Source organism: Gossypium hirsutum, chromosome A07, assembly GCF_007990345.1.
Source record: "Gossypium hirsutum isolate 1008001.06 chromosome A07, Gossypium_hirsutum_v2.1, whole genome shotgun sequence".
NCBI lineage: Eukaryota > Viridiplantae > Streptophyta > Magnoliopsida > Malvales > Malvaceae > Gossypium > Gossypium hirsutum.
In genome coordinates, this window is record NC_053430.1 from 2,979,893 (window position 1) to 3,106,154 (window position 126,262).

Sequence of the window (126,262 nt, forward strand, 5' to 3'; positions counted from 1 at the left end):
GCCTAGTCATTGATGACATGACACGTTCTCATTAACAAGTATTTTTGTTTAGTGACGTTAGCTTTTAAATACCAAAGCAAGTGAGAGAATAACATTTATGTTCCAAAATGGGGTAAAAAAAGTCTTAAGTATCAAAGTGGGAAGACAAGTACGGTTCAAGGATCAAATTGGGGATGAAGTCATATTAAATAACAATTGAACGATTTTCCACAATACATAAATATAATTCGCATTTTTCACAGCAAATAACGATTTGTCAATTTTCATAATTGATACATAAAAAATCTCATTTTAAAAGGGTAAATTACGGTAGATCACTCAACTATATATTTTTTTCTTTTTTGGCCCAACTATAAAAAGTTATAAAATGATAACCCAACAATTCAATTTTTTTCACTAGTTGGCAACGTAAAAATGAAAATACCCAGAAATCTAATATAATTGGGTGGCAAAAAAAACAATTGAATAGTTGAGTGACCATTTTGCAACTTTTCATATTGGGTGACCAAAAAAGAAAACTACTAATAGTTGTATGACTATTTTGTAATATTTTATAGTTGGGTGACAAAAAAAAAACCATAGTTGGGTGACTACTAATGTAGTTTACCCATTATAAAATTAGCCTAAGTAAACACATGCAAAAAATACATTCAGACAGACAAGGATCCAACTGAACACCAAACAATCAATGAAGAAGGCACAAGACACTTCATATAACAATAGCAATACTTCAGTACGCAATTTAATCAGTAACCAACTGAATACCAATGCGCAAAATGCAACAATAGCAATATTCCCAAACACACAAGACAATTCGTACAACACAATAAACAATACGGGGTCCCATTGGCTATATCCAAAAGTTTTCTGAAACATTTTCCTCGGCATTAGGAATCATTTAAAAGAAACTTTATAATCACATATAAAATCTTTCCATCAATTTCACAAAGTAAATTTAACACATATATAAGCGTTCACTGGTGAGAAACGTTCAATCATTGACAGGATTCGCTTTGGATTATTCACATACCCTTTCACTTCAAAGTACAAAACGTACAAACACTTATTAAAAATAAATCTAGTTATTAACTCCATGGCAATTAGTCTAATTGCATATGCATCCCGACAACTAAAAATATATGAACGTAATTTCCCGACACATTATTTAAAGCTTGTTGTTGTGGTATTTGTTCTAAAGATCTAGAGGCATTACTTGTCTGGTGAAAAGTGTCATATTTACTTAGATCATAAAAGTTTCAAATATCTTCTCTCCCAAAAGGAGTTAAACCTAAGACAGTGCTGTTAGATTAAATTGCTAAAAGATTATGATTGTGTGATTGATTACCATCAGGGCAAAGCTACTGTTGTTACTGATGCTTTGACCCATAAGTCGACAATTGAATTGAGAGCAATGTTTGCTCATCTTAGCATTTGTGATTAGTAGCCTTTTGGCTGAGTTGAAAGTTAAATCCGCATTGCATGATCAGATTAGAGAAACGTAGTCTATTGATGCTAAGCTAGTGGAGAAAATGAAGCTTGTTCAACAAGTTAATATCGAGAGTTCCAACATTGATATGAATGATTGTCAATCAAATCTGTGTCCTTAATAATGTTGATCTGAAAATTATGATTTTACGAGAAACTCACGATAGTCCTTTTGCTATGCTTCCTAGTAGTGCGAAAATGTATTGTGATTTGCGAGAATCATACTAGTGGCCTGGAATGAAAAGAGAGATTGTTGATTATTTTGCTAAATGCTTGACTTGTCAACACGTAAAAGCTAAACATCAAGTTTTTGTCGGGTTACTTTAGCCTATTTTTATTCCAAAATAGAATTAGGAAGGATTGTTATGAATTTTATAGTTGGTTTACCATTATCTCTGAGTAAAACGAATGTGATTTGTGTAATAGCGGATCGACTAACAAAATATATTTATTTTCTTACTGTGAGAACTGATTGGTCACTTCTGAAGTTAGCTAGAGTTTATATTCACGAGATAGTTAGATTGCACAATGTGCCTGTGGACCCTCGTTTTACCTTGAGATTCTGGAAGCAATTGCATGAATCATTAGGATAATATATTCACGAGATAGTCAAATTGCATGATTAACGATTTTTTTTTTTACTAATTCGAGAGGTTTTAGGTTAGGATGTTATAAATACAAAGATTGCATTGTTAAAGGAAAAGGCAGGTTAGAACATATTGAAAGGGAAAATCAAGAATTTTGAATATATATCATTAAAAAAACATGAAAAAAATATAAAAAGATAAATAAATTATTTCTTGATTCAACTAAATTAGACTTTATCACGAGTCAGGTCAAGCCGATATAAAGTTTTAGTCTCAATTTAAAAAATGAGCCTAAAATTTTATCCAAGTACAGCCCAGATAAAAAATACTAAACTCGAGCCCAGTTCAGCCTACATTAATTTTTTTTATAAAAAAATAAATTTTAAAAATATAATACATTGAATACAATAAAATATTAAAACAAATTTTTCCCAACAAATTAAAAATATAATTTAAAAAGTCTTTATATTTAAATAATACTAAAATAGTTGCAATTTAATAAAACAAGAGTTATACAATATCCATATAATAACAACAAAATAATAACCATATAATAACAAAATTACAACAAAACAAAAGTAACCAACAAGAAAACAATAACAAACTACAGCAAAATAGCTGTAAACAACAGCAAGGACAAAAGATTTTAGACAAACTCGGGCCAAACCCGGGCCAAAATAATATTACCCAAAGCCTGGCCCATTTAAAAAGCGAATTTTATTTTTTGATCAAGCCCATTTTTCACACCTATATTTTTGTTTAGACTCTTACACTTTTTAAACAAGAACTGGGCAGGTTGACCGAATCATGATCAAATCTAAACCAAGTGATCTGATCTGATTTATATATATATATATTATACTATATACAATAGATTCATATTGATATGAACCACCAACACTCGCTTCAAATCAGAATAATATAGCTTCTCATGCAACTTAGATAATAATCATCTCAGGATTTAGCCACTCATAATAAGAGGAATCATGTTGGCCACAAAAGTTAGTTTAGTAATCAACAAGGGAAAGAACAACATACACTATAAAACAGCAAAAGGACTTGGGATGGTAAATATGTATATCCTACAGGCTTCATACGATACCATCCATGTTTATCTCTTTTTCTCAAAACCTTAAGAGCTGTAAATTACAACTGAATAATAACTAACAATACAGGTATAGAGTTAACCTATAAGGCTCTTTCATTGACTAATTGCCTGTTCTGTTTCCACTCCCAATAACTGGCTCAAGAATGGAGCATAAACCAACTTAAGTGACAAACAAGCACTTTGAAGTACAAATTAAGGACAGTAATTAGGTTTTACACACTTGTTCGGGACAATAACAGCATACAACATTGAATAATTTCAGTTGGTAAAGTAATGTAAGGGTGAGTGTGCATGGGTCGAGGCATATGCAAATATTTACAGGCCTTACCGTGCACCTACCTTTTTCATTTTTCAAGGCTTGAAATGGAAAGTGCCAGTGCAAGTACAAGAACAAAAAATTCAACTTGTGTAGTAAATATGACCGGTTTGAAGCCAGGCACTTGATAAAGCTTTTAAGCCTGTTTTTTTTTTTTTGGGGGGGGGTGTTCTGGGCATCAAAGAAGGTGCTTCGGGTTTTGCCTGCAGAAAATTAGACAAGTCAATTTCTGATTGAAGAATTCAGGTAGCGGAAGTGGCAAGAGATGAGATCAGTTTGAAACCAGAATGAAGATGAAAGGGGATTTGAGATGCTACCAGAAAATATAATTTTAACAGTCTCATGAAGTACGTCGTGAATGCTCTTTCCTAACTGTAAGCTTCCTCTCATGCTTGTGCCCAACCAATTTTCTCAATCCAGAAGAGGGAGCTTTTTCCCTTCCAAATTTCAGGTCTTCACCACCAATCATGTACATATTTCCAGCTTCGGGCACAGTAAAATCAGCAGGGTTTCTATTAATGAGGCAGATACCACTCTCTGAACCACTTTTTGGATGGAAGAGAGTGCCAATCATAGTACGAGCCTTATGCTTTTGTTTTGTTGCACTTTCCTTTGGATGAAGCGTCATGGGAAACATCGTAAAATCTGAAGTTCCAAGCGCCAATTTTGACATACTATGAACAGGAATAGATCCACAAGTTGTGTTTAAGCCACTATTTGAAGATATAGTTTTTTGTGATCTGTGGCTTTTACTCTGCCTTTGTGAGTCTGGGCATTTGTTTTTCTCTTTTTCTTGAGACTTAATTGAAAATTGACCCGCAAAATCAGGTGCTTTCTTGAAACTTTTACCATGCTGGAATGAAGTAGGACTGCCTGCTGCAGCGGCTGACATACACTCACAAAAACTCTCAGGTTGGTGACTTTTACCATAGCAATCAAAGGATAGATGTTTCATTGAATTGGTTCTATATCCCCCCGATGCCATGCTCGAAAGCTCTTTAGGACGATGACCAGGAACAAAAGAAGTTTTCTTAACAAATCTTTGGTTTCCATCAACATCAACCGGTGCCCCTGACTGTAACCCTGCATCCATAAGGCTGAGTAAATGCATGGCTGGTATCGTTTCGTTCGAATACAAATCTAATGACCCCGCCCCATTATGTTTGCAAGAAAATGAGTAATCTGCATGTGTCCTTCTAAGGGCATCAGAATCAAACTTCCTACAATGCTTCTCATAATTTGAAGCCACATTCAAGAAGTTCTGATCATCATTTCGGCTCATATTTCCCTTAGGTAGACTGCTGGGGCAATGTGAAAGCACATCTAACCTTGCAATCTGATCTGCACACTTTTGAGGGATGCTGTGCACATACGACATGCTATTCGATATCATGGATGACCATAGGTGAGCTACTTCTTTATTCTGCTGCGGAGCACTCTGGCATGTGTTACAAACTCCCAGTGCCTGCACAGTAGCATGAGAGGACCTTTGCCCGATCATGTTCCCGAGCCGCTGGCAATTTTGAGCGCTGTTTTGCCTGATGGAATTGGTGGCAGCAAATTGGACTCCATTCAATGGCTTCTCTCCACATAGAGGAAAAGGCCTAAAGCCTGCAGGGGGGTAACTTTGTTCCAATTGGCTTATCTTGTACTGGTTTCGGTCTATATGAGAGAAATAATCCACTGACTTCTGTTTGCTGGATCCTACATTATCGCCTCTTTCAAACTTGCCAATTCTTCTGTTTTTAGCTTGAGCTTTCGGTTTATCTGTGGTCTCTTGAAACAGGTTCATCTCTTCATTTCCATATACTTTATTAAGATCCACCCTCTGAATTTTGGTGTTACTGGTTTCTGGAAGCTGTTTATCAATTTCAGTATCAGGAAGACACCATTCATACTGATTCTTTACCATGAGTTCAGCAATTTCCATTATGTCATCTGCAGCTCCTTGCTCAGACACCATTTCAACACGTTGATCATAATGTTTCCTAGCAACTGTGGCATGGTCCAGAAACTCAGTTCTCCCATTGTTGCTTATACCACTGAAATCCTGCAAAAGAGATAAGATGGAAAGAGAACAACTTCTCAATTTCACAGAAACAACATGGGGAAAACAGATGCATTAACGAGCAGAATTATTCCTCGTTACTTGGGAAACGTATGCCATAAAGTTCACAAGCTTATGTTAATCAATGCTACGTATATATGCCATCTTCAAAGTTGTAAATAAAAATGCTAGTTCTAACCTTTCATATATAAGATGACAAGAGCTTATATCAGAACCAGAAGAGTCATTAGTGTTTTAAAAAATTCCAAGAGATCTACATTTTGGAGCAAGGACTAAGGAAGCAAAAGATGTATGTATCTTTTTGAAGTTTTATAAATGGTTGAGGAAAAGGGAATGTTTCTGGCTCAAAAGCAAGGATATAGTTGATCTGAAAGTTCCAGAAACTTTATTCTAAACGCTAATCATAACTTGAATAATTCATGTATACCAAAACTGAATGTAAAAAGAAACTTGGTTACAAAGAAAGAATGACCAAATTCAGGGAAAGATCACACAAATGATTCTGCAACAATATCTTATGAACTTATTCTCTTTTCCATTACAAAAGCCAGTTCACTACTTGAGTAACAGAAGAAAAGCTCATACCATTTGCTGCTTCATAGAACAACTCCCAACTTCAGCAGGAGATCTGTGCTTCTGCCTCTCATTCAGGAATGGAATTCTGTATGTGTTTTGATTACTGTTGAGATCAACACGCATTCCCTTCCCAAGGTAGGCATCAACTTGAGATTTAGTTGGAAAAGTAGATTCTCCAGCATGGTTCATGTTTAGATCTTTCCTCCCAGTATCATATTCACTGAGAACACGCCCTTGGCAAGATGATAAAGATCGTAGCCCATCTCTTATTGGAGTGCTACATTTTGTATCATATCTTTTAGCAGGAAAGCAATTACTAAAGGAAAATTGCAATCCTTTTTCAGGTGATGCATCATCGGTTACTTCAAGCGGAACAGCTACATTCCCAATTTGTCTTATCTCTACATTTTCCCTTGAAGTCGGACCTTCTCTGAGAATGCCATTGTTCCAAGGAACTGGAGAAGTTCGCTGAGAATGATCTTGATGCATCTTGCTCTTTTTCCTCAACAAATTAGATTTTTTCTCTGCCTTTGCAACCGATTCAGTAAAGGGATTGAACCCACTGCCTGCAGATGCATCATTTGATTTGTACAAAATAATATCAGTGGCATCACTCTTAGTGGGATCTCCAGGCTTCTTCTGTCTTTCCTTCTGCAGATCTTCTCGAGACAGACGCAAGGATAGACATTCATCAATACTCTGGGTCTTTTTGTTTTTCTTCTTTCCTAGAATAGGACTTCTATCAACTTTAAGGTTGACCAAATTGCTCTTTGCTGGAGTCTGTGAGCTGGTCCTGTTAATTGTACCTTCTGAATCAGAACTTGTGATTCCATAGGCAGTTTCTGCATCTCTGTTGAAGGTCCTAAGGTTTTTATGGCCATTATTTGGAGAGCTCATCAATTCCCCAGACATCCATTCTTCATCCTGAGGCATCTTTCTTTTCCTTCTTCGAGCCAAACTACTCGTGACATTTCCTTGGAAAGCAACCTGACCTTGGGAAGCAGATGTTGAATCCATGTGTATTGACGCATCAGGAATGGTACTAGAAGGACAATCCTCTGTATTCGTGAGATTAGTTTTTTCATCTTCATTTTTAACCAACAATTCAGTCAACAGACGAACCTTACGGTTTTTTCTTCGATGCAAGCTTCCAGACTCAGTTCCAGGTAATACCTCATCACTTTCAGATGATGCATAATCACAATCATCAAATTCCAAAGAAGAATGCTCATCTATACGAATCTTGATAGCATCAGGAACCCTATGAACCGTACTCACTATCCCATGGGATCCGCGACCTTTCACCAACGCCATGCGTTGATTGCAAGCAGATTTTCCAGTTTCACGTGTTGCAGTGGCATCCTTAACTGTGCATTCCACATTTGATTCAAGAAGCTTGACACCGGAAATTTCATTTTCTTCTAAATCAGGATTATGAAGTTGCAGAGAAGCCGCTGTTGCAGAAGAAGCATTGTTATTGCAGCTACTGTTGTTCCAGTTTCAGTTGCAATGCAGGAAAATGCTTAAGCTTATTTATAGGGTCTTTTACTCATGGTAGACATACCTTTTTCATCTAAACGAAGTGCTTGCTTCATAAGGCTAGCAATAACTTCCAATCCAGCATAATTTGGAATTTCCTTATTAATGTTATTTTCTAAGATATCTGCTTGCCCTGGAAAAATAACCAAAACAGCTAATGTTCTAATTTAGTGGTAACGACATGAAGAATGAGCTAGGGTAGAAATATACCTATAACTCGTTTGTCTGCATTTTCCACTTTCCTGTTACTTTTACCACTAACTAAAGGATGACAGGCACTGGTATTAACATTCAAACAAGCAATGGCGTCACATTTTCTTGAGTCAACATTAATCTTTCCAGCCTGCAGCAAACCTGATGAAGACGCCAAAGAATCCCCAAGGGGACAAGAGCCGAAGGATTTCAATTTGCTACTATTATTATTAACATTTCTTTCTTCATTTATACTGCCTTCAGCCCCAGTCTCCTGCTGACAGTTCTGGCAACACCACCATCTGAACTTCGGGACAAGTAAAGGAGGAAGCTTACAGTTTTGTTCTTTAAATATATTCTGGCCACCATCTGATGCAAATGGCCAACTTTTCTTCCAGTCCTTCATGCGCATCTCAGATGCATATCCACTGCATTTAAATCAAAGGGAATTTATGAGGAAGACTTTCAATATGACCATTAACGCGCTGCATATAGCAACTAGCAAGTCTGAAAGTAGTGTTCAAAGAACTATGTATCAGCAGAAACCATTTATAGATATCAAATCTTGCAATAAGTTTACCTCAATTTATAACTGTAATCCCTTTATTAGATGCCATTACATAAATTAGATGTTTACTATACTTTCATATTTGTTGGAGATATGGTCTCAACATTCCATTCTATCTCAAACAATATATTGATAAAGAATAAAATACCTCAGCTAATGAACTAATTTATAACTAGAATATCCAAAACATTTTAATCCATTCCCAAAAATGTGGAGAAAAGTCATCGTGCACTCACACAAACAAGCAAGCAATGAAGATAGTGACGAAGGACGAACAACAGAAGGAAAGAAATAAGTTAATTAATTCTTTCAATAATTCTCATTTTGATAAATAATTTTAAAAGCATTTGTTAGTAAGTAGATGCTATACCCTCCCGTATCAAATGGTTCCACTAAGGAAAGATACCTCCCTCACATAGGTAAACTTACTGCATATAGCCCGCACTCAAACTGCAGCTACCACAAACCCATTTTCAACAACAATGGCAGTATATAGAGAGGTTGAGGAAGTCCAACAAGTATACAAGAGCACTGAATATTAAAGATCATGGCTTACCGAATAGAAAAATGTTCACACTTCCAAGTATCAATGTCACCATTAGCTTTGATAAGATCTATGGATATTGAGTCAATCTTTATGGGTGATTCCATGAACTTGGCGACAAGATTAGAACAGCAACCGTGATGAGTTTCCTCGACCACAATAGTTGTCTCCGTGATATGAGTAACTACTTGATAACACCAACGTGCAACAATTAGATATGCCATGAGCATTGATAACAATACATGGTAACAGTGTGACCATATCCATAAGCTATGTAATCGATATGCATGAAGCTCTAAGATATTAAGTATATCACAAGAACTTAAGCACGCACTTAAAGATTCCTAGGAATTCAAGATGAAATAACAGCAATATAGTAAGATGAGAAGCTGGAAAGCCTCTATATGTGGTGATTTATTACATAAAATAATAACTTATAGCAGTAGACGACTGAATACTATTCAAAGGGAACAAAATTGGAAACCCTAGTTCCTATGAAATCACACATAAATGTGTTCGCAGTTACTGCATTAATGTTTTAATAACATCCTAATAAATTATATGGCAAAACCCATCCATTTATGATACAAAGTAAATCATCAAATTACACCAATAAGGTAAACAACATGTTAGGGTTTTATCAGATAATAGGAACCAAAGTTTTCGATGAAAAAAATTGTATTGTTCATCTCCCCTTATATCAAAGCAAAAAATATAAACTTTAAAACTCACCTCCAAGCCTTCGAGGTTGATATTAAAATAATCCACAAAATGTAAAAAATTATCTAGTGTTTTATAACTATCATAATTCACAAGCTAGTGAACAGTGAACATCATTTCTACCACCACAAAACCGATAAAAAAATACATAAAATATCCATTAAAAAGGTAAATGTATAAACTCATAAAGCAAAACCCAGATGCCAAAATGTCGATCAAAGTCTAAACTTAACGTACTAAACACAGTAAACTAACCCAAGAAAACTGAAATAAACAAAAAGCTGCAGCGCAGCTTAAACTCGTATTAATCAAAAGGAAACAAATCAATAACAAAACAAATCCAGAGCTTTAAATTGTAATTAGATCAGAAAAGAAATACCTTTATTTGAGTTAGGTACCTCTTAAGAGAATCTCAAACCCACCCAGCTTCGATTCTTCACGGCCAGTCGAGAAAATGGTATGAAAAGAAAGAACATTGATCGACCAAATAGAAGGTTGAAACTTTATGAAGAGATCTGAAGCTCGTCGAGTATAATTTGAGTGCGAAGTTATGAGAAACCCTAGCTTAAACAAAGGAGAGGTTTTTCGATTCCTTTAGAGAGAGAGAGGCGAGTAGACAAGAAAGTGTTTTTAATCTTTTGTCCTTGAAAGGAGGGTCTTTGTTGTTGTTGTATTAAATTAAATTTTATTTTATTTTATTTATACAGAAAGTTTAAGAGAGAGAAAACAAATGCTAGTGAAAAAGAACCAATGGGTTTTACCCACGTGGAAGTGAGATTCGGTTTCTTTTCACAATTCCATTATGGGTGTTTCCCTAGATCGGAATAGTGAAAAAGAAGCTCACTGTTAGAACGCGTTGGGGCACGCTCCTGTTCCCGAGCATTAAAAATTGGTAAATTTTCATATAAAGTCCCTTTACTATGTTTTCTTAGATTAGTCTCTTTATTATAATTTAATTATTTCTAGCATCTCTCCTTTTCAAAATGTGTATTTTTTTATATCATTTTCATATATATCTTTGTATTTTTTGTACAATTGGATAAATATTATAGATTATTTTCTTTTTTTATTTCAAATATGAAAAAAATTTATCCAATTATACAAAAAAAATCATGTTATCATATATTTTAAAAAATAAACCACATCAATTAATTTGACTGGATTAAAAAATTTTAACTTTAATATTGAAAATACACATTTTAAAAATAGAAAACTATAGATGATCAAATTATAATAGTAACGTTAAATCTATCACCAATGCACAATACAAGGATTTTATTTGGAATTCGACCTAAAAACCTTTTAATACTTGTCGTATCTACGGTCTCAAAGATGCCTTAGCACGTAAATAACCTTTCATTGGAGCGTGTAATCGTATACGCCTCAAAGAGCGTGGAGTTTGTTTGAGATGAAAACCCTAAGGTTTAATTTCATTTTTTTAATTTCCATGATAAATTTAATGGGTAAGTGTTTAACCCTAGCTAGCCCATCTTCACATTAAAAATGCCGAACCCCCCAAACCCTTGGCTGGCCTACTGAACTAGTTACTAAATTTATGGCATTTAGGGTGTGAATCACATACATTTGGGTTTGGGACATTTAAATCGCCTTCCATTCAATCTCCATAATACATTGATAGTGAAATATTTCGAAGAATATATATATAGATATATGTGTGCAAGCTCATATCGACTTTCAAAAAGAAAAAAGAAATATGTGCTCACTTTTGTTAATTATGACGTATTGGACGAGAAAAAAAAAAGTTGAAATCTTTACTTATAGATTAAGTATATTAAATTCAATTTGGTTGTTGAATTTTTCCAAATTAAAAGAAATCATGAATCCATCTGGAAAGAGTGTCCAAAAATATGCATGATATATATATATACACACGTAAGTAAACATCTTTCCCTATAATATACAATGTTCATAGCTAATCGAATTGTGTTTCTTTTTTACATATCTAGGCTTCGAATAATCATAAGAATTTTGGTTATGTACAAAATTAATATAGGTCAGATTTTATTTGTATTGGCTTCACATGGGATGTGAGATGTGCTATATGCGAACCTCAATTCCTTTGCAGCAACGTTTTGATGTTGTGAATCAGCGAATTGGAGTAATCTTCATCTCTGTAATTGTTCAACAATTGCTTCAAAATCTGATTATCATCACTTTCAAAAATCACCTTGTCATGTCCCCTCTTCCAATCAATGGCGAGACCGTCAAGAGCAGCCCACAACTCTGCTTCCAAAACTGAAGCTATCCTAATGTTGCGGTTAAAACCCCTCTTCAACTGCAGCTTTCCTTGTGATCTGGTCCACCGCCCTATAAGTGTTTAATTAACCCACCTTGGCGGTGGCAAGCTCCATCCACGATCTTTGTCAGCTGATCGAAATTTTGAGGGCAAAGTGTGCATGGCTTTATCATATGTTGATAGCTAATTGAATTTTTTATTATATGTAAAATTGAATTAGGTCAGAATTCTTTTTAAAAAAAAAATCTTTCAACACTATTTTACAAATGTTGAAACTTGAATCCTGCCTAAGAAATCTAAATCCTTACCACACAAATTAACGATATTAATTAGTTTAATGAATGTATGTGAATTTGGCCATTTTCATCTAGTTCTAATCTCATGGTTTTTCTTAGTTTATACTAAAACAAAAGTAAGACAAATAAGATATTTGAAGCTATTAGTTTAGTTGATTTCGGGGTTGTGGTGGCACTACTAGCACATGTTGCCAACTAAAATGTGTAACACTTATTTAAAAGAAACCATGCATATGATATGGATGGACAAAATCATATCAACCATATGTTCCGTCCTACATCAAATTAAAAATACCCAACTCACTTTAATGTCAAAGAAAAAATCAAGGCCGGTATCAATTGTTTTCCATTGATAATGAATGCTCTCCCAATGGGCACTTTATACTGTTTTAGATTCAGAATCTTAAAATCTAAAATCCCTTCTCTTATTTTTTATATTTAGTGCCGAAATAGTGAAAGAGTGAAAGTGGGTGGCTAAGATGGATCCAGTACACATTACACGGTATCCTCTTTATATATATATATATATAGGAGGAGTTTCTGAGTCTGAACTTAGGGGTCAGTGAACCCATTGATATTTGTGTTGAATTTCAGAAAAATTTTAAAAAAGTGTCATAGATATTGAAGATTTGTTGGTCTAAAGACTGAAAAATACATCACCCTTCATGTGGAGAGGGCCCTCTTTCATAATGTTTCTGCCATTATAGGCATATAGACCAACACCAACAAACAATTATTAGTTAAAAAAAAAATTCCTTCATTTTCTTTTTCTTTTTTTCAGGGGAAATTAGAAATGTTTCTTTTGATGACCTAAGTTCCCAAAATCATAGCTGCCTCTTCCTGAAAATATCTGAAATGGCTCCATTATTATTTGCAGTTCTCATCCAAAAAACTAAGTTTGATTCAGAATATATAAAGATAGTTTGGTTAATTCTCTCTGATGCACTATATTTGGTGGATCTGATTGTTTTTCTTTTTTTAATGGAAAAGTGTCATGACACAAGATTAAAAAGAAAGAAGACCCGGAAACTCCTTAAGAGGGGCAGTAGCCCAATCGTTTGGACAATGAGAACCCACCCAATCTGCCAGATTACAATTAGGGTACTAAATTATGACTCAAAAATCTCACTTCAGATTTTGGGTAAGAAAGAAAGCATAAACTTTAAAACAAAAATCTTGTCGAAAAAGTTGTAAATCTCACAAAATCCTGGTTATAATTTTCATGGATATCTCTTTGCTCTCGATTTATCTCAATTTAAAGGAATATATATATATAGGGATTCATTTTCCTGTATATGTAATCTGGGTAAGATGTCAGCTCATCAGCAAAAAGGTTAGTTGATTATATAAAGGGAAAGATATTATCAATGATGAGTTTCTTTTATGCTGGCAAAATGGTAATTGATTTTATTTTGAAACGCTTTGGGACAAAAACCCAGAACTTTTTCTGTGCTCAATTTCTTTTAGAAAAAGAAAAAACCCAGTTCAAAGCTGAATTAAAAATTTCCTAAGAAAAAAGACAAGTGTATATTATTTATATATATATATCACTGTGTAGTGTATATGTATCTACTCATCATCTTCCTACCAGATCTCTTATAAATACATATAAATCTGCGCTAAGATCTGATTATACTTATGATTAAGGTATAAAACTTAGTTTTATAGCTTTCTGCCAATTCTAGTGACTTTGTCTTCTTTTATGCATGCATGCGTCCGCATCTTTGCTTTTGTAAATAATAATATTCCAAGGTTTTTTTTCTTTTATAAATTTGATCTATTAGACCATAGGAGGCTATGATTAAACGGTTTAAATTTACATTTTAATATTGTATAAAAAATGAATATGTTGTATTTCAAAATATTATTAAATATGTTTAGTTTAAAATTAAAAAATGTCATTTTGTATATCTGCTTTAACACTAAAAAAAATACTGAATATATTTGCTTTAATTTTTTAAAAAAATCAAACTACGACTTTATATTTTAGAATATTAAATCCAGATCCTTATTTTTGAATGTGATTCTTTTATCACTCAAAAATAACTTTTCTTTTTCTTTTTAATTTATACACAAAGGAAGTCAAATTAAAGAATTTTTTATATTAGATATTATTTTGTAAATATTTATGATTTGTTCATAATGGGTAAAAAAATCTGAGCGAATTCGTATAAATATCTGTTTTTTTTTGGTAAATTATAAAAATAGTAATTTTTGTTTGTCTCATATTATATTTTAGTCACTTATGTTTAAAATGTTACGTTTTAGTTATTTCCGTTATTGCTACCGTTACCTATCGGTAATCCTACGTTGCAGTCCAAATGGGTTTTAAATGTCAACTTGGATATTCGGTTGCTGAGATGAAAATAAGTTTTTAATTAAATAAATTTAATTTGGACTGCCACATAGGACATTCAAGTTGACATTTAAAATTCATTTGGACTGCTACATAGGATTGCCATTAGGAAGGTAACGGAGTTTAACGGTAGAGTGATCATTTCATAACAAAATGGTAACGTGAATAACTAAAACGTAATATTTTAAACATAAATAACTAAAATGTAATCTGAAGTAAAAAATTTTTTTTGAGGATATATAGCTGTAAGTTATGTAATAATGTTTGGTCGAGATACATTAATTAATGCCCTCTGGGCATTAAACCGTTTGGAAAGACAATTGTCTTTAGGTTCATCCAGCTTGGGGGTTTGTAATTTGAGAAAGGGACAGCAACCTATACATGAAACGATGATGGCACTAAATGAATGTCTGGTTTATTGGTAAAAATTCAATTTTTTAAAGTAAGGTATTAACTTTGAATTTTGTGAATGAAAAAAAAAATAGATCCTTTAATAGTAAAGAAAAAATAATATTAAAAAAATTACTCTTAATTTACAATTTAACTCAATTTTAAAATTAATTATCAAACGCCATTTAGCAAAGAATGATGTCATCCATAACACTTATCGGTAAAGAGAAACTGAATATTTTATGAATTAAGGTGGGTAATTATTATTTTATAAATATTATATTTATAGCACATTTATAATGTAGGTGAAAATATTACATTATTTTTTTTATTTTTTTTCTCTCAATTAAACTCTTTATTTTAATATTATTTGATCTACAAATTTTAACTTATAAATAAGTATTTTTTTCCACCCTAAAAAAAATAATTCACTACACATTTAACTATTCATTTTTAGGGGATGGGCTATGCTCGCATGGAATAATGTTTGTGCTCCAAAAGGAATGGGAGGTCTCGAGGTTTAGAGATTTTCACTTATTTAACTTGGCGCTTCTTGGTAGACAAGTGTGGAGGCTCCTCACTAAGACGGACACACTCTGTTATAAAGTTCTTAACTCTAAATATTTTCCTGATGGAAAGCTGTTCTATCCTAAAAAAGTGGATAAACCATCGTTCACTTTGGAGAAATATTATTACAGCGGCAAGGAGATTAAAAGAAGGCTTTGGGTGGTTGGTGGGTGATGGCAAAAGTGTGGATATACACAAAGACAACTGGGGGTTTGAGGGGTTGAATGGGGACTCTTTTACCTGCCAAAGGGAGCAAGTGGGCGAGAGAAAGGTAAATGAGTTGTGGATCCAAAATAGCATGTGGTGGGACAGGAATAGGGTAAGGCACATTTATGGTGAAAATATAGGGGACCAAATTTGTGATATTCCCATTCTTAGCCATTCTTCAAAAGATGTCATGGTGTGTGTGGCCTTTTTACTACAAAATCAACTTATTCTTGGCTTATTCTCAAAAAGATGGGTATGGGTCCGCATAGGATGTATTGGAAGATGATTTGGAAGTTGAATATTCGGCCTAAAATTTGAGTTTTTGCCTGGAGACTAGGACATGAGATTCTACTTACAAATACAAAAATGACTTCCATTTGGTCTATGGTGAACTCGGAATGCTAACGATGTGGTGCCGACAGGGAGACTCCTATTCATGCCATCAAGGAGTGTCCCACAGCTAGGGGGACTCTGATATATGGTGGGATTGATGATAGACTAGTGCGAAATGAGTTCGAACGGTGTGGATCCTTGATATATGGTGGGATTGATGATATATTGATTGGCTTGAAGCTGCTATGAGAATCCTTGATAAAAAAGCTATGGAGGACTACATCACCCTTATCTGAAATTTGTGGAATAATAGAAACAACTTCACCTTCCAAGGCAAAAAGGAGAATGCGGCCACGATTTGGAACAGAGCTTTGATCCTAAGGAATGACTTCTGGATTTATAACCTTAGAGAAAAGCCGATGATTCCTCCTTAGCCTACTATTCGTAATGGAAGAAGCCGGCATGGGGGTTGTGAAAATTAACGTGTGGATGCGGCTTGTGATAAAGAACAAATGGGACTGGGGATTATTGTGAGGGACGAATATGGCTTTGTGCTGGGAGGTTATGGGTGCACTAAATAGAAGTCTTTTAATAGCGACTGGGCCGAAATCATGGCTATTGTGGAAGGAATTTTTTTAGCGAAGAAGATGAACATAAAAAAAGTTCTCTTTGAATCTGACAATGCCAACATTGTGAACAACATTAATAGTAAGGGGCAGGATATTACATTTATTGGGCAGCGTGCGAATGATATACACCTGCAATTGAAGTCTTTTGAGGCTGCGGCTGTCACGTGGGCTCCTAGAAGCAGTAATAGGATTGCTGATTTCATTTGTAAGTTTGTTCTTAAAAACAATTGCAAGTGGGGACTTGATGTAAACTATCCTAGTGAGATCCATGAGCTTGTTATCCAGAACGTTATTAATGGAAGTTAGGCCTTTTTGGACTGTTTTTGATAATAATAATAAAACTATTTATTTTTATAAGTTTTTAGAGAATTTTCTGTTTACGTTTCAAGAGTTCTTATTTCAGGTTTCGGGGTTTAGTTTTATCTCTATTTTTTTACTCTTTATTTTTATCGTTATAGTGAAATTATCTTTACCTGTAGTTTTTTTATCCTCTTAAGAATGATTTTTTCATAAAAAATATTTGTGTCCGGTATTTTCAATTTCTTTGTTATTTTACTTGTTCATTGTTTAAACGGATTTATCCCCAACATATCTAATAAATTTATAAAAGTTTGATTAAAAAATAAATATGTTTTAGTTTAGATGATAAAATTGGATAAATAAAATTTTGTGATGTTTTGATTTTATATTCTATGTAAGTATTTTTTAGATTTATATAAAAAGAAAAAAATACCTTCGAAATAATATTTATCCCTTGTAAAAATAAAAGATTTTTAAAAAATTCACAACTGAGTTAAAACCTAATTGAGAGTGACACAAACTCAATCAAAACTTTAAATATTAATTGGTATTTTTAAGTCTTAAACAAATTAAAATAAATAAATTATATTGTAGTCGAGGATGCAATAAGCACAAGTAAAACATTAGATTTTATTTGATTATTGCTTAAAGGAAACATTTGGATTTAACTAAACAGATTTCTATTTCGTGGAAAAAAAATTTATTTTTTTAATTCTATGTGAAATAGATTAATTTGGGTTATTTTTTTAAACTCGAAGGTTTGTCTAAATTTTGAAAGAGTTTAACTCGTAAAATAAGTTTAAAAAAAGTTAAGCCCATTTAAAATATGGATTGGATTTGAGTTCGAATATTCAAAGCTCAAATCTGACTTAAGTCGTTTCAAAGTTTCTAATATATTATAAGGACAAATACCAAAAAGTATACATGAATTTTTATACGAGTTTGCAATGTTAACTTTAAATCGGTGCATTTATATACATCAAACTTTAATTTTAGTTCAATTTTCACATTTCATTAACCTTGCTTATCTACGTGACATTATTTTTCGTTAAGTTATATGTAAATTGCTGAAACGACATTTTATTAGGTTTAATAATAATAAATAAATTTAAATTATTTCTACCTAGATTTAAAATAAATAAATAAAAGATTTCCTAGGGGAAATAAGAAATATTTTACTCAAGTGTGTTTATTTTTTTTAATCTAAGTAGAAATAATTTAAATTTGCTTATTTGTTTTTTAACCTAATAAAATGTCATGTCGGACATACTCATGATTTAATGAAAAATTTTGTCACATAGATAATGGAGTTAGTGAAATATGAAAATTAAATCAAAATTAAAGTTTGATGTATACAAATGCACCAAATTAAAGTTGATATATAACATTATAAATTGTATCAAAATTCATATATAATTTTGATATTTATTCATATATTATATTATATTATGGTATTTTTATATACTATATAATTAGTACATACAAAAATAAAATTTATAGTTAATATATAATAGGGTTAATGCATTATTTACCCCAAAAGTTGCCACCAATTATCACTTTGTTACTTAAAGAATTTTTTATACAAATTTAGTACTGAAATGTCAAATCATGATGCACTTTGCCCCAACCGTTAATGGCGTTAAAAAAAAAAAAAAGGTTGATGTGGTGTGCTTTCAGTGTGCCAAATCACTATGTTTCTACTTGATAGAATAAATTCAAAAAAAGGGCAAAAAGTTAAAAAAATAAAAACAAATAATTTAGGAAAGATATCAAAGAATTTAAAATTAAAATTATTTAAAATTTTCAGAAATTAAAAATATTTACTTTATTTTTAAAAATTACATAAAATACAAATAAAGAGATACAAAATAAAGAGAAATTTTCAAAAAGATATAAAAAATAAAAAATAGTATAGATATATAAATATTTATACTACTTTTTAATAACTTTGAATATTTTTCTATTTTTTAAATTTATTTTTTTCGAAATCAAATAAAAATAAGAAAATTCAAAAATAGAAAAAAAATTCAGGAAGAAAATTCAAGTTTTTTTTAAACTCAGAAAAAAAAATAAAAAATTTTCCGGAAATTATAAGTTATACTTTTCCTTTTGTAAAAAGATACATCAAATTCAAAGAAAGACTGGAAATTCAAAAAAAAAACTTTTTTTGAGTAGATAATATGTTCAATGTAATATATCATTTAGTTCTATTTTACTTTTATTTCTAATTTTATGTATATTTTGTATAGAGGAAATTAAAGTCTAGTAAAATTGAGCACGAAAAACAATATTTCCTTCATATAAATAATTTTTTAATTGTGAATTAAGATATATATATATATATAACATTATGCGAAAGGACAAAGGTTGCAATTGTTTGATGGTGGGAGTTTATTGGCAAATTTAAGATATAAATATGGAAGGTTGCATTGTTTTATACAAATATCTTAACTGTCCTTTACTTTTTTACTTTTATTTCTTTTTACATTTTTATATTTGGTTCTTTTTTATATTATATATATTTTAGAAGTGTATTTTAAAATTTCTTGAAATTTTATATGCATATCTATATTTTTTTTCTAATTTTTTAAATTTTTTGAGATTTTTCTGAATTTTTTTACTTTTTATTTTCACTCTTTCTAAGATTTTATATGTTTTTAAAAATAAAAAATAAATATCTTTTTTAATTTCTACGAATTTATATAATTTTTTTTATGTTTTTATGATTTTTAAGTAATTTTAGATTTTTTTATTTTTTTCCTTATTTCCCTTTTCTTTTATTTTATTCTCAATTATCCTTTGAGCGACAATCCTTACACTTTGCATCGTTGGTTCACTAAGGTAAGTTTGAGTCTTCCAAGCCTAAAGAGATAGGCAAGGGCGGGGAAGACCAAGAGGGAGACCTAGACATAAATGACAATGGTGGAAATGATAAGAATGATGGTAATGTAAGACCACATAATAGGAAGTGAAAACCCAACAACAAACCGAGAGGGCCAGTGAAATGTTTCATTTGTGATGATCCACATATGGTGAGAGACTGTTCAAAAAAGTCAGTGTTTTATGCCATCGAAGGGGATGATGAGCCAAACAAGGCAATGATGCGACTTAGTTCGATTGTGCATTCTGTAAAAGCCAATAGGGTCAAAAAGAATGAGAAGAAGCCAGTGAAATGCTTATTATATTGTGGTTTGCATAAGATGTGGGGTTGTCTAGAGTGATCTAAGCTATTTGTAGTCACTAAAGAAGATGAAGCGAAGCTAGAAAGAAACTTTAAAGCTTGGGTCGATGATACTCAATTCTACGAAGACGAAGAGGGATCACAAGTAAAAAGGGATAATGTTTGTGGACTGATCGCGTGATTTCGTGATAGGTTTTAAATATTTATAATTACTCGTTCTTGGACTAACTATTATCGCGATGTAGGCAAGTGTACCTATCGAACAGTAGTATAGTTTTAGCAAGACTGGATTGTCGAATCCAAAGGAACTAAAAGTACTAGTAATGACTGTCTTTTTATTATCTAGCCTAAGAATAAAGAGGTTTTGTTTTAATTAACTAATGATCTAAACTAAAAACGCACAAAGAATAGAATTGGGGAATTGCTTTTGGGAAAATAGATTGAATGAAGACAATACCTAAGGAAAAATCCACATAGACTTTACTTATTATTCTGGCTCCGAATTGGACGATTTATTCATTCAACTTGTTCCGTAGAGATCCCTAAGTTATGTTATTATCTCTATTCAAGACTAATAACGTCTAATCCCTAGATTGAATAACCGAGACTTTTCTCTAATTAACACTCTAGGGTTGCATTAACTCGATCTGTGGATCCCCTTATTAGGTTTCACCCTAATCCGGCAAAATCTTGTCACCCTATTTCTAGGCGCGCAATCAACTCCGCTTAATTATGACAAATTTACTATTAGACAGGGTCTATTCCCCCTCTGTATAAGAGCATGTCTTGAATCAGTATCCTGGGATATCAAAACAAGAATTAAGAACATATAATTAAGAACAAGTTAAAATATTTATCATACGATTCAGAAAATAATAACAAGATTCGTCTTAGGTTTCATTCCCCTTAGGTATTTAGGGGATTTAGTTCATAACTAAATAAGAAAAAATCTCAGAATTATAAAGAATACAAAACATAAAGAAAACCTAAATCTCTTGAGGGGAAATTGAGGAGAGATCTTCAGTCTTGATGATGAATCCGACTTCTAAGATGGATCAATCGGCTTCCTTGGAGTAATTCCTTACCCCCTATTCTCCGTCTCCCTTTTCCTCCTCCTATAGGGTGTATTTATAGGCTTTGGAATGCCTAAAAACCCTCAAAATTGGCCTTTTCCAAACTGGATTCAACTTGGGCTCGGCAGTGACACGCCCGTGGCACACTCCCGTGTTCGATTTCTTCAGGCCATGTTCGAGCCTGCCAAATTGACACGGCCGTGTGGTCTGCCCGTGTGAGGAGGTCCAAGCCGTGTTGATTTCGTACTTTGGCCCATTTTCTCTATTTTTGGCCCGTTTCTCGTTCCTTTCGCTCTCCTATGCTCTCTTAAGTATAAAACATGAAATTAAAGCATTAGGAGCATCGAATTCACCAATTCTAATGAGAAATCATCCATAAAATGCATTAAACATTGGGTAAAAATATGTATAAATTACGGTTTATCATGGATACCAACATCACAGGCTGAAGGAGAAGTGCTTTTGTCAATACGGGATATCTGATTTGTTTATATCAGAGAAAGTTGTGGGTAAACTTGGTCTATTGGTTAGCAAATTAGCCAAAAAGATCGATACTGTTAATTCCAAAAAGGTCTCAACTATGAGAGAAGCACAAAGAGTGAAACTGCAAATCGATAAATGGAAAGGCGAAGACTTCAAGGTAATTCACTTAGATGATTACGACTTTGTGCTTGACTTGAATTTTCTTAACAATATTAATCCTCTTTTGGTTCCTTTTACCGATTGTATCTTGGATACTCGACAACAACAATGCATTGTGTCGATGAGTCGAGACACGAGAGATGGAACCATTGTATTGTCAGCAATCCAACTAGCCAAGGATGTTCTATGTGGTGGGAATATTGACTTTCCAGATCGGAGTGCTACAAAGACTTCTTTGGAAATGCTAGAGGGATAGAAAATCAATATGATGCTTCTTTAGTTATTAGTGCGGCTACCACCTATGGGAGAGATGGGTTTTGCATCAGACTTTGTAGGAAAAGCAGTGATAACCCAAGCATTCAAATTGAGTAAATGTTACGAACGAAGTATAGTTTAAACACTTATCTAGTGTTTTATATTATAATTGACCGTTGGCTTGGTAAATACACAATGACTCTTTCAAAGTTCTAAAGTGGATAAGCCAAGGGGTTTACAAACCAAAGTTAAATACAATACTCAAGGTTAACTCGGTGTTCAATGTGAGTATACCAAAGTCTTTTTATATGGATCAACAAGATCCCGGTCGAGGTAAGTCAAAATAGGGGTAAGTAAGTGCGATGACCTCTTACGATCAAGATGTATAATAGAGAAATACAGTTCAAGTTAGGCGATGACAGAAACATAAGCCGAGGTAAATGTTTCAAAGAACGGAACAACCCGACAGAAAGACTAGTTAAGAGGCAAATGAGTCAAACCAGTGTCAGTTCGAGTACGGGACGAGAGCGTTGCGAGAATGGGTGGGGGAAAATGTTAAAGGCCGTGGATTAAAGCTCGTGACCATTGCGCATGAAACATCTCATTATAGTCTATTGATCAAATGAGACTTATTTAATCCACTCGAATTAACCTGACTTGTGGAACATATGGAGAAGCCCGTCTACTTGAACTGTTGTGGCCCAGTGAAACACTCCGATAAAACTAGAGTTACCAAGGTAGTTAATGTAAATCCTAAAAGATAAAGATGTATATAGTTTAAGTCCTTATGGCCTATAATTGTAAATAGGCAAAGCTCAAATATAGATAAATGCCTTCCTCCTTGGTTATAATTACTTAGTTGTAAATCTTAATACTTTTGAGAGCATTTACTCAACCACTTAGCGTGCACTATTTTTCTTGTGGTTTTTCTATTCGTCTGTAACTTATTTCTCTTTTGATTTTACTTCCACTTACTTTGATGCCTTAGAGAATTTCTGTAATAATTCTCATTTTTTAAAAATAAGGTTGATTTAGGCGAATTTGAAAAAAAAAATTGCTTAAAACCGCATAGTTTGCTAGACTGACACATGCATTTAAGTTACTGAATTAAAGAATTTTCAAACAACAATTAATTGCAAGGCCTAATAGTATCGCCTAATTGGACTACTCAATTTTCGACAGTAGAGAGATGAAATTCATAATTAAACCATTTTACTGAAAAAACATATCAACAAACTAGAATAGAAATTGCAATAATGTTATTTAGTGCTTTTAAACACAATTCAATTTCTTTAGGATAATGATTTATTGGTAATCTAGATACATAAACATCAATGTTGTTCTATAATCTATATGTTGGATCAGAAAAACTGGAGACATTCTTGAATGTTATTTGGAAAGCACAACAAGTGAATCGCTTACAGTTTAAGACTGTTCATTACACCATTTAAGTTCACCCTTTTTTAGGCATGGCTGCAAGTCTGGTGTACATTCTTGCCATGGACTGGAATCCCCTCATATCACCAGACCTTAAAAGATTGCCTGCCCACAAGTAGGAAAAGTGTCCATCAAGGATGATATCAAACATAGAAGTAGCTTAAAGTTCGATAGAATTTATAAATTCTTAGATATATAAGACTTTTCACCCATGACAATATAAATACATATCTGTATTAAGTAGTAAATGAAGAACACTCTTGATTCATGTTTATATTTTATATAATCTTTACAATACTAGGTAAATTCATAATATTAAGAAACAGAAAAGAAAAGCATCAAATACACCAACTTACCAGAATCACAATTAAGAGGGCTATCGGGTTCTGGATGAGCCATTAAGGCTATTATAGCCCTACAAACAGATTGAAGTGTCCAAGCAGGACTCCATGCATTCTTCAATATATCAAGGCAGATCTCTCCTGTCTGTACAAGACATAATTAATAAATACAGATTAAATTCTTAATTGAATATCATGGAATTGTTACGTTTCAAATGTTAATGATCCGTAGACTTGTTAGAAGTTGGATTCCTATAATATGTAAGCCAATAGAATGGATGACAAAGCTCTACCTTTTTCCACCAGTAAAACATGTTCTAGAGCAGAGTACAAGTTTACAAACAAGATTGTAATGTTAACTTTTGTTCTCATCTTCTGACATTATGACCCAATTGCTCCTTCCTGGAAATCTGGTAATTAAAATAAAGTCCATAGACGGAGACTAAAGTTTTGCTCCAACTTGGAGAAGATGGAATTAAAATAAAATCTTCCTCAGTCTCATGCAATCTTTTGGTGGAAAGGGTTCTCACAAATCTCTCCTAACCTACACTCCCCTAGCCATAAGAATTGCCAATCTTAAATACTACATTGCAAAGAGAGGAAAAAAAATATACATTCATACTAAACAAAGCATTTTGCAAAAACTAAAGAGCAGTTTGGATCATGGAATGTAAGGTTCCCGGTGAGAATCTTACAATATGTAATAGCATAAACACATTTGGTTCAACAACATTACTTTATGCCAATAATATGATATTACCAATAGTACCAAGACTCAGTTAAGTTTCTTAGGTACTTTTACATTACTTTGCTAGTGTAGAATATGTAGAATTTGTGACAACTTTAGCCCATTCTTGATGACGATGATCCATTTTCATTAAAATCAAGAAAAAAAAAATAAATACTAGTGAATCAAACTCTCCATGTTTTTTTCTTTTTAAGTAACATTTAAACTATATTTATTTATAATGAGTGAATTTTGTCTATTATTGTTTGTTAAGAAATTTTTAACATTTGCCGATTATATTATGGGATAATTAATTAAATGTTTTTGAAAATTTTGGTTTAAGATTCAAATGTTTAACATTGTTGTCCAAAAGTTCTTTTAAAAAGAAAATGTTTATGTTATAAACTAAAAAATAAGTTTCCAGGAGCTAGAAGTTAAATACTGAGGCCGAATAGATAATTTAGCACAAATGTGATTTTTCAAAAGCCAAAGGTTTCGAAAGCTAAAGAAAATTTTCTTTTTAGCATTCTAGGTTGGGTTAAAAACCCAGTTTGAAAGTACTTTTGGCTTGAAAAGCTATTTGTTTAACATTGCTTATGATTTAAAAAATTGGTTTGGCTTGAAAAATGTTTTTGAAAAGGAATGCTAAACACACCCTATATTTTGTTTATTACATTACAATTAATATTAGTATTATTTAGTTTTTTCCATTATTCAATTATTAGTTAGTTGAAGATTTTAGCATTTTGTATATTACTATTATATTAAAATTTTCCTTTATTTTCAGTCATTTCACTTTTAGCATAGTTTAATAACTTCTTTCATCCTATTTATGATTAAAGACAATTTAGTAAAATATGTTTTCAGGTATTCTTAGATTCCTTCATCAACAGTAAAATCTTAGATTACAATCAAATGAACAAAGTCTGATAATGTATCATATCTGATAACATGATGAGTAATCTAAATATTTCTAGATCCATATGCCTCCTAAGAGATATTATGGTGAAAAGCCTTGAATACTGTGTAAAAATCCCTTCTGTTTTGCAGTCATAGGCTCATGGCTGCCTAGTTGAAAAACCCCAAGTACCCAAAATTCCCCAAAAAGGAATGGAAAGTTCATCATATATAAATCAGATGCTAAGATGCAATTGCTATCTTTAAGAATCAAAACATCTTTCCTTCATTCCATTTTATGCAGTCAAATATTCCGGTAGATAATATACAGCTATCAAGGCAAGGAAATCATACCTTAAAATGCACATTGGGGTGAAATATTTTTGTCAAGAACCGCACTTGAGGGGGTTGCAAAGGGTACTGCTCAGGAACAGCGAATGCAAGCTGAAACACTCCACCTTCATAAGGTGTCTCAGATGGTCCCTATATATATAATCATATAATTTAGACAAAATCAAAATAAAATTCTATATAACCAGGATTCAATGGTGAAATCCGGATATGGGTATGTGTCTGAATATGAGCATATTCAACTTTCTCTAAGTTTTCTTCTTGGAGAATCATTCACATATACCCATACCCCCAATATGTATCGAGGAAAAAAAAAAAACTCTAGATGACATAGACAATAAATAATGTCTACAATTTTCTTTTTTCCTCCATTTTTTAGTTTAGAAACAACCTTGATTAGAGCAGTCCATTTAAATATGTTGGAATCATCACAAACAAGCTGAATATCGGGATCCGCCGTCTTTTCTCGCTGCACCTCTTTGTATTCCTTAAACAACCTTGCCCTTGATGCCTTCATATAAAGATTTCAACTATATTAATCAAGGGGATAATCGTTTTTTTTTTAACGAAAACCCAAACTAACTTCTTCGGCGATCTACATGTATTTTATTAAATACGCAAGATTTTTTTAAAAGCCATCTATACCATCTATATAAATATCAACTAACCTGCATCTCTCGTTGCTTGTAGGAAATTCAAAATACTTCAAAACAAATTATATAATTCTGTATCAGAGTGAAAAATAGCTGTAAAATTGAAAACAAAAAAGCAGCTTTGTTAAGAATTTCCACTAAGGTTTTTATTATTTATGAAAAGAATTAATTGTCCAGGTTTTGTTAGAGATCGGATCAATTAAGATGTGGGATATAGAAATCAATTAGAGCAATAATTGATAATTAAAAAAAAAGGACAAAAAAGAAAAGGACGAGCTTAAGAATCTGACCTGGGGAAGATCCCTGAAATGATAGGAAAAGGAAGCTTATTTTGGTCGTGGTCTGATTTTGGTGATGTGAGAAAAAAAACCGTCGGGTCATGGGTTGTGGTTGTAAGAGTTTTAAGAATCTAAGCACGGCTGGCAGTGGACTGGGCTGGCAGGATTTAATCCAAACTGGACCAAATCTTGGGTCATATTGGGCTGATTCATGCCAGTTCGTTTTGCCGCTCCACGTCCACCCCAAATCAATAGATTAGAGATTCTTTTTATACTATTTAATTGTTCAGGTTACTATTTATTGATATGTTGGGTTTGATTAAAAAATTATTAGAAAAACATAAATATTAAAAAAAATTATTACTTTTTCTAAATTGATCAACCTAAACCATCCTAAATCCCTAAAGGATTTCCGAATTTACACTCTCCAAAATATTCCAATAATGATGTCAATCAAATTAAAATTCAGTTAACTAGCAACATCTTAAAATTTTAAAAAAATTCATGGCATGGATTATAAACCGAATCCAGAATTAAATTTATTTTTTAAAATAATATTAAATATTTATATTGATTTTTTATAAGGAAACCGAAGTTGAAACAACTTAAAATCAAATTAAAGATATTTATGTTACCAAATATGAATTCATAAAACTTCAATTCAAGATTTGACCCGTATGAAACAAACCAACTAAATAAGACGCATAGCCCCACTTTAGGCTGAGTCCCTACGAACCAAACCAACTAAACTGAATGATAGTCATAGCCTGACTTTTTGACTAGGTTATTAAGAAACCCATTGTTTTTAGTTTAACTTTATAAGGTTGCTTGCATCTTCATCAACTTAGGAAGGACGGACTATGTTGGGAAAATAAAGGTGGATTCTGATAGTTAACAACAAAAGATAAAGAGTTTCGCCTTCTCCAAGGCAAATTGTTACACATGGATACAACAAAACATTATCCCAAAAAGGTAGAAGGACAAATTTGCATAGAAATCTGGACCAATCCTCTAATTTAATAAAGTCAAAGGTAAAATTCCAGAAAAAGTAAAATCATTGCAACATGCATTTCAAAATGCCTAATGTCTAATAGTGCCTTAAAACTTGGGAAAGAAAATTCCGACATGTACATTATATTATTTATTACAATAAAAATTTCCACAGGTCTGAAAAAAACAGAGAGAATCAAATCTATAAACTCAACCTATAACCGAAAGCGAGATCTTTCTATTTTCTCTACAGGGAGTGTACATGATTCCAATACCAAACATTCAACACCAAATATGAGTCGAGAAAAATATCTAACGAAGGACAATGAGATAAAATAAGAAACAAGTTAGCCACCAAAAAAAAATATGTAAAAAAGAAAAACCAAATCCAGGTTCACATGCTACCAGCTCTTCCAGGAGTGGTTTTTGTTGATTTAATTTTAGCCATGTCAACAAGGTCCCCAAACAGCTTATCCTCAGGTTTTGAAGGCTTACTAGGCGGAACGTAAGATGAAGTGGAAACCTGGTAGGAAGAGTTTCTCAGGGCATTGTCATCTCGGATGGATAGCCCATACATTTGCTGATTGAGATACTGTTGCTGACCATACCCATATGCTCCCATTTGGTTGCCATACATTTGCTGAGGATACATCGAACCCATCTGGCCAGCTGGCATTTGCTGAGGATACATTGAACCCATCTGGGCCCCCAGCACTTGCTGAGGATACATTGAACCCATCTGGCCCGTTGGCATTTGATGAGGATACATGGAACTCATCTGGCCCACAGGCATTTGCTGTGGAACCATGCCTGTATACTGTGGTGCTCCCTGGATTGGCTGTGCATGATAACCAGCAAACTGGTTTCCCAGAGCCACATGATTATTAGTCGTTGGTAAATGACCAGTTGTGGTTGGCTGAATGTACACACCCGCCGTTTGATCACTTCCCACATACTGGGGATGCTGAGCACCTGCAACTGGGCTAGAGTCTGCTGCCTGTGCTTCCCAGGGTGGTGGTGGTAGTGAGCCACTGCTCTCAGCACCTCCTCCACATGCAAAAAGAAAGGTTCATTAATTTTAGATGTAGTGGAAGCAAGAATACAAATTCAGCCTGCCAAAGAAGCCTAGAATGTCACTACATAAATTTCTTGAGAGGAAGACCATGATTATTTATTATTAATTTCCTAGAATGGTACGTGGCATGCCGTGCTTACATGTGCCTATCCCTAGGGAGCTGTGCCAAAAGTAAAATGATCTACTTGTGCATCAGAAATCTATTGTAATCAGAATCGAACCATTGACTGGTGAGGGTGGCTGTTGCTGCTGAACCAGCTGACCATTCCAGGCAGGAACGGTGCCTTGAGCATATGGCTGCTCATATTGAGGAGGTGTTCCCATGTTTGGTGCAGTTCCATTTGCATGAAAATTGTGCTGCTGCTGGTGCTGCTGCTGAATTTGAGGAGTCAAAGGGTTGGTTTGTCCAGCCAAACCTGAAGACTGTGTGTTAACAGAATTGGAGGTGTTGCTACCATCAGAGAACATATCAAAGAGAACGAGGGCATTCTGCTGTGATGCAGGAGGTGCTTGTTGTGGTTCACCCAAAGAAACAAGGGCCAGTGAATTATCTGCCTTAGGTGAATTGAAGTCATCACCACTAAGCAAGTCCATTTTGGGATTGGCAGCTGGTGGAGGAGTTGAACCATTAGTTGCAGGAGGAGCAGGAAGCAGTAACTGATTAAATGGTGAACTTGTAACAGTGCTTGAAGTGGATCTGCGAAAAAACCCCGTTAGTTAAAGCTCAAGCTACTGGAAATATAAGATGAAGGGTTTTAGATAACCCAAAATTAAATAAATTTAAATGTTAATCCTAGCAACATAACATTTTATAAGCAACTCAGCCACTCCTTGTAGAGGTAAATTCGCTACTAATCCCTAGATCTAAAATGTTAAAGAGACTGCCACTTCAACATAACCATGCATCTGCAATAAGCAATTTGTTTCAAAAAACCCAGGAACCAAATTGTACCAAGGATTCAATGAACCAAATAGATGAAAGAAACTTGTAATTAAGTTCCAAGATGCGAGGAGAAGTGTATGGCTACCACCAGTATTGCTTAGGAAAAGAAGTATAATGCAGCATATGTAACAAAGAGAACTTGCAATTCTAAGCATATTCCTACGTTAGTTGTAATAAAAAGATTAAAATACAAAACACCAATAATTTTAATCACAAGATCCCTGCATATGGAATCCAGTTCAAAGAAGCCTAATTACCTCCCCTCAGACTGCTTGCTACTGTCTCCAGTATCAATTAGTGGACTACCGACATTCACAAGTTCTTTTGCAGGTTCAGGCTTAGGTTTGTTTGCTTGAGAAGGAGTTCCTGAAGCTATTGCTTCATGCCTTGCTAGTACGCGTTGCAAATCATCATTCAATGCTAAACCTTGACATAAAAGTGACTCATCCCTGCAAGAGATAGATAACCAAAGGTGATATGTGTCTTAAACGTTAAAAGCATTTCACACAATTTCTTGTAACAATCCATAGAGGTTGTAAGCTAACATGCCATAATAAGTGAAATATCACACAAATTTATATAAATGCAAAAAAGATATTCACTGGCATAGGTTAGGGGAAAAAATTGATACATAAATCAATTCCTTCACAGGTTGCTCCAGCTCCTAGTCACCATAGCAACAAGATTTAATTGAATAAATAATGATGTCCCTTTGATCTCAACTCAGGATATCACTCCTCTTCTCGGTATGTATTTTTAATAAGTGATACTAGCAAAATCACCTTAAGGACCATGAAATAAAAAGAGAATGCCATGCAGAAAAGCATGACACATTCATGAAAACAGATGATAACATCAAGTCTTCAACTTATAGTGATACTAGCAAAATCACCTTAAGGACCATGAAATAAAAAGAGAATGCCATGCAGAAAAGCATGACACATTCATGAAAACAGATGATACCATCAAGTCATCAACTTATAGAGAGTATGAAGGGCCCAGGAAAGTTGTAGTAAAAGATTGTTTCCTTACGATGTTGAATTAACAAGGTGTACAACTCTTTGTTTGTAAGTACGGCACTGCTCCACCAAATCAACAATCACCTCTTGCCTAAGTCCCTGAAACGGTAGATGAAAAAAGATCAGTAAATATGCAAATAGAAACTGAACATAAAGAAACCACAACTTGCATTATATCTTTAGTAGAGGATTTAGCAGCGTGAAACTTCATAAACTTTCGAAAAGATTTTTCATTATGAGAGCTGGAAAAACATAAGTTTACACAAAAAAACTGGTTCACCATCTAATGAATTTGAGCATTGCCAACCAGATTTTTTTGCAAACGCCAGTTATATTAAGACTTAGGTAGTCACCTTAAATCCAATTAATGACTTGCCACTTAGAAACTACATTACCATGCACTTGCCAGAACACAATTAATTTAGCAAGTAAACAAAATGTCTTCATTCCTATACGTATCAAAATGCAAACAAATACCTCCTTGTTTCCGGGATCTATTGCATTTAGCATTTCTGATAGAACATCCATAATACCACGCGCATTCTGAATTTCTGTCAAACTGATAAATGAGACTTCTGTTAAAAAACAATATGTATAGCAATGTAATTTCACCATCAATAATATTATAGAACAAACCATTCACATTGCTTCAACTATAACAACTACTCTATTTCTAGGAGACAAGGATAATCATTGGTGTGACAACACCAGTCATGGTTACCAGCTAAGGACAGGGAACACTGATGTGCTGACTAAAACTGAAGTTAAAAACAAATAGGAAAGTTTTTACCCAACAACTCACATTGATCTCTTTAAAAAATACATTAAGGAGTGAACAAAGAGTTTGTTTTGACAATTACTCTTATTTTAATACAGAGAAAATATTAAATAGTTCATACACACAAACAGAATGAAATATTATCCTTCCGAAGCAAATGAAAACTCACTGTGAAGCCCATATCAAAAAATATTTCAATAAGCTCTGTAATTTTTTATTAGACAATCATTAAAAGAACTTATTGTGGGCAGCAGCCTTCTGCATAACCATATTACTGCAGCACAACTTCTACAAAGACATTATTCAGAAATTTCTGAAAAAACAGACTAGGCCATCATGAATTTGACTGGGAACAATGGAAAACATTAAAAAAAACAACCATGCTTTTACGACTCAAACAACTAAGGAACAAAAATAATACCTCAGGGTTGGAAACTCTGACTCCGCAGAAGACTCAGCTGTGTCTTGCCGATCAGAATTGCGAATATTTGGAGGATAAGAAGACAAGGGTTGTGTTTGAGGAGGAGTAAGTACGGGCGCAGACCTCTCAGATCTTGGTGGGAATACTGCACCAAGACGCTGAACAACAAACCAATTTGCCTCAGAGAGAAAAAAGGAAAGGGGAAAAGGCCACACTATGTGGAAGGATAGCATATGAAGAATACAAATTAAGATCATGAATGAAGGATAGCATATGAAGACTTGGATCCCAAGAAATACAAAGCATGTCTTGTACAATTTGAGATGAGTCCTTAGCAGACATACCAACAACTCTTGGTAGGCAACATAATATTGTGGATATCTTGCCCTCGCACCTCCAAAAGCTTCTTGCCAAGTGTCAATCAGAATCAATATCTTCTCTTTAACATTAAAGTCGGGCTACAATTGAGCAGTACAAAAATTGAGAAGTTTTTACTAGAAAAAAATAACTACAAAATGGGACTCCCTACCTTTTTCTTGACTATTCTAACCATCTCATGAAGAACATCCCTCTCTGTAACGTGCATGTGGACAATGTCCCCACAGTTTTTTATGATAGTTTCTAGCAGCTAGAACATGGGAAGTAAACCAAATTTAAACAAGCTTAGCTCAATGTAAGCAACAGGTAATAAAACAGGCAACAAAAGTGATCATTATATCCAGGCATTAGTAGAAACCAACGTAAAAGTTACTAGCGGCTTACAGTTAGTGCAAGAAGTTGAACTTTAGGATTTTTACTTCCAAGCTTCTTCTTTATGCCTTTCACAACATCTTTTGCTTGCCTGATAATAACCATAACATTTCACTACTAGATTAAGAAAGCAAAAATTATTCAAAGTTAAAAGATATAAATCCAGTCAGCTTCTGGAGTTAACCAGAAAATTAGAAAACTGAACCTTCAGTCCTTTCTTTCTTTCTTTCTTTCTTTTTTTTTTTTTTTGTTCATACCTTCAGTCCTTTCTACTTTCTATAAATCACAAGAACTAAAAAGAAAACCGGCAAAAGTGACCAAAATTAATCAACAAAAAAAAACAGTATTAAACTTAATTACCATGAAGCTGCTCATCTAAAGCTAACAAAAATACAGCTCATATTTGAGAAAAATAAACTTAATATTAGCAAGATAAAGCCATACGGTTATCTTTCACTTTGAGAAAGGTAGTTGACTCTCTATAACCAGTCGAAGTTTTTATATGAAATTAAATCCTCTATCAATCAACAAAAGCCACATTTAAAACCCTTATAATCAAATACATCCATGATTGAAATTACATGTTGAACAAAGAGAGAAAAAGCAAAGCAAAGTGATCGATCTAATAAATTTCCTGAACCAAATCTCGCCCATTAAACTTGCGTGCTATAAAAGAGAAAAAAAAATATTTATCTTCTCTCAATTTTACAAATAATAGAAAACAAGAGGAGAAAAATTCAAAAAAAGAAGAAGTAAAAGCAAGTCCAACACCGAAACAAGAAAGAAGACTAGATTCACAATCTTCATATTCATTTTTTATAATCAAATTGAACACAATCATCAATAGAATCATAAGAGCAATAACAACTTCTTAGAAGAGAGGAGAAATTGGAATCCAGAGCGACGAATACCCAGGGTCGTGATTAAGCATATCGCAGATCTCGATATTCCTAGCCCAATCAGGCCCGATCAGCAAGTCACTCGTAGCTCTCTCTACCATAGAGTTCACCATCTTCGCTGACAAAAAATAAAGGATTCGCACACACCAAAAAAGTAAAAAGAAGAACAAAAAACCAATCAGATTCCGATCACCGCCCGGCGCGATCGCGACTAACGGCAGAATATTCCGGAGACTCCTCCGGCACACCCAATCTAACTTTATCAAGTAAACCAAACAGTCCAAAATCTTCAGCTCTCTCTCTCTCTCTCTCCCCCCCTTTTCTTCCTCGCTTCTCTCGCCTTTTGTTTCTGAGATTAAATCGAATAGTCTCTTCTTTTTCCGTTGAGAAAAAAAAATAAAAATAAAAATAAAAATAAATAAATATATATATATATATTCCTTTCGCTTCACTTCCTTTTTCCTTTATTAGCTTCTTTATTTCAATTATTTGGGAGGTGATTAAAAAAATAAAAGACCAACCAAAATCAACCACGTGTCAGTCGATGGTTTCGCTGACCAGTTATATCGAAGGGCTGCTATCGTTTTATTACTGGATTTGGTGCTTCGTGAGATGGCCTAAGCACGTGTCGTTATTGATGTATCTCAGTTTGGTTTTGAAAAAAAACGAGCAGTCCTTACAATTTTTTCCTTTGGAATTTCGCAATTTTTTTCAACTTCATCTTTGAATTCAGATTGTGTTAAGGTATAATCGTGTAACAAAGTATCATGTAGTTACCTATAAATTTTTAAATTTTTTTTAAAATATTATAATTTATTTATAGTTTCTTTTTTACTTCTAGATTTAATAGTTAAAAGGATCAAATTGAAAAAAGTTATCAAGTTTCTTGGGTAGTGCTTGAAAAGTCATTTTTAGGTGTAATGATTTATAATTACACAAAGATAACATGTTTAAGTAACCATTGTAATTAGTGGGTCTCAATGAATTGGTGTAATTAGATTATCTCAATAACAATTTTTAATTATTCGAGAGGGTGAAAACTTGAGTAATTATATGGGTAAGTATATTAGTTTAATTTTAAAAATTTATTTTTATACAAATTATGGCTAAGAAGTACTTAATTATATGCTAATGCTATATATTATAATAAAAATTTTATTTATAAAAAATGTTATAATTTTTTATCACAATTTATTTATAAAAAATAGCTTTCTAAAATTATGGCAAAAAATTATATTATTTATAAAAAGTGTTATGAAAATTATTGGATAATTTATAAAACCTTATTTATAAAGGTTATATATTATAAATTTTATGCTATTTTTTCACTTAATTTAGTATTATAAAAAGGGATATAACTTAACATAAATCTTTCTCCAAGTTAAGTTTATATAAATTTTTATAATTAAAGATACAGGCTATTTGGACTGTGAATACAAATATTATAAGGTCAATGCTAATTATGCAAATATTAAAGGTTTTCTTAAACTATATCATGAGATATAATACTATTTGAGAAAATGATGTTAGACATAAGCACCATAGACAGCTAGTGAACTATTTAATTTATAACATTCGAGGTTTTGAAATATGGTTGAGAAGACATTTATTGCTTTAAAAAAATATTTTCCTATATTAACAACATCACCTTAGTATAATATAAAATAATAAGATTGACTCATATTAGCATATTTCATATTTCATAACTTCAATCATAGGTGAAATTAAGATGTTCCATATTTCGAATAGTGCATCTTGATAATTTTAATGATTCAGATTCAAATGCAAATGATGGTAATGAGCATATGTTAAATATTAAAGAGGGAATAACCTAACAAATATGCACTAGAACAATTAGATAAAATTGCATATAATGTTTTACTTTTCTTGTTTTTTTTATTAGTAATCATATTATCATTACTTTTTTAGACTAACATAGTACATATGATGATTTTATTTTAATTTTTTTACTTGTTTAGAAATTATTGTTATTATAGTAATATTTTTATAATAATTAATATTTAGAAAATATAAATTATTTAATCATGTAACTACAATTTGCACTATAAACATGACATAAGAAATTACAATATTATTGAGTAATATTTTCTCATATCTTATTGATAGGAATGTTCAGGTATTTACATATGTTGTTACAGATACTATTACAGCTCATGATAGGGCTCCACTATTTTGTCTTGACTCCGTTGCCTCTAGTACTAACATTCTCTGTCCCTTGTACTGACATTCTTTGTGAACTCCAGATCTACTGGGCACATGTCTATAGAGCACGCAGTCCTTTCTGTTCCTAGGTTTGACATTTTGGGTAGGCTCTGCACCTATTAGACATGTGACTGGGTGGCCTGCAGAGCACGCAATCATTTCTGTGAGCTCATTGGATGTATGCGAGCCGACGACTTCCCTGAGTTCTTGCGAGCTCATTTGATGAATCAAATCGAATCAAATATATTTAAATAAACAATAAAATCAAAACATATTTGAATCTTACTACTCAAATTGATTTTGTATTTTTCAAGTTTCTTGTTCAATCCAACTATATTTATTCTTCACGGACCAATAGAAAAGACAATTTTTTTAGACTCTACATCTTATAGTCATTTTGAGCCCAACTAAATTTGAAGTCGAGTTAAATCAAATCCTTAAACCCCATAAAACTCTTTCAACATCTATTTCACCATCCACAAGACTTGAACCTAAAACTTTAACGTTGTCTCAATTATTACCAATTGTAGACACTCAATTTTGCCCGGGCCTAGAAATAAGTCCTAAAACAAAAATAATAAACCCAAAAAAAATGAAGTCCAAGTTCAGTCTAAAATTACAAACATATAATTTGGCCCAATTGGAATGGCCCAATTGGAATGGCCCATTACTTGAAAAGATTTAAGGTCCATCTATAAGCTTGACTCATATGGAAATATAATCTTTAAGGATATACAATCTTAGATATGATATGCAATCTTAGATATGATATGCAATCTTGAAGATATGATCTTGTAATCTTGGAGATTTAACTTGTAGATATCCTTTAATCTTAACCATTGATGTAATTGATTTGTACAGTTGGATTTGGGGAGGCTCAACTATAAATAGAGGCCTCTCCCTTCATTGTAAATCACTTGAGTTTTGGGAAGCAATAAGAATTCTTAAGAGCATTCACTCAAATTTCTCTCCCTCTTGCGTTCTTATTTTCTACGGTTTGTTCTTATTTATTCTTTGTTCATTTTCGTTTTCAACCTTTTTTATTTTGATTTAATCCCTATTTCCTTTATTTTTAATTCTCTTTTATATTTTATTTTTTTAATAATTTTAGTATTATATCAAACTATTTTTTTATTAAATTCTATATTATTCATTGTTTTAAAAAATATATTTCATTTAATTGAAAAAGTTTTTCTTAAATAAGGCAATGTTTGGTGTTTAGAAATTCGGGAAATAGTGCCCTAACATGCTAGGTTGCGATTTTTCGTTTGACTAAATAACCAAATATCATTTTAATAAATTTTCAAAATCATGAGATAATTTTAGTTACAAGGATTTAAAATATCGTGTTCTAACATGCTGATGTAATGTTTGTATACTTTCGGAAGAAAGGAATCTCAAGTTTCAACTTTAAATTGTTCAAGTTTTAAAATCTTTTCAAATTTTCGACATTAGGACAATAAATAATCAATTCGGTACCAATTTTGGGCGTTACGAGGGTGCTAATCCTTCCTTGTGCGTAACCAACTTCCGAATCTATTTTCTTGAATTTCGTAGACCAAAATGTTTTATAAAGGTGATCCAATCACACCTAAAAAGGCTGGTGGCGACTCTCATTTTCATTTTTCAAAAAGTCGAACCTCGTTTTCAAACCTCCCTTTTAAAAATGGTTTCGACAGCTTGGCGACTCCACTGGGGACCTATAAGAGAGTCAAGCTGAAAATTGATTATTTTCTATCTTAATGTCGGAAATTTGGAAAATTTTTAAAATATGTCATTTTTACATGTGTTAGTTGCATATGTTTGTTATTGTTTACGCACACATTGCATTTGCATGACCGTTGTGGTCACACCCTTAAGTGGAAGTGAGAAGCTATGCTTTCGTGAGGTTTTCACCTCCGCATGGGCTAGTGGATTGCTTCCGGGATACATCTGTACCTATGTCTTCGTGAGATTTTCATCTCCGCATGGCTATAGGAAAATGTGTCCCCCTGAACCGAACTTGGTCCATATGAGCCTATAATTGGCGAGGATTGAGGAATCTGCTGGTTCAGGTACCCTTTAGAACCGAACTACATATAGTGAACTTTAAGTGCTTGCCCCAGGTAGTATGATGATGACCTTTAGTGCCTACATTTATAAGTTCTTATTTATTATATATTTTTTTATATATGTGATAGTGACTTGTTTTTCTTATTTTGCTATCATTGCATGTCATTTATCATTAAAATGTGTCGATTCAAGGTTCGATTTTTGAGTTAGAAATTTTTGTAATGGGGAACGAATATCTTAATAAAGTGGAGGACAACTCTTTCATTTGTGCTTGGTCAGAGAAAACCCAGATAGAAAAAGGAAATAGTGTCATCGAAGGATACACATTAGAATTATGGGACTACACTCTCATTAGTGTGATGCAAAATAACCTCCAAGAGTTAAAGGAAATATGGGATTAATGGAGTAACGAAGCCAAGCAGTTGTTCTACAACTGTTATGGGGAATTGCAGTATTTGCTTGACATGAAGATAGATGAACAATTCAAGGTGAGCGTGGGGAGTACTGATGGACACTTCTACCATTACAGATGAAGATAGTCACCTCGTGGATGGTAAGGGTTTAAGACCTACAAAATTGAATTGAATGGAAAGAATTTTGCTTATGATGGTAAAAAGGCTCACTTACTATAGGACCACTACCAAACAACAAGCTGAAATTTACTGTGGTACTTTAGGATGTTGTACTTATCAGAAATAATGGAAATGCAAGCCCTGATGGCCGAGACAACCCAAATGAGCATGAAAGAAAGAGATTAAAGAAGATCGTATCATTTAAAGACCTTTAAAGTGGAGATTAGCTATGCTGCAAAGATACTCATGCAAGCAATTCGAAATGTTCTGTGGAGGCAGAAATTTAAAGACTCTAAAAAAGCACTGAGGATGTTTGATATCATTTTAAGGCAGTATGCTGCGAAGCTGGAATGCCTACTTGTTCGCCAATCTTTCTTTCAAGGTAATCAGAGCAACTTCATAGATATTGGAGAATGTGTCTTTGGCTGTAAAGCTTACTTCATAGGTGAAGCCGTAATTCAAATTCAAGAGATAGCTGATCATTTATAGATACTGGTAGAAAGGGCAAGCACGTTGAGCACCAATATGAGCTACAGTCAGATCGTGGTCGAAAGTTAGCTTTGTTATTAGATAAGGTTAAGACTCTGGGCCTACGAGCGTTAGTGTATTTGTAATTCGTTTTATGAAAAGATTTTTGTTCCTTAAATAATGTTTTCTAAAATGAAATTGAATCAGAATCGATATCCTTTTGCATTCATGTATTTGCATCTAATAGCATCTTATCACATCATTTGCATTCAAAATTATAAAAAGACTCTAATTAGTTAAAGTTATCAAAAAGAGAAAGAAAGAGAGAGAGAGAGAGAACAGGGTCACGGCTGAGTGAAAAAGAAGTTGAATAGGAATTAACGATGTTCCCTTACATATCCCCGACTTTTGTGTCAGGAGGGATAGCTTACCCGGAGAAGGGGGTGTTTAGAAATGAAAATCATCAATGAGGAAGGGACTGAACAAAGAAACCTTGAGGGCATTCACCCTTACGAACCGGGAAGTTCTTTAAACAATTGGACTGCAGAAGAACTTCCTGTAATCTTTAGGAATTTTACGGAGTAATATTTAGAAGACTCTTATTGCTCTAAAGCCAAGGAGTAATGAGATTTCTTTTGAGAAGTGGACTCATGTTCAGACATTTTTATTTTCAATAAAACATACTTTTATTATTTATCCGAGTAAATACTCTTTCATTCTGATTCTTTTGACCTTTGGCATTCTTTATAAATTTTCATTTCATGTAAATAGTCATTCTTGAATTCATTTATTCCTTGTATATTCTTTTGTGTGCCTATCATAGATCCCTAGATATCAATGACACGGGCAACGATACTACAGATTTAGAGTTCCTTTTGAGTGCGATATGTGTTTAGAGGAATCTCAGTACTTTGAAGGTGACAGAAATTGTGACTTGTTTCTGAATTTGTTGAAAATGGTTTATACCCCATGAAGTGGTGGTAGGAAATATAGCCTTAGAGGAAGGAAAGATTGCAAAATTAGAATTAGCTGAGGAGACAAGACAAGACAAGACCTTGTTGAGACTATTATGGGAATTCAAAAATGTGGTCCAAAAACGCATGCAGGAGGATTTGCAATTGCCAGAATAAACATAAGGTTTTGGGGCACTGTTGGTCCACCATGAAAAGGGATCGCATTAGTTGTACAATGAATGCCAAATTTAAGGGAGTCAAGACTTATGGGGCATGTATGTTATGGGCCCGAGCTCGTCAAAAGTTTCAAGCTGACAATGACTCATCTTTGTGGACGTCAACTGCTCCATTAAGAGGGTAGATAGCTTCATATGCCAATATTCCAAAGTCAAAAGTCATCCATTTCAAAAAAAAAAAAGATTATATATAACTGCACAATGCCAAAAGTTTGCAGTCTTTTCAAAGATAATGCGCCATACCACAGTACAACAAAGGTTGCCAAAAGAAAAGAAAAAGAAGAAAAAACAAATTACAGAAGATGACCGAGACTGATAAAAATTTACATAAGAAACTACCGCCTACTCTCTATGCTTACGCTGGGGCAAACAACTTCAATTTCAGTTGTTTCAAAGGTTCCAACCATCATCCTTGGAATGGGTGCATTGTTTGGCTTTCCTGAGCAGTCTGATGTGCCGTCAATAGCTGCGATGGTTGGCTCCAGGCGGTGGCCATTGATTTCCAGCTATGGAGCATCAGGCCGTACGCAGTCTCTGAAGCTTAAAATGATAGATTCTTTCTTCAAAACCAATTTCTAACAAAGTGGATGACGGTATCATGAAGGAAGCTCTCTTAGACTTCTATACAAGTTTAGGGAAGAGAAAACCTGATCAAATCATTATTTTTAGGAATGGGGTTAGCGAGTCTCAATTCAATCAAGTTTTGATTAAGTTGTTGAGGCTTGCAAGTTCCTTAACGAGAAGTGGAACCCTAAATATTGTGGTTATTGTTGTATGAAAAACCATCATACCAAGTTTCTTTTCAGTAGGGATCTCCTGACAATGTGCTACATAGTACTGTCATTGACAACAAAGTATGCCATCCAAAGAACAATGATTTTTACCTTGGTACCCATGCTGGAATGATTGGAATCACGAGGCAGACTCACTATCATGTTCTCTTAGACCAGGCTGGGTTTTTGGCTGATGATCTGCAAGAGTTTGTTCATTCTCTATCCTATATGTATCAAAGGAGCACCACAGCCATATTTGTTGTGGCTCCTATTTGCTACACTCATTTGGCAGCTTCACAGTTGGGGGCAATTTATGAAGATTAGGGATGCTTCAGAAACATCATCGAGTTATGGTGGGATGTATGCTCTGGGAGTAATCTCTGTACCTCAGCTTTCCAAGTTGAAGGATGAAGTCAGCAACTTCATTCTTGTCTGCTGAGAATCATTGAACCATCTTTTTGTAGGGTTTGACAAACAACAGCCAGGACTGCTGCTGGGGCAATCCCTTTCTCATGGGTTTATGAATCAAGATTTTTCCTCCAAGCTTTGATAGAGTCAAGAATTGAATACCTCTAGTAAACTTAACTTGAAAGTATTCATCCTAAGCAAATGTACCAAAAATGGATGACACAGACTTATGACAAAGAAGGTTCGTCCAAAAGAATTTCATAAAGGAAACATTGTGCTGAAAGATATCCTTTCCATGTAAAAGGATACCGAATTGGAAAGGGCCATATGTTGCGAAGAGGGCTTTCTCTAGAGGTGCACTGATTTTGACAAGAAATGGATAGGAAAAATTTATCTGATCCAGTGAATTCGGACTCGGTCAAGGAGTACTTTGTCTGAAGGAGAAAGGAAGCTAAGGTGAAAACCCGCAAAGGGCACTTTGGGACTTCTATTTAAAAAAAAGAAAAAAAGAAAAAAAAGAGAAAAAAAAGAAAAAAGAAAAAATAGAGAGGCCGAGGTGAAAACCCGCAAAGGGCGCCTTGAGATCAAAGGGGTTTTGAGTTGAAAACCCGAAAGGGCAGCTCAAATTTGGAAAGTCATGCAGTAACTTTGTTATACCGGATTCGGTGAGAAGTGAAGTATGTTACATATCGAGGCATCAACGAATTACTTTAGATCTTTTAAACACATGTTGAACTCAAAAAAAAAGTTCTTCATGGAGCTGGTGTATAGACGCTCAAGCGGCGATATCTAGGGCATCTAACTTTTATCAAGACTCAAAAAAAAAAGTCTTCATGGAGCTGGTGTATAGACGCTCAAGCGGCGATATCTAGGGCATCTAACTTTTATCCTACTTGGTATCTTTAGATTCTCTTTCTTCTCAAAGATAAGCTATCAGATTAATTTCCTTTGTATTTTTAGACAAATTTATTCAAATTTAATTATCCTCTGGATCTATTTATTCGTCCTCTATTATTCATAAAGTGTGTTGCATAGAAATAATGATTGATGAACTAAATATCTTTACAAACAAAGTTTTGCATATTACTCTGGAAATTTCTAGATAATACAAGAAACTGAAACAGGACAATTGTTTAAGAAATTCCTATATGTGAGGGTCGGATATACTCGGGGAAATTGAAATTTCTTCTTTAGTCTAAATGATGATTGGATAAATCAAATGATTCGATCAGAGGATCATTTTACAGACATTTTCGGTGGGTCATAATATTTGGAGGCTGAGTAGGAGTGATATTTTGAGAGAAACAATGATGAGCTACTACGAAGGAATGAGTAGTGACGTCTAGAATAGGGGTCATATTCATAAACATTTTGCATTATAACAGGTTTAATTAGGAGCATTTGACTCATTTCGATCATAGCATCCTAATCATTAGGCATGAACTCATACACATTATACAGTTCATATCCTTCAAAGAGATAATAAAGATTGGTGCACCTTAACCCCCCAAGCAGTAAGGTAATAGGCTAAAGCATAGCAGATCTAACCTTCAAGTATTTACACTAAAGCAGATCCAAGATGATTTGGTGTCTCTATATTGTTAAGGAGCAGATCGAAGATACCAGATTTGGCGTCTCTGTATTGGCAGGGAGTAGATCGAAGACATAGCTGATTTGGCTTTCACGTGTTTACATTGAAGCAAATATAAGATGATTTAGCGTCTCTGTATTGGCAGAGAGTAGATCAAAGATGACTGATTTGGCATCTCTGTATTCGGCAAAGAGCAGATCGAAGACATAGCTGATTTGGCTTTCATGTGTTTACGTTGAAGCAAATCAAAGATGAATTGGCATCTCTGTATTGACAGAGAGCAGATCGAAGATAACAGATTTGGCATCTCTGATATTGGCAGAGAGCAGATCAAAGATGACAGATTTGGCATCTCTATATTTGACGGAGAGCAGATCGAAGACATAGCTGATTTGGCTTCCACGTGTTTACGTTGAAGCAAGTCTAAAATGATTTGGCATCTTTGTATTGGCAGAGAGCAGATCGAAGATAATAGATTTGGCATCTCTGTATTGGCAGAGAGCAGATCAAAGATGACAGATTTGGCATCTCTATATTCAGCGGAGAGCAGATCGAAGACAGCTGATTTGGCTTCTACGTGTTTACGTTGAAGCAAGTCTAAGATGATTTGGTATCTCTGTATTGGTAGAGAGCAGATCGAAGATAGCAGATTTGGCATCTCTGTATTGGCAGAGAGGAGATCAAAGATGACAGGTTTGGCATCTCTGTATTCGGCGGATAGCATATCGAAGACATAGCTGATTTGGCTTCCACGTGTTTACGTTGAAGCAAGTCTAAGATGATTTGGCATCTCTGTATTGGTAGAGAGCAGATCGAAGATAACAGATTTGACATCTCTGTATTGGCAGAGAGCAGATTGAAGATAATAGATTTGGCGTCTCTGTATTGGCAGAGAGCAGATCGAAGATAGAAGATTTGGCGTCTCTGTATTGTCAGAGAGTATATCGAAGAGAAGAACAACAGATTTGGCATCTCCGTATTCGACGGGGAACAGATCCAAGATGATTTGGCATTCCTGTGTTTACAGGGAACAGATCGAAGACATAGCAGATCTGACATTCCTGTGCTTACAACGAAGCAGATCAAAGATTTTAACATGGCATCCCTGTGTTTATAGGGAACAAGTTGAAGATAGCAGATTTGGCATCCCTGTGTTTACAGGGAACAGATCGAAAACATAGCAGATTTGACATTCCTGTGCTTACAGCGAAGCAGATTAAAGATTTCAGCATGGCATCCCTGTGTTTATAGGGAACAAGTTGAAGATAGTAGATTTGGCATCTTCATATTCGATGGGGAATAGATTAAATACATAGTAGATCTGACCTTCATGTGTTTACATCGAAGCAGATCCAAGATGATAGATTTGGCATCTTTGTATTAGACGGGGAACAAATCGGAGATAACAGATTTGGCATCTCTGTATTAGACGGGGAGCAGATTGAAGAAGCAAATTTGGAGTCTCTGTATTAGACGGGGAGCAGATCAAAGATAGCAGATATCGCCTTTCTGAGTTGCAGTGAAGCAGATTGAAGCCGTCAAGAGGCCATTTAAAGAAGATCAAGGATCAAGAACTTAAGACTCGGCGAGCCCGGGCAAAATTGGTCATTTTATAGTCTTTGCTATATTCCTGTTACACAGCAATGAGCAAAGAGGGGTAGCCGTAGACACTCAATTTTGCCGGGGCCCAGAAATAAGTCCAAAAATAAAAATAATAAACCCAAAAAAAATAAAGTCCAAGTTCAGTCCAAAATTACAAACATATAATTTGGCCCAATCGGAATGGCCCATTACTTGAAAAGATTTAAGGTCCATCTATAAGCTTGACTCATATGGAAATATAATCTTTAAGGATATGCAATCTTAGATATGATACAATCTTAGATATGATATGCAATCCTGAAGATATGATCTTGTAATCTTGGAGATTTAACTTGTAGATATCCTTTAATCTTAACCATTGATGTAATTGATTTGTACAGTTGGATTTGGGGAGGCTCAACTATAAATAGAGGCCTCTCCCTTCATTGTAAATCACTTGAGTTTTGGGAAGCAATAAGAATTCTTAAGAGCATTCACTCAAATTTCTCTCCCTCTTGCGTTCTTATTTTCTACGGTTTGTTCTTATTTATTCTTTGTTCATTTTCGTTTTCAACCTTTTTTTATTTTGATTTAATCCCTATTTCCTTGATTTTTAATTCTCTTTTATATTTTATTTTTTTAATAATTTTAGTATTATATCAAACTATTTTTTATTAAATTCTATATTATTCATTGTTTTAAAAAAATATATTTCATTTAATTGAAAAAGTTTTTCTTAAATAAGGCAATGTTTGGTGTTTAGAAATTCGGGAAATAGTGCCCTAACATGCTGGGTTGCGATTTTTCGTTTGACTAAATAACCAAATATCCTTTTAATAAATTTTCAAAATCATGAGATAATTTTAGTTACGAGGATTTAAAACATCGTGTCCTAACATGCTGGATGTAATGTTTGTATACTTTCGGAACAAAGGAATCTCAAGTTTCAACTTTAAATTGTTCAAGTTTTAAAATCTTTTCAAATTTTCGACATTAGGACAATAAATAATCAATTCGGTACTAATTTTGGGCGTTATGAGGGTGCTAATCCTTCCTTGTGCGTAACCGACTCCCGAACCTATTTTCTTGAATTTCGTAGACCAAAATGTTTTATAAAGGTGATCCAATCACACCTAAAAAGGTTGGTGGCGACTCCCATTTTTATTTGTCAAAAAGTCGAACCCCGTTTTTCAAACCTCCCTTTTAAAAATGGTTTCGACACCAATAATGGCACGTTTGGTTGGGAGGAACTAAACAATCATTTCCCTCTTATTCAATAACGTCTGATAATGCAACGGTTTGGTTGGAAGAATTGGTCATTCGAATGTTATTTCTTGTCTATTCCTATCTGTTCTTAAATAGATATTCTTTAGTGATATCAAAGAATAACTATTACATGCAACACAAAATAGCAATAGAAATAAAATTTTTAGATGTACCCTTAAAAGTAAAGGACAATGCGAGGGGAGGGGAGAAAAAGGAGGGAAGGAAAGAGAGTCGACCCTCTTTTCAACCGACTAATCAGTAGAACTTGATTGGAATATGAAAAACAAATTTAACGTATCAAAAAACCCAATGTCTACATCTTCAACATAAACCAAAAATTAGTTACAAAGTTCAAAAGAAAAATTAAAAAAAAATCTAAAAGGAAAAAAATAAAGAGAAGGTGAAAAACTATTTGTGATGAAAACTTAAATTCATAACACGTCAAACACCATGCAGCTTCGCCGTTCATGGTTAAAGCCATTGCAAGACTCCGAACTTTCAAATTTGCATGTGAATTAAGTCTTCTTCGAATTATTATTGAAGGTGAGTCAACCTCAATTATTAGGAAACTTTAGGAACATACTTATAATCGATCACCAGTAATCTCGACAATTGCATATTTATGAAATGGGAGGGAATTAGATTCCATTGTTGCTCTTTCTCGCATGTGAGCAGACTCGAAATGGATTTGCTCAAGAGGGCGAAAGAACTAAGTTAAAGAGACTATCTGAATTGAAAGGATTCAAGAACTTTTTTTTGAAGTATTTTAAAAGTTGATAAGCCCTTTTTGTAAAAGATGTCGTTTGATTATATTTTGTACTGATTTTGCTTTCTTTAATGAAATGATGCATTTTATCTTTAAAAAAAACTAAAAAAAAGATATTAATTTTAATTATATTTTATTTATTTTGGCTATATTGTTTTATACGTTTATATAAAATATTACTTATAAATATATTTTTAAGTATAACATCTTACATTTTATTTTAAAATTATATTTTAATATTTTTACTAAACATTATGTTTTTTAAAAGGTTTACTAAACATTATTATTAATATTACTTTTTGATGAAGTAATACTATTAATACTAAATAAAAATATGTATATTTTTAATAAACTAATTATTATTATTATTTACTTGAAGGGAAAACTAGTAATTTACACTTATTACTTGTGTATTTTTAATATCATTTTATCCAACTAAACAATGTTATATTATTATTTGTCTATTCCTATTTAGTCAACCAAAAGATGTAATTTTTTTTTCAACGAATAGCTAGTACGTTTTTACTTTGTTCTATTCTAGTGAATGAAATATAGTATAAGTGTTTCTTAGAATTACTCATATTGCAATGTTTAATTTTAAATAAGTTGAATTCTAGTAGTAATTTAATTTAATTGGTTTTTAACTTTTTAAATCATTATATTAATGACTGATACATTAAGTCAAAATGAATAGTAAGCAATAATTTTCTTAAAAAATAAAGTTATTTTTGAAATTAATATATTTTATTCGAACAATTTTATATAATGGACTAGTAGTTAAACTAGCCATGTAACAAAATTTTAGTTCAATCGGTTGGACCATTAATTCAACGCTCAAAATTTTGAAAATCAAAATAAATAGAAAAAAATTAGCAAAATAAATAATAATAACGACGTAAACATCAATTAAACATTTAAAATGCAATTAAAATATTAACATTATCATTCTTAAATCATATTTTAAATATTGAAAATTTGAAATTGAACCAACGAAACCAACATCAATAATATAAACATCAATAGGATCCAAAGAGATGTTCTTGTTCAAAGTTCTATGAACTAATGCAATATAGTTTAAGTTTTAATGTTTGATTCAAACGAAGATTACAATGCACAAAGATTAGTTTAGTTTAATGTTTCATTCAATATAATTAAACAAAATTAATAATATATTAGTACTTACCTATTCATCAAACCAAGATTACAATGCACAAAGACAATTTTATTTAACATTTGAAGCTCTAATTTATTTCTTCGTTTTGTGTATTATTTCAAACACACTCCAATTTCGTTCACAACTGAAGGACGAAGCTATTTGACTGAAATGTTTTATCGGCAACTTTTGAAAATCAAGAGCACCATAACCAAAGAACCTCCATCCCTTATCTAGGAAATAATATATTATAATTTTATAAACAGAGAAGTAACATATTAGATAAATTCCTAGTCTTCTAATTTTGTTAAAAGTAAGAGCTAACTCACTTCCTAAGCTATCATTAGACTTTCGATAAAGAGAACATTCTTTAACCAATCTTCTACCTTTTGAAATATGTTTGTTTGCAAGAATGGACGAAAATCCTTCCATGGAAAATGTGTCTTGACAATGGTTCCTAGTCTCATGCTATATATAATGTCGAACTCGATCAATATGCAGCTTCATGAATATCTTGACACAATTAGTAATGTAACCTTGATAATGAGTTGTGATTCGACACTTGTCCTACTAGGAAAATAAGAAGTAATATTTGAACTACTTTTCTTTTTCTTGATGGGCCACTTCCATCACCAATAACTCTAACATCTTGCTCCTGTGGCACACCATCTTCAAATTAATGCACACTACACCCTAATGAATTCATTACTTCTCTCGTCAATGTGCAGTCTCTTTTCTAATCTTCAAATTTAGCCAAGTTTTCTTGCATTCAAAACCGAACATTTGAAAGCACTTGCTTGCATGGCTTAACATCACCCATTTTGCTAATAAGATGGATTTTCGTTTTGTGTATACCTCCACTTTAACAACTTTAGAATAAAGCATACATGTGTAGGTATTTCTTCCATCATTACCTCTCATTTCCACAACATATTTTTGGAAAGCGGGTTAAGAAAACAATGTTTGTAGCATTGTGGAAGTTTAATTTTTTTTTAAACTCGAGTATTGTGAAATTTATAGTAATAAACTCTAGATTGAATTAGTATATATACTTGGTGCGAGGCGATCTAAGTTACTTATTAACTTTCTATCAAACAATCCTCTTTGTTATTCTTAAACTCCGACTTGCTTAGAGTGTGAGCTTTAACTTTATGAATCAACCGCACAAAATGGACACTTTCAATTAATTTTCTGTAGGAAAATTAGTTCTTTCTATGAGAAACCAAAACTTCAAATTTTCAAGAAAATAGAATTTATTTTGTAAATAAATTTTCACTATACTTTGATAGAGTAATAACACTCAAAATATATGAATAATTGGTGTGTTTTAAGCCGTTTCATAATTTTTATTTGTAGGGAAAATGTTGCAAGAGTTTTACATAAATAATGAGCAATTAAATAATAATATCTTAATAGGAAAAAATTATACTTTCCTATTTAGGAAACACTAGGGGCGACCGCACACCCTATTAAACACTACGGTTTGTTGCTCCTCTCATTTGGGATGGGCTTGTTGCGCTCGTCTTGAGTACTAAACATGATTTTATGTGTCATCTGAACTTTTAACTAATACATGTAATTTAACCAACCCAATTAATCAATTTTCTATTTTCTAAAATATTAATTAATTAATTTTCGCAATTAATTTTTTTCTTAACCAAATTCAAAATTTGTTAAAAGTAATGACAATTTTACCATATTAGAATATAAGATGAAATATATTTAATTACCTTGCTCAATAAACCTTCTATGAGTAGTTAATTTAATTTTCACTTTGAATTTCAATTATTTGATTTCAATCAATTAAATAATAATTTGAAAATTTAATTTAATCTCTAAGTCATCTTTTGTACTTAGAGAGAGAATACATTTACTACAAATAGTGATTCATACAATCTATTTGTCTTAATCATTGTTTTCATTCATTATGAAGTATTAGTTCTACATACAATCTATTTTGAGTTATGTTGAGCTAGCAAAAGAATCGAATGGACATATATAATTATAACTCAAACAATTTATAATTAAGTTCTGAATATTTGTCTATTAATTACAACATTATTTAATTATGGAGTTGTTACACTAAAATACCACGAGTGAAGTCTCCATTGTTATATAACATTACAAAGCACTTTAATAATTGTTGTCAACTTGCTCTTTCTCTATATATATGTTAACACATAAAGTAGTTGCTAAGTTTGTTATTTTATTTTATTTTATTATTATGCCATGATAAAATATGTTGATTTATGATGTTAGTTGTATATTATGCTTTTAATTTAGCTATTTTATATGATAGTGTTAGAAAATAGTTGAGCATCATTGAGTTTTTAGATTTGATGTTTCGTGCGCAAGTCACAAATAATTTAAGAGTGATTCATTGAGCTGAGTAACATTAATTTGCAAGAGTCTCGATGGATCTTTTGTTTCCGTAAAGATTTTTTGCTTACTAGTAGTTTTAGCATATACCTTGGACCTCAAAGTTAGTAATTCTTGTTGCTTGTTTTCTATAATGGTTGTTATTAGTATTGTGACCATTTGATACATATTACATTACTTGTTATTTTGGATTGTGAGGCTTTGAATTAAGGTTTTGTTAAGAATTTTAGAAATGGATGTTGTCCTAAGTTGACATTTAAATTGTTGTGGTAGTCAAATTTTGATTTAATTGATGTATGATTTTAAAATTGCATGTTTTAGATATGTTTTAATATGCCAAATACGTTAGTGTTGGCTTGGTTTTATGTCATGTATGTTTAGGTTCACTTTGAAGCATGATTAGATGTAACGACCCAAAATCCGTGGGCACCAGAAAAGTGTGTTATCGGGCCTCCGTCTTAGTGAAATAAGTTCGAAAATAATTATTAAAAATATTTATGAGTCTAGTAGTGTGTTTAATTAGGTTTTAATTAAGTAAATTTAGCTTAATTTAGAGTAATTAGTAAAAAGAATTAAATTGAATAAGGGTAAAAGTTTAATTATAGATTAAAGAAAAATTAGAAGGACTTAAGAGGAAATTAAACCATTTCCTATAGCTGAGGCGGTTTAACGTGGAAAATATCAAAGATTTTATTGATTAAAAAAATATATATTTATTTAATAATTAAGTATATTATATTATATTATATTATATTATTATATATAAAAGAAACAAATAAGTTAAAAGAAAAGGAAATGAAAACGAAAACAGAGAAGAAACAGGGGAGAAAGAAAAAAGAAAAGGGGAAATAGGGTTTATGAAGCTTGGAGTTAATTGGTAAGCTCAATCAAGTCCTTTTCTCATAATTTTGATATTTTAGAAGTTTTAAAACAAGTTTTTGATGAAATTAAGTTGTTAGTTTGGAAGTTCTTAGGTTTTTAAACAAAGTTCATGTTGAATAAAATGATGAAATAGGGGTTTAATTGAATGAAATTCAAGTTAGAATAGATATAAGGATTGAATTGCAAAGTAAGCTATAAGTTTTGTGTTTTAGGGACTAAATTGAGGAAAATTCGGAATTAAGAAAATATGTTGAAAATTTAATAGTTAAATTTGAGTTTAAATGAAATTTGAATAGAAATAAGGTGTGAATTGGTGTTATAAATTTGGTTATTAACATTTTACATCAAAACAGTTTTGGGAAGTAGCAATGGTCTGACTTTGAAAATTCACTAAAAATTTTATAAATTGAACTAGAGGATGAACAAAATATGGAATTAAAGCTTATTGAGTCTAGTTTCTTATAGTAGAAACTGTGTAAGCAATTAATTGATGAATCAAGAGATATTTGAAATTTTGTAATACTGGTTCGGGGTGATTTCGAGATGCCCTGTTTTAACTTTGGAAAATCATTAAAAATTGTACAAAAATTATTATTGAGTGTAATTTATATATGTGAACTCCTTAATGAATCTAGTTTCAAAATAAATAAACAAGAACCTTATTCGAGTTTTGTACAATGAGATAATTTATTTTTAGTAGAGAGAGGTCAGAACTGTCAAATGAAATAACAGGGGAGTATTTAACGAATAAACTGTACTAAATGGCTAGACCAAAAATTCTGGAAATTTTATGGTTAGAAGATATATGAGTCTAGTTTTAAGGAAAATTTACGGATATTAATTTGGAGTTTCGTAGCTCAACATATAAATAATTTAGTAACAATGACTCAAGTAGACAGCTTAATGGTGAAATTATATATATACATTAAAAATGGTTAAATTTGCATGTTTAGGCTCATGAATTAAATTGAATCATGTTGTATTGATGATTATAAATTATTATTTTCGTAGCCAACAAAGAACCTGAAGCATCAGCATCGAAAGGAAAGGAGAAAGTCATCGAGGACTAAAACGGGAGAATTACGGTGTGTATTACTATAATTCGAATTTTAATTATTATTGATTGCTGAAATTTTAATTGTTATGTATGGTAAATAAGACTTGAGGTAAGTATGTGAAATTGAAATTAGAAAAAGTAAAATAATACCCTATTAACTCGTCGGACTAGATTCGATACAAATGGCATGCCATTGGATTTGTGATGTGATGAAGAGATTGTAGTTCGGCCGAGAAGATGTTTCTGTTATTATATACTTCAGTTTATCCGAAGAGGCATTTAATGCCTTATTGGTGTGTTGGGAGGATATATTATACTGGTGTGTTATGGAGGATTTACAATATTCCAGGTGTGTTTGGGTTGGATATTCTGGTGTGTTTGGGTGGAAATCCGTGTATCTGTCATAGTCCAAGCTTTGTTAATAGGGTAAATAATTGAAATGAAATTTTGAAAATGAGGTTATTTGTTTTAGCACTATTGAAAAGTACGAGAAAGAATGTATGAGTTAAATTATGAATTGAGTTAGTATGAGAAAAATGAGTTATGAATTTAAGATTTTATGAAGTAAAATAATTATATATAAAAGTAGTTTAAATAATTATAAAATTTATGGTTGATGTTTGTAATTTATTAATATTAAATAGTCTTGATTTATAGTAATACCACTGAGTATATCCATACTCAGCGTACGGTTGTCTCCGTGCGCAAGTTAGTAGAAGTCAAGTGTTCCGGCCCAGTATCCAGAACAATCCCGACTCCAACACAAATTTGGTGATGTATATTTTTCTTTTGGGTAAAGGTGGCATGTACATAGGTGTTGTTTAGTCACTTGAATATGTATATTACTTTGGGTAGTGAAGGATGAATTATAAAATTTAGATGGTTAAATGAAATGGAAAGAAAAGTACATGATATTTTGATACATGAACATTAAGTTGTTAAATGAAAGAAGTTTTTAATCAATTTTGAATGATGCTATGATAGTTATTAAGTTAAAATTGTGTTAATGATATAAATATTAGTTATATAAATGTGAAACATTGGTGTTAGTGGTTTTGGTTTGAATTTGCAGGAGGTTTAGGTAAAAATAAGCAGAAATACTGCTGAAATTTTTATAAAAAAAATGTATATATATTTGGAATACACGAACAAGTCCCGTTCCTCTTTTAATATGTGTTTGAACTTCGAAAGTTCAAGACAGGGACTTAATTATTATATTATACTATGAAACTTATATTAATTGTAAATTATTCGTAAGTTGTCTGATATGTCCGGTAATGCCTCATAACCTCGTTCCGGCGACGGTTTGGGGTTAGGGAGTGTTACATTAGATGATTTGTTTTGACTTGATTTTGTATTTCTAAGTTGAAGTATCGATATTCCATACCTATGCAATGGTATCTCTTGGCTGAGTATTGTTATTCAGACCGTTAGCTTTGATACTTTTGAAGTCAATAGCTAAAATTTTGAAATAGGGAGGCTTGTATTTGTATACGGCCTCGAGTTTCAGTATTGTGATCAAGTATCGGTACAACCCTCTAATGTATTGGAGCATGAAAACATCGAAAGTAAAATAGTTGAAACTTAACCCAAATATAGGTACCATAGTCCTAGGTATGAGTACTTGGCTCATGGTGTATGTAACTAGAGCCTCCAAATGTTGTTTTAAATTCATTTTGACTTTTTTTTTGTATTGACTCATGATTGTTTGGGATGTTGTTGAATGTATGTAAAACATGTTGAGTAAATAATATTCGATAAGATAGATTGATTGTTGTTGTTCTGACTGTTAGTGTATCGCTCTTTGTTCGCTCGCTCTTCTAGACTGCGTAAAGGGTGTCACAAGAATGTTGTTTCTATTAATATACCAATATTTATTATAATATTTTATTGCTAAGTCAATTGTACGTTAAGTTGTTTATGGCTTAGGTCAAGCTCATGTATTATACTAATAGCATGTAGCTCAAGTCTGGTCCAACTTGAAATATTTGTCTTAAATTTTATTCAAATCTGTCTACATTTATAAATGGTTAACCCAACCTGTTTACATTGCTCATATTATTTTTATTTTAAAAAAAATAATATTTTTATTTGATATTTAATAATTTTACATATAAAATATTTTTAGTACTATAATTTTATGAAACTTATAAAAGCTAAACAACTTAACATATTTTCTAATATTTACTTTATAATATGATATAATTAATTTTTATATAATATAAATTACATAACACATAAATAGAAGGCAATATATAATAAACTTAAAAATATATTAAATCGTGTTCAAACTTTAATATTTAAACTTGAGCTTGGCTAGATTAATATTTTAAATAATTTTTTACCTAAATTTATTTTTTAAATTTAATATATTTTTAAAACTTTAAAATATCATATCAACTTTTGAACTTAGATTAATAATCCGATTAATCAACATGTTTACATGTTTTAATATTTTTTTAAAGTTATATTTTATTTTATATTTAGTTGTATAGGTGAATTAACTCCCGACCAAATATAGGAGAGGCAGAATCTAAACAAACAAAGAATGTGTAAAAGGAAAGCAACAAAGTTATATAATAAAAAAAAAAAACAGACGAGAAAAAGGGGGAAACAAAAGGGAAACCACCCAATTTGTTATTATCTTTAATATAAATTTGATTATGAATTTTAATACGTTGTAAATTAGGACCGGATTACTTTTTTAGGGAGGTATCCGTTATTTACATCGGCGTAAAATTAATGATTCAATTGACATGTTTCATATTCTATTTATATAAATTATGCATGTTAATTTTGACATAAATTTAAAATTTCTAACTATTTATTTTATGTAAAAATTTTCAACCGTTTAATAAATATTAATATATATACAATACTTTAGATCAATATGATAGAGATATTGGATCGTTTAATGAAATTACATGCATGATAAGTACAATTATATCGATAAATTCAATGGTTGAATCGCTAAAATATTAATCATACAATAATATACGAAAAAGTATAAAACTATTTTAGTTTTACATCAATGCTAGTAGATTTATTTCTCACTTTTATATCATTTAAAGGGATAAATCTCAAAACTATACATGAACTTTGGTTTTGTACAAATTTATATATGAAATTTTTGATTGATTCAATTTTCACAAATTATTAATACAATTATTGAGTTAGCATCATTTTTATGTTTATATATTGCTACAAAAATAATTATATTTATTCAATATAAAAATAAATTGATGTATTTATTTTTTAAAATGTATATGATTCAAATAAAATTATAGTTTGTTATATACATTTGGACCACAATCAAAATTTCATACGTATAATTACACCAACCTAAATTTATACATTAAATCAAAATTTATATATAATTTCAAAATTCATCCCTATATAATATTACACTTTAAGCCTTGACATTGTATTATAAACTTTTATTTAATTTCAACCACTAAATTTTTTTATTAATTTGATGCCGTTGGAATATCCTTTTAAAACTTTTTATAACATTGAAATTGTTAATACGGAAAACAGTAGGCAGTCATACTCATATCACTTTCTGGCAAGGCAATGGCTTAGGTCACAAGTCACAACTATAGCATGATAAAGGCCTGACTAGATTCTTCACTTGCTTTTTGAGGCCCTAAATTTGGGGTTTCTGGCATGTTTAGAATAATGGTTTAACTATCTTCAAAAAGAAAAAAAAAAGTTTAATTGAATTTTATCTGAGAAGCTAATTTTTTTAATTTTAATTTATTATATATAAATTTTGAAAAAAAAACTTATTTATATATAAAAATAGTAAAAATCAATAATTTAATATTTTATCTATAAAAATTAACGAAAATCGAAAACCAACTACTGGAATTCATTTAATTATCAATGATTCAACTGATTCTTTAATTTTTATAAAAAACGAGAATCGAATTTGGATGATTTTAAATTTATAAAATAAAATGACGAAATTCGAATTAATCTTTTATCACTTGCGCTTCAACATGCAAGGAAGTGGGCTATCATTCAACTTTGAACATGTCCGTTGGGCCTACTGATAATGGGATTGGCGGTGGCCGATTTTTGCCCCCTGTTGTACTTTTTATTATTAACTGTTAGATTAGATGTACATTTTCAGTCTCCGTGATTGGGTGCATAAAGTCCAAAAATACCAGTCTGGATTATGATAAATAATAAAAAAATAAATCAGTTTTTTAATAATTATTTAAAGGTTTAAAAAATATGTCATAAGTCTATCTATTTTTTGAATATTTAAAATTTAGTCTTTATTTTTTAATTTTAGAATTTTTTTTATTTTTAATGATATTTTGAAAAAAAACTCACATGATAGACATGTAATTAAAAAAATATCGTTATAATAAATTTGAATTTAACAAAAAAATTATCAGTGTTAATAATTAGACATGAATTTTAAAAAAAATTTAAAGTTGAGGGATTAAATTTCTAAAGTAAAAATACAGGGACTAGATTTCGAATTTTGGAAGAGTTGAAAAACTTAGTCATATTGTAAGTTTATTTAAAAAACCATGTTCAAGATGAACCTAGACAATCAGTTGTCCAAATTCATCCTATAAAATGATTTTCAAATAATTATAAAAAAAATTATTTATTTTTATGATTTTAATTTTTTAAACATTGTCATACAACACAAGATATATTAATACATCATGTTTACTATGTGATTGCTTCGTTAAACATGTCAGTACTTAATAGTAAGATTAGATAATTTTTTAATAAAAGCTAGTGGGTGTCGAATCCACCCAAACTAAATTCCTACACCTAAAACCAAAATTAAATTCGAGTAGAGGGAGCAAGGTCAATCACACAGAGACTAATCTATCTAAATCTATATTTCTTTATAACTAGAATGTGTTGTAGGCAATTTGTGTGCCCACAACTCGTGCCAACCTATACAAAATAAAAGGGGATTAAATCTAGAAAATAAATAACAATAAAAATGATGTTGAAATAATTAAAACGAAATTGAAACTAAATAAATCAAATGGACAACGCTCTAGCTTTAGGCACGATTTTGTTTCTAGCTTCGAATTGATCCTGACAATAGATCTTCTCCTTCAACTGATAAGTTGGTTATAGTGATCGAGAAAACACCTCAGACTACTAGCCCTTTCATGAGTAAATTGACTGCAGGAACGCTCGACAAATAATCCTTACTAAACGAGCAACTCTGAAATTTGTATCTACAATTTAACTTCCTGGTAGCCTTGAGAACTAGAAGGACTCAGCTCGAATCAACAACCTCAAATGTGCTAGGTTGTTTAAACTCAATCATTATTTCCCTTGAAGAATCCAATCACTCGCTCAATTGGTCAAGTCAATTTGTTATTCGGTAGATCAATTATGACAATTACGAATTGCATCAATTCTTCCACTTATACGTCGCACAACACTGAATTATCGAGCTCTTTATGACTTGATGTTATTATGAATTTGTGAAACAGCTGAGTCTATCTCTTAAATCGAAAGCAATAACAAATACCAAAGTGGAAGATTTTAAGAATGATTACAAGTCTAATGGTTCTCTCTCGGATCAATTATTGGCCTAACGCTAGACCAAAACTAATTACTCATAAATTAAAGAAAAGAAAAACAAAATAGCAAAGTTTGGTGGCAATTGTGTGGCCCTTCCTAATTCACTATGGATAGTAATACATGCGATCTATTTCTTTTCATCGTTTCCATTCATGTCTATTTATTGGTTCTATATGCAATACATTATTGGGAATTTCAAGTTATTGGAGGGACCAATTTAATATATATAATTAACACTCAAATAAATTCTTATGCCTAAAACCGAAATTAAATTTGAGTACAGGGAGTAGAGTCAATCCCATAGAGATTGACCTATCCAAATGGATATTTCCTTATAATTAGAATGTGTTGTAAGTAGTTTTTGTGCCCACGACTCGTGCCAACTTGTATGAAATAAAAAAGATGATTAAATCTGGAAAATAAATAACAACAAATAAATAAAAATAAAAATAAAACAAAAATGAAGTTGAAATAATGAAAACGAAATTAAAACCAAATAAATTGAATAGACAACACTCTAGCTTCAAGCACAATTTTGGTTCCAGCTTCGAACTGATCATTGACAACAAATATTCTCCTCCAACTGATAAGTTAATTATAGTGATCAAGGAAACGCCTCAAATTACCAGCCTTTCTATGCGCAGATTAATTGGGGGAACACCCGACAATTAACTCTTACCGAACAAATGACCTTTAACTCCATATCCATGATTTAGCTCATCATTAGCCTTGAGAACTAGAAGAACCTAGCTCAAACCAACAGCCTCAACCATGCCGGGTTGTTTAAGCTTGATCGTTATTTCCATTGATGGATCCAACCACCCATTCAATTTGGTCACATCAATTTGTTTTTAGGTAGACGAATTACGACAATTACAAGCCACATAAGTTCTTTCAACTTTACAGCACACAACATCGAATCAACAAGTCTTTTTTGACTTGATGTTATTACGACTTTATGAGATGGCTGAGCCTATTTCCTAAATCAAAAAATTAATGAAAATTGAAATTGAATATTTTAAGTAGGATTGCGAGTCTCACTATTCTCTTTTGTATTGATTATCAATCGAAATCTAAACCAAAACTAATTACTCATAAATCTAATTTTAATTTAATTAATCTCTTAAAAGAGATATTTATCTATAATTCTAGAATCGGAGAATTTTTTAAGTCAACTTAAGCTTACGTGCTAAATTTTTCATACGATCCACATATCAATCCGCTTTTCAACACATTGAACAATTGTTAAATTTATATAGAAAAGTGTCAATTAAACCCTAAATTAACTAAAACTCATATCTAAAATCAATTAAAATAATAGTAAAAATATGGCAATTAAACGGATTATCAAAAGTACTAATTTACATGTAGAAGGATTAATTTAGTACTTTTTTAACATTAATCTCTTTATAAGTTTTTGTCTTTTTTTTTATACAATGTTTAAAATTACTTATAGCTCCTCGTCGGCTCCTTTTTGATACTTCTCCTTAACCCTTAAATAAGAAGATAAAGATAATATATTTCAATACGCTCAAACTCATATTCTTTTGTACTAATAATAATATTGATACCAATTTAATCAATACAAAATGAACTTAATTTAATATTTATTTTTTGAGTAATGAGAAGTATAGAACAAAATGAAATTAGACTAGTAGGATGATAGTGCTCGTGGGAGTGGGACTGCTACCGAGAATCCTTCGTATAAAATATATTTCCAGCCCATTTAAAACTCAAATTTGGAAATCGGATAATTTTATGAATCATAAGCATAATAGTTCTCTAATTTACCTCTTCACTGTATCATCGTTCTTATGGAGTATCTAAAGCCTATGGAGCCGACCAGAATCCACTCAAATGGCGATTCTCTGTTTCAGGACATTACCTTAGCTCCGGATATTCCAGTCTACGCGGTATTGGCTTTGAAAATTGCATATTTCTTGCAACTTGTTTTAGTCAGTGTCTCCTCACTCCATTACTGTACTGTTCTGTGTTCTTCCAATTAAAGAAGTTTTAGCTTTTTTCACTGCTTTGAAGTACTTTTCAGTGCTCTTTCGTCCATTATAGTAAGTGCTGAATTAGGAATTGATAAGTCCAATCTGGTTCAAGATCCTTTCATCGCTTCAACTGGGCTTTGACTATTGTGCTTGATCTGTATGCCTTTATCTGTTTTCAAGAATTTATGTCAAAATTGGTTCTTAAATGTGCCCGTCTTCTAATTGAAAATTAGAAAGCTATATCTTTAGACTTGAAACTGTCATTGACACTGATTTTCAGGTACAGAATATGTCAACGTTAGATAGACCAAAATGGATGTTTTATATGAAGTTCTCTAGCATTTCTAATCTTTGTTTAGCAATACCAGTATTTTGATAAATTAGTTACACTAGTGTTACACTGAACGTGGATCGATCTAGTACGCAAGTCGCTACTTTTATAGAACTAATTCAATAATGTAGTCTTCTCCGGTTCCTTCAGTTTTCTGTTTTGGAACTTATATATAATTGTTTGTTTTACCCAATAATTTTATAATAAGCTATATATTAATGTCGTTAGTTTTACTGAATTGGATTGCTAGCGTTCCCTGATTGGGATCGTGCATACCAATTCGAAATTTGATGGAGAGAGCAATCTCTGGTAACAGGTTTACACTGCATCTTTGCCTTCTATTTGTTGCTTCAACAATTAAGACGTTCTTTTGTTTTTAATGCTTTTATATTATATGAAAAAAGACAACAGCTGCTTACAACAAGGACCCCTGCCCCAATAAGCTGCATTTGGGTATTGGTGTTTATCGAACAGAGGTGAGTGTTTGTAACTTCTGCCAATTAATGATATTTCTCACCCACATTGACCATTGCAAGTATACTTCCGGATAGAATACTTATTAAATGGGGTTGCTATACTTTATCTTTGTATTTCAAGATTTTGGCATGCTCCTGGAGAATGTGTTTTTCGATCATGTGTTATAGTCTTTGCACAGAAATAGGGTCATTCCTATCACCTACCTCTCCTAGTAAAATAAAGTCATGATATTGTTGCAAGGTTGGTTCTTTCAGGTATTTTTTTTAGTTGAATAAACATCCTACCTTAGCATTCAGTTGTATTAGGCTGTTAACTGCTATAATTATCGATTAATATTAGTAGAAAGTAACTTCCACGAGCATTTCCTTATATCACATCGCTTGTTTTTCTTTGACGGAAACAATTTTCTTGATGGGATTTGTTTGTTGAACGACAGGAGGGAAAATGCCATACATTAAATGTTGTTAAACAAGTGGAGCAGACACTAGCTAATGATCTGTAGGTATTTTATTATTATTTTGCCATCATAACTTGCTTGAGTCATGACTGAACTCTAATTTATCTGATATTTAGGTCTGCTGACAAGGAGTATCTTCCTATAACAGGAATGCCGGAATTTAATAAATTAAGTGCTGAGCTAATGTTTGGCTCTGGCAGGTACAAGAATACTAGCCTGGTTTTGAATTTATTAGATCAATTTTCTTAATGTAGGAAAAAAAGAAAATTAGAGAAATAAAATTTTAACTATAAGATTGGTTATTAGCAAGGCTGAAGTACTCAATGTTCAGAAAATATAGCAATTTGCAAGCTCAGTTATTATTAGGCTATTCCTGAGCCCATTTTTTTTCATTTTTCCGGTTTCTTTGAACTCTGATTTTAGCTGAAGTTGTTTTTCTGTTGTTGGCTGCTTATATCATTGTTCGGAAAAGCCCTGCCATCAAGGAAAGTAGAGTGGTTACTGTCCAATGTGTTTCTGGTTGTCTATCACTGAGGGTTGGAGCTGAATTTTTAGCAAAACATTACCACCGAGTAAAGAACTTCACACCATATTGGGTTATGTGTTATGACTGGACTGCTTAACCTTATCGTCCACCTTCTTTTGCAGCATGTGGTTTACCTTCCTGAGCCAACATATGGAAATCATCCTAATCTGATATCTGCGGCAGGGTTAACTTTGAAGACTTACCGATATTATGACCCCAAAACACTTGTGCTAGACTTTCAAGGTCTCCACTTCATTTTGAGCAACTTCCATTTGTTGAAACTTCATGTTGCAACTGCAATTTGATTTGAATCACCAGTTCAATATATCATGTTTATTATAAGTTTAAGAATTAAGCTTATTATGCATATGAATTTGGGTATTGTATGCAAGATATACCTAATTTCTTTTCAATTTCCTTTACTGAACACCAATTCACACTAAAATGGTCATAACATCACCATTTGGCAGTATTTTTATTTTGCACTGGAAATGATTATCTTCATTGTTCTCATGGATTAAGATAATTCATCTTGGTGTTCGATAGGCCTTTTGGAAGATCTTGGGTCTGCCTTGACTGGAGCCATTGTGCTTTTCCACGCTTGTGGCCATAATCCTACTGGTGTTGATCCGACTTGTCAGCAGTGGGAACAGATCAGGCAGTTGGTGCGACAGAGAGGCCTATTGCCTTTTTTTGACTGTGCTTATCAGGTAAGAAACTACTAAATTTATATGGCTTTAGGTTTCTGCTTGAACCTCATTTAGTGATTGGTGGACTGTGCTTGTAGGGTCTGGTAAGTGGAAATCTTGATGATGACGCACAATCCATTCGCATGTTTGGTTGTGATGGCGGCGAATGCCTTGTGGCTCAATCATATTCAAAAAATATGGGACTCTATGGGGAGCGCATTGGTTCGCTTAGCATTGTAAGATGTTTTGATAGAACTCTTCATAGTTAATATCTATCTCCATGTATGACCATGCACATGGTCACATTTTCCTTTTCCGAAGAATCAAATGTGTTTCTTATATGAGAACAATATTTCTAAAATATCTGCATATTTCTCACTACCATGGATATCATCCTTAATGTGGATTTAGGTTTGCAAAACAGCTGATGTGGCAAGGCGGGTTGAGAGCCAGCTCAAACTGATCATAAGACCCTTGTATTCAAACCCGCCCATTCATGGTGCAGCCATTGTTACTGCCATTCTGAAGGATAGGTAATAAAATAATTCAGTCATAGACTTTTTAGTCATTCAGTGTCTTTCTTGTGAATGTGGCAATGACATTCTGAAGTTGCAAATTTTTGTTTCATGCAAGAAAATGCGAAACTGCTCTAGGACCTTAAAAGCTAAAGTGTTAAAGACCATAAAAGTCTGATATAAATCTTAATAAACCAAGAGATGTCATGTCAGATCATTAAGAACAAAAATTTAATGTGGAAGCATACTTGAATCCATTGATATATTGAAATCTTCAAGTCTTATGGTTTTGATCTTTCAAATTAATATATTAGCATTTTAGATAAAGTAAATCTTTCTTTTCTGAAGATGAGATGTCAAAAAAAATCAAGTATGGGTAATTTAGAGATCATAACTCTGATATATAACTTTTGCAACTTTAATTTATAATCAGTATAACTCGGTAGAATCAATGTGTATTTAGAGAATATGAATGAGATTGGATTTTTTCCATAGTAGCAATATGAAAAACCGTTTGGCTTATTGCCATACAAGCCTAATTCTATCTTTTGTTATTTGTTGGGTGAGATTGTAAATGTATATTCCATTAAAGGTAATATTGGGATACTAATGTGAACTAGTCAATACTAGTATAAAAGAGAAACAAGGCTATTAGGTGTATCATTTGAAAATATATGAATTTGTATCCTCTCTTTAGCTTTTCTTCTCTTCTTGAATCTTTTTCTTCCCTTCTTCTTTCCTTCTTTCTGTATCTGTAAATGCTTTCTCAAATATTTAGATCCTCAACATATTAAAATCACAATCCCTCCAGTTAACCCCATGTTTTAGAATGTTTTGATCTAAACGGTGTATGAGCAATTATCTTGGCATGGAATCCATGGTCCAAGTCTAAACTATGTCTCTAAGTTTGTTAATTCTTAACCTGTTGCAGGGATTTGTACAAAAAATGGACTAACGAATTGAAGGCGATGAGAGATCGACTGGTCCAAGTACGCCGCCAACTCTATGATTCTTTATGCAACAAAGGTAATCCATTTATGTAGTTTGTAAACTCTTTACACTATTGCCTCTTTTGGTTACTAGTATAATAACATGAGGAAAAAACTTTTTTATCACATATGTATTACAATAATTAGACATAAAAGAAAAAATAGTCTATACAAGTTTAAGCTTGAAATTAGAAAGATGAGTAAAAACTCTAGGTAAAAAATAAGACCTCTTCCAAATAAGCGAAAATTTTTCCATCACTTTGCTAACAATAACTTATGAGAGTGATTAAATATTACCATTTGAATTAGTCTATTGCTAACTTATATACTAAAAAATGTGTAAAAAATAATACCCCTACCAAACTAAGCATATATGTGTTGACCATTTCATTCACATAACAGATCCATCTCAAACCTCCATTGCAAAAGAGAAAATGCAGGATGAATTGTTTTCAATCATTCAACCATGAACTATTTGAGAATCTGCCAAAATTTTGGTGGTTTGACCTAAACTTCAGGGTACATCCTTCTCCTTTTTTCGGGCAGGGACCCCAGGTGACTGGAGCCATATTATCAAGCAGGTGGGAATGTATAGTTTTACCGGATTGAACAAGGATGAAGTTGACTTTCTGACTAGAGAATACCATATCTACATGTCATCTGATGGGTAAAAGATTTTTCCAGCTAATCATTTACCGTATAAGCAATAATCTTAATGAATCAGTTCCCTCATCGATACTGGGATTTATGGTTACCAACTTTGTTTCAGGAGGATTAACATTGGAGGCCTAAGTTCAAAGGCAGTTCCATATTTTGCAGATGCAATACACGATGCAGTTCTAAGCTCTCTTCCATCCAGTACTTTAGCCTAGACTTGTATTTTTCACCCTTACCCTTTTGCTTTGGATGAATTGGCTTTTTATTTTTTCGTTGCAAATTTGGGGAGGGGATCGGTTATACTGCTTTGAACCATGACCATTGATGTCCAACTTACAATTACTTTTCCAATTCATTTATGACTATGATGGCCTTTAAGAAACAGATTTTGATACTTCATACATCTATACTTATATATAATGTATTTGATTGAGTTAATCTTATGAATTAACTTAATATCAAGTCAATCAAAGAAATTATTCAAAAGTCTTTTTTTTTTAATAAGTGATTGAATGAGTATTTAATTGAGTTGGTGTACGAGTCAACTCGATATTAACTTGATCAATAAATTACTTAAAAGTTTTTTTATAAATAAAGGATTGAATATTAATTTAATGATATTTTCGGCTTTTATTACTTTTTTATATGAAATGTTTGTAAGGTCCAAGGATACTCACTTTACTATTTTACTTAATAGCTCAATTTTTTTATTAATTCTTTTATAAATGTAATTTTAGCATTATGTTTTTCTCTTGTGGAACAAAATCTAATACAAATAACACCTTTTTTTCAAACATGTACAACTGTTATTTTCTAGATATTAAAAAGATAATTACAAATTTTATCCCACGCGTATTTGTGTAGAAGTTATATATTTAGAACACAAATTTTAGTTTAAAAATAACATACAATAAATAACAAAACATATGATTTAAAACTAATTAATAATACATAAAATATGTATGATATTAAAATAGAAAGTTAAAATTAAATTGTGAATAAAATGAAATTTAAACACGTAAATACATCATATTAAGAATATTAAATGCACTACAATTGTTTATATTGGTGACATCAATATTAAGTTAGTGACAAGTTGACTTGTGATACTAACTCAATCAATTTTTTTTTAAATAAAAAGATTAAACTACCATAGAATAATATAACTTACTTTAGTTACGGAAGAATATTTTCATAATTTTTTAACAGAATTGATGGCCGGTTGACTCATGACACTAAGTCAATTAGGGGTTTAAATAATAGTATTGATAGATATATAATTGATGGAGATGGCACAATAAAGTACATATAATAAAATTAGAATGTAAATATTATATTAAAATAAATGTTTGGTTTAGTGGTGAAATTAATATTTTATTGCTGCTAAATAGCATAAGTTCAAATTATGCTCATGTAAGTTTTTTTTAATAAAAAGAAAAACCTAAGTTTTTTTTAATAAAAAGACAAACACTTTCAAGTAATATAATTTATTTTAATTACAGAAGAAAATTTCCGTAATTTACCTAATTAAATGGGTCTCCAATTAACTCATAATACTAACTAAATTAAAAACTTAAATAATAATATAGACAATAAATAAATTATGAATATGCTTATTTAACAATCATATTATTCACTATATTTGATCACACTGATAACATATTAGATCTTGAATATAATATTTTAGTTTTGAGTTTGGTTTATATATTTCACTAATAAAAGGAAATTTGAACTTAACTATAGAATATAAAAAATATTAGGGTTGGATTTTTTTTAGGCTTCAGCTTTATAATTATTCATACATTAAGGTTTTTATAGTTACTCCTACATTGATGTTTGATTTTTTTACAAGTTAATCCTTGAACTTGACAATTTTTTTTTACATTAGGGTCTGAATTTTTTTGTCTAAATTTTTTATATTTTCTTTAAAATCCTAACATTCACACCCCAAATGTAATAACAATTATCAAGTTTGAGAATTAACTTGAATAAAAAATAAGTTCAAGGCTCAATATGTGAACAACTGTTTAGTTCACATCCTGATATGGGACCAATTAGGAAAAATTCGAACTCCAATATAAGACTTATGGTCAAATTGAAGCTCTAAATAGTGATTTAACCTAAAAATAATTCTTATTGTTTTATTATTGAGAATTGAAACTTTTGTGTTAGTTTCGAAAGTTTAAATTTTGTCATATAAGCTAATTAAAACAATATTTTAATTGATGATTGAGTCTTAGATCGGTTGGCATTGATATTGTTGTCAACATAGAAGGATATGAGTTTGAGCATACTAGAACATATTTATATCATTATTTAAGGGTTGAGATATATTATAAGTACCTCTAAGCATTATATTAATTTAAAAACTTTAAAAATTATATACTTTCATAATTAAATTAAATTTTAATTAAAATAAGGTTTTAATCAAATTTCAATGTAAAAATAGTTATCTAAATTTAACTTGATATTTAAAAAAAAATAACATATTTTAATTTCACATCTAAATGAAGTCCTAGAAATTGGTGAATATCCAAAAACAGACATCTTGGCAAACGTGCCAAACCTTACTTCATCTATAATCCATCATCTTTTGGAAAAATCCTATGTGTCACCCGGCTTTTCTTTCTAACCAATTGAAAGGCGGCGATTATCTTTTTAGAAAAACTCAAATATTGGAAAAACCTATAAAATAATTAAAAATAATTAAACTTTGCATTCAAAAAAAAAAAAAATTGAACTTTTAATCATTGCGGTTTATGATGCTCGGAAATTGAATATGCGACCGCTTTTTATTTTTAAAATATTTTACGAAGCTTTAATGAAAATTTTTATCAAAATTTGGATGGCTAATAGTAGTAATTAATTATTTTTAGACAAATGATTGGAACGTGCTTATTTTTATAGGCGGAGATTAAATCTCTAATCTTATATTTAGAAAATGAGATGAATAATTATCATATACCATTACATTTTAAAAGAATTTAAATTTAGGGATTATATTGAAAAAATTGTTAAATTGTAAGGCTAATGACTAATTTTGATAAAAAATAGTTTTAAGAATCAAGTTGAAAAAAAGTTGATAAGTTTATAACTAAATGTTGTTTTATACTAAAAATCATTTAAACCATCATAAAATAATTTAACAAATAATTGAGCTGTTGCATCATGAGTTTTTTCATGTCAATTGTTATTTAGACATCATGTCCATGACAGTCACGACTTAATTGCCTGCAAGATATTTTGATAGAAAATTGTATTAAGAGTATTAATTGTTTACTAACTTTCAATTAACACCTTAATTGAATGTGATTTTCAATTAAAAAATTTAATTTATTTTTAATTATTTTAGGAGTCTTTTTTACATTTAAAATATTTAAAAATTAAAAGATATATAGTATTTTTATTACACAAAAAAAAGTTTTGAAATCACATTATATGTTATTTGATATTTTATTTTATTCAAATGATGGAATATAATACCCATTAAGTCTTAACTCGATTGGTATGAACATTGTTGTCAATATAAGAGAATAAGAGTTCGAGTGCATTGAAATAAATTATCTTCTTATTTATGAGTTAGAAATATATTATTAGTAATTTTAAATTTAGTAAAATATCAAAAAATCCAAAACACTAAACATAATTGTGTATAAAATGTTAAATTTTATAAAATATATATTTTTTTCATGTGTCTCAAAGTTTTAAAATTGAGAATTATATTTTGTCAAAAAGAGAGAGAGAGAGAGAGAAGAAAATTATATAATAGAGATAAAGAAAAGGTGGACCCCAATTGATAACAGCTACCGTCACTCGCCGCGTAAGCTTTCTATTGATATAAGCAAACAAAATGGAACAGTCAGTTATCAGCTACCAAAATAAAATTTTGCCGTAAAACCAAACAGGAAAAAGTAAGCGAAAATTCACCATTCAAACGTACCGAACAAGCTAAAATGCGCCCCGAATTTACGTCACCGTCTTCTTCTTCATCTTCGTCGGCCGATCGACGGTTAAACGCTCTGGTCCGACACCTCGCAACCCCATCAATGGTATCTCAAACCGCAGTAGCATTTTCTCCCACCTCCGGGTTTCATGGAGACTCCGTTTTCTCTCACGTCGTTCGCGCCCCTGAAGATCCCATTCTCGGAGTATGCTAATAAATTCAATCTCTCTCTGTGTGTTTTTTTTTTTGGTATCTTTTTTATTCTTTTAATTATGAATGATTAAGATGTAACAATTAGCTAACACATACCGTTGATTTATTAGGTGACTGTTGCATATAACAAAGATCCCAGCCCCGTTAAGTTGAATTTAGGAGTCGGTGCTTATCGAACTGAGGTAAGTTATTTATTTCTTTAAAAGATTTTCCATAAAGTTGGATTTTGGTAAAATTCTATAAAATATCCCTGTAATATCATTTTTTTTTGCTGTTTAATTTGATACTTTTTAGTTTTTATTTTCTAAAATATATATTTTCGGTCTTGATACTAATTCTTTTTTCTATTAAATTGGTCAAATAATTTGAACACATGCAGCTTAACAAATTTTCTCTGTGCAAAAAATAGCAAGGTGTATATAGCAAACCATCGTAAGTAAAAAGCATGCCAAAGTTGGTTTCATGACTGAAAATACATATTTCAGAAAGTAGAGAACTAGAAAAATTATAATATAAGGACTAAATCCGCAAAAAAGGTATAGTGGACCTTTCATACAATTTGGCATTGGATTTTTTTGTTTTCAATTTAAAATTTGTTAATTTTGCTAACAGGAAGGGAAGCCTCTTGTTCTTAATGTGGTGAGAAAAGCTGAACAAATGTTGTTGAACGATAAATCACGTGTTAAGGAATATCTTCCCATTGTTGGAATAGCAGAGTTTAATAAATTAAGTGCTCAACTTATTTTTGGTGCTGACAGGTTTGTTAATATTGGATGTTTAATGCTAGTCTGGGAAATTTTACATTAATTTTATTGTTTTTGGTATATAATTTGTTTCTTTTTGTGTGTTTTAAATGTAGCCCTGCTATTCGAGAGAATCGGGTTACTACAGTTCAGTGTTTATCTGGGACGGGTTCATTGAGAGTTGGAGCTGAATTTTTGGCTAGGCATTATCATCAAGTAAACCTTCTTGTTTTATTTTACATATTGTATTTTTTGAATTATCTTTGGACAATTTCATAGTAGTGCTTTCACTTACCTTTTTTACTTTTTCTTTGGCAGAAAACTATATACATTCCACAGCCAACATGGGGAAATCACCCCAAGGTTTTTACTTTGGCAGGATTATCTGTGAAAACTTACCGCTATTATGATCCAACAACACGCGGATTGAATTTCCAGGGTATGAAAAACTTCTATGAATATGTGTTTTGTGTGTATTACCATGCAGTATTTCAATCTTATATTGGGATCTTACTCAATTATCATCAACTACATGACATCAGTAAAATTTTGTAGTTCCTATCATTATTGTTGTTCTTGTGACCATTGATCTCCATATCTGATTATGCATAATTGCTTTTAGGTTCTCCCTTTTTTGGTGTCCGATGAGTATTAGTTTGATTTAGTTTTACTCTATTAGTTTTTTTTTTATTTTTCGGTATTCCTTTCTTGATAAAAGGGTTATTGGAGGACCTTGGCTCTGCCCCTTCTGGATCAATTGTGCTTCTTCATGCATGTGCTCATAATCCCACTGGAGTCGATCCCACCCTTCAGCAGTGGGAGCAAATTAGGCAGTTGATGAGATCGAAGGCATTGTTACCCTTCTTTGATAGTGCTTATCAGGTAGGTAGAACTGAATGCAACATTGGGTATTTACTTCAAATCCATAAACTTATAACAGTTTGGATCATTTAATTGGTGAAGACTTGAATGAAGTTATTCGTTATTACTATTATTTTCATTTCTAAAAGGATTGTATTGGTACTTGTTATTATAGGGTTTTGCCAGTGGAAATCTTGATGAAGATGCACAGTCGATTCGTATGTTTGTTACTGATGGTGGTGAATGCTCTGTAGCTCAGAGTTATGCAAAGAACATGGGCCTCTATGGCGAACGTGTTGGTGCATTGAGTGTTGTAAGACTCTAATATCGATGTCTATGAGATTTAGAATGCCCTAAATTGCATTCTTTTAATTTAGAGTACTTTTATATTATTTTTTGTACAAATCATGTGTTAGCAAGATCTGGTCACTATAGATGGACATTGTTTACTTGATAGATCAAGTTGTGCCCTGTTATTTTTTGGTTTGAAGAACGTATTCTGATTGTTATTACAAATTTCATCGTAAATAGGTCTGCACGGCAGCCGATGTAGCAAGCAAGGTCGAAAGTCAGCTCAAGCTTGTTATTCGGCCAATGTTTTCAAATCCACCAATTCATGGTGCATCTATTGTGGCAACCATCCTCAAGGACAGGTATGCGCTCTTCACCCTTGGTTCACTACATCGCTGTTGTCTGCATCATTTGGTTGGCAAGAACTCCATCTTATCTTGTGTATATCAGCTTATGTTTTGAATTTTAAGCCACAGTTGCGGGCTATTGTCAAATGGACTTTACAGATTCTAATAACCAGTCGCATCCTGTCCTAATTCTTTTTCTTTTGGCCTTTTAACCAACAGCAACATGTTCAATGAATGGACTATTGAGTTGAAGGCAATGGCTGACCGTATCATCAGCATGCGCAAACAACTTTTTGATGCTTTGCGTGCTAGAGGTATCCTCGAAGTTCCTTCTATCTTAGTGCAATTTCTTTGTGTTGTATTTAAGCAAATCGATTGCCACAATATCCTAAGTATATGTTACTTTCTCACTTATTTCTTTTGCTTTCCATATGGCAGGAACACCTGGTGACTGGAGTCATATCATCAAACAAATTGGAATGTTTACCTTCACCGGACTAAATTCAAAGCAAGTGGAATTCATGACCAGAGAATACCACATCTACATGACTTCTGATGGGTAAGAAGCTCAATTATTGGTCCTATGTTACTTAAATAAGGGCATGCATCCAATATGGGAATTAAAAGCCTCGTATCCATGTATAGGTGCCTAATACACACACACATAAACGAAGATTTCGCATAATATAGCTTAAGTCTGTAAACCAATTATTGGAATTGGGATTTTGATCGATCTATTTTTGCTCTTTATGTACAGGAGGATTAGCATGGCAGGACTGAGTTCAAAGACAGTCCCTCATCTGGCTGATGCAATTCATGCTGCAGTTACCCGTATGACATAGAAATGGGGCGTAGCACACACAGCAGCTCCTCAATAAACTCGTTTGGGAATCACATCAAATGAGTATTTGTTTTTCACTTTACCATTCAATAACAACTGTATTTGAACAAAATTGTAGCCTTCAAAACACTGAAAGGGCAGAAAGAAATAAACTCACTTCCAATTGCTTATATTTTATGGTTCAATCTATCCCCTTTTAGCTTGGTTTCTGTCAATGGCTAAGATAGCATTATAAAACCTTTCCATGCTAATAGTCAATTAGTGCCTGCGTCCTAGAAAAAAGCCTATGATTGACAACAGTAAATGTAACTTGAGAGAATTAAAAGGAAATGAAATTTCAGCACTCCAAGAAACAACCCACTGGGACACAAGAAACAAGTGAGAAGAGTTGGAGAATCTTATGCGCTTGCACAATTCTTTTTTTATCATCAATTAACTTAATTAGATCCACGTTCGACAAGAAATTGATGGATTTTGAAAAGAAAAAAGGGGAAAAAAGATGGGATACATATATTCGATGTAAACTACAAACATGCAAGCCTTTTCAGTACTCTTGATAAACCATTACCTGCAACCTTTCAAGAGATAGGAAGAGGGGCTTGAGAAACTCACGGCAGTTGAGGACTTTCTATTTTCGGTACCATTTCCAGGCGTTCCACATTCACTAAAGTCAAGGATGCGACGCTCCACCTGCAATTAATCGCAAATTATCAATTTCAACTAATTGCAACAAATAAGAGGATGTCAAGTATAGCTATGGTTTTTCAGTAATACCAAGATATCTGAAGCCAAATGTGATTGAGTCTCCATTTGATTATTCTCTTTGTCCATTTTGGAATTGTTGGAGCGTCTTCCCTTCACAATTGATTCTGGAGTTTCATTTCCCAAAACTTCCAAAGCATCAGCATAAGTAGTTGCAGTATGCTCACTTAATTGTTTCATCAACCCGATGGCATCGTAGCTTCTATCTGGAGGGCTCATCAGGTATCCAATGTCCTGGAAAGAGATTCCCGGTTGTCAGGAATGGTAAACAAAATATCTAAATTCCAAAACCTACCTCAAGTTTTTATACCTCAATTGTTATTTCTGTATCAATCCTTGGGCCTGGAACAAAAGAGTTGATAAACCAAGGAGACTTCCATGCTGATGGGGATTCTATACTTCTTTTTAATGGAGTTTCACTGAACCTGGCAATCCACATCAAGCAAGCAACTGGTGAGTAATCGATCAACTAATGTTAGCATTTGATGGGAAATAAACAAAAGCAGAGGTTAACATACAAGCACACAGAAAAGCGAAATAATATAACGGTATTGGGGAGCAGTGGAACCTTACATATTACAATTTTCAATAGCAGCACCATTCCCAGCATTATCAGCCAAGTTCTCCAAGGTTGCTGATGAAATTGACTGGCTTTCACTGTTCTTTATCTGCGGAGTAGGAGAGCTGATAATTATGCATGCAACTGGTGAGTAATCGATCAACTAATGTTAGCATTTGATGGGAAATAAACAAAAGCAGAGGTTAACATACAAGCACACAGAGAAGCGAAATAATATAACGATATTGGGGAGCAGTGGAACCTTACATATTGTAATTTTCAATAGCAGCACCATTCCCAGCATTATCAGCCAAATTCTCCAAGGTTGCTGATGAAATTGACTGGCTTTCACTGTTCTTTATCTGCGGAGTAGGAGAGCTGACAATTATGCATGCATTTCCCGAAAAGCATTCAGAAGCCAAACCCTGATTTCTTGGAGCCAGTGTGCTTGAAGACAATAATGGTCTGTCTGCTTTAAGACCAACATGTTCAGGAGAAAACAATAGTAGATCATTTAAATTGTGCTCAACAAGCACTTCTGGAGGCCGTTGGACCTGTCAAAAGTAGATCAGAAAAAATAGTAAATAATATAAATCAATTCATCACGTGAAAGGGAATACAAAAATAAAAAGAAAGAAGGGTTAAGAATGAGATTTCCAACATAAGACCACGAATTTACATAGAACTATCAGCATCATCTCTGAATATATTCCAACATAAACAACCACTATTAGTGTATAGCTCCAGCTCCCTCAATATTCCAACAGTAGTTCAGGTTATCATTAAAGAAACAAGAACCAAAAAGCTGAAGGGATTAGTCAGACAGGAGTGCTTCTAAAGCTGGAAATTTTACATAAAAAAATAATAATTTTTTTTATATATAAAAAAACTCACAATTTTGTCAGAAGCGTTAGCATATGTTTTGTCCTTGGCATCAGTAACACAGGCTTCCTTTTCTATGTCTCCTTGGGAATTAATTCCATTAGAACCTTTCTTCTGAGCTTCATCATCTAAAGGTTCAGTGTGATCTCCCCCATTGTATCGTTCCTGATCAACTGCTTGACACAGGTTTTCTTTTTCTTCAATGAAGACACCAGACTTGGTCTTACATTCAGATGGAGACTCCTGAGATTTGTTTCCAGTCCCACTCGCATCCAACATAACATCCAAGCAAGAGAATTCTTTGCTCAAATTGGATGTCATATCTGTTTCCAGCTTTTTGCCACATCTTCTTTCTGATAAAGGAGACAATAGGTCACGGTGGCGTTTCTTCAATATGGATGGTGTACCAGTGAAAGTTTTGGCAGCACTTTTCAGCTTAGCATCAGGACTATCATCCCATAATGGAGAATCAGACAACCTAAATGGAGAGATGCAGTTCATAGATGACATCATTAGTTGGCGAATACCAAAGGGACTATATTCTTGCTGCTTATCGCTGCCACTTGATATAAGATCACAGCTGAAAAATGGAATATCTAAGCTTGGAAAGCGAGGAGGTTCATAACATAGACCTCCTTCATCTTGTTCAGCAGGCAAGTTTGGTTTATCATCCACAATAGGACAAGTTTGCATTGCATTTGATTCAGAACCAAAAGTATTCACTGGAACCAACTTCGGAGAATCTTTGTCAAGGTAGGATCGCTCTTGCATGTCTGTATCATATGTATGATCATCACTAGTACAGATAAAGCCATCATGTACATTCATAGTAAGTTCTTGCTCCTGAGTTTCAAAAGGTTGACCAGTTAACTGACCAGGCTCTCTGCCATATATAAGGGTGGTACCATCCTCAACTGAAATAAGTGGAGACACAAAAGATTGACAGCATGAGGTTGGCAACACTTCAGACCTTGAAGGACAATTAGATTGCAAGGCTGGTGTGATCCCAGTTTCAGATTTTTGGATGTCTGAAGCCTTAGAAGATGATGCATGTGTGTGGCTACATGATTCAACCATATTATATCCTTGTGTAAGATCTTCAGAGACAAAGCATCCATCAGTTACTGTCTCTGAGAATAGGACCCTACAACATTCATCATCCGTTATCAGCATATGTTCTTGCTTGTCAGAAGTTGTAACTGTATTTATGAAAGATGTAGGAGTATTTAATCCTACAGAAGTTTGTAATGCAACATTCATCACTTCATGGCATCTACTAGTGCCTATACAGTGATTTTTGAATCCAGATGATTCTTGCCCTAATTCCAGAGAAGAAGGATTAGCTAGGTTTGTTAAACCAAACTGGTAATCCCCACATGTAGAATACCCTGCTTCACCAGGTATTTCTGGAATGGAGAAGCTGACATCTTCCAAAGATGGATAATACTCTTCTGAACAAGGTGCTGGACAGGAATTCTTCTCCTTTTCCACACCAGATATTTCAGTCAAGTGCAAATGCTCTCTTGTATGCACAGCAGCATTGGCCAAATCACGTGTAGGCTGGAAGCAGCCAGCCATAGTAGGTTCTTGGCTGCATTCTGATATGTCATCTGCTTCTGTCCTACATTTGGCACCACTATCATCTACATTCCTCTGTATCCTTGAAGAAGATGAAGGCATAGACTGGCTTTGATTTGTAAGAAGTGGAAACTGAAATTGTTCTAGAAGTCCTGATGCTACGTAAGAGTCCACTTTCTTTTTGACTGAACTGTTCCAGTGATTTTTTATAGCATTGTCTGTCCTGTTACCCGTACAAATTTGGAAACAGAGAGTTATTGGTAGAAAAAATATATTACCTTTTAATTAATGTACAGATATCAAAGGATGATTTGCAGCCACCAAAGTAAAAAAGAATAAAAGACCAACAGTACGTAACCTCGACACAACATTGATGGGAAGGTCTGGCAACATACCTTCCTGGCAAGAACTTTGAGAGCTCTGCCCATTTGTTTCCATAAACCTGATGAGCACGAATAAGAGCCAGCTCTTCTTCCTGAGTCCATGCCTCTTTATTTATGGCAGGATTGAGATGATTATGCCACCTACATTAGTACTTAGCTGTATGAGCACAAATGCAAAACAGGAACAATTTTTTGTTCTTATATTTTTTAGGGAAAAGGAGCATTACAACACCAAATGATTTCATAAAATTTCCAAAAAAGTTCACGATAACATCTCAGAGTGAGAACTGTTAAAATTCAACAGCATTAACCCAATGAAACCAGGCTCAGGCCAGCTGTGTTACCAGTTCTACAAAAAGCCATAATCCAAGGTCCACTCCCCAGTCTCCTTGGCCTTCTGCAAAACTACAAATGTAAATGGGGTTTAAATATTAAAAGTAACAGCTCTATCATCGCACCTTTCTCTGCACTGCTTTCCAATACGTCCAGGTAAGTGCTGAGCAATGGTTGACCATTTTTTGGGCCCAAATTTGTTCACCAACTCAATTATCAGTTCATCCTCCTGTTATATTTCAGAAAAGCAACTCAGAATGTCATACTAATTATCAAAAATATATATTTTTGTTTTGTCGAAAACAATCAAGTGCAAAGAATTGAGAGGAAAAGAAAAATAAGTAGCAAAGACAATCACCTCTTTGGACCATGGCCCTTTAACAAGTTCTGGATTCAAGACCTTTTGCCACCTGTGTAGGCACTGTACATCAGTCCGATCCTTGAAACACTCCGCTGCAGATGAATAAGTACAATTAAATTATTGGAATGATTCAAAAAGAGCTATTATGCCAGTTGCATTGAAAAAAAATCATACCTATCTTTTTCCAATTTTTTCCTTTAAATTGTTGAACAGCTTTACGCAGAATCTCATCCTGGAGGCCCATAAATTATTTAAAATATGCAAATAATTACATACATGTATGCATATGCACCGTACATTGATACAGACAAACACACCTAAATGAACACAAATAATAAATTTATCGAGGGTTGGGTCTAAAATTACTAAACACCGATAACACAGCCAAAGCAATAAGGTTTACAGAAAGGTATTATCTTAAATTGCAAGACAGCAATCATAAACTAAGGAAAGAAAATTACCTCCTCAGGGGTCCATTGTCCTTTTGTAGAACGTCTCGTAGGACCACTAGTTCTTCTACAAAAGGATTGCAAAGTCAGAAAAACTCGGAAATACATGAACAACAATTGCTTGTAAGATAATATACAAATTTTAGCAAGATTAAATAGAAAACATTGTAAAGGGAGGACGAGAGCAGCTAAGAACAAATATAATGAATTTTTGACTTTTCAAGTGAGGGGTGTTAATAAGTAAAAATCACTATGAAAAGGAAAATACCCATGAAAAGCTCGCATTCTCTGAGCGCCATCGCTGATGCTGGGCCCAACTGAAGGAGTCGATATTGTTCCGTCACCATCCATAGTTCCTTTGGAGATGAATAAAGATGCATACCCCAATTCCAACTCTACAACGTTTCTCTCCACAATATGCTTTCCAAATCATTATAAATCAACCTAACTAGAAAGTTCCTCGACACTAAACAACAGAACAAACTAACATAAAAGGGAAAAATAAATTATACATCAACCTTAAAAAATTCCCCCCAATAAAAGAAAAAAAATCAGGAAAAAAGTTTTAGACAATTTAATAAAAATTCATAATCAACGATTTAAAAATTTGTCAGTAAAGCAAAATTCTCTTAAACTAGGACCCTAGATCACGATCAAATTTTAAATTCATTTAATTTCCAACAACTCAGAAATTGGATAAAGAGTCGACAGTTAGTGAAGCAAAATGTTTAGTATGTAACCTAGACAGCGAGAGCGATTCAAAAAAGTTTTAAAAAAATTAAAGAAAAAGAACTCTTTAAATTCGTAAGATATAAGAAGAAACCCACTCTTTAAATTCGTAAGATATAAGAAGAAACCCTAAAAAGAAGAAAAAGGAAGCACTCACCACCGAACTGAGCTCCGAAAACCAAGAAACGGGGAACCGGAAAAGAGAGCAAGTAGAAACGATGCACATTTGCAGATCCAACCGAAGATATGAAGTTCTATTGAAGATCGAGAACTGCAATGATTATAGAAGAAGAAATGAAACGAAGAGAGGAAGGGAGAGGTCTGGAGAGCTATTCAAACACAAAGGGGGCAGTCTAATGTTTTTTTTTTTTCAAAACCTGTGGTTGAAGATCGAGCCTGTTTTGAATTTGATGGCTTGGATATATGTTCTAAGTTTTCAAAATTCCCAACGGCCAGTTTTAGAAGTTAATAAAGACAAACCTAACCACAACAATATCATATCATGTATAATTAATACATTTACAAATTTTAATTAGAAAAATCCTATATAATTAATATACCTATAATTTTAATAAAATCGTGAACAAGTTTTTATTCGCCTAAGTTCGCAAAATACATTAGCTGATTATATGGCCAAGTGTATACTGATTACTTTCATAAAAATTTATCGATTTGAAGAATTACTGCAATAAGTTAAAAGTTTAATTGAGACAGATTATGTTGTTATTTTGAGTCATTAGTGTAATTTTTTAAATTTTTAACTTTAAGCTATCTTTTTTTTCTAAAAAAAAAAGCCTGAACAAATTTTTATTCAATTTATTGGTTTACAAAATACATTTAGCCTTTTATAATATTTAGTTTGATATCTTAATTTTTTCCCAATTTGGCATCTGATTTAGTTATAATTTTTATTTTGATACTTAAGTTTATTTTTCAAAATGATATTTGAGTTTTTTTTTATTCCAATTAAGTACTTGAATTTAGTTTTAATATTCAATTAGTATTAGAGCTTTTTTTCCAATTAAGTACTTATATTTTTTAGCTAAAGTACACGTGTCAGACATTCATTGGGCCACATGATACTACTTGATTTAGATACCAAATTGAACATTAAAACTAAACTTAGATACCAAATTGAAACAAAAAAATCAAGTACTAAAGTAGAAAAAAAAAACTAGATACTAAATTAAACATTAAAACTAATCTCGAGTACTAAATGATATATTAACGAACATTTGAAATGATAAAGTGGTAAAATAGTATTATTAGAAAAAATATTGAGTAAAAATCCAACATTTTATCCGAAAAGAAAAATCCAAAAGATACAGTGGAAGAAACTGGTGAGAAAACTGATCTCTCTCTCTAGAATAGAAAGTTGAGCTACTATGAAGTAGAAAAAAGGTGAAACACAAATAAGGGCAAAAAACTCTTCTCTTACAAGGACACTTTTGTTGGCAATGAGTTTGGAAATTACGATCAATGATTACTTGAGGATGCAACGGATTCTAATGAGCTGGAGATGGACGCTCTGGATGAAGGCCAAGAACAACACATTGACATCTCCATCTTTCTATCCCGGGATGAAAGAAAGCGCATTGGCAGTTGATGGGAGAAGACCTTTATTGTTAGGGTTTATGGGGAAACGATAGAGTTTCAATCCCTTCACATCAAAATTAAATCAGTTGTGGAAACCCTCAGACACCCTTCAAATTATCGACCTAGGAAATGACTATTTTCTAGTTAAATTCTTGTGTTTAGAAGATTATGATGTTGCAGTCAAAGGTAGAACTTGGTTTATTAATGGAAATTTCCTCACCGTGAGAAAATGGCTGCCAAATTTTAGAGCCTTTAAAGCCATCTTTAACACTGTAGTAGTAGTAGTATTTCACCGCCTAGAATACTGGTCGAATATTATGAACCGACCATCCATGTAAAGATTGGAAGAAGCTTAAGGCATCTACTTAGAGTGGGTAATGCCACTAGCATGGAGAAAAGAGGTAAATTTGCTAGACTCTGCATGAAAACAGGGTATTTCTTGTTTTTACTTGTTTTGATTATCAAAGACATACTTGATTTCGATAATTCTCAAACACCTAAAACTCAATTAAAAATATTTTTAAAAGTGTTTTAAATGACTTGTTTTCATTAATATGGATGTTTGGTATAACGTATTAAAAATATGATGTTGTGTTGATATTAAATGAGAAGTTAGTATCTCATGTTTGAACCTCAGATTAAGTGTGAAGTGTTACAAAATAACATGCAAGCAACCAAGATATTAAAAGTCAACACTCTAGTGTAAAAATTTTAAGCTTGCCTGAACACCTTGATAGTTTAAGGACAAGAGAACCTACTGACAAGATAAAGATGTTTCCTTTAAGGCTTCTAGAGATGAACAATGATCTGTTGAGATTCGACAAGTTCCCGAGACTCCCCCATGCATTAATCCAATGACTATCTTGATATGAAACTTTAAGGAAGCAAGACACCCTGATTTCATCTCAACAGTTCAGGAAATAGCTTATCTTTACGACTCGTAAATAATGGAAATTAGGGAAACAAAGGTACGAGCTATTGTGGTGCCTCCAATTGTGGATAGATTGTCATTTGTTGCTTGGCATAATACCTCTACCATTGGTCATAAAGGAGGAATTTAGCTTCTTTTTATTTCAACTACAACTGCCATTACCCACTCTTACGATATGGAACAGGAAATACGTGTGATAATGAAGGTACATGCAAATAATTCTCGATGGCTTTTATCTACTATTTATGCTTGTCATAGAAAAGAACATAGGTTGTTATGGAAGAGCCTTAGTACTATTGTGAGATATTCCCATTTTATGTAGGGGGTGCTCTTTCTCTGTAGAGGATACAAGAGCTTCATTACTATTTGAATTCATGTAATTTTATTGAACTTAGTCTTTTTGGCTAAAATTTACATGGACAAACTTTAGAAATGTGAATATTTTAAAAACTTTGTAATGACATTTATTTTTTTTTCAAAAATTCTAAAAAATCAAAACAATGAATAAAAAATTCAAAAAGATAGAAAAAGTTTAACTAAAAAAATATAAAGTTTAGAAATTGAGAAATTGAAAAGTAAAATTTGAAAAATATGAAATCTAGAAATTGAAATTTTGAAATGTTCAATTTGAAAAATTGAAAATAAAAAACAAAGTATATAAATTTTAGAAAAATTTTAATAATTTAAAATTCAAAGAAACTCCAAGTCAAAAGTATTTTTAAAAATTATTTTATTTTTAATATATTTTTTCCTTTTATTTTTAATTTAAAATTTTCGATTTTAATAACCATAAATGCCACGTAAAATTTTCAATTTTAATAACCATAAAAACAATAAATACCACGTGGAAAATTAACACACTTATATCCACAAGAAAATGTTCCATTGCTTGAGAGCAATTGCATCTTTTTAATTGTCCCCCCTCATCAAAATCCAAGGGAATCAAAAGCAGCACAAGCTTAATTTACCCATGAAATGTACTACTACTTATGGTTAACCTAAACCTATAAATAAACAAGAGCCACAGTTCATTCCTCAAGCTATGGCACAAAAATGATCTCAAAACCTATTTCAAGTTTATCGATCACCCTCATGGCTGGCTCACGCTGCTCGAGCTCTTTTAGCTTCATTAGGACGTCCTCTAGGAGAACCATTTTCTCCATCTCGGCCTCGTTTTCCACCTCTGTTGATCTTTCCTCCCCTGAGAAGCCGATGAAAGAAAGCATATATTAAAGACGTGAATTAAATAGACAAACAAACAGAGTACAGGAAATATTCAGAGATTGCTTATCGAAACAAAATCAAATAAAGCTGTGATAAGAGTCTTAGCACTGACCTCCAATGGAAGTGATTGCCTACCCTCTGCTTTCCTTGGTTGTCACGGAGTAGACTCCAATACTCACTCTCAGCAACACCTAAAAACATTACCTACCTCTTTCACCAGTTCTTTATCAAATAAATCAAAGACTATCTCGGCCTGAATTCATTGTTTCCTCATGTATTACATATTTTACCGTTATATCCATCCAACATTAGTCTATGGAGGTCAGCAATGACATAAAATAATGAACCAATGTGGCTTGCTAAACAATACACGAAGTTTACATACTAGATAAGGTTTAAATGAGAAAAAGAATATCTTCCTTACCCGTTACCGGTTCTACATTAGCAATGAAATTTTTGACAACCAGACCACCTTTAGCCGAGGCTGAAGCAGCATGGGCTTTCTGGGCTGCTTCAGGTTGTTCGAATCGAATGTAACCCTTATCCTCTCTGATTCTGAAGTCAACATACTTCACACGAAAAAGAATATGCATCATGCATACAGAGTACTTCATAAGGGATCATAGATCAAATTTGTTCACTTTTATACAACTATATTGTAATTATATGGTAAGAGACACCAATTTCAACAATACCTTCACAGTGCCGAATTTCTCAAAGACATCCTTCAAATCCTCACGTAAAACAACATTCATATCATCTTTGTAGATGGATATACTTGATTTATTTTCCTTCTCGACAACCTTGTCAATGGGACTTCCATGTTTATCATCAACCTTTTCTTTGTCATTTTCATTTTCTGCAGTCTTCTTTTCATCAGAACCATTTTGCTCAGCAGAGTCCCCAGCTGAAGCACTCTTCAATTTAAACGCAACAAGTAAGCCCTTCGGGTATCTGTGATCATCATTATATCAAATTTGGTCACAAACATACCACAAGAAAAAAAGTAATCCCATCAGAAAATTGTGGTAAATTACTTACTTTTCTTCAGCATTCGAGCTGTTTGAAGTTGTGATTGAACGATTGCGTTCAAACTCCTCTACTTCTTTTTCTCTTATAACATCAAAATCCTTCCTGAAAAGGAAAATGTGAGAACTAAAACATTAAACCATTTAGTCAAAAGCAGTATCTAGTTCCAACTCAAAAACCCCATTTGGTATTAGATGACATGAACTCTACACTGAAATTGCTTAAACAAGCAACTGCCAACAATAGCTTACTTTGGTTTTAATTCCAGTTCAGCACCTCCAAAAACCAAGCTTTGCTCCAAAACCGTTTGGGCATCTTCCGCAGCCGAGAATTCGATCAAAGCCGTGCCGCAAAAATACATTCTTTGCACCACATGATGAGGCAATCTCACACTATTAACCTAAAACAAGTAAATAAAATGACGAGTTTACATTAAACCCTACACAAAGACCACCATTTTACATTGCAATTAAACAATCAAACATTTTGATGCCACTGAGCAAAAATACCTTAGCATACTGACCGAAAAAGGCTTCTAATGCTTCCCTCTGGACATTGAGCTCCAATGGAGAAGCAGCAATTGTTCTGCTGTCCAATTGCTCTATCAATTCCTCGGGCTCTAATAGCTTGGTGCTTCTACCAACTTTCTTCCCTGAAAAAAAGGGAAAAGAAAAAAAAAAGAGCAAAGAAACTCTTCAATTCATTGGCTCAGAGGAAAATAAAGGAAATTTTGGGATTCTTTTTTTTTCTTTTGGGGGGGGGGTTAAAACTGACCATCTTCAGAAACCTTGAGGGAAGATGAAGTTCTGAGAGTTTGAGCAACAACTTTCAAAGTACAGTCTGGTACATCGTCTGCTTTCTTCACTTCCGTTAAATTTAAATGACCTCTCATCTTTGAAAACGAACAAATCAATGCCAAACTAACCACTGTTTACCCAGAGTCAAGGTAAACAACAATGTAGCACCATGAAATAAATAAAAGAGGATTGAAGTGAAAGGATACTATCATCTTCGCTCTCATTGATTTTTGTCTTGAGAAAGTCGTCTTTTGGAAGATTGCTATCACCGAAGTAAAACTCAACCTGAAAAAGTAATTTTTAGAAAAAAAGTTATAAAGAGTAAATGGAAGTTAAAAAGTTAAGAAGAAGGGAGAGGGGAGTTTAACCTGGCGGAGAACAGCCTTGGCAGTATCTTCACCCAAAGAAGGCGTCGCCATTGTTGTACAGTAACTGCTTGAGATGAATTGTGAGAAAGAGGGAGGGAGCGAGGGAGGGAGTGTTTAGGGTTTTTGAGTTAGTTTATTATATAAAAATGTGGTGGGGGGGTTTCTGGTTCAGTTAGTAGTACTGTAACTGAACTGCTTAGATACTCGTCTTGACACGATCTAACTAGTGACTTCAGTTTCCCTTACGACGTGGGCTGACCTTAAAATATCAAACGATTTTTTTATCTATAACTACACTTCTTGTGAATTTTTTTCATTTGACTGTAAAATATTATGAAAGGATCATTTGTCTAGAATTATTAAATACTTAACAGTTAATTGATGTGGTTGTTAAGTTAATAACTTTTTTTTTTAACTTCTATTTTTCACCCTTCTCCTCTCTCCCAATCACCGCCCTTCCTTCCGTTTCTCCCACCGACCCCTCTCTCCCCTATTAAAATGACATAGGTTGCAGATATTATTATATGCAGTGAATATGTTTTTTTCTATGAATAAAATATATCTTAAAAATTAAATTATTTTCTTATTTAATTAATTAGTAATTAAATAATTAAAGTTTGAAGAGGAAATTAAATTAATTAAGTCATTATAGTTTCATGAAAATAAGTTAATTAAATTTATTTCTTTATAGATTTTATAGTAAATTCGTTATGATTTTAACAAGATTTTGTATAAATTATTTTGAAATTAAAAAAAAATTATTTGGTTGGATAAATTATATGAATTGATTTTAAGACTATATAATACATATAATTGGACTTCATACATAACAACAACTAAACCTTTGTTAAGAGTAAGGGGCGGCAAACCTTAATCTAGGAGAAGGTTTTATGCCCTTTGTAATACACAACTTTATGAGAGTATATTTTCCTATTAAAAATATTATTATTCGGTTATGTCTTATTTGACTAAGACACTTGTTATTTTCTATACAAATAGAAAATTAGGACAAAATCAAAAGAAGCATCACTTTGTGTCGATATTCTGTTAAAATATAGTTAAATTATTTTTTTTAAATAAATTCTATATTTGGATAAGAATTCACCTTCAGTTTCTATCCTTGAAAGTTCATAGTGTTTTCATCAATTTGTAAATAGAACCTACACTATAGCAAACTGAAATTGAGATTAGTCAAAAAGATTGAGTAGTAGAAAGTTGAGAATAACCTAATCTGCGTAATTCAAAAACACGTACATAATTCACAACGATTCGATTTTAATAAAAAAATTTAAAATTTTGTTGTGCCAAAAACTGTATATCTAAACTGATTTTTCTAACATGTTAAAGTTCATAGTGCCATAATTGTACCATTAAATTAAAGCGTCATTGGTTGTAAGTATATTTTAAAAAACCATTATAAATTATAAATATATTTTTGTCTTCGCTTTTATTTTTTGTTTTTAATGAATTTATATGTAAATATATGTTAAATATTTAAATTTAAATTTGATTATGATATTATTATAAAAAAAGAATTATTCTTTTACATTTTAATCAATTTCTTTTCCTTAAAAACTTTTTAAATAAGGGTAACTAGTAAAATTTACATAAAAATAATTTAATTAATTCATTTAAATGTTAATATATAACTGAATTAAATATAGATTTAAAATATTTAAATTTAATTAAAATCAAATATATTTTTTTATGAAAGAAGAGAAATATGTTTAATTTTATAGCACTTAAAATATGTAATTAAAATTTCATATCTTGCAAGGCAACAATTCAAATTTTGCATAGTCCATAGGCTGATAGGTTGTGTACTACCGTCATTCCTGTTGTTAGAATAATGCAAAACCTGCAATGAGAAGTCAAGCTGAATCATATCTATAGGGAAGGTAACAGAACGACAGACGCAGTGGCTAACTATGCGTTTAAACGGCCATTGGGATTTTGCAATTTTTTTCAGCCACCACACGAGTTGCGACATGTTGTACATGATGATATGGTCGGCATTGGTCACCATAGATTAGTAGCATTGTGATTTCGATCTTGCTCTCCTTTTACCAAAAACAAAAAAGAAATCATATTTTGTAATTTAAATAAAAAATAAATTGAATAGAAAATGTATCGATAAAGAATAATAATGATATAGTTATTTTTATTTAAAATTTATTTTTTAATATAATATTAAAGTTGGGTCACAATTCTCTGACACACACCGTCCTTTTGATTATTTCTTCACATGTACTTGCAGTAACATTCAAGTAATGCCCTTTAATTTCACTTATTTCAGCTTGTGTTTTATAAATTGTTTTGACACAAAATAAGAAACGATCTCTCCAATATATAAATGGTTAAGAATTCATATTCTCATCATCTTTGGTAAAATCAAGCCTGCCATATACGCATTCATAAACTGTTCTGTCGTAGTTCTTAGTGGATAACCTCAATTTAGGTTTAATTGTATATCTTAATAGGGGGTGACCATACCTGTTCAATTTATTTCTTTCAACTTGAATGCCATGAGGTGGGCTTTGGAAAGTTTTAATATAAATAGTAGGGATCCGCAGATCCTCTAGAAGTAGAGTGCGCAGAGCTTTGAACTTAAATACACTGTCTACAATGGAAGTAAACGTGTTAGTAACAGAACTACTTAAAAAAATGTACAAAGGGTAAGGTACATAACATATATATTGATCTTCTTCTCTATGAACAAGCTTAATGTGGTAGCATCGCCCTTTATAACGATTAAGGCTGATAACCCCACCAGTCCACACGATTGTCCATGTACCAGTAGAAGATTCAGCAGCTACCGCGGCCCCTGCTTCCTCAAGCAGAACTCTGGGTTGAGAAGTTACTTGGAAGGCTGCCAAGAGTCTATTTTTTTTCATCTCAGGTGAAATACGATCAAGTGAGGCTAACTCAAACCCTTTTAGTAAAATAAGAACAAAATCCACATTCAAATCCCTTTTATTACCATTAGCAAGAACTTGTTTCAAATCATAAGGAATTCTAATAGCTGCTTCAAATACAATAACAAGAAATATCGCTTGTGGAACCTCAATATCCACAAATTTATTCGTTAGAGGCAATTGGCATCTACAATATATCCAGTTGCTTTTCGCGAATTTTCATACTCCTATTGCACAAAAATGGGATATGGATTTGAAATGAAAGCCTCGGTTATTATATAAATCATGAACGATACAAAAATAGATTGAGTAATCTCCTCTTTTATCGAAGAAAAAGTAAAGTCAAAACTTATTTAAATGGTAATTTATGAGATTTTAACTAAAAATTTAGTTAAAAAGATTAAGTAATTTTTTTTTGTTAAAAAGTAAGTTTTTTTTTTTGAGAAATAAGTAAATATTCTTAAAGCCATGATAAATATACTTTACATTCATCATAATTATAGATTGACAGATATAATTTAAATAGGCTTTTTTTTTTAATAGGCGGATTTATATTGAGGGAGATTAAAGTATTTTTATGGGTAATTTATCCCGACTTTACCCTACTTTTTAAAACCATGGTATGAGATAGGCTGGTCTCCCAATATTTCCTTAACCGAAGGGAGGAAAACCCTAATTTTGTCTCTCCCAAGAGACGAAAGGAAGGGAAAAATGGTGTTTTACTTCAAAGCCCGGCCAGAAGCTGGCGATTACACCATTTTCATGGGTCTTGACAAGTACGAGAACGAGGAGCTCATCAAATATGGCTTCATCGAAGATATCTGGTAATTTTTTATTTGAATTATTTTTCCAGATACATTGAAAAATTTCGAAATTTCGCCATTGTTGCTATAGGGGAAATTAAATTAGGGCTTTTCCGCCTTCCCTCTTTTAAAATTATATGTGAATTTTGGTGATTGAAATTTGTTTTATTAAAGGTTCCATGTGGATAAGATGTCTTCTGCCCATGTTTATTTAAGACTTAAAAAGGGTCAAACCATTGATGATATAAGCGAAGGTGTTCTCGAAGATTGTGCTCAGCTTGTTAAAGCTAATTCCATCCAAGGTTTATTTAAATTTCGTCAAATCCTTTTTTTTTAAACGTAATTTTAATATGTTAGCAAATTATTTATTTTGATTATTACGTGAGGTTAGGCAACAAGGTGAATAATATTGATGTTGTTTACACTCCATGGTCCAATTTGAAGAAAACTCCTTCAATGGATGTTGGCCAAGTTGGCTTTCACAATTCCAAGATGGTAAAACTTCTTTATTACTTTGATTAATGTCACCATTACTGTTTTTTTTCTTTGTTTTCGCTTTGTTTCTAGAATAGATCGTTTTCTGATTTTATCATGTGATTTAGGTTCGGACTGTGAGAGTGGAGAAGCGGATAAATGAGATAGTTAACAGGTTGAACAAGACTAAAGTGGAAAGGAAACCTGATTTGAAAGGTATGCAAAAGCTGTTAAGACTTAGGATTGATGATAGTGATATAATTGTTTATGAAAGAAACTTGGTGTGATTTCTGTCATTTTTTTGTTTTTGCATCTTCAATACTACACTGATTTAAGTATACTGAATATTTTTTTATTAAACCAATGCCACTGATATATATAATATTTTGTTGCAGCTGAGAAAGAAGCAGTTTATGCAGCGGAAAAAGCCGAGAGAAAGCAACAGTTGAGGGAAAAAGTGAGCTCTTTTTATTTGACTGGTTTTTTCCTTACTTGGTCAATTTGAAATTGGCTACATTAACTTATGGTTTATATGGATATCCTTAATCGGTTCTATCATGAAAATAATATTTATCCTACTTGATTTTGCTCATGACGAAAAGGTTGTTATATTGCAGCAGAGTCATGAAACTTAGGCAGTAGCAAGATGATCCATAAAGAATAAAGCAGAATAGCAGATATACATTTTCATTTAATTGAACATAGGTACAATGGTGCAGCTTTATACGCATGATAATATAACACAAATATAATAGAAGGCTGGGGTCATAATGGCACAATGTTTGGATTTCTGTTCAGCTTTTCTTTGCTAAAAAGTTTAGGGTTTAGGGTAAGAATTTCCTATGGTTATATTCATTGTGGGTTAGATGTGGCTTATATTATCCAGTATAAGTGCTAAATGTTAAAGTGTATTTTGCAATTCATGGATTGTGATTTCAAAACCTGCAGATTATAGTCTCAACTCGTACTATATATGTACATTTACACATTTTTAATTGGATGCTGAAAATGAATCCATTTAATTTCTTTGTGGCAGAAACGCCGAGAGGAGATGCAAAGGCTTGAGAAGGAAAGACAAGCAGAAATAAGAAGCTACAAGGGTCTGATGGTCTCTGAAAAGATGACATCAAACAAACAAATTGCAGCGACGAGCAAGTCTTTCCAGGAAGTAGAAGAGGATTTTATGTGAAACTTGCTGTCCGTCAAAGAAGGGTGGTTTCTTTTTACTTCTTTTTCATTGCAAGCTTAAGTTATTTGCCTCGATTAAGTCGGCTCACTTAGGATTTTTACCTCCATTTTGCGTGAGATGAACTTCTGCTATAGGTGCCATAGATTCTATGAAACACGATTCAGATTTCCATTGCTGATTAAGGTGTTATTTCTCTTTCAATTTATATTTATTCTGATTCCAAATGTGCAAATGATCATGCCGTATGGTAGGATGGTTTTTATGGTATTGCAGTTGAGTGCGTGTTCAAGAAAAATGACTAGTTTAATTTTCTAGTTGACTCTTGGTTCTGCTCATTGGGTGTGTACTTTAAACTTCGGAAGACGTCATGCATTTAAGTTCTTAAATTGTTAACTTTACGAGGTCTGGTGGATACATGTAATTTGAGTTAATATTTAGTTGGCTGGATGAGATTGTTGTGATTCTTTTTCGTCTTGTTTCTAATTTGTTCTCAACGAGAATGAAAATTGTAGAATTTTCCAAATTCCTGCTATTGAAATATTCCTAAAGTTGTTAAATGCATGTTTGTTAACCTTAGTTAATTATTTGTCGAAACAAGTACGAGTATCTAAATTATTTATTAGGAATATAAAGCTCTTCTTATAAACGGTGAAAATCGATATTATTTTTACCTGAAAAACAATGGGTATAAAAAGAAAAGAAAACGGGAAAATTATTGTAGGAGAGAAAAAAAAGGGTTAAGTATGATAGTTTAAGATAATAATAAAAATTTCGTTTTATTTGAATGATATTATTTATATGTATATGATAGTATTTTTATGAACTTTAATTGTTTATGTATTAAATAATTATCTAACCAATTCTTTATTTATTTTTACCCAACCTATAACACAAATTTCTATATATAAATGGATAATACCTTGCATGAAACACAACAAATCGCGGAGTTGCAACAAGCGCGGGTCGCCAAGTTTGTAGACATAACATTGCATTGATCCATTGGTGTAATAGAAGACAGCATTTGGTGTATGCTTAACTTTCCAATGATCTGTTCCTTCATTAGGCACCAACCTTCGAGCAAAGCTATGTGGCACTGGCATGTTATGGAATGTTAAATGCTTAAGGCTATTCAAACAAGAAATGGTCCATGGCAACTCTTCCAAGTAGGGACTGGGCCCAATGGATAGCCATTCAAGAGAAGGGACTGCTCCATCTATTGTCAACCTATTCAGTCAATTCAATATACGGAGAGCTAGTTCTTTGAATCTGTGAAAATATCCCCGTTCAAAATGCAGTTGGGCTCCATCATATCTCATTTGTCAGTTGAAACTTCAATAGTTTAGGCAAAACCCCAAGGATTTTAAGCGAATCATCGGATATTCTTGACCAGTGTAACCCAATTCTAACTAGGTTGTGCAATTTAGAAACCCAGTCTGGCAGCTTTGTTAACCTCCCTCGTAGGCACAGCTTCCGAAGAGAAACCGGAGGATAAGACATGGATTGCAGTTGAAGGAACTCATCATCTTTTATGGAGCTAATGCTCAATGATTGAAGCTTGTTCATTTGCTCTATGGCAGTACAGAAAGCAACCCCATGCTTTGGTTTTAGCTTAGAACTTCCCAGTTTCTTCAACTTCTTCAACCTTCCCAATTCAATGCAAAACTCATCCCCTTCAAGTGTGTCCACGCCTGCAGTTTAACAGTTTCTCCAGAGAGTTTAAGTTGGCAAAACTGTTAGACACCTTCACCTCTTTTCGACCATAGATACTGGAATTTTTATCACAACTTGTATAGTAAGCTGCAAGATACTGTAGGTTGTAGCTTGTTCCCCTGAGCTGGTAGCTCGTGTACAGGAGAACGTTTTAGATCCAAAGATTGGAGATTATGTAACTTACCTATGGACTCTGGTAGCATTTTCACCTTTGTATATCTTAGACTCGAGTATCTCAAGTGTAACAAATCCCCCAATTCCTCGGACACATAACTCAAGGGAACTCCTGCGAAATCTACTTCTTTCAAGAATTTGAAATCCACTTGAAACGCAATGATGGAATGAACTTGTGATTTACTACTGCTCCCTGGAAAATTATTATTTGCTCTATCATAGGCTCAACAGGGTCCTCAACAGTTGCTCCACCTTGAATGATTGAGATACTGTGACCCAAGCATGGCAATCAAAGTGTTGAACCACAGTTTGGTTTTCATACACTTTCTTCGCAAGTGGTCTTGCCAATGCCACCAATACCGACAAGTGAAACGATGGTGCGCACGGAAGGTCCGGATATTAATCTATCAACCAACTCATTTCTGAGAGAATCAATGCCCACAAGTCCATTATCCTGGACAAATCGCAGGCCTACTCGAGGATCACTCCGGGCAACAGCCTAATTGCTAGATCCTTTTGTTTCAGAGATGTTCAACCCATATCTTTTTCGTTTTCGGCCAATTTCACAAACAGATCTTTTGATATCTTGAAGCTCTGATGCTATCTCATGACGTTTTTTCATACTCTTAAGGAAAGCAGCTACTTTGCACAAGTAAGCCTTGATGAAACCATGATGCTGATGGTGGTTTAGTACATGGAGACGATGGATGTAGTCATCCATATTTCCCTTACAAGTTTCACCCATGTTTTCACTCCATTAATACTGTTACCATCTTGATCTCTAACAGCCCTTGCATCTGCTTCTTTTAAGAAACATGTAATGAACTCAAGTTCAACCTTAATGTCCTCAACTTCTTCATGGATACCTCTTAGCAATTTCACATCTTTACGGAGCAAACTTGTTAATTTCTCCATAGCCAAACTCACAGCCACTTCAGCCATCACAATTTCATTCAAATCCTCAAGATTGCAAGTTTAAACAAGGAACACCAATTTGGATTTTGGGGCCAAAAACAAAGACTTCGTTTACAGGATACTTACTCCTCCTTTGGCGTCTTCTTGTATTTCTGCCTCACATTGTCTTTAATTTTTCTTTTGCCCCAGTCCACAAGTTTGGGAAATTTGTGCCCAACCGTATAAATTTCGATACGACCTATAAAACAAGAGATATTTAATACACACAATTTTTATATATTTATTTTACAGTTTGATAAGATATATATATTCGTATGGTGAGTGAATGTGATGATAATTTTTTTTTTAAATTACATTCATTTTAGATGGTATATCTTTTTGCCGGTTGAGTCTTAGCTCGATTGGCATGAGTATTATTATCAATACAGGAGGACGTAGATTTGAGTGTGTTGAAAAGTATTATTCTCTTATTTATAGGTTGAAAAAAGGCTAACATGTAACGAGATTATTAAAAAGAAGAAGAAATTGTATCCTTATTTTCATTTATAATTTCTAAACAATTTATTTCTCTAAAGATGAGTTTTATGAAGCAAACAATAAGCTTAAAGCTTGTTAACATTTAAATCTAATTTTTAATTATCTCATCAAAGAATTTAAATTAATTTGAAATTTGAAATATTTTATTTTGTCAAGTAAATAGTTATAAATTTAAAATTTTTAAAGATAAAATTTAAGTCACCAAATGCTATCTTTATAAACTTATAAAACAAGTGATTGAAATTCTAGTACGTTAAGATTTAAGAATAAACACTTGATAATCACATTTCCCTCTCCTAATATGAATGTATCTATATAGAAAAACCTGTTAACATTTCGTTAAAAATCTAATACAAATAATTATATTCTTAATAAATTTTATAAGATGATTTCCTCTCTGTCCATGTTAGAAATGACATTAAGTTAAGATATCTATCTCTTTTTTTTTTTAAATCGGTGACAGGGCTTAGATTAAAAAAATAAAAAAGCCCAAACAATGTTATTTGGGCTAGTGTCCATCGAGAGAAACTTACAAACAGGCAGCCCATACTAACTATAGGACAACCCTAAGTACTAAAAGACAAAAATGAAGGAAAAAACAAGAAACTTTAAACAAATAACAATGAAATTAAAAAACCAATAAACCTAATTAATGCCCCATCACATCGGACAGCCTGGCCAGTATCTGTTCCCATCGTCGTTTCATGTCAAAAGCCTCACCAGTTCCAAAGATAGCTTTTCACCAGATTTACTAAATCCAACTATCATGACTCCTCTTTTTACCGTTTCAAAAGATCAGTCCGAATGCTCCCTCCATCTTCCTTCCGGATCAATTTCACTATGATTTCTCCCTTCTCGAACCAGGTAATCCCCTTCCCTCCTCTGTAATGCATCTTTTGCTATATTGTGGGCTTGAACATTTTTCGATCTGTAAATAAATTGAAAGCTCACCTCTGGTATACTGGTTCTTTTTTTTTGTATATCTTGAATGATTACTCCCAGAACTGATTTGTCAACTATTTCCGATTGGCATTTTTTGACAACTGTTCTCGAGTCTCCTTGTATTATTACTGAAGATAAACTCATTTCAATTGCTAATTTGACGGCCTCTAACACTGCATGAGCTTCTGCTATAAATGAGGAGGAGATATTTTCATGGAGAATCGCCCTTTCAACTATTCTCTCACCTTGTTGATCGTGAGCCACTAACCCCGATGTCGATCTGAAATTTGTATGTAAAAAAATTGCTTAAACTCCGAATTCATTTATGATTTAAAAATAATCCCATTATTACTATCTAATCCAAATTTGAATTAAATATTATTAAGAATAATTATCAAAATTATACATGAACTTTGGTTCAATATATAATATCATACATTAATTTTGATTTTCGATTTTATACATAAAATTTTGGTTTGATTCAATTTTCATAAATTATTAACAATATTATCGAAATAACACGACTTTACATGGATATACTGCATATATAAATAATTATATTAACTCAATATGAAAATAAATGTATGCATCCATTTCTTTAAATATGCACAATTGAATCAAAATCAAAGTTTCATATATACATATGAATCACATGTTAAATTTTATATATATAATTATATCAAATCAAAATTCATGCATCAAAATATACATTAAATCAAAATTCATATATAAATTTAGTATTTATCTAAATAACATTATCCTCAAAATATTCAAATCCACAAAAGATGATTGTCCAATTAATATATCTTTTTGTACATATTCATGCTTGAGTAGTCTGCTTTTAGTATTTCTAGGATGCCACTAGTTATGTTGGATTTTATTTGAGATTATTTTTGGGTGAAATATTTTATTGTTATATTAAAACTAATAAAAAATTGAATAGACAAAATTTGATAAAATATTCAAATTGTACTTTGTATTCATTTTAAATTACATTTCATTATGATTTAAACTGTTATTTTTATTATTATATTGAAACAAAATAAAAAAAAATTAAATAGATAAATTTAAATAAATATTGAATTATACTTTATTACAATATTAAATTATATTTTCATTATAATTTAAACTATTCAAGCTTATAAATAAACAATATCATATTATTTCTTAATTAAACATAATAAATATTATTATATTAAAACTAAAAAATTTAATAAATATTAAATTACACTTTTATATTCATGTTGAATTTAGCAATTTAAACTATTAATTCAATTCTTATATTAACACTAAATAAAAATTTTGAATAGTTGAAATGTGATGAATATTAAATAATATAAATTCATCGAAATTTAGTTTTTAATTCTACAAACTGAAATAATGAAAGGATTAATATTTGATGCATTGATAGTGTATAATTTTATGCATCATCGTCAATGAATCAAATGATAATACCTACAATATTTAAAAATAAATCTAGTTAATGCATAAAAAAGATAAAAATAAATTTTATATCAAGTTTAAAAACCCTAAATAAACTCGAACTAATTTTGAGGGTCATAGATGATTAAAAAAAAAGTTCTTGAAATATTGAATTTTTGCTAAACATGAAAAGATTAGATGATTGTTCTCATTGAAATGTAAAAAAAATTGACAGATCATTTAGCAAAATTATTAGCCTTACAATCTAGAGTAAAAGTGTAACACCCCTAACCCGTGTCCGCTGCCAGAATAGGGTTTCGGAGCATTACTACCATATGCAGATCACTTAAAAAAATAAATTTAAATACTTACCGATTCAATGCATCATATAAATAAATATATTACCATTCAATCAACAGTTTGGCACTTGTATAAGCATCAAACAGCAACATTGTTAGTATACTTGCACATATCATATAAATTCAACATTGATATATCTATTTTCTTGATATATCGCACTTGAGTTTAATAATAGTCTCATCTTACATAATTTCCTTGTATCAGCATATCAAAAATAATCATATATGTACATGTCATGAAACATATCATGCTCTTACCGTTTCTACATAAGCATATATCATTCATTTCATTATATCAGTATTTCATACTCCATCATTTCCATATATTTTATATATATTTATTCCGGTAATAGCTTATATCTTAACATAAATTATATTCCATGTACTTATACTTATTTCGTTTATCTATCTTCATAATTATTTCATACAACTATTTTGTACATATATTTCCATATGACTAGTTCTTGTAAACATTTCACACAATCATTTCATATAATCATTCGTCATCTGATACATATTACCTGAATATCAATTGTTCAAAAGACGTCATAGCGTCTCCCATTCATGGTCTTATTTATCTTTGACATTATGACATAGTGTCTTTCAACATAGTCTTACTCATTTTCTGTCATGTTGCCATGGTATCTTTCAACCATGGTCTTGTTCATTTCATATCATGTTGCCATAATATCTTTCAACCATGGTCTTACACATTTCATATCAGGTTGTCATGGTATCTTTTAACCATGGTCTTGCACATTTCATATCATGTTGCCATGGTATCTTTCAACCATGGTCTTATTCTTTCATGTCACGTTGCCATGGTATCTTTCAACCATTGTCTTACACATTTCATATCACGTTGTCATGGTCATATCAGGTTGCCATGGTATCTTTCAACCATAGTCTTATTCTTTCATGTCACGTTATCATGGTATCTTTCAACCATGGTCTTACACATTTTATATCATGTTGCCATGGTATCTTTCAACTATGATCTTACACATTTCTAATCATGTTGCCATGGTATCTTTAAATCATGGTCTTGCACATTTCATATCATGTTGTCATGGTATCTTTCAACCATGGTCTTATTCTTTCATTTCACATTGCCATAGTATCTTTCAACCATGGTCTTACACATTTCATATCAGGTTGCCATGGTATCTTTCAACCATGGTCTTATTCTTTCATGTCACGTTGCTATGGTATCTTTCAACAATGGTCTTACACATTTCATATTATGTTGCCATGGTATCTTTCAACCATGGTCTTGCACATTTCATATCATGTTGCTATGGTATCTTTCAACCATGGTCTTACACATTTCTAATCATGTTGTCATGGTATCTTTCAACCATGGTCATACACATTTCATTTCAGAGAGCACACTCCCGCGAACCTCATCCTTACAGCGGGATTACCAGTCCAAGCTAAATCCCATGTAATATAAACTCATAAAGTATTGTCGGGATTACCAGTCCAGGCTAAATCCCCTGCAACGTCAATTACTCTAATGAGTTTGGATCTGAATTACCAGTCCAGGCTAAATTCAGACCTTAATTTGGATTACCCATCCGGGCTAAATCCATATTACTCGTATTCTTCGGGAGGGCTAAATCAGAATAGGATAACCCGTCTGGGCTAGATCCTTTTTACCGCCAATTCCTTTTTAGAGCTCCATCGAAATTTCCTTTCATTCAACCGGGATTTTTTTTTTTATTAAATATATAAATGTTTCATTAATTTTCATACAATGAATATTCAAATCATATTCACATCAATAACATACAATCTCAAGTATTTAAGAATATAATTCAAGTTATACAAACTTACCTCATTCCTTGTTTGTGTTTATAATTTTATTAATTCGATATCTTTTCTTTTCCACGATCAAGTCTCATATTTGAGTCGTCTGGATCTTTATAAATAAATTTGATCATCATTTTCATTTATTTCATATTCTAATATATTTAATTAATACTCTAGGCAAAATTATCATTTTGCCCCTAAACTTTTAATTAATGACGATTTCATCTTTAGAATCAGGAAAATAAAATTCTTGCAATTTAATCCTTATTTCCAGCTATTATTCTCATATGTATTGATAACAATTCATGAATTCTATAAAATATCAGAATTTTTCATAATTTCAACACTTTTCAATTTAATCCGCAAAACATGTTTTTCCTTAATCTTGAACTAAATTAATAATTTCATTCAATTTTGTAATTTAAATAATAAAATAATTCATTTCATTTAATTTGGTCATTTCTGACTTTTTTACAAAATTTTCCATAAAGTTTTACTTTTATTTAATTTAGTCCCTAAGCCTAAAATATACAAATTAGCCATGCTAGATGAATATTCATACATATTTTTTCTCATCCTCCTCTTCATTCCACATCCTTAATGTACATAACACACTTGTAAGTAACATTATCCATAATTTTTATTATTTACTTTTATGAATTTTCAAGCTGTCTATCTGCATTATAGTCACTAAATTATTTATATCTGGAGCTATAGAACTCCAAATTAAGATTCGATAATTTTTACTAAAACTAGACTTATATATTTTTACCATAAAATTTTCAGAATTTTTGGTTTAGTCAATAAGTACGGTTTATTCTTTAAATTTACCCCTATTCTTCTGTCTGATAGTTCTGGCCCTTCTTCACTAAAAATTAATTATCTCCTCGTACAGAATTTGAATGATGTTATCGTTTGTTTTTATTGAAAATAAACTCATTCAGGATTATAAACATATAAATTTAAACTCCTAATTATTTTTATCCAATTTTTTATGATTTTACAAAGTCAGAACAGGGGAACCCGAAATTATTCTGACCCTATCTCAAAAAATTCATCATATCTCATGATTTACAATTCCATTTCTTACATAATTTCTTCTATAAGAAACTAAACTTAATAAGCTTTAATTTCATATTTTATTCATCCTATAATTATATTTTTATAATTTTTGATGATTTTTCAAAGTTATACTACTGCTGCTGTCCAAAACTATTTTAGTACAAAATATTAATTACCATGTTGTAACACCCTTATTTTCTTTTTCTAGACCATTTCTCATCACTTTCTCTTATTTTCTCTTCACTAACATATGAAGAACATAGGACCTTATGTAAGAAAACTCTACTATAACATTATTTACATGCTTTGTCAATAATAACAAACTTAAAAATATATTGAAATCTTGATATACTTACCTTTTTCTATTGATACTAATCTTTAACTTAATTTTCTCTCTCCTCCAACTTCTATTTCTTGAATCCAACTTGATATTCTAACTTCTCATGATCTCCTTAACATTTTTCTCTCTTAGTAGCTATGGAAATTCTTTTGATTTCTAGGTGAAAATGGTAAATTTTTGGTGGAAGGATCAAATTGTAAAGAAAAGAAAATTTCTTTATTTTCCTTCTCTTCTAACGTTGGTTGCATGCATGGAAAGATGATGGAAATTCTTCATCTTTCCTTCCTTTTATATTAAATAATTAATAAAAAAATAATAATGAAATAATAATAAAATAATAAAATATCTCATTAAAATAATATATATCTAATTAAATAATCATAAAATATCATCAAAATCATCATTACTTTCTAGATTTCTCTCTTCTAATTGACCATTTTACCCTTTATTATCTTTTAAAATTCCATCTTTGAGTCATTATTTAATTTGGTAAAACTACAATTTAATCCTTCATAGTTCTTCACCTATTCAATTTGGTCATAATTCATCCATTTTCCTTAGATTCTAGATCATTCCACTCTTAAAATATTTACACTATTAGTCCTTCAACTTTTTTATATTTACACTTTAACCTCTCAAATTTTGAGTATTTACTCTTGTGCAACAAGTCATTTCTTGAATTAATATATCATAATATACTTCTCAATATTGATATAACTCAAAATTTTCCTTTTTGTCACTTTATTTCCTTATTTTACTATATCAAGGATAATATCTTACTATAAAAATTTTCAGGGTATTACAAAAAGGTTGTCTTGAATATGTAGGTCTTTTGACACCAGCAAGGACAAAGAACCAAGAACTTCCAATAATACAAAATTACAACATGGAAAGTGAAAAAACAATTGGCAAATGTAAGTTGGTTGAGTACTCATTAATACTTTCGGGAATTGCTAAAGTTCGAGACTCAAGTTACCCCATTTAGCCTAAAAAAAAAGAGCTATGGCTAAAACTATCGAAATCATTGGTATCTTTCTTGCCTACAACCCAAAGAATGAAACAAATACAAGGGCAATTTTATTGCTTGCCTTTGAGGGAAAAACACTAGGGTAATATTAGGAAAAAACAGAAGAAGAAAGCCTAAAGTGCTAGCTTTCATACTTGCAGAGGTTCTCGAATCCCATATATTCATTATGATGAATCTTGTCAATCATGTTTGATATGCCAACGCCACCTACCAAAATATATTTGAGTGAGCTTTGAATCCAATGAGTTAGATACTACCTTTAAAAGGTATCATTCGAATCCCAACATTTTCAATCATTCCTTTATCATTAAACTATGACTTATTTGTAAATCAGGGCTCACCTAGTGATACTGCGCTAACGAATATGGTGAATGCTAGAATGAAGATAATCAAAGATGCCCGTCCAAATACAATTATCAGCCTTCTCACGACATGTTGTCCAACAAAGGCAGCAAAAGTAGCCACAGCAGTGAAGTAGAGAGCTGCCAACAAAAAAAAGTATGAAAATAAGTTTAACTCCAGAGCAATGTAGAACGACCACTTCCTCCTCTAATCAAATGATGGCAAGCAAACTTACCATAAGGTACTGGAAAACGTTTCAGAAGGTAATACTCTACGACTGACATAGATGAAGAGAAAGTCATGGCAAAGGTTGCTGTGGCACTTGAGACCTACACAGATGTTGATAAGAAGCCTAAAGATCAGAATTTAAAAACACTATATAGACTCATGATCGTAATGAGATCATGTGTTACCATCATTTCCAATTTAATTTATGGAGAGAAGGGTGAACTTCAATATAATAACTTCATGGCATACATTTGAAGGACACAAAGGTACTCACCTGAGGGGGGATACCTAACTCCAAGAATAGTGGACCCATGATAAATCCTCCACCCAGGCCAAGTAGACCACCAACAATTCCGGCTAGTACTCCGAAAAAACAGTAACTAACAAGCTGATGCGCTTGAAAATTTGAGCCTTGTTCACCCTTGGATGCAATTGCTCTATTTCCTTTGTATAGACTAACCGCCTCATATGCAGATACTGCGACTGAAACTGGGATCTGGGAAACAGAAAGGATGCCTCAAACCAGGTTTAAAAGAAACTGTTATGGCAAGTATCATAATTGATCCATAATGTTCAAATGTTATTTCTTGCTCATGCAATTCAAAAAATGGAAAAGAGACAACAGAGATGAAAAAGATTAGAATGTACCTGCAACAAGTTCAACACCCAATACCCTACAGAACAAGTAGTTGTATGGTTCTGTCATCAAATGTCATATTTTATCAGTTCTGGTACAACAATTTATATTCTGCAAATACTTAAAACAGTAAATAGAGCTGAGGAAACAAAACCTTGGAAATCTGCAGTACAAGGAATGCAAACCAAACAAAACAAAGAAGCCCAAGTTCTTTCCAGCAAACGTTGTCCAAAACAGTGACCTGCAATGATTGCATTAAATAAGTTTTTAGAAAATTCGGATTCATGATTAACAGCAGGGTTACAGTCAACCCACTTTTTGGCCTGTGTTATCCTTCGGAGGAACAGTGTTTGGGTCACTGGGTAGAGGCCTGTAATCCACATTTTCACTACTTGTACCTAAAATCATGTGAGAAATATGGGATTATTTCATAAGAAAAAAAAAACATGAAAAGATCGCAATGATCTTAAGGATTTGTTAGAGGAAAAAGGCTACTAACCATTTGATTCCAAGCGCCTGGCTGCCTCCTAAAATCCAAGGCAAGCAGATTTCAGATAGCTTTCAAGTAATTATAATAATATAAATATGCCAAACACTGAACGAGAAAGTTTCCTCTTTGGTTTTTAGTGAATTAAAAAGCAAAGCCAAGGCACAAAGTTATGCTTGAAATTAAATATCCTTGAAAACTTTTTAATTGCTCATTCGTGACAGCCGGAAAAGACTTGAACTCATATTTAAAATCACAATAGAATGGAGAAAAGGTATAAAGAGCTCAGAGTTCTGTGCATATCAATATGAGACTGAGTTAAAAAAGTTACTACCTGCTTCAGTATGGTTTCCTTTTTCCATGTTTCGACACCCTTGAAGAATGCCTTAGTTGATGTTCCTACAAGCCACACCATCAAAATTGATAGATAGTGCACATTATCCCCAGTAAATACAATAGTGCACATTATCCCCAGTAAATACAACAACAAATCAGCAAACAGCTTACCTACAAAGAGAATAATAAGTAAAACTGTGACCATCCAGTCCGCAAAGATCACATTAAATGCAACTCCTATGCTAATTCCAAGCATGAGCATTGGCTGGATAAGAAGAGCCAAATCATAATCAATGATAGGCATATCAAGTGTGGGGTGCCTTAGCTTAAGGTTGTAGTAAACAGTTGAAGCTGCTGCACCCATGATCATACCTAAAATTGCAAAAACATAGAATCAATGAACTCATATAGAGTATAACAAATCATCTGTGAGCTTTGAAGTTCTTAATATGCTACACAAAGAACTTACATAATTTATACATATTTTTTTCTCATTTTTTTCCTGGCAATAGATTTTTCAAAATAATCATATCTAGCATACAAACAAATGGTAACTGCAACTTTGTCTTACTCAAAAGATGAGTTTAAACCATTCTTGACGCTTTTGAAGTCTACTTTGGGCTTTGCAACAAGCTGAGTAAATTTCAATTTTGCTTCCTTCAGAAAGGAATCATGATTTAACAACAGAACTCTTCAATAAAATTATAATAAATTCCACTTTTAGCATAAATTCAAGGGCTTATGCAGCCAATATCAGAAACAGTTAGGGAAAAAATGCTAAAGCAACACAAAACTCTTAAAATTTACCCTTAAATAAATCCATGGATCCCTATATTACTCCTATTAAATCCTTAACCTTTAATTTATATTCAAGTAAGTTCTAACTTTAATTTGTATCCTGATAAGCCTTAACCTTTATTTTGCTCGCAAATAAGTCCTTAAGATTAATCAATTCAGTGAAGTAAGTGCTATTCAAATGTAATAAGAATATAAAGATTTACTATAGAACAATTTAGGTGTTTTTTAGTATTTTACCAAAGGAAATACAGTGCATTTCTTTTCTTTCTTCTTCATAAAAATCTTTACATATTTACTTTACCTAATTCTAAAGTCACACTTGTTCAAATGTAACAATTTCTTCATGCCATTGCAAAGATGTTTTAAGAAAAGAAAAAAAAGAAAAGAAAAAGAAAACCTTACATTTTGAAATAGCTGTTGCAGACTTTGGATCAAACCCAACAATAAGGCTAAGCATGGGAACAAATATGCCACCTCCACCTACGCCTCCTACACTCCCAAACGCTGCCCCACAAAATCCAATAGAAGTTCCCAGCACAGATTGCCAATTAAATTCCATTTCCTACACCAAAACAAATAATAATAATTCCACAAAAAAAATGATAATAGGCTTTTTGATGACAAGAGGTATAATCACAAGAAAGTATATTGAATTTGAATTTAAATATGTTCTTACAGGCCAAACATGGTGATAACCTGATTGATCAGGTTTCCATAAGAAATGAATAGCTTTGACAAAATAATTATCATTCGTTTTCGATTCCTCGCTCGATTCTCCATTCTTCAAGCTTCTCTCAGCTGAAACTAATATGAAAGCCAAACCAAAGTTAATGAAATTCAACATTATCGATCTAGCAACGTCCCGTTTTATTCCAAACCGAGCCATCTTTGAATTGAAAGAGAAAGTGATTTTCGGGGTTTCGGATTTAGGGAAATTATTTGAAAAAATAAAAATTGGTTCCAAAATTATATATAGCAAAAGAAAGAAGGGTCTTTGACTCTATTTCTTTATTACGTCACTCGTCTCTGTGGATGATATCATGATAAGTTTGTGAGGTCAACGTTTTATTATTAATTTTCTTTGTTTGGAAGTAGTTAACTTCGAGTGGACCCCCACTTCCTCAGGCTTCCCCTCCCATCTCCGCTTTACGTACTTCTTATCTTTGTGTATGATTGGTATGAATATTCTTAATATAGGAGGACCTCAATTTAAGTGTAAAAATGTATTATTCTCTTATATCCTCTACTGCTTCCCAACTTACCCAGACTCTATCCAACTTTCTACTGCTTCCCGGAGCTCTATATCCTCTTCTAGTGGTTCTCAGAACAATTATATGAACCCTCTCTATCATCATCTTCAACCCTTATATCAGCAATTGGTGTCATATGTAAAAGGAGAGCATGATACCATGTTTTATCTAACAAGAAAAATCCAAACATGCAAAACCAAAAGATCCCAGCCACGTACCAATAGTAGCACAACCTAGTTGCCTTATCCATGCCGTTCAACATAAACAACCAACCCCCCAAAAATAGGCAAATGGTTCCAATTTGACCTCTATATTACTAGCATCTTTATTACAATGACTATTCATATAATGATCCACACTATGATGGTTATCACCAATATGCTCTACGAAACTACACAAAAACTCAACCCCTATACTATCTTAGGCATCAAAAACCATCTGCCACACCTGTCATCCCTAACAGAAAACCCCACCATCTACAACCTACTCCAAACAACCAATAGTACTCTTAAGTTACAAACTCAATTGAAACTCCTCCAAATCCTAGTTTGAATAACAAGAGTTGCTACATTAAAATGTATAAGAACTTATAGATGGGTAGAACAATCTTCCCCAAAAGGAGAATCCCACTCCAAAAAGAACTATCCCCTAAAACGAAAGACGTAGCTTTCATAGCCTTTGGTCGACGCAACAACCAGAATAGAGCATCAGGATATGACGAGTATGAACTTCTAAGTTTTTGCTCCTCAATAGAAAAATGCACCTACTAAGGACAAGATGGAAGCATGGAGAAATGAGATGAGTACTCTACAGAAAAACAGGTCCTACGACGTAGAATGGGCCACCTCCAAGTTAAAGAGAAAAGCCATTTGCGAGGCCGAGGAGTGATGTCAATTAAGGATTTGACAAAGAAGTCCCACCCAAACTCAAAGAAAATGTGGTAGATAGATTTCAACAAAAGAAATGAGAAAGAAGTTATGGATGATAGCACAACCCTTTGGTGGTTTCCATGATGGCCGGTATTATGACGTCAAGAGAATAATGATTGGCTATGGTAGTGCAGTTGAAGTGTTGCATCAAGAAGCCTTCTAGCAGATTGGCCTCTAAGAACGAGAACTAAAAATGGCGAACCCCATCTTTAGCTTTACTACCCAACCTATTGAGCTGAAAGGTTCCATATAACCTTCTCGGTCGCTATGGGAAACAACAGACACACTACCATTGAGATGGAAGAATTTAAGTCGACCATTGATGAAGAAAGGCAAGATACTTTTAATGACCCTCCGTGTTAAGGTGAAGTTGTCTACCCCAACAAGAAGGGTACATGCAGTCCAACCAACAAAAAAGGAGGCAATGTCATGTCATTTTTAATTGATATCTTATATGTTTTTATAATTTAAATTTAAATTTAAAAATATTTTTTATTATTTAAATTAAGTTTCGCCTACTGGGCCAAGTAGACCATTCTACCCTTGTACGAGTCTATACTATGACTAAACGGAAGTTCGCAACCCACCCTTACTAGGAACTAGGGTTCCTATCCATCATACATGTATTGTGCCTATTGGATATTCTATATGTATTTGGTACAATTTTATGTTTCTTCTTCATCTTTTAAACCAATCCAATAATTTATCCAACCTAATAATTTTTTTTTCAAAATATTATTTATTTATTTAATTCACTCAATTAAATTATTTTTTAGCATAATTTTAATTTCGTTAAACTCATGACAACTTCACCATACTAAAATCTATGAGTAAATGAATTTAATTGTCTTGTTCAATAAAATTGTAATGACTATTAATTTAATTTTCACTTCAAATTTTAATTATTTAATTACAATTAATTAAATAATAATTCAAAAAAATTAATTTAATCTCTAAATCATTTCTTGTTCATAATAAAAAAACACATTTCAGTGCAAATATTGATACATTTAATATATTTCTCTAATTTATCGTTTTTATAGCTCGTGCTAATTCCATGGACATAGATCAACAAATCGAGTTATTTACTGCTAGATTATCAAAACCAACCCCCCCCCCGGCATTTGGTTCAAGCAATGAGGTTGGCACAAGCATTTGAGAAGAAACAACAGTTAATTAGCTCTGTCAACTAGCACGGCACATCATGATAAAATATAATTTCAAACTTGATGGGAACTTCTCTCGTGACACCCATGGCAGCGTCATATGTCAATTCGAATGGAAGTTCGTCATCGAAAAAAAAAAACTTTAATGTCAGTAAGACAAGCTATCATTTTATTAAAAAATTGACTCGCGTAGAGATGGCAAAACGAAGAGGTAAAGGTCTTTGTTATAATTGGGACCAGCCATATTCAGATACCGGTGTAGGAAATCATTTTGGTTGGATATAAAATATCCTAATTATATTGTGCAAAATCAAGAGTGTAGGGAAACTGAAATATCTTAACAGGCATAAAAAAATGCACGAGCTGTTGAATTTCGAGCTTGCAAACAAGTTTTTTTTCCAAGTTGAGAGTAATGTTAGACGCCAATTAATTATTAGATCAATTTATTATTTTATTAAAAAAATTTATTTATGAATATTTTATATCTTTAAAAGATTTTTTAATTAAAAAGTATTTTTTTATAATATATTAGGAGTTTATTTATTTAGCTTATAAGTTTTTTATTCAAACAAGTAAATTTATGCAAGGTTGATTTATTTAGCTTATAAGCTTATAAAACTCTCTTAACGAGTCTAAGGTTTGGAATTACATTCGACGAATTCCATTTGTTCATTATAGATTTGCGCGAAAGAAATCAAAACAAGGGGAAAAGCCTCACAGAGAAACGATTTTCCTACAAATTGTTTGGTGACTCAACCCGTAACTCAGTACCGTACCATTGAGGGACTTGTCCTCCTTTTAATCTTGCAGGTCCAGATCGACTCACTTGGAGGTGGTCAAAACTCGGCAATCTCTTGGTGGCTGATGCTTATAGACATCTCATTAAAGAGAAACCGGATCAAAAAGATGATACATGGATAGTAATCCGAAGTTAGAAAGGACAACAAAGAATTCGGTAATTTCTCTGGCTTCTTTTAAATGATAAATTGCTTACCAATAGCGAAAGATGCCAATGCAGCATGGTGAATGAAGGCACATGCCAAATATACGGAAGGTCCCAACAATCTGAGACTACCATGGTTTTCCGATCGTCTGGGGAAGGATTGTAACAACAGATAGATTGCAAAACTTCAACAGCTTGCCGCTTAAAACTTGGTTGCTCGATAATTTACAGGATGATCAGGTTCAAAATGTTGATGGGGTACCATGGAGCTTTCTCTTTGGCGTGTTGTGTTGACTCATCTGGAGAAGTCAAAATCTGATTGTATTCAAAGGTGTGAGCCTTTTGGTTCTGAAGCACTAGTGAGGAAAGGATACGCAATTGCTAAAGTTGCTATGGAAGCTTACATTAAGGCTAGTGAGCAAAAACAATCAAGAGTAAAATGGGAAGTACCACACAAGGGATGGTGGAAATCAAATACTGATGGTGCTTGTGCATTGGATGATTTTAAAATTGCCACTAGAGGATATTTCGAGGTGACCAAGGCTGCTGGAAACTGGGTTATTGTGGTAATATTAGGACCGACTCTATTCTTCAGACTGAGCTATGGGCTATACTAGATGGATTGGTGATGGCATGGGAATTGGGAGTTCAACAATTGATAGTAGAAAGTGATAGTAAAGGAGCAATTGGTTTAATAATTGAGGGAACAAACAACAGATAACACCTCGGCTTTGATCAGAGACATATCACTGTTTAGTAAACGAGATTGGTCTTTACAATTCAAACATGTTTAAAGAGAAGTCAATCTTGGTGCAGATCATAATGCAAAGGTGGGACTCCAAGCAAGTCAAGGGCTGAAGCGATTCTATGATCCACCTGTAGGCATCAACAATATTCTGTTTGCTGATGGTGCAGAACCTCCTTGTAATCAATATAGATCTTCGTAATATTTCATTGAGTAATCTGCTATTTTCTACCAAAAACAATAGTGTTAAAGGACCTTGCTTACTCTTAATGTTGTTCAGCAATAACCATCTTTGTGTCCAGACTTTAAATCTTCTGGTTGGAACCTGTCAGTACTAATTGTCAATCCAAACCATACAACTCTTGAAGAGCTACTGTCACGCTGCAACCAGATGGGCACTGGTTCATATTTTGGGCTACAAATCAAGTATTATGGTTAGTTATGGCAGGTTTAAAGGTGAGTTGCTACTCAACTTCAGTGATCTCGTATCGTTTTCCATCCCAAACTGCACATCGATTCCCTGTTTACAAACATCTCTTCCTGTGAAAATACTCTTCCAAGTCCGAGTGAAGGTGTTAAGCTTCTAATCACCCGATCAATATTTTGACGGATTTCTTTTGGCATTTTCGCACGAGCCATTACATTCACTTGTATAGTGAGCGTCTTTGATAAATAAAGTAGTCGACTAATTTTGAGAAAAGAGTTCATTTTCTTTTTGTTGAAAGGGTAGACCATAGTGGTAATTATGCAAGGGGAGCTCAAGTGGTCGAAGCCGAATTTGGGAAGAGCCAGAGACCAAGACCAACCCATTTTGTTACGACTTTCTGTATAAATATTTCTCATTAAGTATATCACCAGTTTTACTTTGAACCCTCAAATTGCCATCCTCAGATTCCCATTAGGCCATAACCGCACCAAATACAAGAGAAAGAACTATGAAAAATGGGGAACGAAGGACTAAACTTCACCAGCTTGTTGCCTCATGGATTATAAGTTATAACCTTGTATGTCGCAAATAAAATGGGTTCTTCAACGTTATTTAGAGTTTACGATATCAACAATTCCGTTGTTGCTGAATGAGTCGGGGGCCCTTTATGCCTACCACACGTTCAAAGGAATGCTGCTGTAAACGCCCCAAAAGCTAGCAAGGGTATCAGGATTTTATTTGCTTCAGATGCCAAGTAATGCGTCAAACATATGGCATTTAGGCTTGAACAAACGGGGTAAAGAGCAAAGGGCTTTCTCTAGTATCTACAGCGAAAGTCTATTTTTGTCAAGATTAACATGCCGATTGAATCAGCAATTGACCAAAATAAAAGAAAATCAGAAGCTGGAGAGATTTGACCATGGGCCAAAACAAAGAATGCAAGAATATATTCTAGATAACATCCCTTTCGATGCATTCCTATGATTACATTTTCATTCCTATTAGATCGGGTAAGAAACAATGGCATTTTATGGCATTTCCATTTTCAAGTATTGACGCGTAACTCAGCCTAATAGTAGAGCTTCACTAAGCCACGTTCAAAATCTCTTTGGGTTTTTCCCACACTAAGTGAAAAAGAAGCACATCTCCAAATGCAATAAATAGCAAACAAGACATTTACGAAATTTGAGTAATATAAGATAATATATGGATGACATCACTATCTCACGAAGCACAATGTATACTCAATAATCAAAATAAGTTGAAAAGATTCATAACAAAGTAAAACTTACCATTTGTAAATATTACTTGAAAAATAAAAGTAACACAGTTAATACAAACACAAAACTTGTGTTTATAGGAATCTGAAAAGAAAACACCACAATTAAACTTATGAAGCAGCTACAGCTGCCTTCTTCCTTGGAGCTGCTTCAGTACCTGCCAAGAATTTAAGCACCAACCCATTATTATACACATCGTAGTCAAACACAGACAACATACAATACAATAAGAAGTTACCATTACCTTCTCTAAAGCCAGTTTTGAATCTCCTGGGCACATGACGAAGATATCTCATGCGGCCAGTCCCGGTGGTTTTTCTTCTAATAGCCTTCATACTCCAGTTATCTGAAGCCAAAAACACAAGCCAGTAATATTGCAATTAAAATCACTGTTCAGCAGACAGAATTGATTGAAAATATAGATCGGCTAAAACTCCAACAGCTATCTTTAACCAAGCCAGGACCATCAACAATGGCTTAATATATTTTAACCCAAAATTAAAACTACAGTCAGGGCAGGAAAGATCAAATGATACAACAGGAAATATGGTTCATGATCTGTTAAACTAAAACCTAAATCAAGAAAGAAGAAAACTTTAATTTGCCAACCTTCGTCTAAGTTCAGCTAAGAAAACTAAAAACAGAGCTAAAATTACTAAAATAAATAGACTGGGGAAGGGGGAATCTAAAGCAAAGAAGCAAAAGAAAATTTACATTTTCGGATGCGGCTGGCAGGATAGCCACAAGCACCGCAACGGCTCTTTTGGAGATGGAAGCTTCGACGTCCACATCGAACGCAGAGAGTATGAGTCTTGTTCCTTCTCTTTCCAAAGCTTCCAGTTCCTTTACCCTATAAGAAAAAAAGGAATCTTCACAATCAATTTCAATTTCTTTATAAGCAACAATAACGAATAGAATCATTTCAAAAATAATAATACCATTTCTTCTGTTGGTGGTGCGGCAAAAACCCTAGAATTGTGAGGGGCTTTGACTCTGCGGAGAGAGCTTTAACGGAAAAAGTGTTTTTAATCTAACAAATATATGAATTCCGGATTAGGGTCTTTACGGTTCCATTGTGGGGATTGGTTTTAGGCTTTCTGGTCTCCGGATTTTGGGTTCCAACAAACGATCAGACCCAAAAACCATCGTGTTGCAGCCCAATTATTATATGGATCAGACCATGTTCTAGGAAATATTTTCTTTGGGAAATTTTTATATAATTTAACAGGGTTAATATATTATTTGATATTTAATTGAGTACTTATCCTTTTTTACTAGAACACACTTGTTAAGTATTCATTATGTCACATGATGTCATTTGATTTGGTTACTGAATTAAATCTTGAACCAAATTAATGTACCAAATTGAGACAAAAAAATTTATATGTCAAATTAAACCTTGAAAAAAACTCAAATACCAAAAACTACATTAATTCAATTTAAAATGATTCGTATGAAAATAGTAAAATTTAAATTTTTAAAGAAATAAATTAAAATTAAAATTAATTACTCGGATCATATCAATCACATAAAATGCTTAAATGTAAGGATTATATATATATGATGGTCGTGATTAAGCCACCACTTGGCACGCGCTGGATGTTTACGTACACTTAAAAAGGGGAGTAAGAAATGGCAAATTTGGGTATCATCATCAGCTTGTGTGGATGACAAAACACAGCTTAGCCAATAGCCAAGGACCATAATTGCTGCTTAACTAACAAACTAAGGGCTGATATTTAAAAACATACTTTAATGTTGATCTAACTCCATACAACCCCTTTTGTTGGTTGGCTAAACCTAATCATTTTTCTTAAATATTTAAGTCCTAATCTAATTTAGTGCCTAATGCATATCCCAATTACTAACCAGTAATATAAGTGTGGAATTCACTTATATCGGTGTTAATTTGTACAAGTTTTAAATTTTTTTTATAAGTTTCTATACGATTAATATTTTAATAATTCAGCTAACATGTAATTATTTATGTAGATTATACATATCAAGTTTAGCATAAATTAAAATTTGTTAACTATTCGTTTTATCTAAAAATAATTAGTCACTAAATATATATTAATATAGACAATATTTTAAATTGATATGATAGAGATATTTGATAAATTCAAAAATTTGCATACATGACAAGTTAAAATATCTTAATGATTTCAATGGACGGATTGTTAAAATATTAGCCGAATAAAAAGTTATCGAAGAGAGTAAAACCACTTTAATTTTACACTGGTGTAAGTGAATTCTTCTCTTATAAAAAGAAAAAAAATTATAAAATTATATAGTCTCTGGTTTAACGATAAAAAAAAACTTTTACGAGTTTTGAACTTATATCACTTTTTCAACATTAAAAATATTTGAGAAACTAAATGATATAAAAAATCATTTTTTTAAGTATTGACATTACAAAATCAGTACAATGTACAAATATATATCCGGTGAACTATAATATAAAAATGAATCAATACAAAACACAACAAATAAAAATCGAATATAATTAATCAAACCGAATAAAACTCATGCATAACATACATAAAATAAAATAAAAATTTACACATCATAATTTCACATTTTGAAACTCAAACCCGAAAAAGAATAATTAAAAAATTTCATATCGATCGTGGTTTAGAGGAGCTAGCTAGCTAGCATTAATTAAGGTTAAGAAAAGGTGATTAGAGCAGTGTATATATATTGCTTTAATTAGTTAAAAAGGAGTCCTCACAGCATTATCTTTTTTTTTTTTCAATCATAGCATAAAAGTAAGATACCAATTCATAGCTTTGAGAGAGATAACGTGGGTTGGTCAGTCAAGTCTCATCTCATGTAATGAATCATTAGAGATTTTTTTCCTTAACTAATTAAAAGAGAAAAAAAAATTAAAATTAATAAAAGGAAGAGGAAAGAAGATAAGCATGGCGAAGTGACAGTTGATGGTAATAAAAGCCCAAATGGGGAGGGGTGGGGGTGGGGGTGGGGGTGGGGGTGCAGATGGGCATATGAGAAGTTGTGAACCATACAAGTGCTAGTATCGTGGTCTATTGTTGATTGCCTTTAATAAGATTGCAGTGTGCAGACCAAGAAAAAAACCCTTTTTGACGTTGATATTTTCTACCTGTTTTTAACATCCCTTGACTCTTATATACTCCAGCACATACATTAAACAACATGTTCCTATAATTTACATCATTATATTGGGATCCTAACAGTTCTGCATTTAGAGACGATATTGTCTCATATATATTTCTTGATTTTAATATTGAGTAATTCGATTTTTGTCACAAAAATTGAAGTAATTTAAGTGTCAAAAATAAGTTACTAAAGGTTATTAATCACGATATTAATATTTTTTATTAATTATATTAAATTTAATCCTCAACAAGGGTGAAATTTAAATTTTTTTTGGAAGGTCGAAATTAATTTATATATTATTATGATAGTAAAAATGTAATTTCGTCATTTTAATAGTCTATATCTTTATAATTTAAAAAAAAAGTGAATCAAAATTCCATTATTTTGAGTTTTAAAGTACAATTTTACTATTATTAATTTAAAATTTTATAAATTATTAAGGGGTCAAAGGAGAAATTTTTTATTTTAGGGAGGCCGGGTCCAGCCAACCATCCCTAGCTCTACCCTTGTTCCTTGATGTTTATACATTTTGTGTAAATGGGAACAAAATGTGTAAATATTATTACAAGCTAAATTTAATAAATTAGAATCAAATTCATATAATATATAATATTTGAGAGCTAAATTTATTATTATACCAATAAAAATATGTACAATTAACTCAAAAATATTAACCTTGTGATTATTTAATCACTTTTAAATTTATAAGACTAAACTACTCTAATTTTTTTAAAAATAATTTATTTAATAACGAAACTAAGAAAAACACATAAAAGTTTTTTTTTTACCATAAATACATCAAATTATGTGAAAACAAATTTCATTGCATCAATCAAAATCCAACTGAATTGACAAAACAACTCAACTGTTCCAGGTGACAAACAATGGGTACAAAGTCCATCCTTTTTTCTCCTTATTCTGGTGTGGACACTTTGTAAACCTTTTAGATTAAAATAAAAGATTTGAAATGGAGGGGTGGGAATCTGTATGTTACATCTGCCTGCCCATTGCTTCTTACCCTTTTATTTTTCTAAAGTTAATTAATTTCCTTTCATTTTTGCTCAACCAGTTTTGCCCAACTTGCAAAGGGAAAGGGGACTACCAGCTATTTTTTTCCTTTAAATATATAGATTAAAATTTTACTTATTTAGAATAATATTACTAATTAACATATAATCAATGGGAATTTCTTTCCTTCACAAATAAATTTGAAATATTAATATATTTTTTATTTTTAAAATTATAATTATCTGATAATAATAAAAACCAATCATTATATTCATATATCGCTAAAGCTTTAGTTAATAGAATGAGAAAAAAAAAACAATCGGAAGTTGAAAAATTAAAAGATTTGTCATTTGAATTTTGAATGATTTGTTTTTATATATTAAAATAAAAAATTATCATTCGTCCTATCTTCTTTCCTCTTACGTTTTCTTTGTGAGATTTCATCATTGGTATTCATACGTTTATGTCAGCCAAATTTAAGCATAGGATATGAATTAATAAATATATTACAGCAGAGCAATTAATAAGATTTCTGGTCATTTTTAAATGCACATATTTAAGTTCTCATCAATTGTTGGTGGTCCAAAGCTTCTACTACCAGGAATGAAATCATTTGACCTAGTTTCTTGGTTGGGATGAAGCATTCTATACAAGCACACCCCCAAAACCAGAAAGAAAGATTGTATAAATGAGAAAGATGTAATAAAATATAGGTTGAAAAACACCATTATATTGCTTTGCAAAAACAAATACCAAACATCATATATTCAGCTTGCTCTGACAAATCTATCTTCTTCTTCTTCTTTTTTCCTCTCTTTGCGGATAAAGAAAAGTGATGCCTAATTACAGAAAAATGAAATGGCAATGTACAATATCTAAGATATATAGTCTAAGGTCCCCCCCCCCTTCCACAATCCAAAACAACATCAACCCCTTTTTCTCTTAACACTTTGAAATTCAACTCCTTTAATCTTCCTCCTTCCGAAGGCCTGGCTGCTGCCTTATCTGGTGTCATCTTCGCATTCAAGATGAAGGGTTCATTGAGACAACTCTCTCCCTTTTTTCTCTCTTTTCTTTCTTTCTTTTTTCTTCTTCTTGTCATTTGAAGAATCAAACCTCGCACTTGTAGGTGTCTGGATACAAAGGCCAGGTAGGGAATTAGGATAGGTTATGTAGTATGTATAGTTGTTATCTTCAACCAAAATCTGTATGTCTCTTATCTCACTTCAAAAACTTCGGAAAGAACAAAATCTGAAGGATCATAATGATGATGATTGGTGCAGCAGTGAATTAGTGAATGCCAAACGATGCTTTGCCTCTTCTTTCCAACACCGTTGAATGTCTTCTGCAATCCTGATAGCATCCATTGATGTACCTAGCAGTCCACGTTTAGTGAACCCCACCGCGTATAGCCCATATTCACCTTTCCATCCATTAGGGAATGGCCTTCGAGGGTACCCATCTTTCTCTGAGAACATCACTTTTTCCTGACAATTTTTTCAATTGCTCTTTTTTTAGCATCAAGTTGTGAAGAGTTTTAACTTAAATAGCTTAAAGAATCATAGATAATAAAAAAAAAGGAAAGAAAAGGTTGTAAAATTAAGCTTTTTATACCTTTAGCCAAGAGGGTACATTGCTTTTATAACCGGTTGCTAATATGATTGCATCAAAGTTCTCAGTTGTGCCATTGACAAACTCCACAGCATGTCGTTTTAGGCTCTTGATGCTCGGACGTACCTACAGCAACAACAGTTCTAAATTAAGAATTGTGAATATATATATACATAAACAAATATGCAAATGTAGTATGTAATTAGAAAGAGAACTTCCAAATGCAAAGAAAATTCTAAAATTCCATAATCAAAATTTTTATAATTGATAAAAGAATAACTTTCAAATTCCATCAATTTTTGTTGGATCGAACGAAAAAAAATTGATATTTTTTATATAAAATCATGTTTTTGAGAAAAAAAATTAGGATCAAAATGAGTTTTTTTTCTAAGAAAAGAAATGGAGCGCAATTATTGCGAAACAATATATTCCGGCAAAAGGAAAAGCAAGTGGTACGATTGTTTGAAACACAGTATTATAGGATCAATCAAACACTTGACATTTAGTTGCCAAAGGAAAGGAAAAAAAGAAAAGTGATGTGATAAGGGGAAAGTACCTTAATGTCTCCACTTTTGATTTTAGCAAGCGTGCCAACATCTAAAACGGGGGTCTTTCCCGACAGATTCTTGAGTTGAAGGGGACCCAAGTGCGGGCGAGCCAATCCGAAGCGAGAAGTATCACCGAGCATCAACCATGATACAATCAACAGGAAACGGTCGACCAGTCGCAAGGGAAACCACTTGAGCAGCCACATCGATAATCCGAATGTTGATGTCCCTAGCATCTCTTGTGGGAGGACATGGACCTTCAGTTTCATAATCCAAACACTTTACTTATAATGTCTTACAAACATAGCATAAAACATGGAGTTGAAGAAAAGGGTGGAGATTCATGATTAAGACAACATATATAGATATATAGAATCCTAACTAGAAAATATATATATTGCGATGTTGCGCATGCTTGGGAATCCCAAGAAAGTGAGAGATCAAAGATCTTTGTTCTTTCTTTTTGTCTACCTAATTTTAGTATACTAAGTTTGCTTTGGTCGGTCTTTTTTAACTGATTCAACCCTTTGGAACTTGTAGCCACGCAGATTCTGGCAATATCTGTCAATTACAAGCTCTTAGCTAGCTTGTCTAATGATTCCATTTGATTATACTTACTAAGCAATAATCACCTTTTTAATGATATTTTATCTGGGTTTTTCTCGATTTATATGAAATTTGAGAGAAAACCTAAAATTAACGAAAATTTGTTCAATCAAAAACCACCCTTTTTCTTAACTAGATCAAGAATTTTAAAGTCTGAGGGGACAGTTTGAGAAACCCTTTTTTCTTTTTCTTTTTTTCTTCCAATCACCTTTGTGAAAAAACAATCCAAAAAGTTGAAAGAAAAATCCCATAGTGGGTGTGATTTTTGCTTTAATGTTTAGAAAGAGAAGAGAAAATATAATTTTTTAAAAAGAAAAGAAGAGTTCTTACTGTATCTCTGACCACCAGTGAAGGCCTAGCATTATGATTGCAAAGGTCCAAACACACCTCCATGCCTGAATTCCCACACCCCACCACCAAAACCCTTTTCCCTCTAAACTCTTCTCCACTTTTATATAAACTTGTATGCCTTATGTCCCCACTGAATTCCCCCATTCCTTCCATCTCCGGCATCATCGCCTCCGCATTCTCTCCCGTCGCCACCACCAACCACCGGCACACGTATTCCATCTCTTTCCCTTTAACCCCAACACTTGTCACGCGCCAAAACCCCAGCGTCGGATCATACTCAGCTTGTGAAACCGTCTCGTTGAACCTAGGCTTAATATCAAACTTCCTAGCGTAAGCTTCCAAGTAGTCCACGAATTGTTGCTTGCTAGGGTAAGTAGGGAAACCAGTAGGGAACCCCATCAAAGGAAGCTCACAAAACTGCTTCGGCAAATGAAGACGAAGACGGTCATACGTCTTGAGTTGCCACAAAGATGCCATGCAGTTGGATCTCTCTAGGATTACACTCGGAACACCTTTCTCTTTCAAGCAAGCGGCGGTTGCTAAACCCGAAGGCCCGGCGCCGACGATAACTGGCCCCGGAACACATAAGCAACTAGACGACGACGACGATGACTCTTTCATCTTCTCCAAAAACATGGGATCATGAGCTTGTTTTCCTTCTATTTCACTCAAGTAGTCCATGAACTAATACTTATTAAATTACTAACTGGTAATTGAGCTCAAGAAGAACAAAAACAAGAGTGAAGAGAAAGCATTTGAGATTAGATTTTTATAAGGGAATTGTCCCTTGAAACTAGGAGTGGATTAAGAATATAAGAGGATTCTTATCCACTTATATGAAACTGAGTTGTTTTGAATGAATCTATCTGAATTTTGGTTCTTTATGAAAGGTTTAGCGAAAGATGAGCAAAGAACTTCTGGGGCTTAATCAGCATTCATTCATTTAAACACAGAGAGAGAGAGAGAGAAGGGAAGAATGAAAAAACAAAATTGAAATAAAATAAGATGAAGAGAGAGGAAGATGGTGATATGTCAGTAACATCCTATATATATAGATTTATATATTCCTTTTGTTCATTCAAGAATTTATTTTCATAAGGGAATTAAGTTTGAGAAGTGGTAAAGGAGGGGCAAATATTAAATCAAGTAGGGACATTTTATTAATTTAATAAAAAAAGGAATTGAATGTCAGGAACTGTAAATATTTACTACTCAAAAACACCTCTCCATGGGGACGTCACCCTATCTGTCATGGCAGAAACTTAGAGAACTCATTGGGTGAGCATTTAATTAGTAAAAGAACTATCGAGTTTCACCTCTTTTTATAATTAATCCTTAACTTTAATCCCAAATAGGATAAGTTAGACAGTGGTGATTACATCTAGAAGATTGTTGGTACGATTTTCACTGGATTTGCAGTTCTGAATATGGTCATATTCAATTTCCATTTTTTATTTTGATTCGAGGGTCGGTTTTATTTAAAGACAATGGCGGTTTTATGTTTCAATTAGGAAAGTTAATCGAAAGTAAAGATGGAAAGCCATTTTCCTCTATCACTGTTCAATTGAAGTGATGAATGATCTTACACTTCATAAATTCTGTTCTATTTGGTTTCTAACTGTGACAATATATTTTAATTAAGCCCTATTTCAACTTAAATAATTTTTTTTTAAATTTTAATGATAAAATGTATTTTAGCGTTTTTAAGTTTTTAAGTTTGAGATAGATAGTAATATGAATTGTATTAAAATTATTATAAAAAAATATTTTTTATAAAATTTGAGTTGTTACTTACCTCATCTCATGAAACATGTTAATACGAATGATTGACTAAGTTAGTGTCACGCATCATGCAGATCTCAACTCAATTAAAAAAATTAAATATCTAATTATTTTATGAAATAACAAACATAGACTTTTTTGTCTTTTTATATAAAATTTATAATTTATATAAAAGCATGAGTTTAAAAGAATTTTGAATTGACGATGATACTCTTTATTTTCTATCATATTACTGAAATCACATATAAAAAAAAAAGTTTGAATAAGATAGAAGTTGTGATAATTATATATTTTAAAAATTATAATTTAATAGGAATTATGATAATTACGCATTTAAAAATAATTATAATTTAATTTAAAATTATTAGTTAAAAAAGTTATGCTAATCTTGAAAAAAAGTTATTACTTGAATAAAACTTTAATCATAAAATATAGAAAAAACCTATGATAATTATAAATTATCATAAATTATAATTGCAATTACAATCTCAGTTATTAGTTAAAAAATTTGAATGTAAAAATAAATTCTTTATTAATGTAAAATAGAGTTATTACGTTAATAGAATTCTAAGCATCTTAAATATCATTTAATTAATATTACAGCTAATTATTAATTAGTTATTGTTTACCTTAATTACATAAAGTGAAATTATATTGTAGGTTGAATATGTTGAAAATGCTTTAATTATGATTCAAATTTTTTTATTATAATATCTGAATTAATAAGTTAATATATTTTAATTATATTTAATAATTATTATAAAGTGAAATTATATTATAAGTTAAATATGTTGAAAATGCTTTAATTATGATTCAAATTTTTTTATTATAATATTTGAATTGATAAGTTAATATATTTTAATTATATTTAATAATTTAAATATAAATATTATTTTATATTAATTATTATAATAAAAATATAACATTTAAAAAATTAACTAAAAATTAAACGTATAAAATTACATACAACAACTTTAAAAACTAGTTAAAAAAATATAAAATTTAATATTTTAACTTTAACATTTCGACTAAAATTTTATTTAAATTTTTTTATATAAATTTTTTACTCACATTTAATATTTATCGCGAAAGGATAAAATGTTGAATACAGTTAAGGGTTACTGAAAAGTAGAGAAACGGTTGTAGGGTAGTAATGATGGAGATGATGTGATAGTGGTCACAAATATACAGTGGTGATTATAAATTAAACTTGCACAAATTTGATTTATGTATGAATTAAAATATGTTATGTTTATTTATTAAAATTTATTGTAAAATTTGTAATATTTCATAAATACTAAAATTGAAAATATAAAATTAAAATAATATTGAGTAATTTTATCTCGTATCTTATTAATAAAAATATTTGAATATTTATACATGTTATTACCATTCACGACATGACCTTACTATTCTTAGAATTGACATTCTGAGCGAACTTCAAGAATATTAGATATGTGTTTCACTCTGGATTGTCTGCCAGATCACGCGGCTTCCCTTCTGCGAGTTCCTTGAGTATATGTGAACTGAGACTGCGACATTTCCTTGGTTCGTGCGAACTTTCTTTGTGAGTTGAGTCTGCAAGCTCCCTTCGCTATCCTTTCATGATTTACCTCACACTCAATCATTTAGTGAAATCTATCTTAAATTCAAGTTGGTGATCACTTATGTTTAACAACCTAGTCCCCAAATTCATTTATATTTTAAAACAATTTGAGAAGTAGAATTGAAGATCAAATAAAAAGTTTAGAGACACATGGAAGAGTGTAAAAGCAAAGAAGAGGAAAGAAGGAGATGGTGAGAGAGACCCTGAAAATCAGATTTAAGCTGAAATGATGATTGAAAAATATCAGGAAAAAAGAAAGAAGTGAATGAAAATGAATCCTCTCAAGGCAACTAATATATGCATGGTGGAGAGAGGGTCTCGGACTTAGACAAGACAAGCTTAGGTGGTGATTAACTACCTTTCCCTCAGGTAATCATTCATTCCCTTCCATCCTGCTTTTATGTATTTTTCTCATGAAAAATAAAGATGTTAATCAGACAGCATTTATTTCAATAACTACTAATGTTTAATTATAACATATACAAAGTTTGAAGCTTAATTAAACATTTGATGTCCGGATTTTTATTATCCGTATGATCACGGCGGATCAATAAATGTACAACAGGAATGTTTCTGTCATCTCTGCTCCCCTTATTATTAGCCACTGCTTTCTTTTCTTTCAAACTAGCAAATTAATTTGAAAGCTATGAGTAGGTGAGACAAAACAGATTGAAATTTTTGTTTTATTTTTAATCAAAATTGATTAAAATTATTTTGGATTGATATGTTATTTTATTAAATAATTTGATTTTATATTTTTAAAACCGAATGATTAATTAAAAATAAATATTATTATTATTTTAATTTAAACGTAATTTTATTCAAGCTAACCAACCTAACTAAATGGACCCAATGTTCCATGGTTTCTTCTTACAAGTTTTAGATTTTTTTTTTATCTGAAATTCTTGCGACATATTACGTTATTGTTCCTGGTCTTGAAATGTTTAAGATTGTTGTGGTTAGATTAGAAACGAAAATGTAATGGCTATATTACTACGTAATTTGTTAGATTCATGGGAGCGAATCGAAACTTCTGTCAATATACCCAATAAGGAAAAAGAATTGGAAAGTTCCAATGTTGGCGTTGCAGCTTGAGAACAAAAATTCATATGATGTTGGCAACTCAATATTATTTCATCAAAGCTTTTATGTTTAATCATTTTTGGAGTTAAAGTTGAGTTGACCCATTTATATATCTTTTTTTTCCCTGATTGCTTACCGTTCAAATCCATAGGCCAAGGGGGACCAACATCTTCAATATTTAGAGACGTCATGTTGTAGGGTTCTTCTTCTTCTTCTTCTTCTTTTTTTTTCTATAATTCGTCTCATTTCAACCCGCAAAGTCCAGAATAAATTGATGAATACAACATCGTAAATATGGCACTTAGTAGGTTCACACAATTCACAAAAAAAAAAAATAAAGTGTAAATTACGTCAATAGTCATTTAATTTTGGGGTAGTTGACAAAACAATCATTCAACTTTCGAAAAATAACAAAACAGTAAGTGACATAGCATCCTTCTGTGTAAATGGTCCCAATTTAAAACCCTAGCTCGGTTGGGCATTAAAAGAAAAAAAAAGCAGAAAAAAAAAGATAAATTTTTCAAAGCTCCACGCATCACTAATGGCGTATCACCATTACCTTCAAGCTCTTTAAACCTACTTTCAAATCCCTAGGGTCCATCAATCCAAAATCTCATTCAAGTTTCTTGAATTTTGATTTCGTCTATGTAGGAGAAGAAAGCCCCACAGAGGAAAAGTGGTGGCCAAAATTTCATCTATATCTAACAGTGGAGATGGTAGATAGGGGTATTTTGATTTCTCAAATTTTACATGTTTTTTGTTCTCAAATAGATGGGTAAATTTTCAAAATGTTTTTTGTTTTCTCAAATTTTGCAGCAATTAATTTGCTTTTAGAGTCTTCAAACAATCCCTTCTCCCAACCTTCCTTTACTCTTCCCCTAACTCTTTTTCTCTTGATCGATTCCACGATGCCAACAACTCTGTCCTTGCTGCTTCACATGAATCTTTTGATGCTAACAACCTGCACAATCTTGAGTTCCCTTTTAGTAAGTTCAACCCAGTTGAATTTCTCCATCACTTCCCATTCCTTAGCTCTTCCTTTCTCTAGCAGGAACTATTTTTTCTTGGAGGCTTGAACAAGGTGAGCGATGCTTTCCAAACATCTTTTCATCAAGATTATTGATTGTTGAATAGATGATTGGATGATTGAGATAAGGTGGTAGTGGTTTGGAGGTCAACAATGGTTACGCCAAAGATGGTTGTGGTGGAGGCACCGATAACAAGATTCTTGGGATGTAGAAGAAGTATAAACATATTGGGTCATTTATGTAAAAATTTAAAAATATTGGGCCATTTATTAAAAATAAAAAAAGACGGAGAAAAATAGTCACTAACTTTGCCTTGTCCAATATGGCAAGTTAACTGGCCACGTTAGCTAGTTAACTGGCCACATCACCTATTCCTTTATGTCTATAACGAAAAATGTTAATGAGTGACTGATTTGTTAACTTTTGATAACGTTACTGACTGTTTTGTTATTTTTTGAAAGCGACTGAATTAAAACATGAGTGACTGTTTTGTCAGTTACCTAAAAGTTAAGTGACTATTGGAGTAATTTACCCAAAAATAACTTGGCAGATGTCTCATCTAGTCCTTTTAGGTTAACTCCAAAAGTTCCTTAGGTTGAAACATGCTAACCTATTATTGCATTGGGCAGATTGCTAGGAACCACACTAACTCCAACCCTATAAATACTCATTTATCATCAATGTACAAAGACAACAAGACTTAATCCTTACTCTCCCAACAATTCATCCTACACACTCTTAAACCTCCAAGTTTAGCAGTTCTTCGCACCTCTCACACTGTGAACCACCTCGTTGTAGTGACTCTTTGCACCCCTCACGATGAAAATCAATCTGTTATAAAACCCAAAAAGCTAACAAAAAGCTATGTCTCTTCTTTTAAAGGATATAATCATCAAGAGCAAGAAAGTCAAAGCATTTCCTGCAACCCATGTAGAAATAAGTTTGAGGAACAGGGCCAAAACAATACAGTGGAGGCCTACCACCCTTTGTACCTACAACCACAACAATGGAATGATGAACTTGCATGTCTTCTCTCATTTGCCTTCTAGTAAACCATTAAGAAGAAGAATATTGTCATTGTCCCAAAAAGAAGATAACTCCTAATCGATGATACAATAGTATCAAGAGTTGCAAGAACAAAATGAGTTTCTTTGGTCCCAGCTCCAAGAATATGCCTAAGAAAAACTTAAATGAGCAAATAGTAACTTGGAAAAGAATAAGATATGTCTTGGGACCAAAGACGATCCCTAAGGTAGCATCGCAACCTTGACCTAATAGAACACTCGAATTGTCAATTCACTTAGTGCATATTCTTGTTATTTACAACTTGACCCTAAAAGTTTAGAGAAATTATAAAATTACCCCATTGGTAATTTTGTGAAAAAATTTCTAATTTAAAATGAGCCCACACTCAGCAGATGTGAGCTTAAGTATAATGGAAAAGACTACTCGGTCGAAGCATTCATTCTAAACGAATCATAAAGGTACGATTTTGATTAAGTATTTTTTACTTTAGAAAACACAACAAAGTTCTTGTTTTTTGAAAAAAAATTTTAAAACTTTGGTTTTCCCTTAAACCTGTTTCTCATTACATTTTTTGAACCCAATTTTCCAACATACTCAAGTACCAAAAAACCTCCCTAAAAGCTCAAGACAACAAGAGAAGAAAAAGTTTCAGAATATTGGTGTAAAAAATGTTCACAGATGTACATAAATACACTTATTCCTACGAGAGGATCCCCAAATGTGAGAACAAATAAGAATCTCCATGAGGAAGAAAATGCCTTAAAAGAAGTGAAAAGAAGACTTTTGCTAGAAGAGAAGGTTCACCCCACCAAATTGAAACATGATAAGGGCAACTCGAAGTATGAACTATGAGAAGGTTTCTATGAGGAAAGGTGTCGAAATGCTTGACTTAATTAAAATAATCTTTGGAATAGTAAAACATTAGATATTTTAAGAGGCCAACAATGGTACATAAGAGGTGGCAATGAATCACCATCAAACATATCGCATTGTCTCTTAAGAAAGCCACTCTCACAATTGCAATTTTAAGAAGGTAAATCTCGTCTTGTCACAAACATTGGCGTCGTTAAGAAAGGAAGAAATACAATCACCATTAGGCGAGTAGATAAGCAAGTATGAAGGAAGAAATACAATCGCCTCCTAAAATAATAATGAATTTATAAATGTTCTATGGTAAGGAAGCAATTCTAGATCTTTAGCCCACCACTATCATCACTAGGCATCTCATTGAACTTCTTCAGTATACCACTCTTAAAACACCGAGACGAAAGACAATCACCATCTCTTTTAAATGATAGTTGTAGTAAAAGGAAAAAAATATAAATTAATGAGTAGGTTGAACAAAAAAATATGAAAAATAAAAATTTGATATAAGTGGAGCTGTTTGAAAGATTTTTGGAATAGAAATACACAAGTTAAAGAACCATAATTAATCATAGTTACAAATATACAAAAATATCTCTAGAGCAACGTGGTGCACTTGGAGGATTTTTACTAACCATAGGTATAGAGCTAGATGAAAGCCTGCTTCAAACATCTGTAATGGAAGAAAAAAGCCCCTTCCAATTGTTATGACCTCACTTATCCAATAAAGGCTCGACGAAATCGAAACTAGTACCTATAATGTACCATATGCAAACACTATAAGTGTATCATGATTATCATCTCCTCTGTGGTAGTAGTACACAATAGCTCTACATTCTTTACCGAAATATCATATATTAAGAGATTGCCAACCATTTCAAACAAAAGACACAACAAACAAAAAATATAGTGAAAAGGAATAGGCAATCGTGCAACAAAAAGGAATAAAGGAAGGAAAGTTAGGGGAAGAAAGAAAATGCAAAGTTGCTAGTTTTAGGCTCTGGCACGCAACCTATTTATAAGTGTTTCGAAAAAAATAAATCGACATTCCAAATGAAATACCAGTGATAAGAAACGATGCATTCCCAATAAATCCAATCAAATGCGACCATGTGTCTAAGAAAAATTAATACAAAGGTACGACGACTGGAGGGATAATGATGATGTTGCAAAACTTGTGAAAGCCTTACTAAATGAACGTAGTTAACCTCACCTGCGACATTAACTCAAGCCAATCCACCTTATAACTTGCCTTTCTTCTAGGAGGAAAATTATTATACCATTATCTTAAGCTCCCCTTGCTAGAACAGTTGACCATTATAAAGACTTAACGATGTACAACCTCATCATGGCTTGGCCAGGAAAGCTAAACCTCATGGTTAAGCCCAAACAATCCATAGAAGATATATTGCAAATGGTCTAGAATAACATTATAAATCCATTATATTCAACAAATATCTCGTTGTATCCTTTTAGGTTGACTCCAATAGTGCTCTAGGTTGACACATGCCACACTATCACTTCACCTAAGGGGAGGGAAACTTAATGCCTAAGACCCACACCCAACCTCCATAACTTATAAAACCCCCCATCACTACCTCTATTGTAAAACACAATATCTTGTGTAGTTTTACTGTTATAACAATTAATTATACCCTCGCATTAAATCCCTATTGTCAGAACAGTTGACCGTTACAGAGACCTAGCAAAGCTTAACCTAGCTGTGGTTTTTCTAGAAGTGCTCAATCTCATGACCTTGCATAGATATATTAGGAAAGGTCCTAAACAATACTTCTTATCAATCCATCGCATCCAGTAGATGCCTTGTCTAATTCCTTTGAGTTGACTCCAACAATGCATTAGGCTAACACATGTCACCTTATCACTGCACCTAGGAGGAGGGGAACTCAATAGTTGAGACTCACACTTAGCCTCCATCCTTATAAATATCCCCTTATCTCTGGGTAAATAAACAAAAATCAGATCTAGTCCTTATTCTGTAGATAATCTATCCCACACACTCTTAAACGTCCCAGTTTAGCGGCTCTCCGCACTTCCTACAATATGAATCGTTTGTTGTTGTGACAACTCTCTCTCGTACATTTGTTATAAAACTTAACATCCTTGTAGTTTTAGTGTTATAACAATATCTTTCAATTGTGTTGATTTAAGAAGGCAAGAATGGGTTAATTTCAAATCTTAAATACTATTTAAAAAAAAAGGATTTTATAGACCAAATCCACTTAAGCTGAAGTACATGGCAGGGCTCTTGAATGAAAGCCAAATGTTAATCAATAATTAAATTAAGTATGAAGGTTTAGATGATTAAAAATTTAGGGAATGTAAAATAGCATCACTAGCAATATCTTAAACATGATCTATAATTGATTAAAAAAAATAATCCCTAAGTAGTCTAAAAAATATTATCCCTAAGTTAGGTCACACGTTTGCTCAATATCTCCCCCATCTTCAGCCAATTGCTTCAAAAATTTCCATTTTTCACAACTTGGACCTTTGTCTCATTAATGCACTGGAAAGTCAGGCTGAATATTTATCACAATTTTAGCCAGCAAGTAATAAAGGTTTTCAATGGCATGATTGTTAATATTATATTCAGTGGAGTATGCATGCTTCTCTTGTTGTTCTTCTACTATACTTAATTTAAAGGATTAGTTTTGTACTTTAATTTGCTTTATTTTGGTCCTTGTGTCATTATTACTATTATGACTTGGTCCAAATCATTAGTAAAAGAAATAACTGTTTTGGTAATTATAAATGCATCTTGCTAATGGCATTGAGTCTAAAATATAATATTAATAATAGAA

The 126,262-nt window shown here is 32.4% G+C and overlaps 11 protein-coding genes, 1 long non-coding RNA gene and 1 pseudogene across 31 annotated transcripts; 4 read left to right on the forward strand and 9 right to left on the reverse strand.

The window, feature by feature from the left end:
• Positions 1-3,250: 3,250 nt before the first annotated feature.
• On the reverse strand, positions 3,251-10,375 carry LOC107900517 (protein EMBRYONIC FLOWER 1). Of its 3 annotated transcripts, none has more exons than XM_041117184.1 (7): positions 10,083-10,375; positions 8,996-9,167; positions 7,890-8,299; positions 7,705-7,812; positions 6,150-7,594; positions 3,814-5,546; positions 3,251-3,699 (listed from the first exon to the last, which is right to left on the reverse strand). In XM_041117184.1, exons 2-6 carry the CDS (start codon positions 9,088-9,090, stop codon positions 3,837-3,839), a joined length of 3,768 nt encoding a protein of 1,255 aa, XP_040973118.1. In that variant the 5' UTR covers positions 9,091-9,167; positions 10,083-10,375; the 3' UTR covers positions 3,251-3,699; positions 3,814-3,836. The 3 variants fall into 3 exon arrangements, with proteins under 3 accessions (XP_040973118.1, XP_040973120.1, XP_040973119.1); XM_041117186.1 differs by having other exon boundaries at positions 10,102-10,359; XM_041117185.1 differs by having other exon boundaries at positions 8,996-9,170; positions 10,083-10,359.
• Positions 10,376-23,426: 13,051 nt separating this feature from the next.
• LOC107900514 (protein PEROXIN-4) lies at positions 23,427-27,011 on the reverse strand. 3 transcript variants are annotated; one of them, XM_016826129.2, is made up of 6 exons: positions 26,886-27,011; positions 26,611-26,688; positions 26,334-26,453; positions 25,946-26,074; positions 23,983-24,112; positions 23,427-23,731 (listed from the first exon to the last, which is right to left on the reverse strand). In XM_016826129.2, the coding sequence occupies exons 2-6, from the start codon at positions 26,614-26,616 to the stop codon at positions 23,643-23,645; spliced, it is 474 nt and encodes a 157-aa protein (XP_016681618.1). In that variant the 5' UTR covers positions 26,617-26,688; positions 26,886-27,011; the 3' UTR covers positions 23,427-23,642. The 3 variants fall into 3 exon arrangements, with proteins under 3 accessions (XP_016681618.1, XP_016681619.1, XP_016681620.1); XM_016826130.2 differs by having other exon boundaries at positions 26,611-26,645; positions 26,886-26,964; XM_016826131.2 differs by lacking the exons at positions 26,611-26,688; positions 26,886-27,011 and having other exon boundaries at positions 26,334-26,459.
• Positions 27,012-27,978: 967 nt separating this feature from the next.
• LOC107900513 (TOM1-like protein 9) lies at positions 27,979-34,198 on the reverse strand. 4 transcript variants are annotated; one of them, XM_016826127.2, is made up of 10 exons: positions 33,761-34,198; positions 32,862-32,940; positions 32,629-32,727; positions 32,444-32,557; positions 32,100-32,257; positions 31,378-31,459; positions 30,914-30,999; positions 30,139-30,330; positions 29,160-29,635; positions 27,979-28,907 (listed from the first exon to the last, which is right to left on the reverse strand). In XM_016826127.2, exons 1-10 carry the CDS (start codon positions 33,859-33,861, stop codon positions 28,258-28,260), a joined length of 2,037 nt encoding a protein of 678 aa, XP_016681616.2. In that variant the 5' UTR covers positions 33,862-34,198; the 3' UTR covers positions 27,979-28,257. The 4 variants fall into 4 exon arrangements, with proteins under 4 accessions (XP_016681616.2, XP_016681615.2, XP_040973121.1 ...); XM_016826126.2 differs by having other exon boundaries at positions 27,979-28,910; positions 33,761-34,195; XM_041117187.1 differs by lacking the exon at positions 32,629-32,727 and having other exon boundaries at positions 33,761-34,195.
• A 25,118-nt stretch (positions 34,199-59,316) lies between these two features.
• Positions 59,317-64,701, forward strand: LOC107900512 (aspartate aminotransferase, cytoplasmic). 2 transcript variants are annotated; one of them, XM_041117188.1, is made up of 12 exons: positions 59,317-59,592; positions 60,412-60,483; positions 60,921-60,982; positions 61,058-61,141; positions 61,414-61,513; positions 61,590-61,710; positions 62,014-62,177; positions 62,255-62,392; positions 62,568-62,689; positions 63,603-63,697; positions 64,207-64,327; positions 64,430-64,701. In XM_041117188.1, exons 1-12 carry the CDS (start codon positions 59,494-59,496, stop codon positions 64,530-64,532), a joined length of 1,281 nt encoding a protein of 426 aa, XP_040973122.1. In that variant the 5' UTR covers positions 59,317-59,493; the 3' UTR covers positions 64,533-64,701. The 2 variants fall into 2 exon arrangements, with proteins under 2 accessions (XP_040973122.1, XP_040973123.1); XM_041117189.1 differs by lacking the exon at positions 64,430-64,701 and having other exon boundaries at positions 59,401-59,592; positions 64,063-64,287.
• A 3,472-nt stretch (positions 64,702-68,173) lies between these two features.
• On the forward strand, positions 68,174-71,726 carry LOC107900511 (aspartate aminotransferase, cytoplasmic). Its single transcript, XM_016826124.2, has 11 exons — positions 68,174-68,465; positions 68,584-68,655; positions 69,086-69,231; positions 69,333-69,432; positions 69,535-69,655; positions 69,935-70,098; positions 70,253-70,390; positions 70,609-70,730; positions 70,935-71,029; positions 71,154-71,274; positions 71,473-71,726. Exons 1-11 carry the CDS (start codon positions 68,271-68,273, stop codon positions 71,555-71,557), a joined length of 1,359 nt encoding a protein of 452 aa, XP_016681613.1. The 5' UTR covers positions 68,174-68,270; the 3' UTR covers positions 71,558-71,726.
• A 236-nt stretch (positions 71,727-71,962) lies between these two features.
• LOC107900509 (transcription factor MYB3R-1) lies at positions 71,963-78,025 on the reverse strand. Of its 6 annotated transcripts, none has more exons than XM_016826121.2 (13): positions 77,750-78,025; positions 77,132-77,258; positions 76,876-76,930; positions 76,589-76,646; positions 76,412-76,506; positions 76,179-76,282; positions 75,733-75,861; positions 73,772-75,560; positions 73,145-73,431; positions 72,892-73,002; positions 72,629-72,743; positions 72,331-72,552; positions 71,963-72,246 (listed from the first exon to the last, which is right to left on the reverse strand). In XM_016826121.2, the coding sequence occupies exons 2-13, from the start codon at positions 77,212-77,214 to the stop codon at positions 72,121-72,123; spliced, it is 3,174 nt and encodes a 1,057-aa protein (XP_016681610.2). In that variant the 5' UTR covers positions 77,215-77,258; positions 77,750-78,025; the 3' UTR covers positions 71,963-72,120. The 6 variants fall into 6 exon arrangements, 4 of the variants coding, with proteins under 4 accessions (XP_016681610.2, XP_016681609.2, XP_016681611.2 ...); XM_016826120.2 differs by having other exon boundaries at positions 77,132-77,329; XM_016826122.2 differs by having other exon boundaries at positions 72,892-72,986; positions 73,240-73,431; positions 77,132-77,346.
• Positions 78,026-80,985: 2,960 nt separating this feature from the next.
• On the reverse strand, positions 80,986-83,867 carry LOC107900508 (la protein 1). Its single transcript, XM_016826118.2, has 10 exons — positions 83,538-83,867; positions 83,376-83,454; positions 83,147-83,299; positions 82,882-83,024; positions 82,624-82,772; positions 82,385-82,477; positions 82,039-82,297; positions 81,768-81,912; positions 81,456-81,534; positions 80,986-81,320 (listed from the first exon to the last, which is right to left on the reverse strand). Exons 1-10 carry the CDS (start codon positions 83,586-83,588, stop codon positions 81,221-81,223), a joined length of 1,251 nt encoding a protein of 416 aa, XP_016681607.1. The 5' UTR covers positions 83,589-83,867; the 3' UTR covers positions 80,986-81,220.
• Positions 83,868-85,738: 1,871 nt separating this feature from the next.
• On the reverse strand, positions 85,739-86,740 carry LOC121232310 (ribulose bisphosphate carboxylase large chain-like; annotated as a pseudogene).
• Positions 86,741-86,958: 218 nt separating this feature from the next.
• On the forward strand, positions 86,959-89,123 carry LOC107900507 (coiled-coil domain-containing protein 25). Its single transcript, XM_016826117.2, has 6 exons — positions 86,959-87,276; positions 87,430-87,557; positions 87,647-87,750; positions 87,858-87,945; positions 88,125-88,186; positions 88,766-89,123. Exons 1-6 carry the CDS (start codon positions 87,164-87,166, stop codon positions 88,916-88,918), a joined length of 648 nt encoding a protein of 215 aa, XP_016681606.1. The 5' UTR covers positions 86,959-87,163; the 3' UTR covers positions 88,919-89,123.
• A 3,628-nt stretch (positions 89,124-92,751) lies between these two features.
• Positions 92,752-100,433, forward strand: LOC107900506 (uncharacterized). 4 transcript variants are annotated; one of them, XR_005930201.1, is made up of 5 exons: positions 92,755-93,118; positions 93,257-93,485; positions 99,019-99,105; positions 99,359-99,484; positions 99,553-100,433. It is a non-coding gene; the product is annotated as an uncharacterized lncRNA (long non-coding RNA). The 4 variants fall into 4 exon arrangements; XR_001684955.2 differs by having other exon boundaries at positions 92,752-93,118; positions 99,019-99,484; XR_001684956.2 differs by having other exon boundaries at positions 92,752-93,118; positions 99,019-99,484; positions 99,597-100,433.
• On the reverse strand, positions 99,038-104,726 carry LOC107900505 (sulfite exporter TauE/SafE family protein 3). The gene is made up of 12 exons (XM_016826115.2): positions 102,723-104,726; positions 102,449-102,608; positions 101,420-101,620; positions 101,247-101,311; positions 100,925-100,952; positions 100,741-100,823; positions 100,580-100,666; positions 100,437-100,487; positions 100,063-100,284; positions 99,796-99,889; positions 99,560-99,700; positions 99,038-99,425 (listed from the first exon to the last, which is right to left on the reverse strand). The coding sequence occupies exons 1-12, from the start codon at positions 102,930-102,932 to the stop codon at positions 99,340-99,342; spliced, it is 1,428 nt and encodes a 475-aa protein (XP_016681604.1). The 5' UTR covers positions 102,933-104,726; the 3' UTR covers positions 99,038-99,339.
• Positions 104,727-108,730: 4,004 nt separating this feature from the next.
• On the reverse strand, positions 108,731-109,972 carry LOC107900504 (60S ribosomal protein L37-3). The gene is made up of 4 exons (XM_016826114.2): positions 109,725-109,972; positions 109,501-109,636; positions 109,031-109,132; positions 108,731-108,943 (listed from the first exon to the last, which is right to left on the reverse strand). Exons 1-4 carry the CDS (start codon positions 109,725-109,727, stop codon positions 108,897-108,899), a joined length of 288 nt encoding a protein of 95 aa, XP_016681603.2. The 5' UTR covers positions 109,728-109,972; the 3' UTR covers positions 108,731-108,896.
• A 3,670-nt stretch (positions 109,973-113,642) lies between these two features.
• On the reverse strand, positions 113,643-117,206 carry LOC107899829 (indole-3-pyruvate monooxygenase YUCCA6). Of its 4 annotated transcripts, XM_041117190.1 has the most exons (5): positions 116,028-117,104; positions 115,100-115,348; positions 114,547-114,669; positions 114,158-114,419; positions 113,643-114,065 (listed from the first exon to the last, which is right to left on the reverse strand). In XM_041117190.1, the coding sequence occupies exons 1-4, from the start codon at positions 116,727-116,729 to the stop codon at positions 114,192-114,194; spliced, it is 1,302 nt and encodes a 433-aa protein (XP_040973124.1). In that variant the 5' UTR covers positions 116,730-117,104; the 3' UTR covers positions 113,643-114,065; positions 114,158-114,191. The 4 variants fall into 4 exon arrangements, 3 of the variants coding, with proteins under 3 accessions (XP_040973124.1, XP_016681069.2, XP_040973125.1); XM_016825580.2 differs by having other exon boundaries at positions 113,643-114,419; XR_005930202.1 differs by lacking the exon at positions 113,643-114,065 and having other exon boundaries at positions 114,209-114,419; positions 114,547-114,686; positions 116,028-117,132.
• Between the last annotated feature and the right edge of the window lie 9,056 nt (positions 117,207-126,262).

Coding starts and splice junctions, on each gene's coding strand:
- LOC107900517 (XM_041117184.1), bottom strand. CDS start 9,090: ATGGAATCACCCATAAAGATTGACTCAATATCCATAGATCTTATCAAA. Junction 7,595..7,704: donor ACTTCGTTTAGATGAAAAAG/GTATGTCTACCA, acceptor CTTCTGCAACAG/CGGCTTCTCTGCAACTTCAT. Junction 5,547..6,149: donor GTTCTATGAAGCAGCAAATG/GTATGAGCTTTT, acceptor TCTCTTTTGCAG/GATTTCAGTGGTATAAGCAA.
- LOC107900514 (XM_016826129.2), bottom strand. Junction 24,113..25,945: donor ACCCCAATGTGCATTTTAAG/GTATGATTTCCT, acceptor TGTCTTGTACAG/ACAGGAGAGATCTGCCTTGA. Junction 23,732..23,982: donor CCCTCTTAATTGTGATTCTG/GTAAGTTGGTGT, acceptor ACTTGTGGGCAG/GCAATCTTTTAAGGTCTGGT.
- LOC107900513 (XM_016826126.2), bottom strand. CDS start 33,861: ATGGTGAACTCTATGGTAGAGAGAGCTACGAGTGACTTGCTGATCGGG. Junction 32,941..33,760: donor ATGCTTAATCACGACCCTGG/GTATTCGTCGCT, acceptor GGTTATTATCAG/GCAAGCAAAAGATGTTGTGA. Junction 28,911..29,159: donor GCCACCCTCACCAGTCAATG/GTTCGATTCTGA, acceptor TTGCATGTGGAG/GAGGTGCTGAGAGCAGTGGC.
- LOC107900512 (XM_041117188.1), top strand. CDS start 59,494: ATGGAGTATCTAAAGCCTATGGAGCCGACCAGAATCCACTCAAATGGC. Junction 62,393..62,567: donor GCATTGGTTCGCTTAGCATT/GTAAGATGTTTT, acceptor ATGTGGATTTAG/GTTTGCAAAACAGCTGATGT. Junction 62,690..63,602: donor ACTGCCATTCTGAAGGATAG/GTAATAAAATAA, acceptor AACCTGTTGCAG/GGATTTGTACAAAAAATGGA.
- LOC107900511 (XM_016826124.2), top strand. CDS start 68,271: ATGCGCCCCGAATTTACGTCACCGTCTTCTTCTTCATCTTCGTCGGCC. Junction 68,656..69,085: donor TCGGTGCTTATCGAACTGAG/GTAAGTTATTTA, acceptor TTTTGCTAACAG/GAAGGGAAGCCTCTTGTTCT. Junction 69,656..69,934: donor ACGCGGATTGAATTTCCAGG/GTATGAAAAACT, acceptor TCTTGATAAAAG/GGTTATTGGAGGACCTTGGC.
- LOC107900509 (XM_016826121.2), bottom strand. CDS start 77,214: ATGGATGGTGACGGAACAATATCGACTCCTTCAGTTGGGCCCAGCATC. Junction 76,647..76,875: donor GACAATGGACCCCTGAGGAG/GTAATTTTCTTT, acceptor ATGGGCCTCCAG/GATGAGATTCTGCGTAAAGC. Junction 73,432..73,771: donor CTAACGCTTCTGACAAAATT/GTGAGTTTTTTT, acceptor TACTTTTGACAG/GTCCAACGGCCTCCAGAAGT.
- LOC107900508 (XM_016826118.2), bottom strand. CDS start 83,588: ATGGCGACGCCTTCTTTGGGTGAAGATACTGCCAAGGCTGTTCTCCGC. Junction 82,478..82,623: donor GAACTGGAATTAAAACCAAA/GTAAGCTATTGT, acceptor TTTCCTTTTCAG/GAAGGATTTTGATGTTATAA. Junction 81,535..81,767: donor TAATGTAGAACCGGTAACGG/GTAAGGAAGATA, acceptor TAATGTTTTTAG/GTGTTGCTGAGAGTGAGTAT.
- LOC107900507 (XM_016826117.2), top strand. CDS start 87,164: ATGGTGTTTTACTTCAAAGCCCGGCCAGAAGCTGGCGATTACACCATT. Junction 87,558..87,646: donor TAAAGCTAATTCCATCCAAG/GTTTATTTAAAT, acceptor ACGTGAGGTTAG/GCAACAAGGTGAATAATATT. Junction 87,946..88,124: donor AAGGAAACCTGATTTGAAAG/GTATGCAAAAGC, acceptor ATTTTGTTGCAG/CTGAGAAAGAAGCAGTTTAT.
- LOC107900505 (XM_016826115.2), bottom strand. CDS start 102,932: ATGGCTCGGTTTGGAATAAAACGGGACGTTGCTAGATCGATAATGTTG. Junction 101,621..102,448: donor TGCAACAGCTATTTCAAAAT/GTAAGGTTTTCT, acceptor TTGCAATTTTAG/GTATGATCATGGGTGCAGCA. Junction 100,824..100,924: donor CAGGCGCTTGGAATCAAATG/GTTAGTAGCCTT, acceptor ACATGATTTTAG/GTACAAGTAGTGAAAATGTG.
- LOC107900504 (XM_016826114.2), bottom strand. Junction 109,133..109,500: donor TGCCAGCCGCATCCGAAAAT/GTAAATTTTCTT, acceptor TTTTGGCTTCAG/ATAACTGGAGTATGAAGGCT. Junction 108,944..109,030: donor CAAAACTGGCTTTAGAGAAG/GTAATGGTAACT, acceptor AATTCTTGGCAG/GTACTGAAGCAGCTCCAAGG.
- LOC107899829 (XM_041117190.1), bottom strand. CDS start 116,729: ATGGACTACTTGAGTGAAATAGAAGGAAAACAAGCTCATGATCCCATG. Junction 115,349..116,027: donor CACTGGTGGTCAGAGATACA/GTAAGAACTCTT, acceptor ATGAAACTGAAG/GTCCATGTCCTCCCACAAGA. Junction 114,420..114,546: donor ATGTACCCTCTTGGCTAAAG/GTATAAAAAGCT, acceptor AAAAATTGTCAG/GAAAAAGTGATGTTCTCAGA.